General features: G+C 42.3%; 4 protein-coding genes and 1 pseudogene across 13 annotated transcripts in view; 3 read left to right on the forward strand and 2 right to left on the reverse strand.

Moving 5' to 3' along the window:
- Positions 1–10,565: 10,565 nt before the first annotated feature.
- Positions 10,566–26,407, reverse strand: Larp7 (La ribonucleoprotein 7, transcriptional regulator). Its single transcript, XM_050142416.1, has 13 exons — positions 26,261–26,407; positions 20,882–21,069; positions 20,521–20,621; positions 20,199–20,282; positions 19,936–20,100; positions 19,753–19,846; positions 19,327–19,674; positions 19,097–19,244; positions 17,450–17,607; positions 17,001–17,107; positions 14,845–15,004; positions 14,582–14,673; positions 10,566–10,885 (listed from the first exon to the last, which is right to left on the reverse strand). Exons 2-13 carry the CDS (start codon positions 21,066–21,068, stop codon positions 10,805–10,807), a joined length of 1,725 nt encoding a protein of 574 aa, XP_049998373.1. The 5' UTR covers position 21,069; positions 26,261–26,407; the 3' UTR covers positions 10,566–10,804.
- A 212-nt stretch (positions 26,408–26,619) lies between these two features.
- On the forward strand, positions 26,620–77,839 carry Zgrf1 (zinc finger GRF-type containing 1). 2 transcript variants are annotated; one of them, XM_050141650.1, is made up of 26 exons: positions 26,620–26,740; positions 28,890–28,980; positions 30,439–30,519; positions 33,256–33,315; positions 35,111–35,296; positions 35,594–37,337; positions 40,333–40,403; positions 43,127–43,312; positions 46,155–46,278; positions 48,175–48,761; positions 49,314–49,452; positions 49,981–50,165; positions 51,843–52,039; positions 53,841–53,980; positions 56,247–56,390; positions 59,123–59,237; positions 61,347–61,609; positions 62,866–63,025; positions 66,552–66,629; positions 67,682–67,829; positions 69,037–69,164; positions 71,096–71,219; positions 75,301–75,477; positions 75,612–75,746; positions 76,419–76,680; positions 76,856–77,839. In XM_050141650.1, the coding sequence occupies exons 2-26, from the start codon at positions 28,960–28,962 to the stop codon at positions 76,990–76,992; spliced, it is 5,592 nt and encodes a 1,863-aa protein (XP_049997607.1). In that variant the 5' UTR covers positions 26,620–26,740; positions 28,890–28,959; the 3' UTR covers positions 76,993–77,839. The 2 variants fall into 2 exon arrangements, with proteins under 2 accessions (XP_049997607.1, XP_049997523.1); XM_050141566.1 differs by lacking the exons at positions 40,333–40,403; positions 43,127–43,312; positions 46,155–46,278 and having other exon boundaries at positions 35,594–37,811; positions 76,856–77,838.
- Positions 77,840–95,437: 17,598 nt separating this feature from the next.
- Positions 95,438–96,241, forward strand: Neurog2 (neurogenin 2). Its single transcript, XM_050143013.1, has one exon. The coding sequence runs from the start codon at positions 95,438–95,440 to the stop codon at positions 96,239–96,241; it is 804 nt and encodes a 267-aa protein (XP_049998970.1).
- Positions 96,242–122,504: 26,263 nt separating this feature from the next.
- The window catches only part of Alpk1 (alpha kinase 1), a 94,428-nt gene continuing 72,753 nt past the window's right edge, over positions 122,505–144,179 (reverse strand). For 5 of the 9 annotated variants that reach the window (XM_050142036.1, XM_050141966.1, XM_050141896.1 and 2 more), the window contains 11 exons: positions 143,461–143,659; positions 138,150–138,209; positions 136,196–136,282; positions 134,294–134,370; positions 133,408–133,503; positions 132,137–132,241; positions 128,249–130,373; positions 127,845–127,998; positions 126,060–126,222; positions 124,490–124,676; positions 122,505–124,044 (listed from right to left, as the gene is read on the reverse strand). In XM_050142036.1, coding sequence (XP_049997993.1) covers positions 123,845–124,044; positions 124,490–124,676; positions 126,060–126,222; positions 127,845–127,998; positions 128,249–130,373; positions 132,137–132,241; positions 133,408–133,503; positions 134,294–134,370; positions 136,196–136,282; positions 138,150–138,209; positions 143,461–143,659 — 3,453 coding nt within the window. In that variant the 3' untranslated portion in view covers positions 122,505–123,844. Of the gene's footprint in view, positions 124,045–124,489; positions 125,536–126,059; positions 126,223–127,844; positions 127,999–128,248; positions 130,374–132,136; positions 132,242–133,407; positions 133,504–134,293; positions 134,371–136,195; positions 136,283–138,149; positions 138,210–143,026; positions 143,098–143,460; positions 143,660–144,179 lie in introns of those variants that run through there. The other 4 variants (XM_050142250.1, XM_050142325.1, XM_050142175.1 and 1 more) reach the window with 4 other exon arrangements.
- LOC126502301 (60S ribosomal protein L7a-like) lies at positions 138,730–139,615 on the forward strand (annotated as a pseudogene).

Raw genomic sequence — 144,179 nt, forward strand, 5'->3', positions numbered from 1 at the left:
CTCCCAAGGCCCTCACGCTCAGTCATTAGGCCTGAACGTCTCTCCACTGTGCCCAGCTTTGGATCTTCTAGTGCCTTGCTGAAATGTTATGTTATTGCTGCCTCAGCGAAAACTGTGACATTTCTAGCAGCCAAGCCCTGCACGGAGGCCAAGAGGGAGCATCCTTACCCAGGAGGAAGAGCCAACCAGCTTGGGTAGCACAGACTGCTGAAAATAAAACAAAGAAACAGAAAGGAAGTCTTAGTACACCTCCCCACCACTTCCTGGTGCTCCCTCTTATTCTTCCTGACTTTCTATGATGTGCATCATCATCTGATAGAGTACGTGTAGCTACTATGCATTGCTATCTCCTTACTATACCCTCAATGAGGGTAGATACGTTATTTTGCTACTGATGTTTGTCCCTTGGTAGCTACATATCTAATATGAATTAATGAATGAGAATGAGTGATATGCAGAACTACCGTGGTTATTGATTGTTGTTTGGTCGGTTAGTTTCAGTTTTTTTTTTGTCTTGTTTTGTTTTATTAGATTATTTATTTACTTTTATATATGTGTATGGGCGGTCAGAGGAGAGCCTGCAGGCTCCAAAACTCGTCTCTGTCACGTGAGCCGTGGGGATTGAACTCAGGGTTGACAGGCTTGGCAGCAAGTACTTTTACCCTCTGAGCCTTCACCGCCTGTCTTTGTTTTTGTTTGTTTGTTTTGTTTGTTTTCGGAGACAAGGTCTTGTGTGTCCCTGTGTCCCTGGCTGACTTCAAACGCGCTTTGAAGCCAAAGACGGACTTAAAATTCTGTTCCTCCTGATTCCATCCCTAAGTGCTGGGTTGAGAGCTAGGCATGCACCACCACGCCTTGTTTCTTCCTGCGTGCTCGACAAACATCATGCAAGACCCACGGCCAGCCCCTAAACTGTTACTCTGCAACAGCTGATTTAGGAAAACACTTTAATGAAAGTACACTCAAGACAGCAAGAGAAACAGGCAGGGGCTGAAGGAGAAAAGAGGACCACTGAGAGTATCTGAGGACAAATGTATGCAGTGGGCAGCTTTGGAGCAGGCTAGCCCCTTCCATCGCGTTCACCAGCATCAAAGCTCAGATCTTGGTAATTCAGGAAAACTCAGACCTCAGAAATCCCGTTGACTTCTAAAAACCCTGTCCTTGTCATTTCTCATTCATGTTTATAGAGAGAACGCTCCGCTTCCTCTCAGAGCAGTAGAGCCAAAAGAAATGACTTCAAGGGCCTCGAAGAGAACAACTAGCTAAATATAGCCGCATGGTACTGTAAAAAACACCAGCCATGTAAGCCTGCCAAAACTGGATCGCATCAACAAGGAACACATCGTGGCGTTCTTCGTTTCAACCTTGATGTAGAGAAGGTTAAGGAACTAGGAATCTCGATTCCCTGTTTTATACAAGAGTTAGAATTTTAGGGAACAGGGTCCAGGGTTTCAGGCATGTTAGACAAGCCCTCTGCCACTGAGTCACCCACCCTCCAGCTCCAGAAATCTCAAGTGACCTAGCCTTTAACTGTCCTTTCAAAGAGCAACCTGGATATTTAAAGGCAGGGACTATGTGACTCCAGACGAAAATACACTGTATCACCCTGGAGGCTGTGTGTGCCTTCCCAGCTGCTGCCAGGACACTTGTGTGCTAATGGAATCTGCCTCTCTGCTAATAGCTCACTCTCTGACCAATGTTTTCAAGCACACTTTGAAAGAAGAGCATGAAGACCAGCTTAAATCTACTTTTTCAGGCCAATCCAAAGTATATCGTCAGTAGAGATCACAGGTCAATAATATGCATCTTGAGGCCAGAAGGATGGAGATCCCAGACGACTCTTCAGGCAGACACCAGGTCTCCCAACACCAGGCTTGAGCATCAGCTTTAGGATAAGATAAACAAACAATGATAGCTACATCAAAGCCAAGCAGCCTTGTCTGAATATATGGCTTCCTCTGTGCTGTTTGCCAGGAAGGGATGAAAGGAGAGGTCCTGTTGTAGAGAAGAGGAGATCTTTTTTTTGCACAAATGCAGTAGGTAGAGGATGGGGAAAGAAGCTCAGGAAGGAGTACACTGGCGCAAAAGAGAGTAGGTTTGTTCACAAGAGAATACGATATGGAGCTAACGGGAGTGGATAAAGCCAAGTGGTGTGAAATAGCTTATTCTCTGTTAGAACCCAGGCCTGCACCTTTAGGCCTTGATAGGTCCTCACGTAGCTTTTTAAAAAAAAAAAAAAATATTTTGAGCATTCTTTATAGTTAACATAAGAGAAGTCTACTTCAGTGATGACCACGGCGCAGAGCCAGGGCCTGGAGTCATCCTAAAAGTCTCGGGTCCACTGCAGACCCACTGTGAGCAGAGTTCAGCAAGCTCGATGACATAACACTTGCCTAGTAGGCACCAGGCCCTAGATTCAATACCCAGAACTGAAAAGACATTACCAAAAGGGACTCATCCCCCAGCACCAGGCCACTACCTCTAACGCCCTGTGCTGAGTGGGTACATCACCAGTTCCTGTGGACTAGGGAAGGGAAGGAAGGGAAGCGGGACAGACATACAGACACCGGGCACACCAGAAAACCAGACATCACTGCCACTCACCTCTTATGTACAAAATTTTTGAGGGGGCGTGAGTAGGGTTGTCAAGACAGAGTTTCTCTGTGTAACAATCCTGGCTATCTCGGAACTCATTCTGTAGGCCAGGCGAGCCCCAAACTCAGAGGTCCTCCTGCCTCTGCCTCCAGAGTGCTGGGATGAAAGGCATCTGCCACCACCTGGCTTGTTTGTTCCTTTTCTTTTTAAGGAGGGGTGGGAGAGATTTCTTAGAGCGGTACAACCAAAACGTATTTTAAAAGTCTTAAAAACCAAACCAACCAAACAAAAAACCATAAAGCAGAGTCTTCCCCAGGAAGCTAAGCAGAAAGTAGTTTGCTTTTTGTTGACTTCAGCACACACATGAAATCGAGTATATAGTCCATGCAGTGGACTCATTTTCTAACATAGACGGTTTACAGTGAAAGTGAAAGATTAGGATGCTAGCCACATTCCCCTTGCATCAAACAAGTGTGCCTCCTAGATATTTTCCTGTGTTACAATGAATGTTTATGTAATATTTTGTGATCTGTGGTATGATTGCAGCGAATTAAACTGAATTAAATTAAAGGCATTGTGGAAGCATGTATTTTACCATGTAGCTGCACAGATGTGTATGTGTGTGTGTGTGTGTGTGTGTGTATGTCACATATATATGTAGGATTTTCTGCTTATGCTTTATAATACTTAGGGTTACTATATAGCGCTCCCATGTATTATATGTATCATTTTAGGTCATAGTTTTGTTATTCTCATGGTTTATAATTTCTCAGTGGGTCTTTTCTCTCTACAAAATGACTAACCTGTGATTTTTATCTGAAAAGCAGAGGTAGTAATGTTTAAAACTGCTCTTAAAGGCAACATTGAGAGCCACCCAGCAGGGAAATTCAGTTCAAATAGCAAAGAAACAAAGGATTGGTCCCTGCTCTGCAGAGAAATAGTCTCGTAAAAGTAACTTAGAGAATTAGCAGGGACCACACTGAGAAGCACCGAGGAGCTTATTAAGTCCTTGGGGAATGGGAAGTGATGGCCTGAAGACAATGGGGAGTTTCTCAGGAGAAAAGGAAGCTTTGGTCAACACAGGCAAAGCCATGGCTAAAGGACACCTTGGCAAAGAGTGGGGAAGTCATTCCAGGTTTGGAGAATGGCCTTTCTAGGGCCGAAGGAGAGGAACTAGCAAGTCATGTGCTGGGTGCTATCTGCCAATTAACTTGGCTCCAGAGGAAGGTCATGTTAGGGCATAACAAAAATGAGGCTGACAGCAAGCCCAGAATGCTAAACCCAGAAATACAGTGACCAGTAAACAAGGGATCTCAATGCATTCACGAAGAGGCAGTGAGATCAGGAAAACTACAATATCCTTAAACAAAAAGAGTTGACACCAAGTAAACACAGTTTCAGAAATAAAATCCATGGGCACGGGCAAAGGAAGCCGTTAGGAGCAGTATTTACTATTATTGTCATTATCATCAGTACTTCATCATCACTGTTAGTATTCTGTTTTGCTTTATTTTGCTTTGGTTGAGACAGGTTTTCTGTGTGCGGCCCTGGCTGACATGGAACTCACTCTGTAGACCAGGCTGGACACAAACTCAGACTCTGCCTCTAGAGTGCTGGGACTAAAGGTGTGTGCCACCACGCTCAGCTTGGAGTAGGGTTTTTATGAACAAGATATATAGGAAGCGAAGAGATGGCTCAACACTTGAGAGCACTAGCTGCTTCGGCAGAGAACCTGGGTTAGGTTCCCATTGCCCACATTGCAGCTCACAAATCCCCTGTTAATTCTGGAGAGCCAACACTGTTCTAGCTTCTGTGGGCACTAGCACACAAACATGCATGGTGAACAGACACATGTAAATACACACACATACACATAAAATAAAAATAACTATTTTATTTTGAATTTATTATTTTTTTTTGAGATAGTAACTCTCTTTCTATGTAGCTTTGGCTGGCCTGGAACTTGATATGTAGACCAGGCTGGCCTCAAACGCAAAAGAAATCCTCCTGTCTCTGCCTCCCAACTGCCGGGCTTATAGGTGTGCACACCACTGCCTGGCTAAATCTTGTTGTTATTTTTGTTTTTCGAGACAAGGTTTTTCTGTGTAACAGTCCTGGCTGTGCTGCAACTTGCTTTGTAGACCAGGTGGGTCTCGAACTCACAGAGAGCCGCTTGCCTCTGCTTCCCATCTGTTGGGATTAAATGCGTGCACCACCACTGCCTGACCAGGCTAAATTTTTTTTTTTGAAAAATAAAAAAGATGCACTATTATGTCTTTCTTTTCTGTTTTTTTTCCTACTTAATGTGCTTTAACAACTCTATCCTATTACCCCAACATCACAATGAGAAATGATTCTAACGTGAATTATTTATGCTAAGCAGTGACTCTTGCCACAGAATTAGCTTAGCCTTTCTTGAGCAAATTCCTGTGACAGTGGAAAAGAAGATTTTGTTCATTTTGCACTGAGGTGTAAGGCTGTACCATTCAGGCTCAGTCCAACTAGAGAAGTCTGGGCCTGCTATTATTTTCACACAAGCCCTGAGCCGCAATGAAGACAACTGCACCTTCAACTTTGCCTTTTTAAAAATCGTGTGTGTGTGTGTATGTGTGCGTTTGTGTGCATGTGTGTGAATATACATATCAGTGGAGATGTGTGTGCTTATGTGTGACTATGTATCTCAGTGGAGATGTGTGTGCTTATGTGTGAATATGCATCAGTGGAGATGTGTGTGCTTATGTGTGATTTGCTTCAGTGGAGATGTGTGTGCTTATGTGTGACTATGTATCTCAGTGGAGATGTGTGTGCTTATGTTACTATGTATCAGTGGAGATGCCCACAGAAGCTGTATCACACCTCTCAGACATGGGCTTACAGGTAGCTGTGGGCAATCTGGAACCAAACTCTGCCAAAGTAGGGCTGGAGAGATGGCTCAGCGGTTAAGAGCACCGGCTCCTTTTCCAGAGGATATCGGCTCAATTTCCAGCTCCCGCGTGGCAAGTCACAGTCATCTGTAGCTCAAGTTCCAGTGGACCTGACACTGTGGCATAGACATACATGCAGACAAAACACCAATGCACATAAAAACAAACAAAAACTCTGCCAAAGCAGTCATGACTCTTAACTGCTGAGCTATCTCTCCAGCCCATGAATTGCATCATCTTTAACTACAGCATGACCATGCTGAAATCCTCTTCTGATCTTGTGGTGCTTTGCTGTGCGGCACCAACCCTGTATTAAAATCTATAATCATAAGAAGCTATTTCTAATAACCTATAATTGAAGGGCCATGGAACGCAGGAATCCAAGAGTGATTTGGAAACAAGAACAAAGCCGCCAGATAACAGATGCCTGCAGGAATTTTGCAGCGGCTTTGATAGCCCAGGGAGTGATTGATGACTAAGTGAAACCGGCCAGGGATCAGGAGCTGGAGACAGAAAAATCCTAAAAAGCAAAGTCCACAATTTAACACTGCGTGCTGGTCTTTCTGAGGCAAACTGCTAAGTTTTGAGAGATAAGGAAGGAGAGTGAGTAATGGAAACAGGAGAAAAGTGTAAAGATTTCATTGTAGATAAAACCAAAGAAGATCACTTAGTTTCTTCCTTAGCGGCACTTACAGCACAGCACTTACGGGTCTTGCATTTCATTTCTGTTCTCATTTAGCCTGATTCTTCTTGTCCCTAAGTGGGACCATAAACTACCAGGGATTCACAACACACACTTATTTACTTTAACTAGCAACCATGTGGGGCTCACAAAGAGAGAGAGGAAGGAAATGGAGACAAGGGCGGGATGAGGGAAAGTGGGATAATTCAATTGACCTCAGAAATAGCTAACTTAATGGAGAAGTGAAAACACTCCCTTTTCATGGCTGGCATCTTCTGAGTGTGAACATTAAGCTCCACTGGAGTGTGGCTTTGAATCTGAAGATGCACATTTCTCCTTACTCGACCTCTTATATGTTGGTGTCCAGCTGAAGGAACAGAAAACTGTTTCTAATAATGGTGAGAAACTGACTCTGTTGGGCTTAAGGAATTAATCTTTTCAGCTGGTTTAGTGGTCTCATGCCTATAAGGTGGGAGGCTGAAGCGGATGGCAAGAGTGTTTCAGAGAGAGAGGGAGAGAGGGGGGGGAGGAGAGATTTAGTCTATTTTAAATTTGCTACTTAAAGCAAAAAGGGAGTGTAAAGGATCAAAAATATTTAATATCATGAACTAATACATATACTTTTTTTTTTTTTTTTTTGAGACAGGGTTTCTTTGTGTAACCCTGGATGTCCTGGAAGTCACTCTGTAGAGCAGGCTGTCCTTGAACTCACAGACATCCCCTTGCCTCTGCCTCTCACAGGCTGGGATTAAAGAAGTGTGCCACCACTACAAGGCCATATTAAAAATTTCTGAAGTTTTGGCCTGGAGAGATGGCTCAGTGATTAAGAGCACTGACTATTCTCCTAGAGGACTGAGGTTCAATTCCCAGCAGCCACAAGGGAGCTCACAGCTCTCTGTTACTCCACGTCCAAGGGACCCAACACCCATGGCAAAAGGCCAATGCACATAAAATAAAAACAAAAGAAGAGATTTGTTTAAAAAGATATTTTTTTTCTAAAGTGATGGCTGAAGGTGGTTCAATTGGTAGAGTACTTGCTTAGCACAAAGTCCTGGTTTGATCCCCAAACCAGGGGTGGGTGTACACACCTGCAGTCTTCATACTCAGGAAGTGGAGGCAGGAGGGTCTTCTCATCCTTGGCTTCATAACAAGTGCAAGGACAGCCTGGGGTATATGAGATTATCCAAATAAAATAAAATAAAAATTTAGCGTGTCTCCAAGTGTATTTGGGACCATTGTTGCCTTTTGTGTTTTGTGTTGTGTTGCCGAGAAAGGATATTACTATGTGGCCTACTCTGACTTGAGGTCCTTAGGCTGCGTCCTGTGTGCTGAGATAACAGATTGTGCCATCATGTCTGGTTAGGTAGTACTATTAATCAAGGAAACGCCCATGTCATAATACTCTTAAGTACCACATACTTTCTGGTAATTATACATTGCTGTGTTCCAAGCCGAGGAAAGTAATAGGTTTTTTGAAAACTCCATTGTCTTCAGATTTTTTCTGTTATTATCTCTGTGAGACAGTTCCACTGATGCTTTGTGTTTTCTACTATTTGTTTTGTGCTTCCAAAAAAACTACTTTGTTAGGCAAAGGCACAACTGGGTACATTTAGGTTATTCAGATGGTTCGTGATTGAATGCAGAATGTCACATGTTCAGTGCAACTGCTCTACCATGGAATGTACAACTCTTATCATTGCCACTCTGGGGACCAGAAATAGGAGCTGCATTTTGGCACGTGAGTACGCTGTGGCTAATACTTCAACCATGAAGTACTGAGTTACTCTACTACTGAGACCTCTATGTTGGCTAAGGCTGCTGCACATCCCAAGGGTGTTTAGTACTGAAATCTTGATTTATTTCTTCCTTGAATTCGTGAATTCTCAACAATCTTTTTCTTTCCTTTAGTGTAGTAGTTACTTTTTGCTTCTTGCAGTCAAAAGTACAAACAATACAACTTTTCAAGTGGTCTTGGATAGTGAACAATTTAACATGTGTTTATGTGTGTGTGTATGTATGTGCATGTATGTGTGGAGGGAGTTGGTCCCATGCTGGGGAGTACACGTGACAGTGGCTCAGAGGTTAAGAGCACTGGCTGCTCTTCCAGAGGTCCTGAGTTCAATTCCCAGCAACCACATGGTGGCTCACAACCATCTGTAATGAGATCTGGCGCCCTCCTCTGGCGTGCGGGCATACGTCAAGGCAGAATGTTGTATGCACAATAAATAAATCTAAAAAAATATTAAAAAAAATACTCTCTGAGCCAGGAGATGGTGGCGCTGCACACCTTTAATCCCAGCACTTGGGAGGCTGAGGCAGGTGGATTTCTGTGAATTTGAGGCCAGCCTGGTCTGCAAAGTGAGTATCAGGACAGGCTCCAAAGCTACAGAGAAACGCTGTCTCAAAATCAAAACAAGTTCCCTGTATCTCCACAGTACCTAAGCCTTTTGAGGTAGTTTTAGATGTTCTCATTTGACTCAGTCAGTAACTGTCAGTATAATGAGATAAAGTAAATAGTCATCGATTCCAGTTGTACATATTTCCTAAATCAATGTTGTTCAATAAAAATTTAATGTGAAGCTGGGCATGGTAGCACACATCTGTATCCTAGCACTTGGAGGCAGAAACAGGCACATCACTGCAATTTCAACATCAGCCATGGGTCCATAGCAAAAGTCAAAGACATGTATACACATACTTAAAAATAGATAGTATAAAATTAAACCCACACATAATCCATTCGGTCCAGTAGACAAGTGATTAATCCAAATAAAAAGATTACTTTTTTTTTTTTTTTGAGGCAGAGTCTCACAGTAGATAACCTTGGCTGGCCTAGAATCTGCTTTATAGAGCAAGAGGTGAACCCATCTCTACTTCCTAAATGCTGGGACAAAAGGCATGTACCACCAAGCCCAGATTTCTTAGAATGATTATCTTCAAACAAATTTCAGGAAAGGCATATTCTTTATTTATATACACTTTTACTCATTCAGATTGGCTACATTTCTAGTGCTCATTAGATATGTTGAAATAAAGTTGAGAATTGCAAATTTATTTTAAATTTTCAAGACTCATTTTTAAAAATTTTATATGTATGGGTATGTTGCCTGCATAGATATGTGCATGACAAACATGCTTGGTGGGGTAGAACTGGAGTTACAGTTGTGAGCTGCCATGTGGGTGCTGGGAATTGAACCCAGGTCCTCTAGAGGAGCAGCCAGAACTCTTAACCACTAAGCCATCTCTCCAGCTCCTTCAAGACTTATTTTTATGCATGACATGCATGTATGTGCACCATATGCATGACAGGTACCTTTTTTAAATGCATGTTTTATTATTTATGTATGATGGGGAAAGAGTACATGTATGTACATGAGTTTTAGGGACTGAATCCAGGCCAAGCAAGTAGTTTTTACCACTGAAGTATTTTGTCAGATTACCAGGAACTTTCTAACAATCTTTCATTTTTAAAGCTTGTCTTTATAAGCAATAGAGGTTTCATGAGAAAGAAACCTTGCTTCGTCCACTAGAATCTCTCAAGTGCTACAGCAACATGTAACAATACTCTATAGTAAATGTAACATGGCTATCCTAGACTTTGTGATTAACTAGCCTTGAGCCTACAGAGATCCACCGACCTCTGCATCTATCACACAGAGGAGAGTCCGGAATGTTCAATTCTTTATTGCAGCTCCTTTAGTTATAGGATATAACAACTATTTCCAGGTTTTCTGATGCTGTAAGTGCAGACAGGTAAAGAAGGCAAAGGCAACTTGCCAGGTACTTATATTTGGCAGTGTTCAGCTGCTGTTCCTCAGCTAGTGACCCTTTCTGTGGGTCACAGAGGTTAAGATGCCTGACCATAGGCCTCACACAGTACACAGAAACTGCCACTCTGGCAGGCAGTGGCCAAAGCCAGTGGGAGCAGAAACGATATATTACCTCAAGGAACAGAGACAACTTTCAGGGGATTCTGATGGAGATGCAGCTCCTTCATAGCGACTGTAAATAAACTTCTGCAAACAACTTAATTACTTAAGTCTTATGAATTTCTGGAAAACATAACAGATTTCAGTTTTCCTCAAGGTCAATTCCCAGACTCCCTCCAAGCTCATACCTGGCACATCATTCAATCAAATTAGTCAAATTAAATCAAATTAAAATGAAAAACAAACTCAAAATTCAATATTTAAATAAAACAGTTCATATGATCTGTTGCTCAAAGGAAGGGAAGATGAAAAAAAAATAGAATGGAAAACTTACCACATCTGCTTGGAGCAAAAAAAAGAAAAGCAAGTTAGTTTGCATCTGATATTCATGCATTTTTATAATCATGTTGCTTTTTGTAAACACAAACAAAACAATAATTTTAAAACACATTTATTTATGAAATCATTTGAAATTGACTGCATAATTTCAACATGAGCATCATTGAAAAAAATATGACATATAATATGTTTGTCTCTAAGAAAAGTCTTAGTTCCACACTGAGGAACAAAGGTTTTCTTTTTCTTTAAATGTAGATCTCAGCAGAACATCCATCAAGCAGTCCCAGCATTCTTAGAACACTCTGGCAAGGAAACCCATAGGAAACTCATCTTTCTCAATCATACTCAGAGAATCGAATGTGCTGACTGGCTTGTTGAGTCTTGGCCAGTCTAATCTTCTCAGCTTTGGTGATTAACTATAGAGAAAAAGTAAGAAATTAGAATGTCTCAGAAACTCCAAAATTAGAAAAAAAAATACAGTTCCCACTATGAAAGTCTTATGTTATCAGGTTGAATGACATTTTTAAAAGCCAGGGGTAGAATGACAAATAAGATCGTTATGTTTTGATCTAATCAGTTTACAGAGAACTGGAGATTTTTATGCAACAGATCTTAAATATTTGAAACCTCTATCTCCCTCCAATTATAGTGCATAACTCAAAATCTTTCAACTGAAACGTAGGTCACTCATCACTGAAGAGTCACAGCTTAGCATTATTTTGTATATTCTCTGGACTTGGTTATTAATTCCTAAGACTAAATGGTACGGAGTCCTCAATTACTTTGTGATTAAAGATTTACATACTACTTGAGTGAGATTTGATACCTCTGTGTACTACTCATGTTTGCTTTAAAAACTGCTAACTGAACAGGCGAGGTGCCACATACCTTTAATCCCAGCACTCCAAAGGCAGAGAAAGCTGGATCTTTGTGAGTTCAAGGCCAGCCTTAGCAACACAGTGGGACCCTTTCTCAGGAAAACAAATCAAAACAACTGTTTACTGAAGAGATAATCCAAGCAGAGTGACACACATGGCCATTCTGCACATTTATTATTATTTTGGATTTTTGAGACAAGGTTTCTCTGTGTAGCCCTGGCTGTCCTGGAACTTGCTCTACAGACTAGGCTGGCCTCGAACTCAGTACTAAGGATAAAAAGCATATGCCACCACGCCTAGCTTATTCATTTAGTTTTGAGACCAAACCTTACTTTGTAGTCCTGTCGGGCTGGCCTCTAACTGGAGAGATTTAGCCTGAGTGCTGCCATTAAAGGTGTGCACCACCACACCAGGCTTAATTTTTTCACCCTATGTCATATATTACACAATTCTTTTGTTGTTGTTCTGTTTTGTTGAGACAGGGTTTCTCTGTTTAGCCTTGGCTATCCTGGAACTCACTATGGGGCCAGGTTGGCTTTGAATCCCAAGTGCTAGGAATAAAGACATAAATCACCACACCCAGCTCATGTTACAATTCTTTTGTACCAATTATACCTCTTAAAACGTTTAAATTTGCTTTACAAATGAAAAGTTAAGATTTCAAATAATAATCTACTATTAAAATCTGTCTTTATTAAATAAAAATGTACTATATTACAGATTATATAAAATATGATTTTATATATACATATACACACATATACATATACATGTGTGTGTATATGTATATATGTATACAGGAGGAAAAGAAGATTTTTTGGAAACACATAAGACAACAGATTGAAACATTCCCAAAGCAGATGCTGCTGCTTTTCTGCAGTAGGTCTCTGTAACCTAGGTCATTCTTCTGTCTTCTGAATAGCTGGGATTGCAGGCACAAACTATTATTGCACCAGCAGCAAAAAGCTTCCTTAAGAGAAAAAAAAATATAGTGTAGTCTTAGTTTTCTCTTGAAAATATTGGCTCTGGAGGTAGGGATGTAACTGAGTTGGTAGAATATACAAAGCCCCAGGTTTGATACCTAAACACCACATAACTTGGGGAGAGGGACCAGCCTGCAAGTTCAGCACTCAGTTGGCAAGAGCTGAGGGATCAGAACTGCAAAGTTGTTGTCAGCTACACAGAGAGCTTGAGGTAAGAATGATACCACAACCTTGTCTAAATCCATCAAACCATGAATCAAATATCATGCCATATCTGATTGGCAGGCAGTCATGACATAATTAAATGAAAATACTGTTCACAAATTTAAGAGTAAATTCTTGGCACCCTAGCACAACGTTGTTCACAAACAGGAATTTTGCCTTTGTCTGGAAACAGACAGCAGTAATTTGCATTGAAAAGGCCATTCTGATTAAAAACAAAGCCAAACATCTTAAAAAAAAAAAAAAGTGGGTGGTGGGAGATGCTTTAGGGTTAAAGGCACTTGCTTTAAAGCCTAACAATCAGAGTTCCACCCTTAGGACCCACATGGTAGAGGAACAGAACTGATTCCAGCAAGCTGTCCTTTAATTACCGAATGCACTCTGTGGCACAGACACATTCACATAAATTTAAATATATAGTTTAAAGATTTTATAGAATATTTAAACAACTCAAGGGAAGAAATAAAATTTTACCATAAGTCCTTGGTTTGGAATTACTGACTTATAAGGGCATCCTACCAAGATCTGGGGCAGAAAAAACAAGTCATTTCCCTTTGGCAGATCCTTCCTTAAGTTCCCAATCCTTTATGAGTTCATTTAGATGTGACTGATTTTCATATGTAAACATCTATGCAGAGTTTACTCTGTACTGATTTAGTTTTCTACTCTCAGTCCTGATAAACTGAACAGGGCTTTTCTCCCACTGGAGGTGCACCAGTGTCTAGTGAGGAAGGAACCATGCCAGAATCACTGAAATTCTTCCACTGTTTTTTATACACCTAATTCCTATTTTTTTAGCCTACAGTGATGCACTTCTGAACTCTCGGGTGGATGTAAAAGCTCCTGTGCCACGCTGAATGCTTAGGCCAGCTGAGGGACAACAAGAGGATTTATTATCCATACCTATTATTCTACTTGCAGGAATGGGGGCTAATATATTCAGAGAGTATTATCATGCCCTAGTGCATTGGCAGACCACTTACTTAATCTCCAGCACCAGGAAAAAACAACACCAACAAGAGTGGTAAACAAGTTAGCTGTGGTTAAATTTCTTCTAACAAGATTCCGATACCATTTACCAGGTGTGGAAGATTCACTGCATTTTAATCCATGAAGTCAGCTGTTTCTACCTAGACCATGCTAACAAGCTTGATAATAAAGCATGTGAAAACTGGAAAATGAGTAACTTAAATTTTTGTTGTTCTAGTTTAATTTTATAAAATACTCTGGAAATGCTTATTTCTTTGCCTGAGACTAAGATGAATCTTGATAAATTTATAAAGTGTTAAAATTACTAGGGAAGAAAAATACAGACAATTTAAACAGAACTTCACACAAATCAGAAGAATAAATATTACTGACCTGATTACAGTTCATTTATCTGTTCTGAATTACTGACTTTAACATCTGACCATCTCAAACAAGCTTTGAAATTAACACCTCCAAGACTCAAAAGAGCTTTGAGAGAGGAAGGGGGACCTTCCCATCTCAGCAAGATCAGGCTCCATTCAAGAAAAAAAATTCACAAAGACCATTAGCAGCAAACGCTCCTGTCAATCATCATAAATGCCAAAGGAGCACTGATGAAAAACATACCCAAGCCAATAAGCATAGGACATTTGAATCAGAGCTTTCAAAGTTCTTAACAAGTTGTTTTAAGCACTTTGGCTGAACAATATTGATTATTTCAGTTTGCTTGGGCCACTTATTAGAAAAATAATTTTTAACAACAACAATAATAGTAACAATTCTCATTGCCACTCAGAGCCACATTATTCTCAAACTACAAAACACAGCAATTACAAATCAAGACTGTGTATATTTAACATGTATCACTGCTTCAAAGCACAGAAAAATCCTAAATTACAATTATGAATCCCTGTGAGCAAATGAACTTAATTTCATCTATTTTGAAGCCAGGAGAAAACTGCATTCTTTCTCCGTCTGAAACAGTACTCTAATAGGAAAACCAAAGTGAACTTATCCTCACTCATTACTGTCAGAAGATGCATTTAACGGCTGCCCTTACCTTCTCCGTGCCTCTTTTCTTTTCCCGAGGTTGATTAAGTTTGGCCTGTCTATCTACCAATATCTTCTGCCAGTACCTCTGCTCGTGATCACCTTAAAAACAAACAATAGCTCTGGTCACCGAGTAGAAGGATACAGATTCTAATCTTAGCAGGAGAATGTATGGGGGTGGGAAGGCTAGTTCCATTAGCCCAACGCAGAACAAGAAAAATTACCTACAATAATAACTGTTTATTAAAAAAGAAAAAACAAATTAGGTTTTACCAGAAAGGACCTCGAGGTTCCAGCAGTGCTTCTTTCTAATTTCAGCCTGAGCACTCATGACTGCCTGCGCGTCCTCAGGAGTTTTGAATCGGGCATGGCATTCAGTATCTCCTTCTAGCAAATCAACGTAAACGACTTCTGAGATTGTGGCCAAAACATCCTATATGATAAAAAAGTATAAAGATTTAAAATCAACACCTAAAATGGCTCACAATTAATGAATGAACCCACAAAGGTTGTCAAATGTATGAATAAGTTACTCTGTAGTTGTAGGGTAAATACATAAACCACTTCTAAAATACACAAAAATACTCTTAAAATAATTTGAACAAAAATGAGAAGCAATCTAACAACTCACTGCAAACTACTTTCCCTCATCCTCTTGCAAGTCTATTCTTTAAACATGAACTTACGTGGGGTGCGGAGGATCAGCTAAAGGCAAGATTTGCAGAGTGGAATATAAATGACCCCTCCCCCAGCAACGTAACCAGGTTAGTACAAGAAAGATTAAAAGGACTTGAGAAGTTTATTTTCACTCACCTATACAATACCATGTTAGACTTAGAACACATGGAACCATCTTTCAACATTTTACAAGAGGAATCCTAGGGTTCATGGGTAGATTTACTGGAACACAGCTGACAGCTCTCAGTTTCAGATAAAATAGATAAGTAACCCTTTCTAAGCAAGCTGAGGTGCCCCACAAGGGGGACAGTTTTACCTATAATGTCCCGCTGTGAAGACTAATTAAGAAGATTCCTGCATTCTTAATCTAGTTTTTTTTCTCACAGTAGGTTCTCTACAGAACATAATGCATTTATGCAGGAATGTTACAGTAATCTTACCTGCCAAATTTCGGTCATTAAAGCAAAAGAAATAAATACAGATTTCTAACTGGAAAGGAAGTCGTTAGCTTAGACCATAATTTTCTAGGCACAAAGAACTAAAATTACTTTAATGTAATGAATTTCCAGGGTCATAGAAGGAATTGAGGATCTTGAAATATTATTTCATTGTAGAATAAAAACAGCTTAATAACAGTAAAGGATAATAAAGATTTGCGAGCTTTAGAAGATAGAAAGTAGTTCTACACACAATACACTGTAACATAAGAACACCCTTAGTAAAAACACTTGCTTAATAAATCAAGACAAAAAAAGAAGTGGAGAGAATTGTAACTGAGATGTCTTCACAGCTTTTATATCTGGCTAATCAAATTAATTAGGATATAGTAAGAGATCAGTCTGTAGTAAGTTGATGAAACTGTAATGTAGCCCCTGGTAGTGGTAAGAGTTTAGAGAACCATAGTTCAAAAGACATTTACTATATATCCACTATCAAGTCAGGCTAATCTCTTCATGTGAAACCTATATAATGACCGACAGTCTGGTAATCAGTAACAAGAGCGCACGCAGATTACAGGGAAAAAAACTACCTCACTGCTTCTTTCAATTAAAATATGAGATTGGTACAGTTGTATATAGAAAACAAAAACAACATAATGTATAGTATTAAAAGTCCTAAGATGTTAAAGACGTAATTAAAATGTTATAAAAAATTTTATACAGTATAAAATAAAGTGGCTAGGCTGGAAAGTTGAAACAGGAGGATTGCTGGCCTGGGACAAATAATGAGTTGAGACAGCCTGTGCTACAACAGAAAACCTGTCTTAGAAAAACAACAAAAGGAACGGTCATTTGGGACTCTTAGTCCTGATGAATATAAATCCATAAATACAGCGGCTGGCTTCAAAACAAAACAGTAGCATATGGTTACACCTTGCAAAATAAAATCTTTAACAAGTATATTATTAAATCCAGTCTTAAAAAACTATGGCACCAAATATCTTTGTAAAACTCTCACAACTGACAAAACTTTCAGAGCACAACAGTGAATACTTATTCTCAACAACTGCAACTTAGAATCCCTGCACCGCTCTCCCTGAACTACACTGCGGGCATTAGTGACTCGGGAAGGTAAGGCATTCAGACAGTTCAACGTATATCTCATTTCCTGAAGAATTTGTATTCAGATTAAACCTACAAGTTATCAGAGTTACCAGAGACTCAAACTCTACAAAATCAGCACTCCAAATTCTAACTGGATTTGTTTTGATTTTCATATTCTTTGAAAAACGTTTCAGACATAAACATTACCCTGACTTGTTTCCTGCCAGGTAGAGGCTCTGTGCTCATGATCTTCACAATCACTCCGTTCACAAACTGTGGGCCCTGGGCATTAACCTTCTCCTGAGGGCAGCAGTCTGTGAAAAGGAAAAGGCCAGAGATAACTTTCCCACAGCTGACATTAACATGAGGCGCACCACTCTACAACAGCAGTAGTGATTTCTCAGGCTAATGAACTGAAATAACTTAGTACTTGTACAATTTAAAATTACTATTAATGCATCACACTGCTCATCTGGAAATTAACATGAAATAAAATACATCATTGCCCGAACCAAAGAATAAAACTCGAATAAAGAAGAATGGGGAAAAGCATTCTATCGTTGCAACACAAGCACCCGGAAATCCTCGTCCCCTAGACCCAGTCCCTAGACCCAGTCCCCAGCGCATCACAGCACGAAAGCTACTGTTACACTGACCTTCACCTTTGCCGCTCCTCTCTCCAGACTTGCTGGGCACTGCACAGTCTGTGTCCATTTCTGATCCCAGTTTGATCTGAGATATTGTTTTTTTTAGAGAAGCCATACTGGCTTTTTGCAGTGCCAAATACTCTTTTTTCAAATCCATCCATTCAGTTCTGTAAAACAAAGAAATGAACCACTGAAGTAGTGACATGATGACTCACTGAGAACTCTGAAATTCCCAGTCTTCCCAACTCTCCTGTCTTTTAAAAGCATACACTTAATTAGTTTTTAGGCCATAAATCTATCTAGCAAACACACAAAGTTCCTTTTCATTAATAGTGAGGTAAAATGCTTTCATTTCCCAGCTAAGTTCCTGATATGTTTCTAGAATTTTTAATTGCAAAAGCAAAATTCTGAGTTACTTCCTCCAAGTAATATTCACTAAATTAGGCAACTTTGGGGGAAAATGAGACACTAAAATTCAAAGATTTGTTAAATTGCTTCCAATTTGAGAGATAACATTCCTAAGGATTTACGTAAATCGAAAGGAATTTCTAAGAAGAAAAAAACACCCCATGGAAGCAATTTATTTATTTACATACATTTACCATGTAGATGTCTCTTCAAACAGCCAGGGCTCCTCCAGAGAGAAGCACAATGCATCTCCTGGCTCTGTGGGAGTGCTCATTGTTACCCTAATCTGTGCCATCAAACAAGCAGATAGGAGTTTTTTTTTTTTTTAAAGAGAAGGATATCTTGTGGTAATGGTTTTAGCAGTTAACATTGACATCTGTTTACTTCAAAAAAGAAAAAAAAAAATCCAGCCCTACCCAGGATCCCAGGATCTACTTTCCCTGAGAGCTGATACATTAAAATAACAAAGGCTCTTGTAATGATTCTCTGAGATAGAAAGCCAAAAGGAGTTCAGGAGTTTAGGAGTAGTATAAATACAAGTGTCTAAAGTTCCTCTCTTTCACTCTAAGTAGGAACCGGATTCTTTGGCCGCCACTTCACAATGGTAAAGTATCTCTGCTATGCTTGATTTTTCTTTTCCTTCACGCTTTTTCCTATCTTTTTATAACCGCAGCCTAGTGGGTGGGTTCCCTTCAACTTTAACATGGGAGTGCTTTCTGTCTTATTTAAGAAAGAGTAAGTGCTTCTCTGTTTTAGTAGAAGTGAATTCAATGTACACCTTTGGAGTGGAAAAAGCTAACCGCTTATGAGTTTGAAAAGGTTTCCTCTGTTTTCACATGGGAATACCTGGTGTGTTATCTTAATTTAAAAATGCTAGAACTTGTAAAGACTGGGCTCCCCATCACTTAAACGTGGATGTACTTGCTTTGTAATTAAGAAAGTAAGTGCTCCCATGTTTTGGTGATGGTAAGTTTTCCTGTTATAATCTTGTGCCTTTAAGAGAACTTCACTGAACTGCTTAAGGGGCCTCCTTTACTTTAACATGGAGCCACTTGCTGTGATTTTGTAAAAATAAGTGCTTCCATGTTTGAGTGTGGTGGCTCCTACTTATCTTCACTTTGTACTGCAAATGGTCTGACCATAGGCCATCACTGTTGCTAATATACAACTCTGTCGAATAGAAATTGGAATTGCACTTTAGCAATGGTGATGGGCTTGTGTCAACTGCCACGGAGAACGGGTACTTACTTAGACAACACTCTCAACGGTATAACCTCTTCTCCCATCTTATGTCTCTCCTTGTGTTTCTTCTTGTGCTTCCTTTTCACTTTTAGGAGAGAATCACCTTTTCTGTCTCCAGTCTCCTTCTCCTCTTCTGTAGAGCAGAATTCTAAGTCTGGAAGAAAGATTCTCTTAAGACACAAGTTGTGGTTACGAAGTAGCTAAAATGTTTGCTCTGTCTAATCCTAACACAGTACCTCTGCTTTCTTTGGAGACTTCAGAAGCAGCCTCGCTAATGCAATCCTTCTGAGCCCTTTTCTTGGCTTTTGGCCTGGGGGGGAGGCAGTCTTCGTCCTCAGCACTGCTTCTCTCCCTTTTCCCTGCTCTAACTTCAGGCAAGATGGATGTCTCCACCTTTTCCCGTTTTTTCTTTTTCTTTGCAGGTTGCTTTGGAGCATCAGGGGTTTCTGCTTCAGAGCCCTCGGAAGCAGTCCTTTGTCTCTTCGCTTTAGAGACTCCCATGCTGCTTGCATCTAACTCTTTAGCCTGCACACTGTCTTCCTTCTTTATCCTGCCTTTTTTCTTTTTCTTTTTTTTCTTCTCTTCTGTAACAACAATGTTGGAAAAATTATTTTATTTTCTCTGCTAATTCAATAATTGCTTTCTGAATCCTAGGTACTCACCAGCTACTCTTAAGGAAGGGATGGGTTTGTTTTTTACTGTCTTGGGAAATATGCCGGGTTTTCTTGGTGCTTCTTCAGGTGGGTTGTTAAGAAACTGAAAAAACAATTGCAAAAGGGAATGCAAATTTATTCATACTAACCTCGTTTTAACTTTTCTTAATTTTCAGGGCTCTACAGACATACCTCAATGGCTTTTGCTGCTTGCTCTTTTGTTTCAAACTCCACAAAGGCAAATCCCTTTGGATCCCCAGTAGATTTGTAATGTGGAATACTTATGTAAACCACATTGCCACATTTCCCAAATACTCTTTCAATCCAGCTATGGGTGACATTTTTGGGAAGTAACTCCTGTATAAATTAAAGTGTTATGAACAATAGTTTAAACATTTTTAAATTCTACATTTTATCAATAAAAAATTAAAATTAAACTTATTTGTTTTTCTTACCACATACACAGTGCGTTCCTCCTCATCCTTTGGTCTCTCACCTAGGGGCTTTTTTCTCCGGATTCTGGTTCCCTCTAAGTCCAACTTTTAAAATATTAATAAACGTGGTGTCGTTAATTTTCATGTCCTTTTTAATTAAAATTATGTATTTCAATCCCAGTTCACTCTCCCTCCACTCCCCTCCCAAGGGTTATGGTGTATCCTACCATAGATGTTCCAAAAAGCCAGTTCATGTGCCTCAGGTATGCATATGTAAAGGTCCCAGTGCCAGACCCCTCCCTTGCCCAAACAGATGTGGTTAATGTGTAATGAAAAAATTTACCTCTACAACAGATGAGCTTTTCAATGCTCTGGCTATTAACTTCCCATCAGTGGTCAACTTCTTCATTTTGTTAAAAGACACCAAAAGTGATATGTCCACATCTAGTTGAAATTCAAAATGTGAAGCATAAGATGTTTGTTTTAAAACGGGTGGGATGTGGGATAAGAGTAAAATATAACATAAGACCTGGGAGTTTTCTTTTTTTTTTAATTGTTTTTTTTTCCTTTTGATTTTTGGTTTTTTGTTTTTGTCTTTTTTTTTTAAATTTATTTATTAAAAGATTTCTGCCTCTTCCCCACCGCCGCCTCCCATTTCCCTCCCCCTCCCCCAAGGGAGTTTTCTTAAGAGGAAGCAAACTTACATCCATCTCTAGATTTTTCAATTTGCTCTCGAAGAAACCTGTCCTTGTGAAGGTTTGCATCTCCAAACCAGAAGTCCACTTGCTTAGCAATATCTGCAAGCACCTGTTTAACCCTCGAGCGCTTCTTTTTTTCTTCTTTTCTCTTCTCAGTGCTTTCTTCCATAGTTTTTTTATTTCCAGTTTCCATTCTGTAAGTTAATATAGAAGTGTACACATTATCTTTGGATAGGGAAGGCACACATCTTTTATGTCTGAGGCCCTACATGGGAGGAAGTTGCCGTACCTACTGTGTGTACTGTACACCCTCAAAAGTATATGTGTACGATATTTAAGCATCTGTCACCTGTGCCTTCCTGCTGCCAGGCAGGGGCTGGAGAGATGGCTCAGCAGTTAAGAGCACTGACTGCTCTTCCAGAGTACCCAGGTTCAATTCCCAGCACCCACAAGGCAGTTAACAAATGTCTGTAACTCCAAGTCTGACACCCTCCAAGTTCTGACAAACATTCAGGCAAAACACCAATGTGTATGTGTGTGTATATATGTATGTATGTGTGTGTGCGTATCTACTGTCTGTCTATATCTAAAACCCTGCATGTGTTCTAAAAAATGAAAAAAAAAATGTGTTTTAAAGTGAGAGGGTAGTAGCAAGGCCTTGACGCACTTCACAAGTAATAAAACATCTACCTGATAGCTGAAGACATAAAATGCAGGTAGGGATTCATTCCTACCATTCTAGTGGAACCCTGATATTAGTGGTCAGTGTCTGCTCCATTGCACGGCTTCCCTGACCTCCCAGCAGCTCTTACAGTCAGAAACGCCTTCCTTGTAAACATTTTCTTCATACAGCTTTAAATGAGAGTTTCCCTTTTTGGTTCCTTCTACTGTGTTTTATCTTCATATGTTGTCTATGACTAAAGTCAGATCTTGGCTTCCTTTCTCGACTTATCCTTTCTGAGGGTCCTGGCTAATCAGTATTGGGCTATTACATACTTCACAAACCACATTCTCGCATTAGTTCCATATTCCAGTAGTCAGTTGTACTTGACATCTTCATTTGTTCATTACAGGACATCTTAACCTTAACATGATAAACACAGAAGTCTAAAATTTTAACAGATTTTTTTTTAATCACTTTAAAAAATACGAACTACAAGACAGAGTAAGAGCAGAAAATAGTCTCAATCCCTCCTACTGAAGTCAATCAGTAGCGGTTGTACTAGCATTGGCTTTAAAATAGAGCTTGAACATTAACTCTTTCTCATTCTAATAAACCATTTGGCCCAAGTTATGTCTCACTTAACTATTCAAGATCTTCCTTAATAGCCTACTTGCTTCTACTACTGCCTTCTTATAATCATTTTTTTTTACATAGGACGATCACTTAAATATGTTAATCAGGAAAATTAGTACAGATGACTCACCACATTAAGCATAGAGTCCAAAGACCATACAAAGGTTTATTAGGTCCTATTCAATCTGACCTGAACATATTTCTTCAACTTTATCTTCCACAAGTCTTTTTTTTTAAGATTTATTTATTATGCATACAATATTCCTCCTGCACGAACACCTCCATGCCAGAAGAGGGCACCAGATCTCATTGCAGATGGTTATGAGACATGTGGTTGCTGGGAATTGAACTCAGGACCTCTGGAAGAGCAGCCAGTACGCTTAACCTCTGAGCCACTTCTCCAGCCCCTCTACAAGTCTTTTCAGCAGGCTCATAACATGTCATCTCTAAATTTCTTTCTTTTTTTTAATTATTTATTTATTTTGATTTTCGAGACAGGGTTTCTCTGTAGCTTTTGGTTCCTGTCCTGGAACTAGCTCTTCGCCTGCCTCTGCCTTCCGAGTGCTGGGATTAAAGGTGTGCGCCACCACCGCCCGGCTTCATCTCTGAATTTCTTCTGTATGTTAAAGCCCTTTCTGTCTCCAGGTCTTTGTTCTTTCTGCTGTTTCTTTTCCCAGTACACCTATACAGTTTAATTCACCCAGATCTGAGAAAGTATACTGTCTCAGAGAGGCCTTTTCTTTTATCCAACCTAAAACAGTACCCTTGATGCCAATCTGAACTGTACTCCAAGCTTTTCTTCTTCTGCTCATCACTCTCTGCAATTAAGAGTTCTGTTTCTATCTACCCCACTATAATCTAAATATATAGAGGGAGAAACTTCAATTTGGTCATTATTTATTTGTGAAGTAGTTAGATACATTTAAAAGTACTTGGAATTAGGCATGGTGGTATACACCTAAATTCTAATACTCATGAGCAAGTGGACCTCTGTGAGTTTGAGGTCAGCCTTTCAAATTTTTTTCTAAGGTGGTAAGGTATAAATATAAATATAAATACAGATTATAATAATCACATAGCAGTTCTATAGCTAACTGTTATAAGGGAAGAGTTCAAACTCTACATTAACTTTTCCATTAAAGCCCACCATCTAAGGTAGCGGTTCTCAATTTGTGAGTCAAGAGTTGGGGGTCACATATTGGATCATTATGATTCATAACAGTAGCAAAATTATAGGTATGAAGTAGGAAGAGGATAATTTTATGGTTGGGGGTCACCACACCATGAGGAACTTGTACTAAAGGGTCAGAGAATTAAGAAGGTCGAGAACCATTCATCTCAGTCAAGCATAGTGGAATCTATAGGCACACTACTCTACATCCACTAGATTTAAAGAAGAGCAGACAGGACAGTAAAAACATAGTAGAATGTTACGGTTATCATTCCACTCTCTTAGTCCAGAGGCTCTCCTTCCTGGTTCTATTAAGGGTTACTTTTGTAGCTTAGCATATTCCAGTTCAGAACAATCAAACACACCTTCAATTTAGGGCAAGATACAGTTAAATAGAAAGTCACAAGACTGTACAACAATTTAGCCTCCTTACATCATGGCAATACCTGGGTTACAGAGCCCCCATATTTTTATCCCCCTTTGTCTTTTTTCCTGATACTGACGGTTTTCCATATCCTAGGCCAATATCCTACCACTGAACTATTCTTTAGTCCTTACTATACTCCTAATGCTATTTGTACTTTCCTGAGGTTCTATGGCAATAACATTCCACAGGAAATTTATCCTTTCCATCCAATGCCTATTTACTCTCATTACCGCTAACTCAAAAAGCTGACTAAGCAAGCTCTGTATGCTTCTCATCTGTGTGGTCCATAAAATGTGGACATAAATCTTGCCTATATAATAGTTACTGTGAAGATGAATTAAAGAAAATACAATTTAAGCACTTAAAATGCTGCCGTGGAAAGGTCTGCAGAGATGGCACAGTGGTTAACACTCATCACTTATGAGGACACAGGTTCAGTTTCTAGTACTGACATCAAAGTTCTCAACCTCCTATAACTCTAGCTAGAGGATCCAAAGCAGTCTTCTGGCCTCTGTGGGCATGTGGTACGCATGCGCACATTTAGACACATGTATTCATAATTAAAAAGATTCTCAAAACAAAACAAAAATAGCTGCTCTGGAGAACACAACAGGCAGCCAAGCTGTTCTTTACCAATTTGTCATTGAATCCTACCAAACTGATCTTTGAAATGGCTTTCATCCCTCTTTAGTGTTCCCCACAATTGGAATTAGAATAAGACAAGTTTATAACATGCTCTACAAGTCATCTATTCTTTACAGAAGTCTATGTGTCATAATACTGATATGGTTTGTGAAGGTTATTTCTAAGCTTGCAACATCAGTAACTCATCAGGTTCTCTGTGCTGTCCTAAGTATTAAAGCACTGTTAAATGGGTGACGATGGCGCACAACTTTAATCCTAGAACTCAGGAGGCAGAGGTAGGCAGATGGGCGAGTTCCAAAAGAGTCAGGGCTGCACAGAGAAACCCTGCGTGGAAAAACACCCCCAACACCATGGTTTTGGAACAAAGAATAAAAAAATTATTGTGAAACAATGCCAGCTACTTTATATACATTGTTCTAAATCTTGACAATCCTACTATTCAATTTCTTTCAACTTTTTAAAAGGAGGCTGTTAGGTTATGCAACTTAGTCAAAATTAGGTAAGCAAACGTTGGTATGTTTGACTTTTACACTGCCACCTTTTAGTAGAAACTTCTACAAGTTGTCACTATTCATATTATAGTCTGACCCAGGACTTCTTAGTCTGAAGCCCCATGACACTTCAGGTGAGTTTCAAGAAACCTTAGGAATTCAAGAGATGGTTACAAGATAAATTTTAAAGAAAATACAAAATGAACGGCAAAATTCAGTGCCACAAGTCCATTTAAAGGAGCAAAGAGCAGATCAATATGCAGGAGAAAGTAGAAATGAATGCTAACAGACCCTGGTCAGCCCAGTAATGAATTATATCTTACTCTGGCAAACATGGTTTCCATTTTTAACTCTCCTACAAGTTACAAAGTTGTAACATTGTTCAAAGACAGTGAATGTCCTATTTTCTACTATATATAAACATTTTGCTTGTAAAAGCATACACAATATGTTTCTATGGGTACATGTAAACTTTCCAAAGAAACTTGAGCAGGGCAGTGGTGGCGCACGCCTTTAATCCCAGCACTCGGGAGGCAGAGGCAGGCGGATCTCTGTGAGTTCGAGGCCAGCCTTGTCTACAAAGGGAGTTCCAGGACAGGCTCCAAAGCTACAGAGAAACCCTGTCTCTAAAAACCAAAAAAAAAAAAAAAAAAAAAAAAGGAAACTTGGCTATGATACTTTTATTATTATTATTATTATTATTATTATGAACAAAAAGAAGCGTGCCCAAAAGATTGAGAACCAAAGTTGTAGTCATGACAAGACTATCCAAAGGGAGCAAAAGACAGTGGCCTGGATCTTTGCTCCGAATGAACCTTCTAGTGTAAACATGCTTTCTAAAGCCACCCGATGTCCCACTAAAGGTAGTCTTCCACAGGCCTTCCAGTCCCAGTGAACTGTCCTAAGCGCGCTCGGAATTTAACACTCATCGCTTAAAGCCAGCTCCTCCCTAAAACAGACTTTCTATAGGAGACTAAAAGGCCGGGAGTCTTGCCAAAGAAAAGCCTCAATTTTAGAAAGCAAGTCCTCACAACGGCTGTGTTCTGGAAGCCGAAGCTCAACCCCAAGCTGCCTAGTGCCCAGAGCACCGCTCAGCTACTGGACAGCCCCCCAGAAGCCGGGCGTGCCCCAAACCTCCCAACACTGAGCTCGGCCCGCCCCCTCCGTCCCGGGATGGGAACTGCAAGCGGCGCTAGAGCACTGCGCGTGCGCACCGAGCAGCCGCACCAACGGACTAGGGGAGAGGGGGGCGGGGTGAGGCGGACCACGGCGGGTGGGCTGGGCCGCAGCGGACCGGACGCCGAATGTACATCTCACCGTGTCCGAGTGGCACTACCGGCCATCTGTGACTTACTCTGTTCACGTCCCCAAAGCCACGGTCAGCGACAGCCTCCTTCCACGCTTTCTGCCTCCCGGTCCTTCGGGTCGGCGTAAATTCGCGTCATCCGACGAGCGACGCGCTTCCCTCTGCTCCCTGTGGGAAGCGGCGTCCGAACCGGGACTTCCGTCGTGACGTCATGGGTGACGCTCCTCGGGGGCGGGATCTGGCGGGAGATCGAGGCGGTGACCGCTCTCCTATGAGAAATTCCATTGGTGCTTTGCGGACGGCGGCGGGGCTGGGGGGCGGGGCCCTCAGCAATCCGTCCCTGGCTGATGACGTCGCGCGAGTTCGCGGGAGAAATTCGAAAGTGGATTCTGTGTCCCTGAGGAGAAGTGAAGACTCTCTTCTACGGAGTGTAGGGTGGAGAGGCCGGGCGACTTGGCACGGCTCGGAGAGCCTGGACTCGGACTCGCCTCCACGGGAGCGGCCCACGGGGCGCTGTTCGAATGCCGGGTGAGGCGGGTCACCATCGAGTCCCAGCCCGGTCTTGGTTGTCTTAGGGGCTGACATAGAACCAAGGCTCCTGTTATTTTATTTAGGGTCACAAAACTCTGATCAGTCCGAAATTCTGCAAGTGAAAGTAATGTTTCTTTCGGTTATTTGTCCTGGTGGTGTCTTAACAGGATGCTCGTGGTTTGGGCGGTGCCGGGGAGCGAACCTGGGACTTCGGGCTAGCTCGGGTGCGCTCTCATTGAACTGCTGTAGCAGCTTTTCTCAGGAAGCATGGTCGGGGCACGGCTTCCCGCTGCCTTCACGGAAAGCTCTCCCTCTCGGCCTAACAGAATAAGGTTGCATACATCCGATTACTGATGACTCCGGCCCTGTCGCTCACTTCGCCCTCGAATGCTTCTTTAGGAATCAGGCTTCTGCGCATTCTGTTTCCGGCTTGGGCGTCACCACCGCTGAAGAGGACTTGTTAGAGCCGTTTGTTGCGCTCCAGAACCAGACTTTCTAATTCAGTAGGCAGGAATAGGACCTAAAATGTTCATTGCTGTCTAGTTCTCCTGTAGTGATGAGGTCATGGCTACGGAACCACTTGAAATGTACTCATTTGTGTACTTTTTTGGCATCTCTATTCAATTCACCATCGATGATTTCAGATTTCAAAATTTGGCCATATTTTTAATATCCAGTAACAGGATAGTTACAGTAGCTGCTGCAACACTGTTCAAAAGAGTTTTCTTCCTGGGCGTGGTGGCCAGCTGCCTGTAATATATCCCAACTACTCCAAAGGCCGAGACAGGAGAATTGTGCAACTTGGCCAGGTCCTGTCTCAAACAGAAAACTGGGCATGTGGAAGCATTATTACTTAGCTTACATAGGGCCTTGTTGTCAGCCCCTAGAAATGGGGAAAAATGTTTCCTTGCAGAGGTATTATAATAATGCGTGTTTGGTCCTATGGTGGGTTACATTGGCTAAGGTATCAATCATCCCTCTGTAACTGGATCCAGCCAGCTGTGAGTTGGAAATATTCAGAAAAAAATTGGCAGTATTGAACATGTAGATTTTTGGTTACAATTTCCTATCTCCTTTTTTAGACAAGGTCTCTCATCTATGTACCTCTGGCTGTCCTGGAGCTGTCTCTGTAGACCAGGCTACCAGGCTTGCCTTGAACTCACAGAGACCCACTTGACTCTGCTGCTTCTGCGCTGGAATCAAAGATTTGTGCTATCTAGCACTTGAGAGGCAGAGGCAGGCGGATCTCTGTGAGTTCTAGGCCAGCCTGGTCTACAGAGCTATTTCTAGGACAGCCTAAACTACATAGGGAAACCCTGTCTCAAAAAAAAAAAAAAAAAAAAAAAAAAAAAAAAAAAAAATCCCAAAAAAGTACACAAAAAAGTGCATGCCACCAAGCCTGCCTACTCTCCTTCCTTCCTTCCTTCCTTCCTTCCTTCCTTCCTTCCTTCCTTCCTTCCTTAATTTCCTTTCCTTCTTTCCTTCCCTCCCTCTCTCCCTCCCCCCATCTCTCTTTGAGACTGATTTTTTTAAACAATACAGTTTAATCATTCTCTCTTTACATATCGCTTATAATGCATTAGGTATAAGTAATCCAGAGATAGTTTCATGTATGTTGGAAAATATGCATCTACTATAATATTTACAAAAAACTAAGACATTTTATATGTGAACTCATGTAGCCCTAGATGTTGGTTATTTGTGGTCCTGAAACTAGGCCCTGGATACTAAGGAACTACTTGAACAGGAAAAATGTAAGACACAAGGGGGCCATCTTGTGGTGAGTTTAATGCTTTAGGAAAATAATTGAATTTGAGTTCCCAGGAGCAAAACATTATTGAAGGAAAAAAAAAAAATCTACTTTCTGATACATACTAAGGTACCTAGAGAGATGTTTACAGATTATTAGTAAGTATAGTAGTTTCATCTTCATTTTCCATTATGTGGTATCACTCAGTTGTGTCCTCCCCGACAGATACACTTTTGCTTCGCATGGTGGCTAGATAGACTGATAATCTTGAAATTCTTTGGTTTCTGTCTCTAATCAAGATTTGTTGAGAATCTTTGTATTTGATACTTACTCTTTTTGTCAGGGCTGATTGACCGTTTTTTTTTTTTTTTTTTTTTTTTTTTTTTTTTTTTTCAGAGAATATAAATTGTTGAGTAAAAATTGATTGCTTTCTGGACCTGACTGGTTTATAGTTTCAGAAGGAACAATGGAAAGTCAAGAATTTATTGTAAGTTTTAATAATTTTCCTTTTTGTGGGGAGAGGGGTAGGGGATAGGACTGGCCTCAAACTCTTGATGAAGTTTGATGAAGTATTAGTGAGTATTTTTTCTTTGTACCAGGAAACAACATTTTTTGCTTTAAGACCTGTCACTGGTGACATTCCTGCCTATAGCGACACATAATTTGGTCTTAAAACCTTTTTGTACTCAAACAATATTGAAGACACTAAATAGCTTTTGTACATAGAACTTCTATATAATATTACTTACGTTAGGCATAGAAACAGCTTAAAAATACTAAAAAGTAACTAATATGTTACATTATAATGTAAAGTACTTTTTTTAATGATAAGTAGCTAAATTTTCCAAAGAAATAACTGCACTAGGAGATAACCTTTACAAGGGTAGCATTCTTAGATTTTGAAGACAATGAAGGCCTGTGTATATGCATATGTGTGTACATATGTGTGTGTGTGCCAGCCTTAGAAACACCACCCACCTCCTTTGAGACAGGGTCTTTAGTGGTCTGGAGCTTACCAATTAAGTTAGATTGGCTGGGATCCTAGGTGTTTTCTGTGTGCCTAGAATACATTATCATGTCCAGCATTTTATGTAGATTCTGGGGCTCAAAGTCAGGTCCTCATGCCTACGAGGCAAATGCTTTTCAGCTGAGCTATGTACCCAAACCTCTGCATTGCTAGGCATTTTTTTGTTTTGTTTTGTTTTTCGAGACAGGGTTTCTCTGTGGTTTTGGAGCCTGTCCTGGAACTAGCTCTTGTAGACCGGGCTGGTCTCGAACTCATAGAGATCCGCCTGCCTCTGCCTCCCAAGTGCTGGGATTAAAGGCGTGCGCCACCACCACCCGGCGCTAGGCATTTTTTTTTTTCTAAATTTCTTTACCAATTGCTTTAGTAATAGTCAGCTAGATTTTCATACTTGTTTCTCTGTTCAGTCTGATTGAATCTGGCACCATATATAATGCTTGGAAACTCCATTCTTCCGCTGATAGAGGGGGAGTCTAAAGGCAGAGGCAGTGTGAAATCGGTCTGTCCTCAGGTGCTGTGAAGGTGGGGTAGACTGTGTTCAGAGAGCTACATGAGTAAGGAATGTGTAACCCAGTAATTGTTTTTCCTTCCCTCTGATGATGTCGCAGTTTAAATTATTTTTGATGCTCAGTTAACTAAAAGACTCTATAGGCCTTCACTTGCCCTTTCTTCCTTTGCCTTTTGGTTCTACCCACCTAGTCAGCTGTCTTCCTTTCCTTAAAATTGTTTGTTTCCTTTATTATGTTGAGGGTTAAACTCAGGGCCTCATGATGCTGAGGATGCGCTCTGTCACTGACTTTGTTACTGTGGTGATGCCTGTGCTATTATTTTGATACGGGATGTTTTGTTTTTTTATGGCCTGTAAACTGTAATATTAAATGTGTAAATAGCAATGATTTCTTCTGTACTTTTGGAAATAAGGTCCTATATACTCATCAAAAGATGAAGAAGTCAAAAGTGTGGCAAGATGGCATTCTGAAGACCACTCACTTAGGCAACAAGGTGAGTGCCAAGCAGTTGACTCTGGCGTGTAACAGCTATGTTCTTGCCTTTTGATTGTGCATTAGGATAACTCTGTTGATAATAAGATGTCAGTTATGGCCATACATTACCATGGTGTGAAAAAGAAATTTTCAGATCATTTTCTTATGTTCTTTGTATATTCTGAAAGTTCAGTAAGTGAGCATTACTCAGTCTGTTTTGAGTAGAGAGACTCACGATGTGCGGTCATAAAGCTCTCAGTCTACCAGTTTAGTCTGTACCACTCTCCTCTGAGTTAGGCATTTCATTATTTAACCGATGATCAAACTGGGGGCACAGGTACATCATACCCAAGAGTCATTCATGAATTTAGACATGGCTCCAGGGCCTGTTTTCTAGGCAAGTCCCTCCCTCATCCTTCCACCACTCAAGGCAGGATTTCTCGGTTTAGCCCTGGCTGTCTTGGAACTTGCTCTGTTTACCAGCCTGGCCACAAACTCAAGAGATGCCCTGCTCTGCCACCTAAGTGCTGGGATTAAAGGCGTGTGCCACAACAACGCTGCTCTAGCTAAGTCTTTTTTAATAATAACTCTTACAGAAACTTGGTTGTGGGTTTATGATATCATGTGCATACTAATGACAGTCATGGCCTCCTGATGAAGCACATGTTCTTAGTGACACTATTCAGGCCCTTCACATTCTGTCTTTATTCTGCTTCTGTCGTTGTAAATCAGTGCTTCTCAATCTTCTGAATACTGGGACTCTTTAATACAGTTCCTCATGTTGCTATGACCCCAACCATAAAATTATTTTTGTTCCTACTTTATAATTGTGATTTTGTTACTGTTATTAATTGTAATGAAATATTTTTGGAGATAGAGATTTGTTAAAGGGGTTGTAACCCATATGTTGAGAGCCACTGTTGTAAAACTATCACTTACAGAAGCTTTTCAATGGGGAAGAGGTTATTTATTGTATTTTTAAAAAAATATTTGATTTGTTAAAATAAAAACTAGCTTAGCAGTCTGGAGAGATGACTCAGTGGTTAAGAACACTAACTGCTCTTCCAGAGAACCTGGGTTCAATTCCCAGCATCCACATGGCAGCTCACAGCTGTCTGTAACTCCTGTTCAGGGGATCCAACACCTTCACACAGACATACATGCAGTCAAAATACTGATGCACAGCTGGGCGGTGGTGGCGCACGCCTTTAATCCCAGCACTCGTGAGGTGGGGGCAAGCGGATCTTTGTGAGCCTGGTCTACAAGAACTAGTTCCAGGACAGGCTCCAAAGCTACAGAGAAACCCTATCTCAAAACAAAAACAAACAAACAAACAAAAAACCTGATGCACATAAAATACAAATAAATAAATAATTTAAAAAAGTAGCTTTGACTTAAGTCTGCAAGTTCAATGTATGCCAGCCTGTATGTATGTATGTATGTATGTGTATATATATACACACACATATACACGTGTATTATATATGCATACACACAAATATATGCACACACACATATTTTTGTTTTTGAGACGGAGTGATGTGGGATTTCCCTCTGTACGCTGTGACTATCATTGGTTAATAAAGGAACTCTTTGGGCCTATAGCAGAGCTATAGGGGAAAAGAGCTAGGCAGGGAAAACTAAATGGAATCCTGGGGAAAGGAGGCAGCGTCAGAGAGAAGCCATGAAGCTCCTGGAGACAATGCGCTGAAATTTTGCTAGTAGGCCACGGACTCATGGTAATGCACAGATTAATGGAGATGGGTTAAATTAAGATGTAAGAGTTAGCCAATAAGAACCTAGAGCTAATGGGCCAAGCAGTGATTTAAATAATATGGTTTCTGTGTTATTATTTTGGGGTTGAGCAGCCAGAAGCCAACAAGTGGCCTCCTTCTCCTACAATAGAGTCTTAGGATATAGATCAGGCTGGCCTTGAACTCACAGAGATCCACCTGCCTCTGCCTCCCAAGTGCTGGATTACAGGCATGAATCACCATACCTGCTTTTATTTATATGTTTATTTTGTAAATTTATAAAGAAGACATTGGAGTTGTTTCAGGCAATTGTGAGTCGCTGGACATGAGTTCTGGGTACAAAACTCAAGCCATCTGGAAGCAAGTGTTCTTAACTGCTGAACCATCTCTTCAGTCCCTGATTTTATTTTTTATTGGCCACACTCAATGCATTCTAATTCTATTTTGTTCCCAAGTCCATTCAAGGATTTTTCTGGTAGGAATTATTTTTTTTTTAATTTTTCTCTCTTTTTTTAAGGGTGTTGGGAGTGAATATATATGTGTTCTTGAATGTATAGAGGCTAGAAAATCCACATTAGATGTCCCCTATCCACCTTATCTTTTGAGACAGGGTCTTTCACTGAACTTAGAGCTAGCTCACCAATTGCTAGACTGGCCTCCTGTCTCTCCATCTCCCTCATCTCTCCTAGAAATGTAGGCTCATACCACCATGTCAGACTTTTACGTGCTGAGAACTGACTTCAGGTCCTTTTGCTTGTCAAAAAGTGCATTACTGAGCTATTCCCCTGAGCCTGAGTCCTTGAATTGCTTCCTCTATTCCTAGGCTCTCATGCTCATTGGATGCAGCAACATTTGAAAGAGACGTACTTACAAATCCAAGTTACAGAATGTATATAATTCTTTTATTACATGATTTACTTATGTGACAAATTTGATTTGCTATTGAAGATACTAAGAAATGAAAAGGAAAACTTTGTAACTTTTTTCTTATTTTATAACAGGCAATTCTATATGATGACAAAGGAGCATGTTTGGAAAGTCTATTTCTTAAGAGCCTCGAGGTATTTTAATGTATTTACATTACTTTTTTGAAATTTAAAAATTTACTTAGATACTTTATTATGAATGTTGTTAATGGCTTAGTTATAGTACTAATGCTGATTAATTATAGCCTGTGTTATTGTTCATTTATTATAGTTGTACCTTGTGCTAACAGCTTTTAGTTATTTCATTTTAATTTTTGTGACAATGTTATGATGTGTTTATGTTAGGAATGCAGCACAGAAAGGTTTAGTAGCTGCTTATGCTCATAGAATGCTAGTTGCAGGACATATTCAAACCCAGGTTGTGATTCTAGAATCTAATAGGTGAGGATTTGTTGTGTTGGGCATGGGACGATAGACTTCATGCATATGAGGTTGTGTGTTCCACTATTGAGCTCTGTCTTTTTTTTAAAAAAATATTTATTTATTTATTATGTATACAATATTCTGTCTGTGTGTATATCTACAGGCCAGAAGAGGGCACCAGACCCCATTACAGATGGTAGTGAGCCACCATGTTATTGCTGGGAATTGAACTCAGGACCTTTGGATGAGCAGGCAATGCTCTTAACCTCTGAGCCATCTCTCCAGCCCCTTTGAGCTCTGTCTTTAGCCTTCATGGTTGATAGTCTTTGAAATTATTCCCATTTGAACACTTTCTCAAAAAAAACATACATTACACACATAATGTACTCAGTGTTGTTCTTGTGTTTGAAGAAGGAAAGGAATTGAAGGCCTTAGAACTGCTTTTGTCTCCTTTCAGACTCTGAAACACCTTTTATGCAGCCCGTGATCTGTGTCCACTCTTCAGCTAGAAACATAGATCAGTATTGTTCTGAAGATTAGAAATTACTTATTATAATGTCATGCGTTAAAATTCATACCGATATCCTCGTTTGTATAGTGGAAAAAAAATTCATAACGATAACATCACTTTGTGACTATTTGGCCATGAAATCTCATATCATTTATAGTGGTTGTTCCTTTAGATTTATGAAAAGAGGGTCAAGGGGAGACATTTTCTTGGTAGGTGCTTAATTAATGTAACTACTGTTATTTTTATCCTAAGTAGTTTCATTACTAAATGTTTAATATGATAAAGATATATTTTCTAAGCTGATAATCTTAATGTTTTACCTAGAGTTGGTGACTAATAAAATGACTGAAAAATACTCTTTTTTATAACTATTTGTGATAATTGTGAAGTTCTGCTTCACATACATTTGTAAGGATCCAGAGTTGATAACTAATGGCTTTGACTTTTTTTTTTTTTTTTTTGCAGGGTGAGGTTGAAGTTTATTCAAGGAGTTATGGAGGAGGAAGGGTGAAGGGGGGGCAGAGAGGGAGGGAGAGAGAGAGAGAGAGAGGAGAAGAAAGAGACAGAGAAGGGGGAAGCAGAGAAGTGGGGAGAGAGAGGCAGAAGCGAAGCTGCCTCTCCGACAAGAAGATGGAAAGAGCTGGCTTTGACTTTTTTAAATACTGCATTTAGTTGCGTGGACTCTTAAGTGAATTATGTGAAAGGAAGTTTTCCTCTGTCTTACGTTCTTAGCATATGACAAAGGGCCTCTGCAGCACCACAGAATGAATGGCTGAAGAACAAATTAGTGACGCTTTTATTGCATTATTACCATTTTCGTATTTTTGATGGTTAATTGGTACATAATAATGAATTGTTGAAGAATTTAGTTACTGAATGATTTCTTTAGCAAGGAGGTTGAATATTTGTTGGGTCTTGTTCATTGCTAGTGAGGCTGCTAGTGAGGAAAATAAAATGACCCAAATGCAATTGTGATGTTTATTTTTTAAAATGTAGGTGAAACCTGGCGATGACTTGGAAAGTGAGCATTACTTAATCACGGTTGAGGAGGCTAAGGCTGCTGGAAGTAGAGGTGTTAAACTGGATGGCCCTAGAGAAGCTCTGGAGTCAGGTCCAAGGACATTTATATCCTCGAGCCGGTCTCTTGGGTGTCAGCCCTCTGGCTTAAAAAGGAAGGCTACTGTAAGTTTCTGTGTGAACACTAATATTTCAGTGTATAGTTAAAAAGTTATTTTTGAAACTGGTAAATTTTTATGATGGTTTGCTGGTAAAATGGTATCTCATAGTTTATTTAAGTGACAAGACAGTAGATCCAAATTAGGAAAGTCTTCCTAATGAATGTCTATATTTTAATTCAGCAAAATTTAAATACTATATACCTTGGGCAAGATATACATATCTGTTATTCTTTTTAGAAAATTTATTTCACATTTTCCTTAGAAATAATGGTATCATTAACGATTGTTTTAATGTCTTTAGGGATTTCAAATACCATATAAGGCACCAAAGAAAGTGACTGTTACAGAAAATGGTGAATCCGTTGCCTCATTTGATGATTTGAAACCTGGCCCGACACTTCCTCTCCCGCTCCCTAGCACACTTCCTTTGTTTTCTACTGTTGGTGAGAAAGATATGAATTATACACTGGCGGTCAGTGAGAATACGTTCAGGAACAGAGAGAGAAGCAACAGGCCTTTTTCCCTTGTGTCTTCATCCTTTGGTGTTAACTCAGACATACTAAGGAGAGAGGACAAGTTTTGCTCTCCTGTCACCTCTGCAACCCAGTATTCAGATGCTTTACTGGGCATTGAGCCCACAAGAAGTAATAGTTTGGAATCTCACTGTCCTGGAGTTTCACAAAACCTCAGGAGCAAAGCACAAATATTAGCTCTTCTGAAGTCCAAATCAGCCAACATGAGTAAGAATCTGACTTTTGAGATACAACCACAGGGGTGCTCCAAGACTACTTCTAAGCTAGAGGAAAAGTATGCTGAGAGAAAGAGCTCAGCAAATTCACTCTGTGAGCTACAGGCAGAAAACCCCACAAGAGCTACAAGCCGGTGGACCATGTATTTATCCTCCCAGAGATCGCCTCCCTGTTCTCCTAGAGATGAGAATGGTAGAGAGGACAAGCCTGAAGCCCAAGGAGATATGAACATTTTTAATTTGTCTGAACTTTTGGTGGAAAAAAAGGCAGAGCTCTTCGAAACATGTGCTGAAAAGGGAGAACTATACCGTGAAGACAAGCCAGTAGACAATAGCTGCCAGAGCTGGAATCACAAAGAAAACTTCAGAGCACCTCTGTTCTGTGAGAACAACAACTTACTGGTTAACTGTAGTAGTAAAGAAAATGTTGATTTATTATTAGAACCTGACATTCAGAACAATAACAAAGTCACTTCTAATCAAAATGACAAGGAGTGTATGGGAGCTTTGCTTTGCACTGGAGAAAGTATTCTGGTGGCAGATGCAGATGCCACACTGGAACAAGAGTGTATGTCCTGTTTATCAGTATCGCCGTTGCCAGAAGTAGAACATAAACACATTGAAGTCGAACCTTCTCCAAGTAAGAACTCTAGCATCTCTGATGACATTGCAGACGTGGGTTCTAAAAGTGATGCTGATAGAGGAAGTCTGGATACTATTCATAAATCTTCACAACCATTTCTGGAAGTTTCTTTTAATCTGAGCAATTTTGAGGACAGTGACACTGATGAAGCATCACAAGAGGACGACAAACTCTCCCAGGACTCAGAGAGTAGAGAAAAGGAAATTTTGCCTACAGATGATTCATGTGTTCTAAAGAGCTGTGGGGGTATAGGCTACCAAGAAACTGCACGGCAACTCTTGCCATTCCCATCCTCTGCCAGTGGCAAGCCTAAAGATGTCCTTCCTGCTAACGAGACGCTGCTGTCAGAGTTTTGTGATAGAACCTGTGTTGGTTTTTACACAGGACCTCATGAAGATGCAAACCCTAGAGAAGCAGTGCTGGAGCGGGGTGGTGACACAGGGAGCAGTCTGGACTCATCGCAGGAGTGGAATGAGGATGTGCCAGGAGATAGCAGAGACGATGCTAATAAATCTATCCAAAGAGATGGGACTAATTATGGTATTGTTTCACCCTCAAATACACCCAAAGGTATAAATACATGTTCACATATTCCTTATTTTTTAAACACAGTCACAACTCCAGCTCCTGAAAATGGTGACCTCTTCTCAGAAGGTACCCAGCCTCAGCCTTTTACTTTGGGAAGTCACGTAGGTAATGAGCAGCTTTTATCACCAGTCTCTACCAGAGGTGTTAGTATCCAGCTATTGAAAACCACTCAGCATCACTCTGAATGTCGTGAACTAGATGAATCCAACACCCAGGTTTCTAGCTCTTTATTTTACCCGGTAGGAACAGAACATCCTATTTATAAAGACACTGAAGCATACATTCCTGAATCTGAAGATTTAGGGTGGATTAGAAGTTTGCCATGTGATCGTTTTGCAGTGGAAACTACACAGAGAAGCAAACAATCCTCAGCTACTTCTAGAAATTCTTCAGAACTTTCTGAAGTAATAAACAATATGTCCCTTTTAAAGTCACTGTCTGAGCATGGCACAACTTTAGGAAGCTTGGCAATACAGAATGAAAACCATGCCTCCCAACAAGAAGCTCGGCACATACAAGACCCAGATGTCAGTCCTGAAGGTTAGAGTCACCTGTCTTGTTTTTGTTGTTCCCTTTGTAGCTCAGAAAAATGAAGATACTAGCAGTCTGCTGTATTTACATATGTGGTGGCTGAGCATGGTGGCTTATTCCTGTAATCTCAGCACTTGGAAAGCAAGGCAATATCAAGGGAATTTAAAGTTATTTTCAACTAGAGTGGGTTTGAGGCCAGTCTGCTACGAAGACCATCTCTCAACAGAGGGGGTTGGGGATTACAGAGTGTAACCCATAAGTTTGGTAATGACAACTTTAATAGAGGATATTATAGTGATGACTGAGTCTCTTTCCTTTCACAGTTCCCCAGTCTACTTAACATCAAACAGTGTGTGTGTTTGGTTTTTTGCTGGTTGGTTGGTCTTTATAGACAGGGTTTTCGTGTAGCCCTGGCTGTTCTAGAACTTGCTCTGTAAACCAGGCTAGCTTCAAACTCAGACATCTGCCTGTCTCTGCCTCTTGAGTGCTGGGTGTCACCACCCAGTTTGTGTGTGTGTGTGTGTGTGTATATATATGTGTGTGGTTTAATTTTTTTTAAGATTTATTTATGTATGAGTGCTCTATCTGCATGTATGCCTTTATGCCAGAGAAGGGCATCAGATCCCACTATAGATGGTTGTGACCCTTCATGTGGCTGCTGGAAATAGAACTCAAGACCTGGAAGAGCAGCCAATGCTCTTAACCACTGAGCCATCTTTCCAGCTATAATGTGTGTATGTTTTAAGACAACATCTTGTTGCATAGCTCCAACTGATCTATAATACATGACAGTAAATGAACAACACTCTGTGATACCCAATGTTAAAATTAAATCTTATTTTACTTTATTTTGGTTTTTCAGACAGTATTTCTCTGTGTAGTACTGGCTGTTCTGGAACTCACTCTATAAGCCATGCTGGCCTCAAAGTCAGAGATCCGCCTGCCTCTGCGGGGGTTAAAGGTTTATGCTACCACCACCCGACTTTAATTTTAAATTCTTGTTCATATCTGTTAGGTCATTTTTACTAAAAGTATGAGAAAATTACCATACATTCTGAAATTCTTTGAAATGCTAAATTTAATAGTAGTTGCAGTTTATTTTCTAAAAAATTTATAATAAAAAATTAAAATAAACATGAATAGATATAACTGATCTATAAACTGAAATGAAATTGAGAGGCAGGGGCAAGCGGATCTCTGTGAGTTCAAGGCCAGCGTGGTCTACAGAGCTAGTTCCAGGAAGGCTCCAAAGCAACAGAGAAACCCTGCCTTGAAAAACCAAAACAAATAAATAAACAAACAAATAAATAAAACAAGGAACGCTATGTAGCACTAACTCTAGGGGACTTTAATGAAATCATCAATTTTGGTACTAAATATACTGAAAAAGTACTTCTGAGTGCAGTATGAAGTGAGGCTGAGTGTTGTCTTGTTAGGAGTGTGCTCATGCTATGCTGCTGGTCGGCCCACCTTGTCAGTCTTATCCCCTGCTTTTTCACACCTTCTGATGTGGCTGTAGGTCTCAGTAACACATCATTTTTCTGTATGACATCCTTTCCTATCATACTCTGACTTTGGTTTAACTGTGTGGCTGTCTTCTTTGTTGTTCCCTTTCATTACTACTATGTTCCCCAGTGCTGGCCGGGCATTTCAGTACCTGCCTTAATTCCAACACTGCATGGCAGATTTCTGCTCTACATAGTGGTTTGCAGGCCAGCAAATATAGCAAAGTTCCCACACTGTAGTCAGATGGATTTGAGAAAGGTTTGGATAGACTGGTGCCCCTCTTGCCCCACTGTGGTTGTGCATACAATAGTGTTAATTTTAGTTTTCTTAGTTTTCTTGTTCTTAACAATTGGGCAGTTCTCAACAGTTTTTAACATTTGTAATATAGGTGATAAATATATTCTGTTGACTTAGAATATATTATTTTTTTTTTAAACTACGTGCCAAAAAAGTTGCAAGAACATATCCCCACTAAGATATAGTGACCAGTAAGGGAACTGGACAGATGGCCCAGCAGCTACAAAGTACGTGCTGCTTTTGCAGAGGATATAGATCTGGTTCCCAACATCCTCCCTGACCTCTGTAGGACCCAACATGCACACGGCACACATATATATATATATATATGCCCGCAGACAAATACTCCTGCAAAACAAAGAAATTTATTTATTTATTTGAGCCAGGGTCTCTCTAAGTAGCCCTGGCTGTCCTGGAACTCACTGTAAACAAGGCTGACCTTGAGCCTACAATCTCTCTACCTTTGCTTCCTAAGTAAAGGAATTAAAGGCATGTGCCCACACCTGGTCTTAATTTTTTTTGAAGTAATCATTAATGTTTTCAATTTAAATATATTGAATTTTTTTGCCTTAAGAATGTACCAGTCTACATAAAATAGTACCCTGAATCTTTACTCATACTCCGATTAAATCTTTTTAAAATGTATTATTTCAGTTTTAGAAGTAAATATTTTTGGAAACATTGTGATCCATATGATAAGTAAGGCTGTTTAATTTTTCCATCCTAGCCAGGAACTTACCTGCCACCATAGTTTCCCATATGCTAGAGCGTCCTCTTGAGCAGTGGACTTCTCAGCAGGTACATTTCTCTCTCTGTCTCTCTAAACTACTGTGTTTCTTTGATAGAAAATAATGATATTTCTGTAACTGTATAGCATATATTTTGATCATACTTTGTACTGCCGCCTCTTATGCCCCCTTCCTAGTATTTATGTGTCTCTTACCATATAGTTGATAAGAGTTTCCTTAGTTAGGATTGCTATTGCTATGATGAAACACCATGCCAAAAAAAAAAAAAAAAAAAAAAAAAAAAAAAGTAGGGGAGAAAGGGGCTTATTTGGTTTACACTTCATCATAGTTCTTCATTGAATGAAGCTGGGGCAGGAACTCAAACCGGGCAGGACCTGATGCAGAGACCATGGAGCAGTACTGCTTACTGGCTTGTTCTGCTTGACAATGTTCATGCTTTCTTATAGAACACAGGGCTATCAAGCCTAAGGGTGGCACCACCCACAATAGGCTGGACTCTTCTTCATCAATTACTAGTTAAGAAATGCCCTACAGGCTCTTCTATAGTTCAGTCTTACAGAGGCATTTTCTCAATTGAGGCTCCTTCCTCTCTGATGACTCTAGTTTGTATGAAGTTAATGTAAAACTAGCCTACAACATAACTGATCCCTACTCAGCTTGACACATGAACACATTACTGCTAAGCTATAACTTTCCTTTCTTGTTAACTTCCAAGATCATATATTAATATAAAACCACAGTATGAAACATTTTAAAAACTTAAAAAGTTCCATAGTCTTTACAAAGTCAAACACTTTATAATCAATCTTTTTAAACAATTCAAAATCTCTTTTAAAATACGGAGTCCCCTTAAAAGTTCAAAGTTTTTAAAGCATGGGCTCCTGTGAAAGCAATAAAAAGTTAAATATTTACTTCGGGAGGGAAGAACCAGAGCACAGTCACAATCAAAGCATAGCAAAACAACAGTGTAAATAATCCAGTGTCTAATATCTGGGATCACTTCTCAGGCTCCACCCTCTGCAGCTCATACAGCTTGTCGTCTAGGCTCAGGTTGGCTTCACTTATACTTGCTACTGTTCCTGGGAGCCATCCCATGGTACTGGCATCTCCAAAGTGCTGGAGTTGCCAGCAGTTGGCAAAAAGTTACAATAACTGAGTTGCACTTTGATCAATAGCCTCTCCCTTCTCTGCATGACCCCTTTAATCCTGGGCCTTTAACTGCTACTGAGGATGCACCTTCACCAGTGGTCTCTTGGCCTCACAGTCCCAAGCCTCAGTCCCAAGCCTTCACAACCAGTACCATGGGTGATTCTTATACTACCAAGTTCAGCTGCCAGCACAAGTTACAACTTTGGCCCACTTCTGGAATACAGCTGTGTGCTGACTCTGAGGAACCACTTCCCAGAAGATTTCACCTCTGTGATGTTGGTTGCCTTTTAAACACAGCTGATTCTTCAGCACCAGCTGACCAGCATCCATTGTCCCAGCAAAGCAAGGGTTTACTTTAGTGGTTCCGGTCTCTTGGTGATCACAGCTCCAGCTGACCAGACACCACAGATTCTTCACACATCTGAAACTTCACAAGCCAAGTCTCCACTGCCTACGCTGCTCTCAACATTCTTATTTTCCAAGCTCCTTTAGAGCAGCCTACTGAGGTTTGAACACTCAATGGCTTTTCCAGTCCAAAGTTCCAAAGTCTTTTCACTGTCCTCCCCAAAACACAATAGACAGGGTTGGTCCTTACTCATCAATTACTAAGAAAATATCTACAAACTTGTTTATAGTCCAATCTTGTAGATGCATTTTCTTAATTGAGGCTCCATTCTCTCTGATGACTCTAGCAGGTGTCAAGTTGATATAAAACTAGCCAGCACAAGAATGCTGTAATTTATACTAAACTGTAGCAGTACACAAGGTCCCAAACTCTCTGAATTCATGACTCCCCTCACAAATAAGTAATTTTTTAAAACAATGTTTCTTGGCTCAAAGAAATCCTGACAGTCCATTTGTTGAATGCTAGCATTGAATGGTAAGTATGCGTGTCCTAGTAACTTAGCAATTATTTCAGGTGAGCACGGCTAGAAATGCAGTGTACACCGCCAATCAGGTACTATATAGCATTTTTCTCATCTAAAGCTCTGAAAAAAAGCACATTAAGTTTGATTGTCCTTTCAAATGATCTTTAAGATCTTTATTTCTAAGTAATAGTAGATTCAGAGTTTCTATAGTTATCATTTTGTTAATTCATCCATCCATTAGAAATAAATCCTTTAAGGACATTCTTTTGGCCCTTTTAGCTGTTTTATTTTCCTGTATCCTAAGGTGGGCTTTGTTAAACCCTGTGTGGCATAAATGCTAAAATCCTCAAGGGGGCAGCAGAGAAAGCCATTTGGAACCTGAAAGCATGGCATAGGTAGGCATGAAGTAACTGAGGGAGTAACTCTGCTTTGCAGTCACACTTCAGAGCAGAAGATTCAGATATATAGGGCTGCAGAGATCCCACTGTCTACCTAATGGTTAAGTCTGACAGTGTGCAGACTTCTCAAGCAAAGCAAAGTGCTTCTTCATTTCTTCTCTTTTATTTTGTGTTTATTGGCTCATTTCTGTATGAAAGATAATACATTACATAGTGGTGATTCTTAGACAAAATAGAAAGGCCTGTGCACTCAAAGGGCTTAGTGTACAAAAAGGAAGAACATTTCTGTATGTACACAGTATGAATATTTGTGTCATATACTTACAAAATTCTTGTTTTTAATACTTTACCCATAGCCTGTTGAGTTTCAAGGCCATCAGGTGAAGGGATCAGCCACCAGTGGTGTAATGGTGAGAGGACACAGCACACAGCTAGGATACAGTCAGCTTCCAGATAGTGTTGAATATGAAAACTTCATGACATGTACTCCAGTCTGGACACCAGAGTTGCCTAGCGCTTGTGTGCAGACTGACTTCCTACAGGTAAAAGTCATTTTTATAGTTGCATTTCACCAAGTTGTTTTCTTTTACTACATTTTGTAGATCCTTATAAAAGGGTCCATGGGTAAATTGGCAAGAACCATAATAGCTCTAGTCAGACTACACAAGGCACTCCTGCTTTCTGACTGGTTGGCATGTTTGTAATTTTCCGACTTAGCCTCCTTTCAGCAGTACCAGATTTCGAGGCTTTCTACAATTACTGGAGTAAATCAGCCTATGTGTTATTAGTTTTTCCTCTATGTTGGTTTGCTTTTTTTCTGTGTTTCCAAGTCTGTACTGTTTCCCACTCTTCATAATATTATAATTTGTGATCACCATTGCTTGAGTTATTGAAAAAGAAACTTGTTGTGTTTAGTGGCTCTTGATTGTAAATCCCAGCATTTGAGAGCCTGAAGCAGGAAAAAAAAATGTTTGAGGCCAGCTTGGGCTGTATAGAGACTTCTAGGCAGTCACGGAAAAAAGAACAAAAGAGGAAGAAATTTGTATATTTGTGTCCATTGCCATATTTCTAATTATTGTTATATGCTAATTATGGTCAGCTCTCTACCACTGAGTCATCCCCCAGCACCATTTGCCACTTTCAAATCCGATATCTTACAGTCTCTTGTCAGATGAATACTTTGCCTGTTCTTCTTCCATCCTGTATGTGGTCTCAGTTGATCTCTTTCTTTTCTATGTAGAAAGTTTTTAGTTTCTTAGAACCCCTTTTACTAATTTTTCCTTTTATTGCCTCTGTGCTTTTGGGTTACATCAGAATGGAGTCTGTTATTACTGAGCCCTCCAATAAAAAGGATATAGAAATATGTCCCATTTCATTAGCTACTTGGAGATCATGGTGACCTTGGCAAGAACAATTGCAATGAAATAGTGTGCGTAGTGGCCAATTCAGAGGGAATTAAAGAATGAATGAGAGATAGGAAAGTAGAATTATGGCTAATTCCTAAAAATGTATATGTTTGTCAACCATTCAACTCCCACCTCCCACCTTCCCCACCCAGGGCTGTGAATCAAATCAGGACTTCACACTTGCTGGGCAAGTGCTCTATCATTGAATTGTATCCCCAGGCAACAAACATATTCTCATGAGCAACTGCCTACTTCTATTGTACTGTCAAAATAGGCCTGTGAATAAAAGAGGCAAATTCTTGTCCTCATACAGCTTACATGCTAGTAAAGATAAATACACAGTACCTGGAAGGGCTTAAGTGCTCTGAGTTAGGATAGAGCCATGTAAGGGGTGGCAGTACAGATGGCCTGGGGTTCTGTTGTACGTAGGTAAAGTCAGCTGTCTGATAGCTGACACTGGAGTAGAGATGAGAATGTCATGCCAGTGTTCTGGGGGAAAGGGATTTGTGTCAACAGACAGTTGGCCAGTTTGTAGAATAATGTGGGGTGAACGAGGGACAAGGAAAGTGACAGAAGTGAAGCCAGAGAGCAGGCCAGGGGCCTGGTCAGGTAGGGCCGTGTAAGACATCACAAAGCAGTCTACATTGGAATAGACTGGGAGCAATTAGAGGGTTTGCATCAGTGAAGAAAAATGATTTAGCTTAGTTTTTAGAAATAGCTCTCGCCAGTTGTGGAGAATGTACTAGGTAGGGGAATAGGGTGGAATACTTAAGAATTTCTTCTTTTATGTGTACGAGTATTTTGCTTGCGTGTTCATCTGTGTACATGTATGTCTTGCATGTCTGGTGCCCAGGGAAGCTAGAAGAGGGTATTGGAGTTCCTGAAACTGGATAGTTGTGAGCTGTCATATCAGTACTAGGAGCTGAAAAACAAACACTACTTTTAATTGCTAAGCCATCTCTCCAGCCCTTTGTTTTTGTTTTTTTTTTTTTTTTTTGAATCAGGGTCTCACAGTGTAGCCCTGGCTGGCCTCACTAGCTCTGCCTGCCTCTGTCTCCAGAATGCTGAGATTAAGCGCATGTGACACTGTGCCTGACAGTTCTTTATTGTTATCTTTACAAAGCCTAGAGTCACCTGGGAGGAGGGAACATCGATCGGGGAATTACTCCGATCAGATTGGCCTGCCTGTGGTCATATCTTTGAGGAACTATCTTGATTGTTGATGGATGTGGGCAGTGGCATTCCTGGGCAGGTGGTCCTGAGCTGTGTAAGAGCCAGCAAGCCAGTAAGGATTCTTTCTTCAAGGTTTCTGATTCAGTTCCTGCATGAGTACTTGGCCCAGCATCCCTTAGTAATGGGCTATTACCTGAAAACGTAAGCTGAAACAAACCATATCCTCTCCTAAGTTGTTTTTAAGTGTTTATGACAGCAACTAAAGGCAAACTAGAACAGCATCAAGTGTGACTGTCATTAGGTTTTGATTTTGGGCAAAAACTGCGACACAACTTAAAACTATTCTAGTGAGAACTGTGACTGTTCAGATCTGAATATATTTAAAGAGTCCCTGCACTTGGAAGGAATATCTTAAAATGTATATCAACTATGCATAACCCGAAATCCACGAACATAAGAGAAAACTGCTCAGACCTTGTGTATGCAGAAATATAGTTTGCACACATGAGATGGGACTTGGGTTGAGCCCATTAGAATGGAAATTTACCCTCAGAACTAAGTCTTCATAATGGAATCAGTCCAAATCAGAATGTCATCCACTTCACAATAAATCCTAACCTTTTTTGTACTTAAAAATATTGTTTATACTAATAAGTTTTTGCTAGCCTGTCCTTTTTGTTGAAAATTTTATAGTTCTTTGTTCCCAATGTGCTTAGAATAGTGACTTCTGGAAGAGAGGTCATCGGAATTCAAATAGCAAAGGGCACTGTAAGAACATCTTAGTGATTTTCTTTTTTCTGGACAGGTGATTTCACCAGAACAAAAGATCTCTGCATCGAGCTCTGCACCTACTTTTTCTTTCAACACGAGAAATGAAGACTCTGTGCTTGAGTTCTCTGAGGAATCTCTGAGAGCAAGGACTTTCCCTGGTGATCTTTGTTTTCTCTGCTGTTATCTGTGAGAGTGTTACTGGGCTAGAAGTGTCTCTTCCCTCAGGCTTTTTTCTGTTATGGATGCTGTTCCAAATGCATTTTCCTTCCTTTCTAGTTCTTGTTCCCTCCTCTACTGTCTCTTCACTGCCTCTGAAAGTGTCTCTACTGTCGAAGGACTTCTTGCAGCTAAAATGCCAGTGTGCTAGACGGTGGCATGTGCCTTTAATCTCAGCACTCAGGAGGCTGAGGCAGGTGGATCTCTGTGAGTTTAAAGTCAGGACAGCCAAGGTAGTTACACAGAGAAACCCTGTCTCCAAAACCAAACCAAAACCAACCAACCAAACAAACAAAAAAACCCACAGGCACCATATAAAATGCCAACACTTGGCTCCTCTTTTCTGTTGTGAAGTAGTTCGTAGCAAATGTCTCATGAACACCACTGGTTGACCTTGGCGTAACTTCTTCATCTCCTCATTTTGCTTTGGGATACTGTCGGTATGAGGAACTCTTCAGTGGCTGATGCCATCATTGTTCCCAGGCCTCACTCAAGCTTTTAAATCTATTTTGACTTTTCTTATAAGTCATTTTCTGATTCTTGAAAACTGTATTGTTTAATAGGATCACTTCCCACTAACTTCTCTTTTTCTTGATAATTTCCTTTATGTATTTTTTTCCTAGTCTGAAGTTATATGTGATTAGTGGTTTTTTGGTTGTGAATTGATGATTAGCATGAAAAAAAATTAATGTGAATCAGTACTTGAGTTGGAGTTGACGTCATGGTTATGTCTGATTGAAGGCAGGTGGAAAAGGGAGGTAGGAGGAGATGTGCATGGGGTGAGGATGGGTGTGAGATGGTATTACAATCCCAGCTCTCAGGAGACAAGGCGGGAGGATCAGTACTTAAAGGCTAGCTGGGGCTACTCGGGGATAGAAAATGGATGGGGAAGAGATCGTATGGGGGGAATACATCTTCTGAAACAGGCATGAATCTTTAGTTCTGTAATGACATTTTAATTTTCTGTCACTGTTACTCAATTAGGTTGGTGGATTATAACATAACACTTCATCTAAGAATATTCATTGACTCACTTATTGCTCTACTACTTCCCAAGTGGTCGTCAGAATTTAATCCCTATAAAATAGAGACTGTGTCAAATAGAGTAAGAATCTATATTTTTAGATAAAGACTTTAATAGTATTCAATTCCTATGCAGTTTTGCTGATTCATTAATCTATCAAATACATATTTATTGCTTTTTACACTTTCAGCAACGTCTCTATTCTAATAGCTGCTTCTAGAAAGAAGGAATTCCAAAGCTCATTCAGACAAAATCTGAAATGAGTTCACTATCCCATCTATGATTAATTTAACATAGAAAGCTAAAAATTTTTGTTATGAAAGGTATCATAATTCATAAATATAATAAACAGTTGCAATCACATCATATTGAGTGAGCTGTTAACTTTGTCCACAGAAGGAATGTGAATAGATATCAACTCATTCTGTGTTCTTCCTACTTGACAGACACTGTGAGCTCTGGACTCTGTTACTTCCTCTGTAAAATGAGAGTGCTGCAGCTTGTCTCCGATTTGAATACTTTGAAAACTTAGAGGTTCTATAAATATGAATAATTAAATTAGACATTTAGTTCTGTAGAAGAGAAGAGGAGGACTTATTTGCTAGCCTTAACAGAGTCTTCAGATCTATACATTAAGTTTTGAACCTTTAGATTTTGATATTACTTTGGGAGGGGACAATAAAATAGTGTTATCTTCTTTTTCTATGCAGCAAGTCAGAACCTTCTGCCCTTGCCCATGTACCCACTGTTTTCTAGAGTCTGGGTGATGACTGGTTAAATATTTGTATTGAATCAGCATTATGTTTTCTTTCAGGATTGGAAAACATTGGTTTTTTGGGGAGTAAAAACCTTCAAAGGTTTCCATGTGCAACCAGAGCCTCAGTTCCCTTCATTACTTTGCCTCCCGATAATGGGCCAGCAGTCTTAGAGTCCTGTTCATTTATGGCTGATGACGACACACGAGAGTCCTCTAGTTCTTCTGTGTTAAACCTGTGTGAAGAATCAGTTCTTTCATTTGACCTTGGGCCTGAGGACCAGGGTGAGACTTCTCGCTGGAAAGGAACTCTAGGAGTTCTTCATAAGAATTCTGTGCAAAGCAAGTGGCTGAAATATCAAAACACATCCCAGTGCAGCTCAGCTGCTCTAGGCAGAATTGGCGGTGAAGTGGCAGAGGACAGTGAGCAGCAGAGGAATGCTGTGAAGGAAAGCTCTGTAGACCCTGTGCACTTGCAGAGGATGAAAGGCATGCTCTATCAACAACAGCAGGACTTTAGCAGTCGAGAGTTGGCTTCCAGAAAGAAAGCTTTTTCTCTGACCTCAAAGCAGACTTCCGAGACAGTGGAAATTCAAGCTATGTTAGGAAGCCCCGCCAGCTACAACTCCAGAGGCAAAGATTTACAGGTGAGGGAAGTCTCCAAGCTCTCCGTGCGTTTTCTCTGGTAGTTTCTTTGTGAATTCCAGCAGAAGAAGGCACAGATTGTTTGGGAACGATTTACTTTTTGATCAGGTAGCTATTTGTTAGATGTTACCCAGTAATTATGAATATTGAATTATGTATTTAAAAGTCTTGGGTATGCTGTTGAGCATGTAAAAGATATTTAATAAATATTAGCTCTTATTCCTCTTTCTGCCACTCCTTCTAGTACTGAGCTCACTATGACAGTTTTTATTTTTGACTATCAAATCAGTTTTGCTGATTGGATTATTAGAATAAGACACATGCATCTATTAAAAATTTGCTATAACATATTAAAATCATATTAAGAGACCAATGAGAAGAGTTGGTATTTTTAAGACTTAGAAGTTTATGTAGATATTCACGCTTTATTTTGTTTTTTATTTTAGATCATAAAACAATTTTCATGGATTCTAAAATTCAAAACTACAATTAGTGTTTTCTTCATTATATATATGAAAAGCAATTTGTTGGTAAACAGTGATTTTTTTTTTCAGGAGATAAATGGTTCTGAGCTGTGCTTCCCAAATGGGCAGAAAATAATATCAGCTTATCTCCCTCAAAGGCAAGTTTACGTACCAGCTGTTTTCCAGTCTCCCATTCACTATAAGCAGATCTTTACATCTTCTATCATAGGTATGGCTGTTATATTTTTTTTCTGATGATTACCTATTGTGAGTATTAGAACTATAAAAAAGAATAATACCTTATGGATTTTCATAGTAAATTTTCTTCTGGAAATTTATTTTAGAAATTATTTCTTTATTTGAATGTCAGATCAAAAGCTTTAAAAGTGAGAAATTGCAATAATTTTTAAATTATGGCTTTTTATCTATTAAAATAGAAATAAATGAGTCCATTACATGTAAATGAAACCGTTAAATATGATCCATGCTTAGATCTGAATGTGTTTTCTTTTGTTCTTTTTTTCGAGACAGGGTTTCTCTATGGCTTTGGAGCCTGTCCTGGAACTAGCTCTTGTAGACGAGGCTGGTCTCAAACCCACAGAGATCCGCCTGCCTCTGCCTCCCGACAGCTAGGATTAAAGGCGTGCACCACCACTGCCTAGCAAAAGGCTATTTTCAAATTGGCTAGAAACAGTGAAATTGATACTAATATGAAATAATTTTGTATATGATTTTCAGCTCTTTTTTTTTCTTGTAGAGCATCTGAATATATTGCTATTTGATTTGGCGCAAAGGTTGTACAAAGCACTTTCCAAAGTTGACATATCCTTTTATACATCGTCAAAAGGAGAGACACTAAAAAGTGGAAAAAATCATTTACCATCCTGCCATCATAATCAACCTGCCAAACTTGTCATGGTTAAAAAAGAAGGCCCAAATAAGGTATTGCTTCTGCTCCCTCCCCACACTTTCCTTAGTCATAGTTTATGTACTACGGAAACTGAGATGTGAATTTTCTTTGTGACATTAGTAACATAATAAGCTCTCAGTACTTTTCTAATGAAATGAATGATCTGTCTTCCAGAATACAAAAATAAGAATTAAAGTTAATTTTCAAAAAATTTAGGAGCTTATTGCGTAGTAGTGGATGGAAACTGATACAGGGAAGAAAATTACATCTGTAAGGTAGGAAGGGTGTGCATAAGCACAGGATCAGCACTGAGAAAGGGGTCTGCTTTAGGGTTTAGAAAATGCTCAGATGAGACTGAAAGAAATGAAGGTTGGAAACTGAACCAGCACTAGACAAGGCCAAGTGAGTAGAAAAGTATGCTGTCCTAATGTGTATTGTGGGTATCACAAAGAAGGGTTCATAACACATTGGTAGCTTTTACTCATTTGTAAAACTGCTTACACCTATAGTAGCAGTTAAATAATTGCACTATTTGTATGCATCATTAGTTGAATATATAAATTTGACCTTAAAAATCCAAAAGCAGTCAGGCAGTAGTGGCATAATGCCTTTAATCTCAGCACTCAGGAGGCAGAGATGAGTTCTGGGACAGCCAGAGTTGTTACACAGAGAAACTGTCTCAAAAAAAGAAAAAAAATCAAAAGCAAGAATTCATAAATAATAGCATAGCTATATAGATTGAAATATGGAGCCACTAACATGTTGTTTTCAAGATTATTTGATAGTATGTTTGTATGTTCATGCTATGTTGTTTGTTTAAAGGGTTAGGTCACAAAGTATAAGATGCATCATTTGGTGAATTTGTTTGACAAAATCTATGTATATGTTTGTGTGTGTTTATGTGTGTATGTAGAAAGAAATGCACAGATATCGCTAGTAGTTTCTGGGTCAATGTCAAGTTGTCTAGTGAACATTTAACTGGTGAAAAATAAAATTATAATTTATTACTAATTTTTAAATATATCTCTATATCTCTACATATATATTGTCAGTGTTTTTTTCCGAGACAAGGTTTCTATGTAGCTTTGGTGCCACTCCTGAAACCAGCTCTTGTAGACCAGGCTGGCCTTGAACTCACAGAGATCCGCCTGCCTCTGCCTCCCAAGTGCTGGGATTAAAGGCGTGCACCACCACTGCCTGGCAAATTTTTAAATATATTTTAAAACAATAGTTTTTTTTTTAATGTGTATGTGTGAATGTCTGTATATATATGTTCACCACATGTATACCTGGAGCCCATGGAAGCCAGAGGAGAGTGCTAGATCCTCTAGTCTAGGACTGGAATTACACGTAGTTATCAGTTGTCATGTGGTTGCTGGAAACCAAGTCCAGGTTCTCGGGAGGAGCAGCAAGTACTCTTAGTGCTGAGCCAGCTCTCCAGTCTCTTGAATTAGGTTTTGTTTTCAGGATAATATACTCTCTTGATGAAGAGAAAATAAATAAAAAAAAATAGGTACTTTATAATTTTAATATATTGCTTAAATTAATAAGTGATTTGTTTTTTGGAATATATTAATAACAGGCAGCTGTTAAAATGCTTGACAAACATAGTGCAGAAAACAGAAAAATAGAAATAGTTTTTCACTATTCTAATATACATCCTAGGCAAACACTGTACATTAAGTTATTTATATCTTTTTCCCCCTTAGGGTCGTCTCTTTTATACATGTGATAGGCCCAAAGGTAAGCAATGTAAATTTTTCAAATGGTTTGAGGAAGCAACTCCAGGACAGTTATCACAGGATGAGTCTCAGCCCAACATGGTTTTTAATGATGTTAAGAGTATTGGCTCATATTTAAGAAGTCAAAAGATACCGGTCTATGAGGAATGCCAGCTTTTGTTGAGGTATGATTTATGGTACCATAAAATTTCCTGTAATTATGTCATAGAATAGCAGCCTTCGCAGAACTCACCAACAGGTACTCTGGAGTTGATCCTGTAATCATGTCATAGAATAGCAACCCTCACAGAACTCACCAACAGGTACTCTGGGGTTAGTCCCATAGTCTTTCACATGCTTGACTGCTATTCTCCTAAGCTATATTCCAAACCCATCAGTGGTTTGAAAAGAAATTGAGATGGTGTCTTAGTTAGGGTTTCTGTTGCTGAGAAGAGACCCCATGGCCATGGCAGCTTTTATAAAGGAAAACATGATGTGACATAGTAGCATGCAGGCAGCTGGGAAAGGAGCTGAGAGGGAAGGGACTACATCTTGATCCCTCAAAGTAGCAGCAAGAGGTCTGAGACACTGGATATGACTTGAGCATATATGAGACCTCAGAACCCACCCACATGGTGACACACTTCTTGTAATAAGACCACACCTACTCCAACAAAGCCACCTCTCCTAATAGTGCCAATCCCTCTGAGTTTATGGGGGTCAATTGCATTCAAACCACCACAGATGGGGAAAGTATATATCAAGGAGACTACTCTCAGTCCTATAATTTTAAATGAAGGTAAGGCTTTAAAGTTATTTTGGTTCTCTCTAAACATCAAGTGATGTCAATAGTATCACAACAACTGGCAAAAGGTATTTTGTTTTTTCCTCCCTCCCTCCTTCCTTCTCATAGTTATTCACAAACCTAAGGGAAACCCTATTTATAAAACCACAATAATAATTCTTTAACAGCACAGGAATAGGTCATTCCCAAGCCTGAATTATAGAGCTGATAGAATGAAAGTGGGCTCAATAACAACTAAACATAATGACAGTTTGCATGGAAATTGATTAACTTATTGCAGGCTTATAGATGCCAGGGTCTTTCCCAAGGATTTTATGTATATTATTTGCTCATAACAATAATGTGTAAGATAATAGTAATTAAGATTATTTATTATTTTAATTTTGCAGCTATATAAACGTAAATGGTCTAGATTCTAAATACTTTTTCTGTCTCGATGATGATGATGATTTTGGTTTTTCAAGACAGGGTTTCTCATGTAATAGCTCTAGCTGTCATGGAACTCTTTGTAGAACAGGCTGGCCTTGACTCACAGACATTTGTCTACCTCTGCCTCCTCAGTGCTGGGATTAAAGGAATATACCACCTCTGCCTGACTTTGATGATGATGATGAGGATGAAGATGATTATTCACATCTGTGAATCAATCTCGCTCTCTGTTTTGGTTTGGTTTTTCAAGACAGGATTTTTGTGTAACTTTGAAGCCTGTCCTGGAACTCACTCTGTAGACCAGGCTAGCTTTGAACCTATAGAGATCCACCTGCTTCTCCCGAGTGCTGGGATTAAAGGCATGTGCCACCACCACCCAGCTAATAGATATATTTATATATCTATTTATAATATTTATATATTTATAATATTTATATTTTGCAACGTCTCTGAAAGTAAATGAACACACAAAGTTTGGTTCTTACTGTTATGTTCTGTGTTAAAAATTAAAATAATTCCTTTTTAAAGATTTTTATTTATTCATATTGTGTCTATATGTATGTGCATATGTTTGTGGGTACTTGTGAAGCATAGAGGTTATTGGATTTATTGGAGCTGGAGTTACAAGTGTTTGTGAGCTGGCAGATATGGATGTGGGAACCAAAGGTTCCTGAGAGACTAGGGAGTTATTCTTAACCTGAGCAGTCTGTTAGCCACTCAAATTCATTTGAATCTTTTGTTTTTTTTTTCAGGAAAGGATTTGATTTTCAGAGGAAACAGTACGGTAAACTAAAGACGTTTGCAACTGTGAACCCTGAATTTTGCAGTGAAACAAAAAGTAGGATTTATCTTAAACTGAGTCGGAAGGAGAGCTCTTCAGTTTATAATAAAGGTAGGTGGACCTGACCGTGTTCATGATTGAGTTCCATAGCTCTGCAAATCCTTTATAGTAAAGAGAATTTTTAAAGTATAATTTAACAATGCCATATAGTGAAAATTGTGGTGTTGTAGATCATTTCTAAAAAGTATACTCAGAATTTTTAGAGTTTTTAATCCCAGCACTCAAGAGACAGAGTGAGTAGAGGCCACCATGGTCTACAGAGCAAGTTCCAAAACAGCCAGGGCCACACAGAGTAACTCTGCCTCCAAAAACTAAAAACAAAAAAATTTTAAGAGTTTTAAAAAATTTTATTCCAGAATCCACTTTATTGAAAAATTGCACTAAATTTTTGATACCATATAAATGATAAAGTAATTTAACTCTGTGCCAGACCTATTGTTTTTCTAAGACAGGGTCTCTCTGTGTAACTGACCTGAAACTCACTTTGTGCACCCCACCTCTCAGCGTCCATGACCTATTCTTACCCCAGTCCTCCTATAGCCTGGTATTGGACTCTTACACTTTTTTGTAGATATACAAAGACTTTTGGGGATACAATCCTTGAAAGGAAAATATTGTATTACAGATTATGAGAATGTAACATCCATCTTTATCTTAGAATTCCAAACTGATTTCCGTAGTAGTTTTTGCCAAGTGTAGTCTTAGTACAAGAGAAGCTGTGGGTCAACCTACTCAAGTGGGTGTACAGTGAACCTGTAGTTTGGTTTGCACTATTCTCTTCAGTGACTTCAAAATGTTCTTTATGTGTTTACTAGCTGTATGTGTTTCTCATCTACTTTACTATTGAATTTTTAGCAATCCTTTTTATAAAAGATTTTTATATGTTCATGTTATTCCTTTGTTGGTCAGGTATATTGTGAATATCTTCTCATGTACCAAGTCTTTTTATTTCAAGCCTTTTCTAGACTTCTTTTATACTGTAAGTGGGAGAAATCAAACCCAAGGCCTGGCATATGTTAGGAAGGGAATTTATCACTGAGCCACATCTCTTTCCTTTCTTAATTTTTGGTTCATTGAGACAGTGTCTTTCTGCCTTAAATTCACAGTTTCTCCTGCCCCAGCCACCTGAGCGCTGACTGGGATTAATGGCAGGAACTACCATGCTGGGCTTCTATGAGATATATATCTTTGTCCCAATCCCGCAGTGCTTAAATTGCTGTAGCTTAAGTCCTAATAGTCAGACTATACAGAGTTCCCCTCACTTCCAGAAACTGCTCTTGGCACTTAGCAATTTCATATGTATTTAAAGGCATCTGGTGAAGTTTTATGAACAAAAGCCTGCTGGAATTCTGATGCAAGTTGAATCTCTAGATTACATTCAGACCCATCCCAGTATGTATGTGGAAATCAGGATAGCTGAGTGAGTTAGTTTTCTCCTTTTCACCATGTGGGTTCCAGGTGCTTTATCTGCTCAGCTGCCTTGCCAGCCTTAGAGAATGACATCTTGTTTTATTATCTCTCGACTCAATAAATAAACTTTTGAAAACTTTCATGTTTGTGGGGATCAGGCTCTCACTACCTCTTTCCTCATCCCCTGAGGGCTGGGCAAACCTCTGTAGAAGTCATTGGTTCAATGTATTAATACTTTATATTTTCTGAAACTTACGTGGATTGTATATTTTGTTTTCTTGATTAGTTTTGCCTGAGATTTGTTATTTTGTTAGTTTTGTGAATTATCTTTTGTCTTCATTGATCGAAATATCAGCAAATTGTTCTTATATTTTTGGTTTGAGCCTAGCCTTTAACGGCTGAGCCATCCCTCTAGGCCTAGCAAATTGTTCTTTAAATTTTTGTTTTATTTTTTTTTTTACAAACAATAGAAACACATAATTTTTAAGATGTATTTTTATTTTATGTACATGCAAGTACCTGTCTGAGTATATATGTATTCTGTTGTGAGTTTTAGTGATCTAATTTCCAGCATCGGCCAATCATAATGTATCGTTTACTTGAAGTCTGCAAAAGGTGGAGATCTTAAGGGTTCTTAGCAGGCACACAGAAGTAACCATGTCAGGTGATAGATATGTTAATTAGTTTGCTTGTGGAAACCACAGAAGACATATCATATGTGTTGTACTAGACTTGTAGTGCAGGGATAGAATGGCTACATAACATACACAAAGCACTAAGTTCAATCCCTACTACCACCCACAAAGTGCCATGCTGAAATACTAATGAGCTAAAGTTTTGTTTGTTTATTTGTTTTGGTCAAGCTTACCTCAGTAAAGCAGGAATTTGAAAATGTTTGACCTTTCAGGTGATCTTTGGGTGATTTCAAAAACCCTAGACTTCCAACTAGATACCTTCATTGCATGCAGTGCCTTCTATGGGCCATCTTCTGTCAATGAAGTGGAGCTGCTGCCTTTGAAAGGCTATTTCCCTTCTAACTGGCCCACGAACAGTAAGTATCATTATGTCCACCTAATTTCTATTTAAACAGAACAACAGGTTGTATGCGGTATGATCCTAAAATATGTATTGTTTCTCTGTTGTGTCAGAATACTGACCAAAAGCCACTTGGGGGAAGGAAGGGTCTATTTTGGCTTACTAGTTATGGCCGGTCATCAAGCCATGGCAGCTGCTCAAGGCAGGAACTAAAGTAGAAATCACAGAGGAGCACTGCTTTCTGGCTTGTTCTCAGCGGCTTGTTCAGCCTGCTTTGTTACACAGCCCAGGGTCACCTACCCAGAAGTAGCACTGCCTACAGTAGGCTGGGCCGCTCTGTCGTAAATTCAGAAAATGCCCCACAGGCTTGCCTACAGACTAGTCCAATGGAAGTATTAGTATTTCTCATTTGAGGTTACCTCTTCCTGGTTTGTGTCAGGTTGAAATAAAACTAACACATGTATGAAAGTTGAATTTGTAAATATTTCTTTTTTGTTTTTTGTGGGGTTTTTTTTTTTTTTTTTGACATGGTTTCTCTGTAGCTTTGCTGCCTATCCTGGAACTAGCTCTTGTAGACCAGGCTGGCCTCTAACTCACAGAGATCTGCCTGCCTCTGCCTCCCGAGTGCTGGGATTAAAGATGTACGCCACCACCACCCAGCTTTGCAAATATTTCTACAGTTCAAGTCCCATAGAACTAACAGTATAATGAAATCTTGAGGGGCTTGAGAGATAGAACAGTGGTTAAGGCAATTATTGCTCTTGCAGAGGACCCAGGTTTATTCCCAGCAACTACGCAGTGGGTAATAATCATCTGTAATGAAGATCTAGTACCCTCTTCTGACCTATTAAGGCATTGGGCACACATGTAGTATACATATACATGTATGCAGAAAAAAAACCACTTTTACACATAAAAAAAGAAATCTTGAACTAACATTTAATATTTGGTTAGGATTAAATTTTCTATATACCTGATGTTTTTAAAAATGTAAACTTCGGACATGAGTCCTTTTTCACATAATTTTATTTAGATGAGTTCTAATTTTCTTGGACTTTGAAGGTATATTTAGTAAATAATGTATCTTTACACTGTGGTTTTAGAAATTTGAGATTCAGTCGAATGATTTTTATCTTGATTATCTAAGCCATTTTGAGAAATTCTCTTTATAGAATTTATTTTTATATGTCTAAGTGTTTTGCTTGCATGTATTTCTGTGCCATACATGTATGTCTGGTGTACACAGCAGCCAGAACATGGCATCGGGACCCCTGGGCCTGGGATTACAGATGGTTGTGAGCTGCCATGTGGGTGACGGTACTCCAACCCTGGCCATCCGGAAGAGAAACAGATACTCAACAGCTGAGTCATCCCTCCAGTCCCTCTTGAGAAGTCTTTATGAAGTCAGACTACCCACCTTATTTTTCTTTTAGCAAGGAAAGTTTTAGGCCTGGGCTACATAATATTTGTCTCAGATAGAAAATTACAAATTTCACTGATTTAGGGTCCTGAGAGTCTCGTAGCAGAAGAGACTTTAATAAATTTATTTCCATCTATTTCTATGAATATGGAGGTTTCTGGAGACCACACTATACATTTCAGTCTCTATTTCTGATGCTTGAATTTAGTCCATAGTGAACTAACGACACAGCGTTTAATGATCCCAGATTTCTAGTAGTTCATCTTTTTTAAGCTTAGATCTCCAACTACCCTCCCACCCCCTTCTTTTTGGTTGAGACAAGATTTTACTGTGGAGTCCAGGCTAGCCATGAACTCATAGAAATCCTGCCTCTGGAGTGTTAGGATGATAGCCTTGCATGACTTGCTCTTTTTCCCCCTTTTTTTTTCTTTCTTATTTAATGAGAACTGGCTGGTCTCAAACTCAGTGATTGACCTGCTTATGGGATAAAGGTGTGTTGGGATTATAGGTATGCTTTTTTATACTCAACTGATCTATTCGTTTTTAACTGGCTAAACATAGTCAACCAGTATGACTCTAACAAGGGCCCAATTAACCATCACTTTTCATGTGGACAATTTTGTTTGTTGCAGATGCTTTCTTAGCAATGTTTACATTCTAGTTTTATATGTTTTAATAAGTGATTGAAGAAGAAATACTCGAAAGTTTGAGAACTTCGTAAGCACATCTCTGCAGCACAAGCGCTGTGCTGAGAAGAACTGCTGCTGTTGATTCTCATTTCCTGTGTGTTGAAACTTAGAAAGCAGCACGGGAGAGAAAGACGCCATGCAACAGGACTCACATGGAGGAGCTTTTATTAGGGGAAAGGGACCGGCTTCTGAGGACAGAAGCACAGAGTGAAGAGAGAGGCAGAGAGATGGGGGTGGGAGGAGACAGAGAAGCAGAGAGAGAAAGGAACAGAGAAAGAGAGAGATTGGAGGTGGGCGAGGCCTACCTTTTAAAAGGGAACATAAGAGTGTGCACAGAAGGTGCTCTTAGTGACTGCAGCCCAAGAGCAGGTCAGTACAGATGCCTAAATACAACCAACACTGTTGATTGTTGCAAGTGTGATTTCAGTTACGCAGTTTATGAGTGCTCACACTCAAAATAAATGACTGGAGAGCATAGAATGTAAAGGATAGACATTTAAACATCTCTGCATGGCCTGAAAATTTCATTTTCTGTCTTCTGACTAGTTCAGAAGCTAACCTCTGAGTTGTAAGGACATTTCATCAGTTTGTGTTGGTTTTATTTACACCTAATATTCATTTTCTACGTTGTCTCTGTAGTAACAGTCCATGCATTATTGGTTTGTAATGCCAGCACAGAGCTGACGACACTGCAGAACATTCAGGACTACTTTAACCCAGCGACTCTTCCAGTAATGCCATACCTGTTAGCAATGTAAGTCATTTTTTATCCTTGACCATTGGTTTTAAATTATGGTGTCCTAGTTTGCTTTCTGTTGTTTTCTTTTGCTGTGATAAACACTATCATCAGAAGCAGCTTGGGAGGAAAGGCTTAATTTTATCTCCCAGCGTATAGTTTGTCATGAAGGGAATACAGGGCAGGAACTCAGTGCAGAAACCTGGAGGCAGGAACTGAAGCAGAGACCGTGGAGGAACATAGCTTACTGGCTTACTGAATCTGCTTTTTTTTTTTTTTCTACTCAGATAGGGTAGCATAACCTACAGTGGGCTGAACCCTTCTTCATCAATCATTAATCAAGAAAATGCCCCACAGGTTTTCCCATGGGCCAATATGATGGAGTTGTTTTCTTGACTGAGGTTCCCTCATCCCAGGTGACATGAGCTTGTATCAAGTTGACAAAAAAAATTAATCAGCCTAGATGGTAACTGAAAGTGCAATAACAACATTAAATATATTTCACCAACAAAATTTTAATTATCTTTTAGATTAGGAGATTATCATGTATTAGAAGTTAAGCATAAAACAGATGTGGCTCAGTGGTAGAATGCTGTCAGCATGTGGGAAGCTCTAGCTTTGATCCCTAGCACCAAAAATAAATAAATAAAATTTGTAAGAGGAAAGGAAAAAAAGTATGTATTACTTCCCTTCCATCTGTTTATTTATTGTGGTTTGGGCTCATATTGAAATTTATTTCTCTTTATCTTGGGGACAACTTTTTAAAGGATCGTTATAGTGCATAATTTTATTCATCTATATGGTTTTTACTGTGTATGGTGTATCTGGTGTTTTGCCTACATACATGCATGTGTGTACACCATGTGTGTCCCTGGTCTGAGGGTCAGAAAGGCTATTGGATGTCCTAGGACTAGATACACAGCCAGTTGTGTACTGCTATGTGGATGCTGGGAGTGGAACCTGGGTTCCCTGGAAGAACAGCCAGTGCTCTTCACCCCTGAGCCTCTCTCCAGCCTTTCTGTATCTTTATGTTATATATTGCTTAGCATCCAAAAGAACGATCTGATAGTGTTGATGTTGATACTATTTTTGTTCTAATTACCTGTATCTCACATTTTAATTTCTCTAATATCAAAACTTTTTTTAAAAAAAATCAGAAATGGGGCTCAGCTACAGCTCATTTTGGCATATCCTTGAGACCTTAGGTGTCATATTTATTACCACATAAAGCAGCTGTGGTAATATATTGTACTCTTGCCATTTCAGAGGTGGAGATGAGAAAATCATAAATTCTAGTCCATCTTTAACAACATTGAGAGTTTCAGGTCAATCTGGGATACATGACACCTTGTTTTAATAAATCAAAGAATGTATAACTTAATTATAACAACTGGAAAGTGAATGCATTAAAATGAGAAAAGAATGTTTTCTTGCACTAGGCATCCATCCCCATACAAGTGCTTTACCACTGTCTTCCAGTTTGGATTGTTATTATCTTGCAGCATTATTACCCTTTTCTTTGTCATAATACCCTAGGTTTTGTTTTGTTTTGCTTTTAAAGCCTTATAGCTTCACTTTTATATTTTAATTTTTTATACATTTTTAATTTAGTTTTATTTTATTTGCATTGGTATTTTGTCATGGGTGTTAGATCCCCTAAAATTGGACAGTTGTGAACTGCCATGTGGATGCTGGGAATTGAACCCAGATCCTCTGGAAGAGCAGCCAATGCTCTTAACCACAGAACCATTTCTCCAAACCGTAACTTCATTTTTATATCTTATACATAACAATAAAATTATTTGTCTATTGTAATTTTGCCTGAAGTAGAAGCTATGTTAATTATTTAAACCAGTCTATTAATTAGATTATTAATTCAATATTTGAATATCTTTACTTGGGGTCATTATTTTTTTGGTGTGAAGAGTATATAAATTAATGAGTAAACTACTTAAGTTCATGCCAGAATATAGTATGTATTTCATAAATATTAGTTCTCTTGCACCCTCCAAATTGAAGCCTATCCTCCAGAAATTCTCTGACAGCTGTAAAATGAAAGCTAAGTTATGAATGAGTCCAGTCACACGTTTCAAAAGTCATGTTTCTGATGTACTCTCTTTTTACTAGGTCTCGGCCAGCTACAGTTAGCAATAAAAATGTCAGTAAAAGAAAATTTATCCCACCAGCTGTTGCAAATATTAAAACAAAATTTGAACTCCTGAACCTGGGAGCCACCCTGCAGTTAGCTAGTGAGTTGATTCATATACACAGGCTGAACAAGGATCAAGCTACAGCACTAATTCAGATAGCTCAAATGATGGCCTCTCAAGAAAGTGGTGAAGACGCACTGGAGCCCTGCACCCCTCCCCTGCCTATCACAATCATTCATGGTAAGAAATAGATAGTCATAGTAAATGTAGACATTTATAGGTTATCCTGCTCTTTTGTAGTTTTCTAGTGGATAAGAATGTGGAATCTTAAATTAGAACACTGCTTTCATATCCTGGCTCCATCACTATTTATTGACTGTATGATTTTGAGTAGGAGACTTACTTCTTAGCTTTGATTTCCTGGAAATGTGGATTAAAAATAGCATATACCTCATATGGTTGGATGCTTAAATGATTAAATGTAAGTAGAATGCTTAGAGGAGTGCACAGCATGTGGGTCCCTCAGTACAGTTAGCATTCATTATGCTGATGCTCCATTGTAGTTTCTTTCACCTTTTCACATTTGACCCATGTAGTCTGCCTGCCTGCCTCCCTCCCTCCCTCCCTCCCTCCCTCCCTCCCTCCCTCCCTCCCTCCCTCCCCCCCCCCCCCCCCCCCCCCCCCCCCCCTTCTCTCTCTCTCTCTCTCTCTCTCTCTCTCTCTCTCTCTCTCTCTCTCTCTCAAATGCTTTTCTGAGACAGTGTTTCTCTGGGTAATAGCCCTAACAATCCTGGAACTAACTCACTTTGTAGGCCAGACTGGTCTCAAACTGCCTGTGTCAGCCTCCCAAGTGCTAGAATTAAGGGTATGTGCCACCACTGCTCAGCTTCCACATAGTTTCTAAGACACACACTCTTACAAGTCAGTCCTGTTGTTTAAAATCCTTCAGTGTCTACCTACCAGCTTCCAGAGAAATTTCAAAAATTTTAGCCATAGTAGACTTATGATTTATCTTTGTTTGACATAGCCTGACTGGCCTGGAACTCACAGAGATCCACCTGCCTGTGCCTCCCAAGTTTGATTTATCCTCTGTGGTATATCACTTTGCCTACCCAAACCTCCATTCTTGCCTGCTTGCTATATACCTAGAAATTTCTAAGAATACTTTTAACATGCTTAGCTGACATTTTGTAGACCGTTGGTGTGGGATTCTGGGAGACTTAGTTCTGCGACTTCTTTTTTTAAAGGACGTCTTCCCATCACCACCAAAGATCGTCTTCCTTCTCTGGTTCCATAGCAATGTTACCCTATTACCATATCATGTCTTTACCTATTTATCCTGTTGACTGTAGCCTTACTGAAGATGATAATGTTTATCTGTTTATCCTCTTGCGAGCACAAGTGGACATCGTTTTTGAATAAATTAATTAAATGAAGGAGGGCAAGATAGAGAAAATATTGCTTGTACATTCATAGAAGTTTTTGTGATATTTTAGGTGTTTTTGGAGCAGGCAAAAGCTATTTGCTGGCTGTGGTGATTTTGTTCTTTGTACAACTGTTTGAAAAGTGTAATGCTGAAACAGTTGGAAATGCAAGGCCTTGGAAGCTTCTCATTTCTTCTTCCACTAATGTTGCTGTTGATAGAGTGCTTCTTGGGTAAGTATGACAGGCGGACTTAAATAGCTGATATTTTAGATTATTCCCAATGTCCATATATATTCTTGCTGTCTGACAAGAATGCAAGGCCATTGCTTCTGACCCAAGGGCTATGAAGTAGTAACAATCTAGTTTCTTAAGTAGTAATTGTTCATTTATCTGACAGTTTGTCATAAACAGTTTAGAATAACCCTCTAAAATGCAAGTTCAGCCAAGAGCATGTAGGGCTGAAAGTGTGTTGTTGGGGGAGGCCGTCTGGTGTAAGCCTTGAGCATTCCTTTGAAAGGCATTTCTCAGGGTTGCAAGTTGGACTGATGAGGTAATATCACCCTCTGAAATTAAAGGGAGGACTGCTCATTGCTTGTTACTAAGAGTGGTGGATATCCAACCTCAGTGCTCCTTAGCTGTACTGTTGAACCCATTGCATGTGCAGTCATCTGCCACGATGCTCTACATCTCCTGGTGGGTGGTGGGGACCAAAGGACTCGCACACACCATGGTGCTTATGCTATTTCTTGTCATAAGTAAAAATCCTTTGCCTCTGACTCAGAGGGTTGGGTTTATTATTATAGATGTAAGTTAAAATCCAATCCCCAAACCAACAGTTATAGCCCTGAACTCATGAACCTGTATAAACACATTAATATAGCTGAACAATGTAAGTTATAGCATTGTTTTCATAAGAGGGATACAAAGAAGGCAATAACAATAATAGTAAATACACAAGAATTTTTAATTTACTCTCGGTGGTACAAGTGCACACCTTTATATGTATAGAGCTCAGAGGAGAATGCCATATCCTACTTTATCACTCTGCCTTATTACTTGGAGACAGGGTCTCTTTCTGAGCCTGGATCTAGCCTCTGTCTCTCACAGTGCGAGGTTAAGGTGATTGCGTGACCGTGTCAGGTTTTTGGTTTCTAATGTGGTGTGTTAGGGATTTGAGCTCAGGACTCACGCTTGCATAGCAAGTGCTCTTACTTTTTTGTTTGTTTGTTTGTTTGTTAATTACAAAGAAGGACTGGTGAGATGGGCCAACAGGTAAAGGCATTTGCTGCCAAGCCTGATGAACGTAGGCATGTGTGCCCAAATTAGCATGAGCATGCACACATACTCAGACAATAAATAAATACAGTTTTTAAATACCAAGGAAATGCTGAATATTTACCAGTAATTTAGTATTTATCTGAATATCAGAATAAATAACGGCTTTTATTTTAAAAATCCATGACTCATATAGCTAGTCTTTTTGTTAAATATATATATCTCTCTCTCTCCCTCTCTCTCTCTTTATCTGTGTGTGTGTGTGTGTGTGTGTGTGTGTGTGTGTGTACCACAGCATACATACATGTGGAGACAAGATTTTACGTTTAAAGATTATTTTAGACTGGGGATGTAGCTCAGTAGTGAAGCAGGGGCCTAACATGTACAACACACATGCATGTGCACATACACGTGTACTGGAGCTTACTTCCTGGCTGTCTTGAAACTTAGAGATTCATCTACCTCTGTCTTTTGAGTGCTTGGTTTCAAGCTATGTGATACAATGCCCAATAACTTTTCATAATTATATTTATTGATTTGCTTATGCCATTATTCAAGTAATTTTTAATCAGTAAATTTCAAAATTTTACCAATATAAATTATATTGTGACAAAAATCTTGGACATAAGTCTTTATAGCTATCTCTATTTCTTGTTTTTAAAATAACTTTAAAAAAACTACGTGTGACAGAGAGACAGACAACAGTCAGACTGACAGACTACAGGCACACCTGTGCCACAGCGCGTGCACGGAGGTGTGGGAACAATTTTCAGAAGTGGGTTCTCTCTTCACACCACAGGTTCTGTGGATCAAATGTAGCCTGTGTGACTTATGCAACAAGCGCTTTTACCCACCAAGCCAACTTGTAAGCTAAGGAAAGCGACCTAAGCTAGGGTAAAAATTAGACGTATCCTAAGCTTCTTGATATATTTTATAAAATTGCCCACCGGGAAAGTTTTGCTATTGTGCACTCTCATGAGAAATCTAAGAGTGACTAAGGATAGCTTTTTTTTTTTAAATCTAAGATAATGAGGAATTTCCTAGCACTTCAATGGAAAGAACAAACTTAGATTGCTTAGCCTGAAATGAAAATTTACATGAGACTGTTAGAAAACATGTATTGAGAGATTAGAATGAAAAGGGCAGGTAAACATCTGATCTAAAAATACAGGAAGTCTGTGCACTCTCTGTCTCACTCCCTCTCCCTTTGTGTGTGTGTGCGTGTGTGTGCATATGTACAGTGCTAGGGACAGAACCGGAGGCTTTGTGCATGCGGAGTGAGTGTTCTTCCACTGAACCACACTCACAGCCATTTTAGAAGACTATTTAATACTTGAATCTCTGAAAAGGACCTGAGAAATGTGAACCTGTGAATCTTACGTGTCTCAATTGCACATCGGCTGGGTTCCTCTATTTCTTCACAGTGAAATGGCATTCTTCTGCATTGGAACAGACATTGTCTAGTGTGATAGACATAATAAGACAAAGGGATTTTGTTTTTCGTTTGTGTTTTAGGAAAAATGAAAGCATAAATATGTAGTACACATTACCCTATAGTAGCATCACTCTGAGAATACTGCCCCTCATTATTACAGATTGAATACAAACTTGTATTGAAAAATGACCACTGACTATTTTGGATTGAGAAGTACCTAACTTTTCTCTAAACAGAGACCTATTAGTTACTTTTCTTCATATGCTGACAAAATGATTTAGGGAGGAAAAGGCTTATCATGTCCACAGTTCCAAGGTGCAGGGCCTCCTGGTGGGGAAATCATGGCTGCAGAAGCATCGGGCAGTTGGGCATATGCACCCATACACTGGAAACAAAGTGTGAGGGGGCAGAGGCTGGGGCTTTGCCTCCTTTCTCCTTTTTAATTAATGTGGGACCAAGGAGGGGGTGCCACCCACAGTTAGGGTGGGACTTAAGTTCTGCAGTTGTAATGAAAGACTTAACCTCCAACTGCCTGAGTTAAATATGTTCTGTGAGAGATCTTTCAACCACATTGCTTTACTTTATTTGAGTTTAGATATTTCATATTGAATCTATAGCTCTTAGAACACAGTCCTATGAAATAATAATAATATACTTGAACATGTTTGTGCACATCTGTATGTCCAGCACTCAGGAGGCTGAGCATTGAGAGTTTAAGGATAGCCTGGGCTATATACTGGTACACTGTCTTTAAAGAAAAGTTCTAAGGGTTGGAGAGATGGCTTAGCAGTTAAGAGCACTGATTCCAAAGGATCCAGGTTCAATTCCCAGCACCCACATGGTAGCTCACAACTGTCTGTAACTCTAGAATCCAACACCCTCATAAAGATATACATTCAGGCAAAACACTAGTGGATACAAAATAAAAAATAAATTTTATACACACACACAAACATATATATATATATATATGAAAAACCCACATGAAACTGTTTTACACAATGTTTTGTAAGTAAGGAGAATTATTTTTGTCTTATTTTCTTTAAGGCTTCTCAGTCTTGGATTTGAAAAGTTCATCAGAGTTGGGAGTGTTAGGAAGATTGCCAAGCCAATCTTACCGTACAGGTGAGACTGCTAAATCCTAAAAGTTACAGAATATTCTAAGAAGTATGAAAATGGGTCCACCCCTACATCCATCCCATCTGTGATCTGCTGGAGCATTGGAGGCTGGGTGGTGGATAGACCTAGGGCTCCAGGATCTCCAAAGCACAGGGCAGCAGTGGGATGTCCAGGAAGAGTCCCAGTGAGGGCTCACCATTGATGGTGCAAGAAAGCCCAGGAGCCTCGAAACAGACCAATGATTCTTTGCAATGAACACCTTCATGTAAAAAATGTATGCATGAGGGGGTTTACTGCGTGATTCACTGTGTCACACTGCAGCGTCCATGAGATTTCCCTTTCCCCTTCTTCCTTTTTCCCCCTCCTTTTTCTCTTAAATTTTATTTTGATTTTATTTTTGGGGTGTTGGGGGAGAGAGATGGGTGGGATTGGGAGGCATGATGTGAAAGTCACAAAGAATAAATATGAAGAAAGTTTAAAAAAGGAAATATGAAAATGTTTTTCTTCAACCTGAAATTTGGCCTTTGAGAAAGAGATAGCTTTAGTTAGATTAGGAAACCTAAGTAGAAATTCTAACTAGAAAGAGTAAGCCAACGTAGATGTCGTGATGCATGCCTTTAATTCTGGGTCTTGGGAGGCAGAAACAGGCGGTTCTCTGTGAGTTCGAAGTCAATATCATCTCCATAGCTAATCCTGGGACAGCTAGGACTAGACAGTGAGATCTTGTCTCAGAAAAGCAAAAACAAGTAAACAAACATAAAAAATCTAATCCACTTTATTCCTTGTGGTGTATAAGAGTATATGATGAGAAATGAAATAGGGACTGGGGAGATGGCTCAGAGGTTAAGAACTGTGGCTGCTCTTCCAAAGGTCCTGAGTTCAATTGCGAGCAATCACATGGTGGTTCACAACCATCCATAATGAGATCTCATGACCTCTTCTGTCCTGCAGGCATGTATGCAAGCAGAATACTGTGTGCATAATAAATAAATAATCTCTCTTTTAAAAAAAGGAAATGAAATAAACAAGGAATATTCTTTCATGTTATTCAATTTCAGCTTGCATGCTGGTGCAGAAAATGAAAATGAACAATTGAAAGAACTCCATGCATTGATGAAGGAAGAACTGACTGCTATAGAAAGGGTTTATGTGAGAAAAAGTATCGAGCAGCATAAACTGGGGACCAATAGAACTCTGCTGAAGCAGGTGAGGTGAAACTGCATCAGTTCCTTTCTTGATTTGTCTGTTGTGCTCAGATTGATTCTCTTTAGTTGTGGGATGGATGATCTTAGATTCAACAAGGTGTGTGCCTTCTGTGTCCTTACACACCTTACCTACTGCATCTTTTGATTGCTGCAAACATTCTTCAAGTTTACCATGCCTGCAGCATTCTTTATTTTTCCTTTACATAGAAGCCTGAAGACAAAAATTGGAAGCTTTGAATAGGTTCTCGGTGAACCCAGTAAAAATTGTATCCTGGGAGAAAGAAAAAAAGTTTTTACGCTGCGTGAGATATCAAAGTGCAGATTTGTCTTTGATGTACTCCTAGAAAGCCAGGTGCCTGAGGATCTGTCTGTGCCCAAGAATCCAAGTAGCAGTCTACTTGCTCCCAGGCTTTGGGTGCTAGGTGCCTGGGCTGTAATAAGTATTATTTCCTTGGTGAAGGGCTTTTATCGGTAGAATAGAAAGATTCAGTGGCTTCATCTTATGAAAGTTGTACCTGAGGAACAGGACAATGGGTAAAGAAAAAGGAAAGTCATTGGCTCTCTTGGATCATGTGGATGTTGATCAATTTCTCCAAAGAGATTTTGGGAAACCAGCTATCCAAGACCTTGTCTTGGTCAGCTGCTATAGCATTCAGAAGTTAAGCAAAGGCTGGTTTTGTTAACATATTCTGTGTTCTTTGTGGAAAACATGGACCAGTGTTAATAAAATATGTGTTCTATTAATTCAGGCATACCTGGAAGATAAAGGAAAACATGTCATTCTTGAAGTTTCCTGAACCATTTAATATGTTTCTTATGTTTAATATCAGAGTGAATGTGTTCTTGCTAATGACCTTATAAAGTAGCTTGTTTTCTGTAACACCTACTTTGTATGTGAGAGTAATGAAAATGTAGCAATAAAATGACAACTGATTTCTTATGAGCAGGAATCATAGGTTTGGTTAATCATAGGTCTGGCTTAACCTTCAAGTTCTCCAGTAAATTCTTGATTTACTTTTAAAAGCCATTGGTTAGTGATATTTTTTTGTTTGTCTGGGCATGGTGACTCACAACCATAATCTCAACACTTTGGAGAGAGGCTGAGGTAGGTTTTGAGGCTAAGCATGGGCTACATAGTGCATTGTAAGCTAGCCTGGGCTATCTAGTCTTTGTCTCAAAAGCACATTTTTTTCTTTTTTTAAATAAAGGTTCGAGTTGTTGGCATTACCTGTGCAGCCTGCCCATTCCCATGCATGAATGACCTTAAATTCCCTGTGGTTGTGCTGGATGAGTGCAGCCAGATGACAGAACCAGCCTCACTCCTTCCTATTGCAAGGTAACCAAAAGACTCTTCCCAAAATACACACAAGTCAGTTATTTCAGACCTTTCCTGAGTTCAGTCCCCAACAGACACTTGTCAGAATTCTTAGCAATTCAGTTACTAACATTAGTTTTGTAAATAATAGAGAGAAACTTTTTGAAGTAGATATATTTAAATTTTGTAGACTTATAGTTTAGCCATTGGAATCACACAGTCCTTAAAGCCATAGGAGGATTAGTGCTAGGACCATTGTAGGACTTCTCAGTTTGTTAGCTAGACTAGTGGTTCCTAACTCTACTGGGCAGTGTCCTCTGATTTCCTTTCTCTTGTATGATTTGATGGTTTAGCTTTTGAAAGTATTTTTTAAGCTTATAAAAGAATATATAGAAAAGCACATTGAAAATGAAAATTTTTTCCCCAGAATTTTTTAAAAATGTTTATTATTATGTGTACAGTGTTCTGCCTACATGTATGCCTGCACACCAGAAGAGACACCAGGTCTTGGTAGAGATAGTTGTGAGCCACCATGTGGCTGCTGGGAATTGAACTCAGGACCTCTAGAAGAGCAGCCAGTGCTCTTAACCACTTGCCTTTGCTCCACCCCCATCTCCAGAAATTTAGGAGTGTGAAATCTAAACATGGTTAATATGATTCCTGGGTTTAATCCCAGTACCATGGAGAATAAAAATAAGGCACCTTCCAAGGAAGAGTCCACCACTGTAGGACCTGGAGACCTTGCTCAGCCCCCAGTTGATCAGTCGGTAGGACACCAGCTGTTAGGGCTTGCCTGGGACTCGGGAGACTCCCGGGCATTTAGCTTTTCACTGAAATGGCACTGGGCAATCAGGCTGATTTGGGCACTCTCCAGCAACCAGGTGGAGGGTCACTGAGGCCCTGGGTGGAGCACAGAGTAGTAACACAGTTCTGCTGTATTCTAAGTACATTGTGGTCTTCATTTGGTCCTTTAAACAGCCACGTGAAGAGTTTCTCCTTCCAGGAGATAAGAACGTGAAGCAAGGAGAGCCACAGATATGAAAGATAGGGTTGAGATTTGGATACAGGTTTGTCTGTGAACCTAGGACTTTCCCACACTGTCTTGCTCTTACTTAGACATTTTGTCCTACAGGCCTTATTTATCTCACTTCTAAAATAGTTGATGCCAAAGAATTCGATGACAGCTTTAGAGTTCTGGCGTCTTAAGATCACTGTTTCTCATGTGTTCTGTGAAACACTAACTCTATGTAGAAGCAAGGGACACCTAATATATTTTATGTGAAAAAAATGTATGTTAAGTGAAAGTGTGTTTGTCCACATGGGTGTGTATCAGTGTTCACCCATGTGTATCAGAAAGATGTGTATACATGTGAGGCCAGAGTAGACATCTAATGTATTCCTTTGTAGTTCTTTACATTCTTTTCCTTTTTTAATTTTAACATTTTATTTTTTTACTCTATTTTATGTGTATGAGTGTTTTGCTCATATGTCTGTGTACATGTGTGACCTGGAGTTGGTGGACAGTTGCTGCCCTGTGGGTGCTAGGAATCTAGCCTTGTCCTCTGCAAGAACAAGTGCTCCTACTCCCTGAGCCATCTTTCCAGCCGTCTCACTGAAGCCACGGCTCACCTTTTCAGCTGGTCTGGCAGTGAGTCCCCAGATCCTCCTGTCTCTCAGCCCCCAGTGGATTTATACACTGCTGCTGTCTAGCTTTTATATGAAATGCCAGAGATCAAAGGTCTTAAAGCACTTTTCTACTCTGCCTAACCCGAGATTCTGTGAGGTAACATTTCAAAACCTTTAATATGCCGGCTAGCACCGTTGAACCTTGCTAGCTCTTAGAGCACTTTCTACATTTGAATTCTAAGAACACATTTCAGAAAGAGCAATGACTGATGTTAGTATACCTTTTCTCTTTGCTTAGATTAATTTTCTAAATTGTTCCTTTTTAGGTTTGAGTGTGAAAAGTTAATTCTTGTTGGAGACTCCAAACAGCTGCCTCCTACAATTCAGGGTTCTGATGCAGCTCATGAAAATGGATTGGAACAAACTCTTTTTGATCGGCTTTGCTTAATGGCATGTACTCCTCACTACTTCGAGTTATTGATTGTATACTGTGAGGGTGGGTAAAGGATACGGTACCTTATCCTTGTTCTTAAATAGTTTGTAGTTGGAGGTCTTTGAAAAGTATTCATCTTATAGGCAGTGGAATCCTCTTGTTCTAACATAGCTTTAATACAGAAGTGTTTCTCTGTGTACGCCACCTTCCATTATCCATGAGTGTGAAGAGGAACAGTGAAGTGACATTTCGTCACAGTACCCAGCAACTACTACCTAGTTCTAATTTTTTCCCCTAATGGAGAAAAAAAAAAGAATTTTCTGTAAATATTTAAATTTTTATTTATTTTTGTTAGCATCTAAAAATGCCTTTCACCTTGACATTTCTATGGTGGTCGGACACTTAAAAGAAATCCCACACTAGCTCAGAATCGAGAGATAGATAGTCATTCAGGGGTAAACTCACATCAGAATCCTCTGCTTGACCGGTTGAATCACGTGATCCAAAAGAGCAGCCAAGCAAGGGGAACGACAGAAGGGCCACACGCAGGTTCAGCTGGCCACACGTGTAAATAGTATAAGAGGCCACACCCCAGTAGGCGGGTAAATATAAGCTGTAATACTTCCTACAGCACTCACAGAGCTCTGCCTGCCTATGCCTTCCGAGTGCTGGGATTAAAGAAATGTACCACCACTGCCGAGCTATGTATTTATATTTTTAATTTTATTTATTTATTAAGGAACTTCCAAACTGAATTTTTATAGTTGCCAAATCTCTTTTCACTCCTGCAACATGAGACCAAAGGGATTCCTCCACATGCTCACTGTCATTTATCACCATGTGTTTGCTTTTCTTGTTTTAATTTTGTTTTTGAGATTGTATTTGTTTTTATACACACTGAGTGTTTACCTGCATGTATGTCTGTGCACCATGTATGTGCAGTGCCTGCAGGGGCCAGGAAAGGCATTGGGACTGGAGTTAAAGTTGTTAAGCTGCCATGTGGCAGCTGGGAATTGAACATTGCTCTTAACCGTGGCATTGCCTCTCCAGTCCCCTTCATGTGTTTTCTTGATGATAGTCATCCTGACTGTGAAATGGAATCTCAAAACAGTTTTAATTTGCATTTCCCTAATAGCTAAGGATAATGTATGCTTTTTTTTTCTTTTTATGTTTATTTATTTGGAGGGCAAAGTTGGGGGCACACATGTCACAGTATAGGTGAGGTCACAAGACAATTTATTACCTAAGTTATCCCCTACCATGTTTGTTCAAGGGACCAAAATCAGATCTTCTGACTTGGCAAAAAGTACCTTTACTTGCCAAACTATCTTACTGTCCCAGGATGTTGAACACTTTACATGTATTTGTTGTAACGTGTCTTTCTCTTGAGGACTGTGTAGTCAGTTTGCACGTTTAGTGATTGGGTTAAGGTTTGAGTTTTGGTATTTTGGGAGAGCTCTGAAAGTTTTGGATATTAATCCCCTGTCAGGTGTAGAGTTGGCGGATTGTCTCCCATTCACCAGACTCTTCACTCTGGTCATGGTTTACTTTGCTATGTAGAAAACTTTTTAAATTCATGTGGTCCCGTTTGTCACTCCTGGGTATTATTTTATGTGTTGTTTGCATCCTTGCCCCTGACCATGCTTCCTTAGTAGGTGCAGAGTTTCAGGTTTTCTACTAAGGTCCTGGATCTGTTCTGGATTGGTTTTGGTGCAGGTTGAGAGATACAACTTCAGCTTCATTCTTGCACGGTTGATAGTGTGTTTCCCCTACTCCAGGGCTGAAGAAGCTGTGTTTTTCAGTATACATTTAGACACCTTTGTGGGTTCCTTTCCTGGTGCTTTATTCTGTTTTCCTGGTTTGTTTGTTTCTGTGCAATATCATCTGTTTTTGTTACTGTGGCTCTGGCAGTTTGAGGTCAGGACTGTCATGTTCCCGGCATCAATCTTCTGCTTGGGATGGCTTTGACTAGCTGGGATCTTCTGTAGTTTCATTTGAATTTTAAAGTTGGTTTTGGGTTTTGTTTGTTTTTCTAGTTCTGTGAGGGATGGTTGGAATTTAGATGAAGAAAGCATTGAATCAGTATATTTTCAGTAATATAGCTATTTAAATATTCACTATTTGGTGTAAGTTGGTTGTAGGTTTGTTGTGTGTAGCCTTTATTGTGTCCCTTCTCTTTCCAGTTTCTTCATCCTTTAGCACCAAGAGGTGCTGACTTTGCCTCTGGTGAGATGAGCCTGTCCTAAGTTAGGTTTCTATTGCTGTGATAAATACAGCCAGCAATAGCCATCTGGGGAGGGAAGAATCTATTCAGCCTACAGCTGTAGTCTGTCATGAAGGGAAGTCAGGGCAGGAATCCAAGGCAGAAACCTGGAGACTAGAGCTGAAGAAAAGGCAGGAAAGCTGTTTACTGGTTGCTCAACTTGCTTTCTTGTACATGGGAGGCACATCTCATCTGTCATTAATGAGAAAATGCCCCACAGACGTGCTATGGGCCAGTTTGATAGAGCAGTTTTCTCAACTTAGGTTTCCTCTTCCCAGATGATTGTAGCTTGTGTCAAGTTGACCAAGTTGACTAAAACTAACCAGCATAATGCCTGTATGATTGCTGCTCTAAAGTCTGTGTTTGTACTGTATGACTTCATTTACTGATGGTGTATGTTGACTCATCATTACATCCATGGGATGAAACCAGCTTTGGTATGTGGTATGACCGCCCTAATGTAGTTGAAGTTTTTAAAGTATTTTATTGGGAATTTTTATATCTGTGTTCATTTATTTACTTGGTTTTGAGACAGGTCTCTCTCTGTGTGTAGTCCTGGCTGGCCTGGAACTCTGTGTAGACCAGGCTGGCTTCCAGGTCACAGAGATCTGCCTGCTTCTGCTTCCTAAGTGCTGGGATTAAAGGTGTGTACTACTGTGACAAGCCCAAATTTTTATTTTAATTATATGAAAGCACATGTGTGTATTTGTGGGGTTGCATGTGTAAGGCCAAAGGACAGCTTGTGGGTGTTAGTTCTGCTCGTCTACAGTCGTGCTGGGGAGCAAACAGGTTGTTAGGTTTTGTGGCAAGGGCTGATCCTCTTAATGGCCATACTATGTTATTTTTATTTGTTTCCTTTAATGTGTGTGTGTGTGTGTGTGTGTGTCTGTCTGTCTGTCTGTCTGTCTGTCTACTCATGTGGAGGTCAGAGGACAGCTTATAGGAGTGGTTCTCTATTCAGGTCATTAGGCTTGATGACAAATGCCATTTACCCACTGAGCCATCTCATCAGCGGGCACTGTTTTGTTTTAAATCATCCCGAATGGCAACTTTGTCCCTTCTAAATAACAACTTCCAATCCCCCCACACACACAAGTACCTGGTAACCTCTGTTCTTATTTCTGGGAAGGCTTCCTTCTGCTCCCTGAGCACTTGGCTCCTGTCCCCGGACACAGCTCTCTTCTCTCGGCATTGCTTGGTTTGTTTTAGTAACACCAGGAAGTTTTGCAGATAATTTTCTCCAGAAGCTCACTGGAGTGGTGAGGCTGGGATGCAAGGGCGCAGTCGTGAGAGCTGGAGCTGCTTTGCAGATTCTGATGAAGAGGTGGCTGTGAAGGAAGAAAGTGAACAAACTGTCAGGAACTTGCTGTGGTAGCAGTTGTTGACCTAGGGCCTGGTGGATAGTAGGCAACACTGTTGCCTTGGGCAAACACCACAGCCCTCTTTTCACTTGGCATTTTGAGACAGTGTCTAAGTTGGCTTAGAACTCCTTGTTTAGTCCAGATAGAGCTTGCACTTGTGATCTGCTTGCCTTAGCCTCCCTAGAGCTGAGATCACAGGCTTGTATACTAGGCCTGCCTAATGTTAGAAGACCTTCACTATTAGACCAAACTCCAGGAGATTATAAAAGCACAATGTTGGTTTACTCTGAATTTTCGGTTTTATAGTCTGTGAACATACTTTATAATTTGTTTTAAAATATTTTATCTATAGTCTGTTCTCTCATAATTTATCTAAGAACATGATGTAACAAAAACTTTTAAATATGATTTCTTTCTCTAGAGAAAAGAAAATACTGTCTTTTAATTTTTGTTTTCCTCCATCTAAATTTCTAGGGTCACAAACCCGTTCTGCTGAGAACCCAATACCGCTGTCACCCTGTCATCAGTGCCATAGCTAACGATCTGTTTTATGAAGGAAACCTCGTGAATGGCGTCTCAGAGACAGAGAGGAGCCCTGTCCTGGAGTGGCTGCCCACGCTATGCTTCTATAATGTTACCGGAGCAGAGCAGGTGAATGACATCAGTGTTGATGGGAATCACTACTTAATTTCTGGTTTAATTTTATTGTTGTTGTTTGCCTGGTTTCACTGAGTCTTCCTGTGGCCTTTCTGGGAAGATAATTTGAGATCTGTTTCTTGCTCCAGGTTGAAAGAGAAAACAGCTTTCAAAATGTGGCAGAAGCTGCTTTTACACTCAAGTTAATCCAATCACTGATTGCAAGTGGAATAGCGGGCTCCATGATTGGGGTGATAACATTATACAAATCACAGATGTACAAGGTATGTGCTGCATAGGGTGATATTTGTCACATGTTAAGCATCATATTTTATAATATTTGGTTTTATGTTTGTAGTAGTTCACTTTGGTGCCTGAGACCTTTGGGACTGTCATGTGTATACTTACAAAAGAACATTCTGATGTATTTTCCTGGCCTGGATTTTTTCTGCATAACTCAATGTAAACCTAACAAGGTTTAATTAAATTCACTTTACAGCTGTTGGGACAAAATGCAAATAAACAGATTAGAGGAAGAAAATGTGGTGTATGCTTTGTGTCTGGGGACAGATGGAATTGAGACTCTTGTTTTTCAAAATGTTCTTGCATTATTATATTTCATCAGTAAATTAAGGATGTACAAAAGAGCTAGTTACTTCTAAGTAGATTTTTATAATCTTCTTTCTCTTAGTATTTTTCTTTTTCATTATCAGCTTCTTATCAGTTCAAATTATCATATACAAATAAAATCCATGCAATAGGTTAATCATCACTCGGTTATGCTTCATAAATAAAAATAATGTCATTTTTAATTTTAGAGGCTTTTATCCTAAATCCTCATGAGTTATAAAAAAGATGTTCCTGAATTAGTTTGCTTCAAATGGTTGTGTTGACCAGTTTGGGGACTAGGTTCTTCATAATCTCTGTACTTTATGAGTCTGCTCCTTTCTCTGCAGATTTGCCATTTACTGAGCGCTGTGGACGCCGGCCATCCCGATGTTAAAGCTGTGCAGGTGTCCACAGTGGATGCCTTTCAGGGCGCTGAGAAAGAGATCATTATTCTGTCCTGCGTGAGAACGAGACAAGTAGGGTTCATCGACTCAGAAAAGCGAATGAATGTGGCGTTGACCAGAGGAAGAAGGCATTTGTTGATTGTGGGAAGCTTATCCTGTTTGAGGAAAAATCACCTATGGGGGCGTGTGATCCAACACTGTGAAGGTAAAATAAAAATGTACTTATTTCAAGCATTTTTAATCAAAACTGACTTTGTGGGCTTAATTCCTGGGTGGTTTATGAGGAAAAGCTGGGGCCCATGTCACTTGGGAGATGCCTGAGGGGACAATAACATGGAAGCCCCTGTAAAGAACAGTTCTTATGTTCTGTATCTCTTCAGGAAGGGAAGATGGATTGCAGCATGCAAGCCAGTGTGAACCACAGCTGGACCGTCTTCTTAAAGATTATTTTGAAAAACAAGCAGAAGAAAAACAGAAGAAAAAGGAAAAAGAAAAATCTAAGGATAAATCTCATTAACAAAACCCACAACAACAAAAAACATGGCCAGGAGTATTAGTATTGTAAATTCAGAATTGTTTTATACTGTATATTTTTAATATTTTTCTTTACTGTAAAGCCTCTGATACAAAAAAGTTGCATTATTTAAACACCATGCTGAATAAGTGCATGTAAGAATTTGTTCTTTAAAAAGGGCTGCATTTTATATTAAGACAGGCAGATGTTTGTGTGACAGGCAGATGTCTTGTTTGTGAAAGAAACCAATTTTTAAAAAGTCAGAAAACCATTCCTGAGAATATCAGTATGCATAAAAAATGTACAGTAGTATCAGAAGTTCATCTGCCGACAGCTCCAGTCCAGACCACTAGCAGACTCTTCTGAACTTGAAATACACGAATTGTTCCACCACTTAAAAACTAAAACAATTTGCAATAAAAACTTTTAAAAAAATGCAACAGAGAAGGTGGGCACAGCACTATACTGCATAGATGCTTCTCAGGGGATGGACAGGATGGGCCACCGTTAGCGCTCTTCAATTCTCCCCTTGTGTGTGTATTTGCACAGTTCTTACTGGTATATATGTAGAATAAATGGATAAAACCCTTTTTATTTTAAAGCTAACATATTCTCCTTACAGAAAAATATGCAAAATACAGAAGCTATGTGAAAGAAAAGAAAATTACTTAGAAATTCACTATTCACTAATCATTAACACATTGCTTTAGTCTTTCTATATTTATAGTCGCTCTGGAAATATATACATATAAGTATCAAACCACTTGAGTCCACATAATTCTTGACATTGTTTATAAAAGAATATATTGATATCCAGATGGAAAAAAATGGCAAAGTCTTGATCATAATTGATATCATTGTGTTTATTTATAGCAAATAAAGCATTTTAGTGACTGGCCTGAGTCATTCAGTATTTATTTAAGAATTATTTTAGAATTTAGAATACAGAAAAATGTTTCCTTGAATTTCTTAAATTTCCTTATAATAAAAACTTACCAGTCTAGGGCTGGCAGGATGGTGCAGTGGGTAGAAGCACTGTACACCCAGCTTCACAAGCTGAGTTCAGTCCTGGATCTCCTACTTGGTACACGGCAGGGAGAGCTGACTCCTGCAGGTTGTCCTCTGACCCACAGGGCCCACCCTCACACAGATACTAAATAAATTAATGTAATAAAAATGGTAACTGGTTTGTTTATATTAAAAAATACCTGTCCCTGTGAAACTCTTATGTGAAAGGAAAAGTAAAGCCAACCACACTTGTGGTAGAGAACAGCTGTTCTTTTTCATTTGTGTGTGTAGGTGTGTACCCCTGCTCTCGTATATGTGTGCAGGTGTGTGAGTGGGTCAGGTGACAGCATGTGTCTGCTGTCACCCTCTACATTATTCCCTTGAAATAAGGTTCCCCTGAACCTACAGCTCATGGTTTTTTGGCTACATTGGCAAACAGCAAGCCCCTTTAATTCTCCTACTACTCTTGGTCTCTCTCAGTTCTGGAGGGACAGACATGAGAGGTCACACGCAACCTGTCATGTAGGTGGCGGTATCCAAATTCTGGTCTTCATGGTTGCTCAGCAAGTGTTTTTACCAACTGAGCCATCTCCAGCCCAGAAGTTATTCTTTGTAAGTGCTTGTCCACTTGTGAAGTAAAAGACTCCCCACATGTCTTTACTTGCATAAGGGATATTTGAGTATATCTAGCAAAATTATCTTCTAAAATTGACAGAGAAATTAACAAGCATTTCAAGGCGGGCACAGACTAAGCAAACACATGCCCACCAAGCCAGCACTGCGGAACATAGTAAAGGAATCCCACACAGAGGAAGAAAATCACAATCAGAGTACAGAAAGGAATAAAGTTCAGGAGAGGAGTAGGTGAACAAGAGGAGCAAGGACAAAACAAATCAAACCCAGATTAGTGAAGAATCAATTGTGTTCAACTCAGAGAACTCGAATACTACTAAGGAAACAGACAATAACGACAATCAGTAATTGAAGCAAACAGGAAAACAACAAAAGTAGAACAACAACCAGTCAGTCCCTCTCAGTAGCGCAAAATGTAAACTGCCGTTAAAAAGACCTAACTATTGGGCTGAAAAACACCTCTTAGGAGGCCTTACCCCTCTGACGAGTAGAGGGGGTAAGGGGAGAAAGGGAGGAGGGGGAACTGGGGTTGGTATATAAAATGAGAAATATTAAGCAAAATAAGAAAGAAAAGAAAAGCATCTCTCTGGCAGACATGCTGAGAGAGCACCAAATGATGGGAGTTGGTGCACCAAAGTTAGGACTAACTCTGGTGAGGTGACCTCAGGCAAAACCATAAAAGAATGTCATTGCCTGTTACTGACGGGAGCAATTCATCCTGAAGATATAATAATGGTGTACTCAAGTTCACAAACATAACAACCACGCCTAGTTATAAATGGCAGGTCTGTCCAGGTAAGTAATAGTGGGCAACTTCAACTTCAATATCCCATTCTCATCAATACAAGGATGATTCAACACACAAATTGGTCCATGTAAGACAAGCTCATAGGCAGGAACCACGTGATCATCTCAATAGAGACAAAGGGGTGTTGGTTTTTGTTTTGTTTTGAGATGTGGTTTCTCTGTACAGTCTTGGGTGTCCTGGAACTCACTGTGTAACCTGGCTGGCCTTGAACTCAGAGATCCACCTGCCTCTGCCTCCCAAGTGTTGGGATTAAAGGTGTGTGCCACTAATCCAGCCTTATTTTTGCACTTTAATCTGTTATAATGCTTGAAATTTTAATTACAACAATAACCCAATAAAACAGACACAGAAGAGATGAAAATCATAAAAAAACCAAATTATCCCTTTTGCAGATAATACTTAAAATACTCGGAGACTCTCAGGAAACTTAGATCTGATAAATGCTTTCAGCAAAGGAGCAGAATACAAATCAACATTAAAAACTTAGTAAATTGTCTCTATATCAGTGAGAAAGCTTTCTAAGAAGTTTCAGGTTTAAAAAAAAATCCCATTCACAATAGCTTCAAAAACTACGAGGTATCTGGCTGAAGAGTTGGCTCAGTGGTTAAGATCACTTGCTGTTCTTGCAAAGGACCCAGAGTCTGGTCCCAACACTCCCAAGGAGGCTCACCACTTCCTCAGGCACTAGGCATGCACTCGGTGCACAGACATACATGCAGGCAAAGCACTCATACACACAAAATGTTTTAAAAAGCATCAAATTTCTAGGAATAAACCTAGAGAGTCAGTTTAGATCCAATCACTGGATAAAGAAATGTACATGCACCCACATACACAAACATAATGTTATTTCATTCACCAGTAAAGAAAGAAGAACAAAATTATGACATTCCCAGTAAAAAAAAAAAAAAAAGAGGACTGGAGATCATTGTGTTAAATGCACATGCACACACGTGCACAAACATAATGTTATTTCATTCACCAGTAAAGAAAGAACAAAATTATGACATTCCCAGTAAAAGAAAAGGCTGGAGATCGTCGTGTTAAATGCAACAAGCCAGATCCAGAAAGACAAGCATGTTTCTATTATAGCAGAATTTGGATTTTTAAAAGACATGAGAGTTGAAGGTGGACTCTGTAGAACTATGTAGCAGAAGGTGGTTAAGGGGAGAAGGGAGGAAAACAAGAAGGTAATGGGAGAAAGCCAAATAGTACAATTATAAGATATTATGTGCTTTATTTTGAGGCAGATCTCTACCTATCTGACATGGAAGGCCAAGGGAGACAATTTGGGGAGAAAGGGCCCACAGAAGAAAAGGGGTGATGGGTGAGTGGATAGGGGTGAAGCTCAGTGATAAGTATACATGAGGATTTCATTAAAAAGCCCTTTATTTTGTATACAAATAAAAATACAATAAAAGGAAGGGAAGTCTGCAAAGCTGTGATCCAGCATGCTACTTAAAGCAAGGAAGAGTGACTAACTGGAGTGTATTAGTAGCCGAGCTGGTCATTCTTACAACTCTCAGGATTTGATAATCAAGTGGTTTAAAGACAACATGTCTGTTTTATGATTCTCTCCGCAGCCAATCCTGTGTTTGGAAGCATATATTACAAGTTCAATTCTGAAGTTACAAAGCACAGTTTTAAACAGCAACATAAAACATAACTTTTGGCATTATTCTTTCACGTATGAGCAAACGTGTTTGGTTTGAATATGCCAAGGCAAGCCCCCGAGGCTGCGTGCTCTCAACTACAGTTTAATTTGAAGGCAGCTGTGAAGTAGCTTTATACTAATTAGATTTTTTTATATTAAATAAGAATGAACTGGAAATTGGTGATTTACTTGACAGATAATTGGGCTTTGAAAATTAAATAATTGCTCTAAAAACATTAACTCAGCACTGATTTGAAATGCCTGTCTCGTTATTACTCATGAGCAGAAAGTAAGTTTGGGCCAAGTTATATTAATATGACTTGATTATACAGTCAAGGAAGAATACTGCCCACTGCTCCCTAATCCTCTATTCTTTCCACCCGGAAACACTAGTTGTGTCCATTAAAATCGAAACCTTTTCTGTTAGTCTCTGAAGTTATTGGTTTTCCTCAATTTTCTGCTCTTTAATTAGAGAAATCTGAGTGGGGACGAATGAGTGTGTGTGATTGTGTGTTCCACGTGTGTAAAAATTAGGAAATGGGCAACACAATAGTGTAGTTCAAGTCTCCATGGCGGTCTGTTTTATGGATCAACCTAGGCAGTGAGGGACTGGTTACGTGCTACTCTAACCTTAGGGCCTGGGGCAAGGTAGACTCTCCCTTACAGAGAGACTTCCAAGCGTCCTAGAAGCACAGATTCTGGGCTCTGTTCCCTCTGGGATTATGCCCTTCTTTTCCTCCTCCTCCTCCTCCTCCTCCTCCTCCTCCTCCTCCTCCTCCTCCTCCTCCTCTTTTTCTTCTTTCCCATTCTTTAATATATACTGCTGGGGACTGGAAAGATGACTCAGAAGAGAACTGGTTGCTTTTCCAGAGGACCCAGGATCAATTCCCAGTACCCACATGGCAGCTCACAACCTTCTATAACTCCAGTTCCAAGGCTTCTGACGCCCTCTTCTGGTCTTTGTGGCCACATGCACATAGCGCACAGACACACATGCAGGCAAACACTCATGTACTGTAAAATTAATTCATTTTTAAAAACTGCTCTGTGTATGTGAGAATGAGAGAGACACACACACAGAGATCAAATAGAGATCAAATGGCATCTTTTATTGTCCTTGTGGCTCCTTTTAGGTATTATAGGACCTAGGAGATAGCTGGTATTTTGAATGGATGATGATAACCTTCCTGGGCAACATGGCGCCATTAAATAGATACAGAATCAGGGCATAGCAAAAATGTAACAAACAGCAAGCAGGTCAGGGAGATTTGATGATCTCAACACCCTTGTCTGAGATGGTACTTGCTGTGACGTGCCATACCTGTGGAAGAAGCAAACTAACTGAACGAGGTACCAAGGATAAAACAGGCTGTGTGTCGGTGAAGGAACAATACAGCTTTAGTGCCAACGACTCTTCGGTCTGTGCCTTGCACCTGTAATTTGGTACTGGCACTAGCATGACAGGTGAGCAGTAAATGCTATCCACCAACTGATACAAGAATTAAGAACGGGACTGGAGAGATGGTCCAGAAATGAAGAACACTGGCTGAGTTCAATTCTCAGCACCCACAGGGTGGCTCACAACCATCTGTAATGAGATCTGGTGCCCTCTTCTGGTGTAAAGCATACATGAAGGCAGAATACTGTATACATAATGAGTAAATAAATCTTTAAAAAAAGAATTAAGAACAGGGCTGGGGATGCAGTTCTGGAGTAGAGCACTTGGCCACATGTGCAAGGCTTTGGGTTCAATTAGCTTTGCAGAAAAAAAAATGTAGAGTGACCAGACAGCCTGTTTGCTTTAAAAAAATACCACTTTCTTCATTACATTTTCTATATATTTTGTTGACTTGTTTTTGAGACAGGATCTCATTATATGGTCTTGGCTGCTCTTAAACTCATAGAGATCCATCTGCCTTGCCCCCCCCCCAAGTGCTAGGACTAAAGGTATAAAAGTCAAGAGGAAGATACTGAAAGTTGACTGGAAACACGATTTGGGCTGCACGTGTTGGTGTAGAAAATGAGGTTATCCACGGCCTTCACCGTCAGGCCATGGCTGCCTTTACTTGGTAATACAAGTCTGAATGAGAAATAGCGTGTTTGTGTTCATTACACAAGACAGGTGCTCTTCAAACTAAACTCCAGTAAACAATTTAGATCCAAATCAAGTAAAGCTGCCCAATTCAAATCAAGCTCATAAGTCAGGTTCCGATCAGGAACGCACAGCGCAATCTAAGAAAGTCAACAGGAGGATCTGAAGAACCAATTATGAAGATAACGCGAGAACCAAAACCCAGCCAGGACAGTTCAGCAAGACAAATTAACAAAGCTAAGGCAGGAGGTACCAGAGTCCCTGAGCTGGGAGTAGTGTTCAATGGGATCAAGGGAAGCGATCTGGTAGGCACCGGAATCATAGCAGTTCTGCTCGGGAGACGGGAATGATTGAGTTTCAGGCCTGAATACCATTATAACAGACTACAGCTGCCACAGGGATGTTGGCGCTTATTAGACAGGCAATCTTCAGCAAAGACTTCCTCATATAAAAATAATAATTGACAGAGTTTTTCTGTCTCCAAAGCCACTCCCAAACAACCACTCAGAAACTTACTATTAATTATAATTGCCCGGCCAATAGCTTAGGCTTGTCTCCAGCCAGCTCTTACAACTTAGATCATCAACCCATTTCTGTTCATCTATGTGCTGCCCCATGACTCATGGCTTGTTACCTCATTTTGTACCTGTGCTGCTCTGGGTCTGGCTGGAGACTCCTCAGACTCCGCCCTTCTTCCCAGGGTTCTCTCTGTCCTGAAAATCCTACCTTCCTATCAGCCAATTAGTTTTTTTTTTTCCGAGACAGAGTTTCTCTGTGGTTTTGGAGCCTGTCCTGGAACTAGCTCTTGTAGACCAGGCTGGTCTTGAACTCACAGAGATCCGCCTGCCTCAGCCTCCCAAGTGCTGGGATTAAAGGTGTGCACCACCACCGCCCGGCCCTAGCCAATTAGTTTTTTATTAGCAATGAGAGCAACACGTTTTCACAGTATGTAGGATTATTCCACAGCAGATACTGGCAGTAAAGTCCTCTTTGGGATCTACGTGAGGGAGTCATCCTATCTGGTGCAGTTCTGGCTCACTGTGTGTCTGCCTCTTATAGACGTTCCTGGATCACTGGGTCTGCTTTTGTGCCAGGAGTTTCTCTGACCTTAAAAATTTTTAGTATGCCTGGTCTACAAGAGCTAGTTCCAGGACAGGCTCCAAAACTACAGAGAAACCCTGTCTCGAAAAAAAAAACAAACAAAAAAAATTTTTAGTATGTATGTGTTAGAAATTAGCCTAAAAAAAGAGTCAGAAAACAAACAAATAAACAGGGTGTGATGGTAATCACCTTTAATCCCAGAAGTCGGAAGAAAGCAAGCAATCTCTGTGAGTTCAAGGTCAGTCTGGTCCACAGAGGGAGTTCCAAGACTACACAGAGAAAACACTGTCTAGGCAGGACGGGGGGAATTCATTCTCTAATTAGTATTATCCAATGACAAAATGGCAGAAGAGGGAAGGTCACCGTGTCCACAGGCTGCCATGAACTCTGACTTGGTGCTCCCACTCTGACCAAATCGTTGATGATTAAAGAGACGTCACTGCTTGGTAGAGACAGACTTTTCTTCTTAAATACGAAATTCGAGAGAAGTTCCAGCTGTCAGTGAACTGTGGCTGAAGTTGCTGTCCAGCTGTACCTCATTGGCCTGATGCTTGAGACAGAGTCGAGTGGAGTACTTGTGTGTATTTCTGTGACCCACTTCATAAGGAAGGGAAAACTCACGCTGGGGAAGGCAAGGCCTTTACCTTAATGAAGAACCGTTTCTTAACTAGTCTCTTGTGAGTAAATGAGCTCTGTCCGAACAGCATGGAGTAAAGTGTCACCAGGAACAGTGTCCTGAGATGGCGGGAGCCAAAGGAAGCCAGAGGAGAAGCCAAAACTCTGCAGTTCTTTGGGAGCGGCTAGATATTTATCTTAAAGAATGCCCTTCCCCCTAAAGCAGTGTCCTCAAGCCTCGCAATGCTCAGCTCCGGAGAACATGTTCGTGCAATAGAACTCAAATGACTTGGAGGATTTGCCAAGTGTAACATGAGGGGTTGGCCTGCTTGTTTGTTGGGGGTTTTGTCCTGTCCAGTACCCCCAGCTATTTAGTCCCAGAGAAAATCACACATAAATTATAAGCTGATTGGCCCATTAGCTCTAGCCTCTCACTGGCTAACTCTCACATCTTGATTAACCCATTTTTCTGACCTATGTTAGCCATGTGGCTCAGTACCTTTTTTCAGTGGGGCAGATCACATCCTGCTGCTCTGGTGGTCCGGGAAGGAGTAAGGAGGAATCAACTTCCTCCTTCCCAGAATTCTGTTCTCATATCATTTCTACTCCCTAGTCTGGTTTTCCCGCCTATACTTCTTGCCTGGCCAATCAGCATTTATTTAAAACACGATTGACAGATTACAGACAATTCTCCACAAAAGCAACAAAACTGTATCCCCCACCCCCTTTTTGTGGTGAATTAGATTCTCCCCTGGAGGGGAACTTGAAGAAACTGTGTCCTATTTGCAACAATCAATGAGTTAATTGATTTAGTTAATATTGGTATAGAGTTTTGTTTGAGTTTCTAGTTTATTTTGTGCTTACAAAGTTTCTTGGTAGACTTTTACCACAGACTTAGAAACTATCTTCATTTTTCCCCTTGATTTTTTTCCTATACAATGTTGCCATCTTGAAATTAGTCTTTCTCTTCTAGAGTAATTAGACTCTAACAACCCTCATAAGGAGAAAATGGTTGACCCTCCAGGGACCACACTAAAGAAAACTAACTTGCCCTCTCCAGGAGCTGTCAATTGCAACACTTTTATTTATTTACGACTTATATTTGTCATTGTATATGTATCTGTGTCTGTGTGGGCACAAGCTTCATTGTGTTTGTGGCTGCCTCCAGGAGTGGAGTCGTAAGCCGTCATGGGCCTGGAGACGTGAGTGCAAGAGCAGTGGCCAGTTGCTCTTAACTAGCAAGCCATCTCTCCAGCCATGTCACTGACACTTTATACGCATGATCTCTAAAAAGAAATGAACAGTTAGGCGCCAGTGAAATGGCTCCATGCAAGGGAGATTGGCACCAAGCCTGATGAAGGGAATTCTACGTGTATATCACTACTCTTAGCAATTATCATTTGCTAATAAAGCCTCATTGGTGTGTGTGTGTGTGTGTGTGTGTGTGTGTGTGTGTGAGAGAGAGAGAGAGAGAGAGAGACAGAGAGAGAGAGACAGAGAGAGACAGAGAGAGAGAGAGACAGAGAGAGAGAGACAGAGAGAGAGACAGAGAGAGAGACAGAGAGAGAGACAGAAAGAGAGAGACAGAGACAGAGAGAGAGACAGAGAGAGAGAGACAGAGAGAGAAGAAACCAGCAGTCTGGAGACTCGCAAGGACAATTGTTTATCTGCTCACACACCGTATGGATTCGCTGAGCAGCACCCCGTTCACTGTCTGGAGTCGAAATCTTTTCAGCCTGTTGGGCCTCATGGCTTCTGGTTAAACTGCGAATTTCTCAGAACAGTCTTGAGGGCCACATGCCTTTGTTCTCAAGCTTGGCTGCCATCAGAACCCCGAGGGGAAGTGTTGGTAAGTCTATCTCGTTACTTTCGCCGTGTGAAACCGCAGCCTGAGTACCGCGCATCTTCACCGTGGAGACTCGGGAAGGGCGTGGGGGGAGGGAGGCGTCGCCTCGGTCCCTGTGGGGCTGGTGGACGCTGACCGCGGGCTTTCCCCCAGGCCCCGGGAGGAGTCGTACTGCCAAGTCCCGCCAGGGGGAGCCGCGACCTCGCCTGCCAGCCCTGCGCTCCCGCTGCCGTCGCGAGCTGCGAGACTCAGGTGTGGCCCGAAGGTCGCACCAGCCCCCGCCGCCCCGGGCAGTTAGAGCCCGGTCCCCGCCGCTGGGCGCTGGAGGAAGGCCCGGTGTTGTGTTGTAAAAGCCTTCTCCGCCCCGCACGGCTCCAAGGCGTGAATGAGTGAGGGGTGGGAGGGGCGCGCGGGCGAGCCGGAGAAAAGAGGCGCTGGCGGACTGAATACCTCCTTTAAATTACTGCTGACACCTCGGTTCCAGGCCCCTAAAATCTCAATCAACAATCCATTAGAACTCAACAGGAGTAAAACTAAATCCTCGTTTAAGTGTATTTATCCGACCTCCTTTCTCTCTTTCAAATGCTAAATCCATTTCAGCATATGCCCCTTCTTTCTCTCGCCTTTTTCTCAAGACTGGCAGCCCATACCTCTCTTGTAAATATGAGAGATGCTAATCATATGACATATCACGTCTCCGTCGGAGCCGGAATAAAGCCTTCAGATTTGGGATCATTGCCTCCAGACAACAGCTTCATCAGCCGGAAAGTTGGTTTTTTTCTCCTTTCCTTCAACTCTCAATCCCCTCTTTGTCTGGAGGAAAATGCAGCCGACTCGAGCCACCCAGGCCATATGGTTCACTCTGTATTTTTTTAGTTGAATTCTGAATTGTTTCTGTGACTTGCGATTTTTTTGGAAGTGCATATAAAGAGGTAGGAGAGCTACTTGTGCGGGGGAGCTGTGCCGGGCGCGCCGCGGCCGCCCCCTCCCGGCCGGGAGACCCAGCTCCGCCCAGGCCTGCTCCAGCAGAAGCATGATCTCAATATTGTGACCCACTGCGGAGTTCGCCCCAAGTGCGGACCCGGCGCCTCTCTCCTGGCTTGGCACACAGTATGTGTGAATGAAAGAGTGAAGAAATCAGCTTTATAGGTGTATATATACCTTGAATGGTTAAGGGGAAAGGGCTTGAATATCTATCTCCTTTCCCCTGCTTCTGCCATGGTGTATTGCATCACACTTTGGCATTGTCTTATAGCATGTACCATTTTTAGACGCCTGTAGTTTAATCAAAATTCTGTTTGTTTAAATGTAAGCTCCATGCAGCTATGGAGTGGAACCCATGTTGTGCACTCCGGTATTTCCCCGGGCTAGCCCCAGTGCTTGGCATGGATTGTACGCTCTTAAACGTATTCTTGAACGGGGTGGTGATGGCGCACGCCTTTAATCCCAGCTCTTGGGAGGCAGAGACAGGCGGATCTCTGTGAGTTCGAAGCCAGCCTGGACTACAAAGAGTTCCAGGACAGCCAGGACTGTTACATAGAGAAACCCTATCAAGAAAAAAACAAACAAACAAACAAACAAAAAATACCCTTGAATGTAGGAAGGAGGGGAAAGGCAATGAATAAATTAAATAAATATCTTATTTAATAACTCCCCTGAAACTAGATTAAGAAATCGTGCCTGCTGAGATTCAAACTTATTTACAACCCATCCTCACTACACAACACGTACCAGCAAGACAAACACTCTTGTTTGTTTCTAGAAGTGTTTTTAGTTTTTTTTTTATTTTTTGTTTTGTTTTGTTTTGTTTTCCTTACTGGGAAAATGAGAGCGGGAGTGGCGCCGGTGGTGGGGATCCGCTTTCAAGATCTTCATCCGTTTCTCTGCAGAAGGTTTGTGCTGTCCAGGTTGGGGGACAGTTCTTGAAGGCCGCGGGCTGCCAGATTTCCTTTCTGTCTAACTCCTAACACAAACCCCAAAGGGTCCTTTCACCAAATCATTGCATTCTACAGAGGTGGTCAAGCTAGCACTGCTTTTCATGAAATGGAGAAAGAAAAGGGTCCTTGAAGTTTAGAAGATGCCCAAGGAAAGTCCTTGAATGACATCAAAAGAACGAGTTTCCATAGCTGTTGAAGCGCGAGGGCAGTGTATCCGCACAAAGGGGGACGGGGCACCGGGACGGGCCCACTGCTCTGTCCCAGGACAATTGGGTCACTGAAATAGGGAATTAATTACCATTGGAGAGTGGGCAACCCATTCACTGCTGGCTGAGTTTTATTAAACGCCAATATAAATAACAAAACAACTCTTGTGGCTGCACTATTCCTACACGCCAAAGGAAGGATTATGCCGAGGATTAACATCTTAAAGTCTATGAGACTTTCTGACTCAGGGCTCGGGGCTGGTAATCGCGTTTGTCTCCTGGTTCAGCGATTAGTGCTCTTTCTTGCACTTTCTCTGGATAGCCAATGTCCCTTTTTGCAGGCACACAGGCTTGGGGAGGCGTTCTCTCCCTAGAAGGTCCCCCAGCTTCACATTCGGCTCTTCTTTTTCCCTCACCTGAGTAAAACAAAGAGAATCTCCCCCAGCGAGTTCTTTCCTTCTTGGGGAAGAAGAGAGGAGCATCAGGGACAAGAGGTTTCCAGGCCCTGCCTTCCCTAGAGCTGGCACCGGAACCGGTAAGGCAAACCGGGTCACCAGTGTGTTGGACTTGAGGGCACCGAAAGCACGCTTCGAGGCTTGAAGCAGAGGTCTCAGGCCTGGGAGAAAGTCCTCTTAGCTCAATTGTTTCTAACTGGTTCCTCCGAAACAGAAGGAGGGGCTGGCACCAGGATGAGCTAGCGCTGCCAGGTAGTGGGGACCCCTCCAGGACTTGGTGGAAACCACACCCTCCCCTCACAGGACCTAAGAGGGAAGAGGGCCTGAGAATCCCAAACAGGAGCTGGGGACCCAGGACTCAGCAGGTGTGAGTTTATACTACTTCCCGCGGCTCCTTGGCTCCCTGGGGAGAGCAGGGGAGGTGGAACTCTCTCCTGCCTCCACCACCAATAACTAACCTTAAATCGCAGGAATGGCCCGGGTCGTGATGGCGCACGCCTTTAATTACAGCGTTTGGGCGGCAGAGGCAGGCGGATCCCTGAGTTTAAGGCCAGCTTGATCTACACAGTAAGTTCCAGGACAGTCAAGGCTGTTACACAGAGAAACTGTTTTTTTTTTTTTTTTTTTCTAAAAAAAAAAAAAACTGCACGATTTTTTACAAAGAAAGCTGACTGTTTCTATGCCAAGTGGAAACTGCACTTTGAACCCGCAGGGAAGCCCCAGACACCTTCCATATACAAGATCCCTGGGATTTGCTAACTTAACTTTCTCGCCGTCTTTCCGCCTTTCTTTCGGACAGCTCACTCTGAGGGGTAGGATTAAGGCTACACAGCAGTCTCTTTCTGCTGAGCGTAGACACGCGCCCTTTTGGCGTCGTCGCGGGATAGCCACGAGTACGCGCAAGGAGGGCTCCCTCCTTCACGCCCGGGTAGTCATCTGTCGAAAGTCTGGACCATTTGTCCTCTCTCGCCACTTGTGAGGTCGAAGTGCTGACCTCCCTACAGAGACACCTACCCTAAACTTTAGGGCTTTGGGCCATCTCAAAGTTCAAGCTTCTCAGAAGGAACAAAGGTTTTCTAAAGATCTCCACCCCTTCACCCCTCCCCTTACTTCAACTTTTTCTCTAGCTACGGCGCAATCCGCCTCCTTTCTAAGGCTTGGTTGGGGATGAGTTTAAATCACCAGGCTCCCGTTTCGTAATAACAGCATGCTTTGGGCTTTTGTTCTCTTAAAGTAGGATTGCACTCTGAAAGAGGGACTGAAGATGAACAGTTTGACCCTTTAGGACAGTTCACGCTATGGACAGGCGCGGCCCAGGGTCGCCAGCCTCGCCCGGGCTATTCACGCGCTCCCCGCCCCCTTCACACAGCATTTCAGCCGGGTTTCATCTACACAAACTTTCAGACCACACAAGTGCCTCTTGAATTTATTTAAGTTAAAAGAGTGCTAGAAGGATCTAGCTAAGGGTGGTTGGCGTTGGTCACGTCTTCGCAAAGCTGAGTACAAACCGAAGTTGTCTTTTGGTTTTCCCAGCAAAACTGTGCACAACGTTGAACAAATAGAAATCTGCTATCCAGACAACTGCACACGATCAGTTAGTTGGCCTCTGGCTTGCACAGTACTGATGCCAGCTTGTCTTTGGGCTTGTTTCTTTCCCTTTTGTGAATATTGTTTTTTACAGCGAGAGCTAGCAGAAGGTTGGACATTGTGACTCAGAACCCAGGAGGCAGAGGCAGGTGGATCTCTGAGGGTTTAAGGCCGGTGGTCTACATAGTGAGTTCCAGGCCAGGTAGCGCTATTTGGCAAGACCCTGTCTCAAAAAAAATTAGACAAAGAGAGAAAGAAGAAGAAAGAGAGAAATAGAGAGAGAGAGAGAGGAGAGACAAAGACAGACACAGAAAGCAGCTCTTGAAAGCAACAGCACACACAAAATTCTCAACTTCAAAATGTTTACATCTGTACTTCACACATTAATCTAACACAGACCCATTAATAAACCAAACTTGACTTTCTTACTCAGAAAGGGAAAATCTACGAGCCCATGACATTTTGATATTTAAATGAATTAAGGACTGACAATATCAAAATCTGAATATGCACACAATTCTAAGTTTCTTGACAGTTTTGAAATGCATTTTGTACTCTTTGAAGAAAACCTCCACAATAAAATGTGCAGTCACCTTTCACCCTCTTCCCCATTTGTCAACAGCTGCTCAGACAATTCCATGTGCATTGTTTGCATGAATCACAGACATAGTATGGACTTGTCCTTTTTTTAAAAAAAAATTATTGTTGGGCATAGTGGCACACACCTTTAATCCCAGCACTCCACTCAGGAGGCAGAGGAAGGTGGATCTCTGTGAGTTCAAGGCCAGCCTGGTCTACAAAGTGAGTTCCTGGACAACTGTGGTGAATTACACAGAGAAACCCTGAAAGATTTGTTTATTCTATTTTATTTATAGTGTTTCGCATGCATGTAAGCATAGACTCTATGTATATATGCCTGGTGTCTGTGGAGACCAAAAGTGGAGGGAAAAGGCCAGAGAGGGTTGACAGATTCCCTGGAACTGGAGTTATGGGTGGTTGTGAGCCAGTGTGGGTGCTGGTTACTGAATCCAGGTCCTCTGTGAGAGCAGCAGGGGCTGTGAAGTGCTGAGCCTTCTCTCCAGCCCTTTAGGCATGGATTCGTCAAAGGAAGGCATGTACATACTTGGGGAATCATAACATCATACAATGATAGCAGGATTTTAAAAAGTGGGGACTCAAACACCCCAATATTGCTAAGAAGCAATGAAAGAATTTCATTGTGCCTTCCACTGGCACCAAGTGTTAGTTAGACCCAGCTCAGTGTTGTCATTTGGGGCTACACAAGGCTCATAAGGTTTCCCTTTAAAGCTTGTATTTAACTGAACTATGATTATGTTCTGCCAATATTTTATTTTTAACTCACCCAACACTCCCTGGTTAAGAAAAAAAAAAAAAAAAAGGAAGCAACTTGCCCAAAGAGATGTATTTTCTACTGATACCCAAATAAGCCTTCCTTTGTTTTCTATTGCATTAATTTAGAGGCTTGTCTTTCCTTGCAGGCAGCCCCTGCGGAGAGGTGGAGCTATCCCCAGGCTGACACAGCAGGTTCCTCTCATCATTCTGGTATTGGTTTCTAATGGTCTTTGATCATTTCACCAGATCCTACGGTTCCCATCCTTTACTCCATTCAAGTTTATGAACAAACACAAACTCTGCATCCACTCCCACAAGCTCCTTCTATTCCCATCCTTCCAGCCAAGGCCAAACAGACCCTTAGTGGGTTTTCTTTGGGGGGGTGGGCGGATTTGAAGAGCAGTTAAGTGTTTGGCTTCAATGATCACTACTTATAAAATAACGATCACGTGCACCTGCAATCATCTAGACTATCCCACATCCTTCACTCTGAATCTGTATTTTGCTTAGATCACATTGCCTTCCGGAATGTTCTGCTTCTGAAGGGTCCTAGACAGAGCCAGAGACCCCAAAGAAGGCATTCTGAGAGGGACAGATGCTGTATGCTGAGGACACAATGTGTCTTTCATGTCTTTTTTTTTCTGTCATTTCAATCCTTTCTACAAGAGAAAGTCAACTGTTCTGAGAGGCTCTAGTGGGAACTGGATGTAACAATGCTTTTAAATTTAGGAAATTTGTTTTTAAAGGAAGAAATGAAAGCATGTACCAAAAAAAAAAAAACAAATTAAAGATCATTTCCAATTTGACAGAAAAATCTGAAGGTTGGAAAGCTGTAAAGACCAAGTGTCTTTCGGGGACCTTAATTATCCTTTTCTTCACCCTATGCACTCCGGTCTTGCTCATTAGCACTCTGGGAAAACCGTGCCAAGACGAACACCCCTGGCTGCGCTCCTTTCGGAAATTCAACTTATTTTCAGCCCCTACAAAACAAGGAGTTGGAGACCTACAGATAATCTCTTTCTCTGGTTCGGGAAGACTGCTAAATCCACTCCCAAGGCACTTCTAGTTTAAAGGTCTTTGCAAAAAGTATCTCAGGGGACAGAGTCCAATGACATCAGCAACTCTCACTTCTGGGCCTCTGGTTCTGCGTCTGGGAGAAATCAGTTGAGTGGCAGGAGGGGGCGCGCGTGGGGGGCGGAACTAAGGGGGAAGGACTGACCAGCAATTCGGAACAAGTTTCCTTCCAAGTTCTCTGTCTGTCTGTCTCTGTTTCTGTCTCTCTGTCTCTCTCATTGAAAAAGCAGAATTGGGAGGACGGGCCGGGGTTCCAACAATGCCTGCCCCCCCCCTCTCCGCCCGCCCCGCGCAAGCAGAGCAGAGGTCACACAAGTGTCAGCGTGGCCCATTTGCTCCTAGGAGCAGCAGCCCTCCTGCCTCTGCCACCCATACAGGAAGCCACACTAAAGGATCATCAGGTCTAAGCTTGTATACCCAATCCACCCTACACCAGAAGTCCCCACCCCATTATGTCTGCGCGTGAAGCCTCACTGTGTAGGAGGAAAAGCGAGTGTGTCAAGAAGGCGCGTTTATTTCTTTAAATGCTCTGCGGCCGATCTTCCCTTCTAGGGGACGTCTTTGTGAACTCCCACCCCATATCGTCCTATGTGAGTTTCTCTAAAATTCAAATACAGTCGCTCACAGAGTGCCTACTGCCTGCCACTCGTAGGTACCTCTTCCCCTCTTCCCTTCCCGAACCAAACGAAGGCGGTTTAAAACACCGTCTACTCTTTGATGCAGCCCCAAAGAGGTTTTGTGGAGATCTGGTCGGCAGCACCACCCGGCCTCCTTCTCCAGGATTCTGACCTCTCCCCTTCCCTCCCCGCTAACTAATTCCCAGGCTCCCGTCGTCCGTGAGGCCAGACAGCAATGGGTAAGATGCTTATGCGCGCATCCGGGCAGGGGCAGCCCCTGCTGCCTTGAGGACCCGGGCGGGAGCAGTAGTCCGGGTGTACCCCCCCCCCGCCATGGGCCCCCAGCGCTCGGGCCCCTAATGAGTTGCTGAAAGGGAGCGGGCTCCGGTGCGCGTGGCTCGCAGGCCTCCCGGAGTCCCGGGAACACTGATTGGCCAGCTGCGCCTCGCGACCTCCTTTCATTAATAAATTAGCGGCACGCTCCAGCCGAGCGCGAGCCACCAATCACAATAGACAGCGGCGGCGACAACAGCCGCAGCTTGAGCCGCTGCCGCCACCGCGGCTTCGGTAGCTTGGGCTGCAGCCTGGAGCGCCAACAGGAGCTTTAGAACCATTTTATGCTGATTAGATAAAGGGGGGACGGAGGGGAGGGGTGATGGAGGAGGAGGATGGATGGCCGGGCCAGGGGAGGGGGAGAGAGACTAAAGAAAGGGAAAGAAATGAATGATGATAATACGATGAAAAGAATAAGCTGGGGAGGGTGAGCGGGGGACCAGGGGGAGGAGGAGAGGGCGGGGGAAGGGTAGGTGAAGAGGGGCCCCGGGGCAGATCTGATTGTTTTCTAGGTGGTATATAAGGGGTTTTAAGGAGAGTCGTGTGCCAGACACGCAGCCACTGAACCACAAGCAGCTCGGCTTTAACTGGAGTGCCTGAGAGTCGCGTGCCAGCAGCCTCACGGCCAGGGACTGACTGACAGACAGACACGCACGAGCACCACAACACACGAGACCCGGGCGGGCTGCCGCGGTCGCCGGGGCTCTTGGCAAAGTCACCCAGCAGAGAGGCCCCCCGCAGAGGTGCGCGTAGGGAGCGCCAAACCCTCGGCGCTCCAAAGGAGCGAAGGACAACGCACTTGGTTCCCGACCGTGGGGACATTCCCGGACGCACACCAGAGCAGCAGCAGCTGTGCCGTGACACATCTGGAGCGCAGTAGGTAAGTGTGCGCTCTGCGCCTCCCAACTTCGCAGGCTATTTCCCCGCACAGGCTGACTTTCCGTCGCTTTAGACGCAACGGTTTCTGTGGTCCGCAAAGTGCAGGGCCAACTGGTGGCTCAGCCAGCGGCGCTCCTCCCCAGCTCCATTCTCGCCTTCTTCACGGGTGCACCTTGCGGGGACACGACAGAGACCCTTCTACCGGTCTGTTCTTGTAGTAAATTTCATCTGCCTCTTCTTCTTTCGCAGGATGTTCGTCAAATCCGAGACTCTGGAGTTGAAGGAGGAAGAGGAGGTGCTGATGCTGCTGGGCTCGGCTTCCCCGGCCTCAGCGACCCTGACTCCGATGTCCTCCAGCGCGGACGAGGAGGAGGACGAGGAGCTGCGGCGGCCTGGCGCCTTGCTTGGGCAACGTGGGGCGGAACCCGGGCAGGGGGTGCAGGGCAGTCCGGCGTCGGGTGCTGGGGGTTGCCGGCCAGCGCGGCTGCTGGGCTTGGTGCATGAGTGCAAGCGGCGCCCCTCGCGCGCCCGGGCAGTCTCCCGGGGAGCCAAGACGGCGGAGACAGTGCAGCGCATCAAGAAGACCCGCAGGCTGAAGGCCAACAACCGCGAGCGCAACCGCATGCACAACCTGAACGCGGCGCTGGACGCGCTGCGGGAGGTGCTGCCCACCTTTCCGGAAGATGCCAAGCTCACCAAGATCGAGACGCTCCGCTTCGCCCACAATTACATCTGGGCGCTCACCGAGACCCTGCGCCTGGCGGACCACTGCGCCGGCGCCGGCGGCCTCCAGGGGGCGCTCTTCTCCGAGGCGGTGCTGTTGAGCCCCGGAGCCGCGCTCAACGCCAGCGGGGACAGCCCTTCGCCCTCCTCCTCCTCCTGGAGCTGCACCAACAGCCCTGCGTCGTCCTCCGCATCCTCCACCTCCACGTCCCCATACAGCTGCACTTTGTCGCCCGCCAGCCCCGGGTCAGATGTGGACTACTGGCAGCCCCCACCTCCGGATAAGCATCGTTATGCACCTCACCTGCCCGTAGCCAGGGACTGTATCTAGAGCCGCGAGCTTCCCCCACCCAAAACGTCCTCTACTTGGCCCTCCTGCCCCATCTTTCTCCTGCCCCCTCCCTCCAGGCCGTGAACTCCGCTTCACAGAGCAGAGGTAGCCCTGGCAATCGATCCTCGGCGGCTGGTGCATTCAACTGTGGGCTAACTTCACACACAGACCGTCTGTGATTTATTGAAGATGTGAGGATTTAGGGTCAAAGAGGATTGTGGCGTGTGGGGTTGGGGTGAGGGGCTGCGAGGGGGAGACTTCGTGAAAGTATAAAGACAGACGCTGAGAAAAGATGCCGGTGCTGTAACTAACAAGTTTGCAGAGCGGACTGGCGCTCCTCCCCTCTGAGCTGCTGGAGGAGAACTCCGTGTGAATCTCACAGAGGGAATGCAACTGGTCCCTGTGATCTTTTCACCTTCGTTTCTACAGAGAGATGTTAATGTCAGTCGAAAGAAATGTATCTTAGCATCTGAATGAATTTACCGGTAATAATATTATCCACACATTTGCAATGGCTGGCATCTGCTCTATTCCCATTGCTGTCTGCAGGCTGTGGGAATTTCACCTGTCAAACCAAACTTTCCCTCTCTGATGTGCACTTTGTTCTTTTTCCCAGATTCGTCACAATGCCTATTGTCCCGCCCTTCTCTTTCCTTTTTTTCTCCATTTTGCCATCTGTCTCTTATGATTTATAAGGGGAAAAACTTGTTTTGTTAGAGGGCCAGGTTAGAAGTCATTGTATAATTTGTAGGCTTTTGTAAGGACTGAATGCGAGCGTGGAAATTTAGGCTGAACTCTCTATCAAAAGGAAAAATAGTGGAGGAAAGGGAAAAATCAGGAGGGAGGATTGCTTCATGTATTATTTATCTCGACCTTTTAGGGGAGAAGGAACTCCCCCATCCTTTCAAGAGATTAAAAATAAATCAACAGTCTGACAACCTAAGCAGACACGGGGTATTCAAGGATCAGCCACACACGTGTTCCCTTCTATTTATTTTGAAGAAAAATTTCATGGGAAAAGTAAGTATTTTTTGTATATTCTACAGAGTTTATTCTAGTATGTATTTACATCTTGAAGAACAAGAAAATTGTTTTGTGATTAAACTATAAATAAAGTATCTAATTTTCATAAGTTTTTATTGAATTCTTCCCCCCCCCCATGCGGCCTTTAATGCAGAATGAATTGTATTTTACAAAAGTTCTTGACAGGTTGAATTGAGTATATTTGTATTTCCTGGGTAATGTTTGGTGGGGAATTTCACTAAGAAATCACAAAATATCTAATCATATTTGAAACATCAATACTGAGATAAGAGTGGAATTCATCACAAACCCAAATTTGCCTTTGAGAAGTCACTTCTTAGAGACAGGCAGAGCTCCCTGAGTTCAGAGCCAGCCCGGTCTACATAGTGGGTTCCAAAACAGCCACAGTAAGACCCTGTCTCTAAATAAATGAAGATTTCACTTCCTAAGCTGGTAGTGTGTACAAATTTATTTCTTCCAGTTAAACTTCTTTTGGATTCACCCTCCACCTCTAGGAATTGTATATTAGCCCCCAAACTCCCCCTTCCAGCTCTAACTTGCATAATATAACAATATATCTTTAGTTTGTTATGGAAGGCTATTTTTGTACTAGCCACTTCAACAAGCTAGTTAGCTTCAAAAGGCGAAGTTCCAGAGAAAAGGAGACATTCAGAGATGGTTCAAATACAAAGAATCAAAGAACATACTGAAAGAAACAGCTCTGCTTTCTAATCTTTGTTAGAGTCATTTGAAGAGGAGGCCAAAGTGATGTGACTTACAACTCTCCCTCCGAACACTCCCGTGGCTGAAAAACGACCAAGTAAAAGTTGACCACATTCATCAAGAATTAAGCCCCAGGTGAACAGATGGACACAGCAAAAATAAAATCATGTAATTAAAACAGTTAGTTTTTCACTGTACTTTCTTCCTATAAATGTCATATCTGGTTTTGTCGTGGCTAAATCCTCAGAACCTTTGCATAAAGAAATAACTGCTTCTTCTGAGGTTTCTGTCTGAAATTCTTCACTAACAGGGAATTTATGGTGTTTAATGCCTTTGAAATTATTTATTTTATACATAAATAATTTTTTTTTGCCTGGGTATATTTGGGTACCACGTGTGTGCAGTGCAGAAGAGGCCAGAAAGAAGAGTCCCATGCCATTGCTGGAAACTGAATCAGATCATCTGGAAGAGCAGATAGTACTTTCAGAAGCCACCTTTCCATCTCCAGGGTTTAAGATCTTAATGGCTACATTGTTTTTTTCAATTAAAGGAAGAATCTGTCCAAAGATTTCGTTCAGCTTTGGTACTGGACAAAAGAGGGTCTGTTGGGCCCGCCCCCTTCCTGTGATAGGCTAGGAACTGAACCCAGTGTGTCCTGGATGATGGGAAAGTGCTCTATCTATGAGCTGCTCTTCTGCCTCAAAAACAGTTCGTTGTGGTTTAGACCCTTATTCGTGGTTCGATGGTACGTTATGGGGACAAAGTGATACTTTTCTTCTTCCTGCTTGTTCTTTTAGCACTGGAAAAGCCAACCAGCAGCAGAGGAAGATCAGTGTGAAAGGCTGAATCAATATCAGTGTTTTGACGTCAAACATGTTGATGATGAGAGTAGTCCTACATCACATCTCCTCCCTTCAAGAGCATCCCATAGCCAGGTGTTCTACGGTCTTAAGCAGTAGACGGCAGAGCCACCAAAGCTTTGGATAACTCACCAACAGGTTGTCTAGCCTGCACAGTGTCTCCAGGCCCAGAAGTTTGCTAACTTCCTGAAGGTGTAGGCGCTTGCAGGGAGTCCACAGGTAAGCATCATGTGCTACCTGCCAGGGGTTCTTGCTTAGCACCCCCCCCCCCGCCCCCAGAGGCCTACTGTAGTTCTTCCTTCCCCCATTTAATCACAGGCTATGACACACCAAATTTGGTGCCGCTGTTTTTATGACACCTACTCATATTCAATAGCTAAGAACGCAGGTCCCAGGTCAGTGAGGACAGCTCAGCACAGAACATGCTTGCTGTATAGTAAGGCCTGCATTTGGTCCCTAGCACCCAAGTGAAAAGAAAACCAGGCATGGCAGTTCTGCGGCAATCCCAACGTGGAGAGGCAGAGACAAGCAGACTCCTGGGTGTTACTGCCAGTCAGCTAAGCCCCAATCTGCGAGGCTCAGGTTCAATGACAGATCCATTTTTTCCTTTCGAGGTTATAATGCAATTGCAGTATTTCTTCTTTTCCTTTCCTCCCTCCACGCCCTCCTGCATACCCCTCCGTGTTCTCCTCCAAATCCATGCTTTTAAAAAAAAACAACATTGTTAGTGCATGCATATATGTATAAGTAATATATATTCCTAAATATAACCTGTTCCGTCCGTATAATGCTAGCTGTGTATATGTTTTTCACGCTGACAAATGGGCACTAAACAGCCAGTTAGTGTGTACTCTTCTCACCCATAAAGTCTCACCAATCTGACAGCCCAAATGAGGGCCTCAAACCTACACACACACACACACACACACACACACACACACACACACTACTGTTCTTACTGGCTCACTTAGCCCTGGGAGTTCTCCGTGTCTCACTGGCACTCCCAAAGCGAGTGGCCTGAGGCCCAGTCGGTCCTCTCTTTTCCTTGTAAGGATGAACACCCGCACAGGCTAGAAGCCCCAGCTGCATCTGCAGTTGGCACCAAAGAGCTTTCCCATTCTCCCTGCTCCGTGCCCTGAGATCTTGGTGAGCTGTGTCTGTCTGCACTACAGGTCTCGCCGATCTGGGACTACGTCATCCCATCGCAGCAGGCTCTAATGAAGACAGATTTCAAACAGCGCTGTAACTAGATCTTTCTAGCAAAGAGGCTTAGTTCCGGTTGGTCCAGTCCTCGAGGGACAGACTCTAGGAGGTTCGACATTGGACCCATTATTTGTTGTGAAGTATAAATCTGAGGCTAAGAAGGGGGAGAAAGATCAGGAGCTGGACCAGAGAAATACCCTGGTTCAGAGGTGCAGCTGGGGGCTTATGGGCAGTGGTTCCAGGCTTTGTAGGAGGAGTGGGTCGTCGGTGGCCTTGGCCTCTAGGGCTGGGTGGTCATAACAGCTCGAGAGGCCTTCACGCCCACGCCGGTCACCGCAGCGCCACCGGGCGGTCGCGGTCGCAGGTGCTGAGGCTGCGGAAGGGCCTTGCCCGCAGCCCCGAGCATCTCCTGCATCCCACAGCCGTGGGCTGGTGGTGACTTCTGGGCACCGACACCTGGAACCCGTTAAAAGCTACTTCTCACGCGGGGCCAGGACCTCCCCCCACTCGCCTAGGGCTCCCAGGCAAGCTTTGAATGTATTAATTAAATAAAGCAGGCTGCCCTTGAATCGGCCAGTGGTGGGAGCTCCCATGAGCGTGAAAGTCCTGGCCTGCGAATCAGCAAAAGAAATGTGTGAAAAGAGAATTAGTGAAATTAGGTTAGGCCAATAAAACGTGAGGGCTGCAGCACCCCTCCCTTCCTGCTCCCCAAGCCTGGGGCTAGAGGGGCTATCTGGTCTGATCTATTGTTTCCCCGCCCTGGCAGGGGGTTCATTGTGTGATAAATAATTCCCCCTCCGTTTCTTTTATTCTTACTAAAAATGGGTATTTGCATAATCAGTGCTTTGATGTGGCCAGAAATCAGAGGTTTGGTGTCCCCCAAGTCTGCTATTGGGAATGAAGCAACAAAGCTGGGTCCAGATCTCTCTTTCATTCCGCGGTGAGCGTGTGGGGCAGACTGTCACTAACAGCAACGTTAAGCCTCTGCCTCCCCTTTAAAAGGATCTACTTTAATGATTAAACTTAAGGAATGTCCAAAGTGTGTGCGTGTGTGAGAGATGAACGTTCTCACCCCTCTCCGGCGCTTTGGAGTTCATTGTCCTCCGGAGTTTGTTTTCCAAGGCTCTTGAGGTGGGGGCGGGGTGCGCCTGGATTCAGGCCGTCCCACGTGGCTTGGCGAGGGTCCCCACAGGGGTCCCCAGGGACCAGAAGCGGCAAGGTCTGCTGTGGTGTGTCTTTCTACAATCCACACCCCACCCCACCCCACCCCACCCCACCCCACCCCAGTGTTTGATTTTCCCAGTTTGATTTATCCAGCCAAGATGGACCGGGTTCATCTAGATGGGAGATTCAAATCAGAGTAGAGATCCAGTCCCGGGGTGCAATCTGAAGGTGGGGGCGCAGTTTTGGGGCAATTTTAGCGGGTGCCTTTCCCGGGATAAGAGAGAACCCGTCATCTGGAAAGCAGAACGCCAAGGCCTGTGTGTGAAGTTATTATTCCTACTGCAAGGTGGCCGGGTGGGAAAGTTTCCTGATGGTTCTTGCTCTGTAATCAAATGACTTTTCTTCCTCCCGGTACCAAGATCTGGGGCGGAGGTGGGGGGGGGGGCGGGGAGGGAGGGAGGGTTGTGCTTGCGATCTCTTCCTTTTAAGGCTTGGATTATTCATGCGGAGCTCCTAGGCCCGGGTTCAGGCTCAGTCTCTGTACAACAAGGATCTCTCAGCAAGCACAAACGGATGTCAGAAAGCAGCAGACCCTGGGAACACCCTCACCGCCAGGGTTGGCTTCTTTTCCCAGCCTTTCACCGGGTCATTCTTCAGGTAGTCCACCCGGTTTGGATCTCAAAGCTTCAGCTGTGGTCCGCTCACCTGCGCGCTACTTACCCTTCGATTTTTTTTTTTCTTTTTCCTTTTCAAGGCTGTAACGGTGTAAGCGTTTGGCTTTCTTTGTATGTACTTTTAAAAGAAAAGAACAAAGTCAATACACGTTAGAAGAAAGAAAGGCAGGGTTTCTCGATTAATTCTTCCAGATGGAAGCGTGTCCTTGGGATCTGGCTTGGGGACTGCTGTCGGACATTAGAGTACACCGAACTGAAAAAAAAAAAAAAAAAAAAAAAAAAGACCAAAGAGTTAACGCCATTTCTAGACACACGCCAGGAAGGGAAGCTGTTCCCATTGTAGGTGGTCTTTGAAAAAGGACTAGAGATCCCTGGTGGATTCCATCACCCAGTGGTCCACAAGCCCCCCTCCCTTTCTAACGAAGCCACCACGTCCCATTTGTCCCTCCCTCTTCACCTTACCCGCTTATCCTCATACCCCTCATTTCCATTTTCAGTCCCCTTTGCTCTCTACCTGGAAGCATGCCTGGAGACGTTAAACAGCGGAGCAAAGAACCCAGATCTCTCGGTTGTATTTGATGTAGAAACAAACGAAAAGCGTGAAACCACTCCGTAGAAAAGGGGAACAGGAATCTTGAAAGTGAGAACGGAGAGCTGGTTTCCATGGCAGCAGCTTGCAGTAAAGCTTAATTCTATGTGACAAAGAGGTCATCTTCCTTTTCAAACGTGTTTATGATCCTTTTGTGTATTGTATTTTGGCATAAAAGCTTGTGTGCCCTGACAGGGCACTGCAGGCCTCTCTGTGACTCCCAAGGGGGTTTATTGCCTCCTTGGCATAAGAATAGCAGAAAGAAGCCAAACCAGTGCCATTGGGACAAAGGAGGGACCCTATAGCTTGCCGTTATTTTCCCCTGTAATACATAAATCTCACTGTGCATTGAAGCAATGAAAAATGAAGAATTATTTTTGTTTGTGTTTTTGCATTACCGAAACACCCATTCAAACCAATACAAGAAGACCGAAGCAATGTCAGGACACAAATCAATTATTTCCTTGCTTTATTTTACCAATCATTTTGGGAAATAAGTCAGACGTAGAAAAGCCTTAAACACATCTAGGAAGCTTTGCAGCAGGATGGCTAGGCACCAACTTGAGAGGAATGTGGTATTGGTACACCTGTGCTTTTCCTACCACCAAAGTACCTAGAACGTGGCCCGCACCTGCGGTTTTAGATCCAACATATCTAAATTAGCCACATTTCTTTTTCTCTACTTTCAAAATTTCCATGCCTCTCACATGAAGGCAGATAAGGAAGAAACATTGTACAGGTGAGACACTAATGCTCCTCCCTCAGGCCTCTGTTCAAGCCCAGTGTTCCTTTTGATTTAGGAGGGGGTGACTTTAGATGATGTCTGTTAACAACAGACACGTGCGCAGCACAGATTTCCAGTGGAGCCCTTGACAGCATCTGCAACGGAGCCCCATCCCTTCCATTAGATACAGAGGGCTTCACTAGACTTCTTCGGCTATCAAGAAACTCACTCTTATCATTCTGTATGAAAATAATTTGAAAAGGGTTTCCAGGCTCCTGGCTGCATGCTCAGATACTTTAGACGGTTGTGCTCTCCAGCACCAGGAAGGGGGGGATTTCTTTTCTAGATGCCCAAGCGTTTCTTTTTCAGGACACAGTTGTTATGTGCTCCAGCAGGTGCAGCCGGACCGCACAGGGCAGTGGTGCCTCCCTGACCTACACAGAGCTCAGTGGCTTAGTGCTCTGTGGATATTGCCTAACTCCAGAGCATTCAGTTAGCACTGCCTACAAGCCCTGGAAAAGCAGGCTGCCGCAGAACAGCTACTGAGAATTTGCTAGGTAGATGGCGTTTCTTTGTTTTACCAAATAATAGACATCATAAATGCATTTTTGTTTTTCAATAGCGTCCTCTTCTTATCTCAGCAATGAGGTATGTGAATGAATGGAAAATGAGTGAAACCCTGCCCAGGATCATTCTGACCTTGATGTTACCACTTTTCAGAGAGCACTTGTTCCTTGAGCTTCTCGCTCACCCCTTTTATTTGTAACTCACCTTCAAACTCTAGAGAATTGTTTTCAAATCCAAAAGGAGCATTAAAGCTGTGCTTGGTGGCATGGCACATACCTATAATTCCACACGGACAGAGAAAATCTTGATTTAAAGGCTAGCCTAGGCTAAATCGTGAGGCCTTATCTTAGAAAAACTAAACCACAATACAAACACAAGACCAAGTATCCTTAAGCAAGGTGGTATATACCATTCAGGTGTATCTGAGCCTTAAGAATCTATAGCATCAGATGACTCACTAGTTTCCTTCCATGTATTTAAAAATTATTATTGTTGTTGTTGTGTCTGTATGCTTGGTATGTATGTGTGGGCATATGTACCACAGTGCGTGTGTGATGGCCAGTTTTTGGAGTTGTTTCTCCCTTTCTTCTCTTGCATGGATACCAGCGGGTTCATCCTGAGGCCATTAGGTTTGTGTGGCAAGCACCCTTTACCCACTGAGTCATCTTGATGGCCCATCACTCCAAACATCTTGGGCTGGAGATTTGGGTCAATGATTAGGAGTATGTGCTGCTCTTACAGAGAACCAAGGTTCGGTTCCCAGCAGTTCACAATAGTCTACAACTCCAGCCCTGGGAGATCCAATTCCCTCTTCTGGCTTCTGTGAGTGATGGGGGATTCCCCTTTGTATGCTGTGAATACCATTGGTTAATTAAGAAACTGTCTTGAGCCTGCGCAGGAAATAGGGTAGGCAGGGAAAACTAAACAGAATGCTGGGAGAAGGAAGGCGGGGGTGGGGTGGGGGGTGGGAGGGGAGAGAAGCCATGTAGCCCTTGCTGGAGACAGATGTAAGGACGGAACTTTATCCGGTAAGCCACAGCCTTGTGGCAATGCACAGATTAATGGAGATGGGTTAAATTAAGATGTAAGAGTTAGCCAATAAGAAGCTAGACCTAATAGGCCAAGCAATGATTTAATTAATACAGTTCGGTGTGATTATTTTGCAACTGAGCAGCCGGGAACCAACAAGTGGCCTCCTTGCAACATGTGAGTACCAGGCACAAAAGTAGAACACATACATATATGCAAACAAACACATATACACATAAATAAAAATAAATTAATCAGTTTTTGAGTGTGCAGTATAATTCACTAGTGCTATGTCTATCACATTATTATACAAATGGCACAACTTTTTACAGATTTCTAGAATAACTTTTTATATCTGGAAAACCTGAACTTTATACCTACTGAACTGTAGCTCTCCATGACATGTCTCCTTTCCCCCAGCTTTTGGCAACTGTTATTCTACTTTATGCTCCTGTGAATTTGATGGCATTAATATATTTCATATAACAGAAATGATCTTACTTTGGAAGCATGAAAGGTACTGGTTTTTTTTTCTCCCAGTTTACTAAGTTTCACATTTTCACATCACCGGTGTGGACATGTGTGTAAAATCACACCCCTCACCACAACCAGTCCTGATGGATTACATGGGGCCAATCTCACCTTTGCTTAGTAGCTTATCAAAGGCTCCCATTGTTGTTGGCCCTCCTTAAGGGCGGCATCTACCCCTGAAAGAGTCCTGTCGGTTGTGTCTTAGTTAGGGTGTCAATTGCTGTGAAGAGACACCTGGAGCATGGCACTTATTATAAAGGAAACTATTTAATTGAAGTGACTTGTTTACAGTTTCAGAGGTTCAGTTCCTTATCATCATGGTGGGGAGCATGATGGCATGCAGGCAGACATGGTGCTGGAGGAGTAGCTGAGAGTCCTGGCGTCTTGCAGACAACAGGAAGTCAAATGAGATACTGGGCAGCATCCTGAGCACAGGAAACCTCAAAGGCCGCCTCCAAAGTGGCACACTTCTTTCAAGATGGTCACACACACTCCCAAAAGCCAGACCTTCTAAGAGTGCTACTCCTTGTGAGATTATGAGGGCCAATTATATTCAAACTACCACAGGTAACTACGGTTTGTCTCATTTGTTCTAGAAAGGGCCCATGACAGTTTTACAGGGCTGGAGGGCAGTTTGAAGAGTAGATTGATCTTGGGACACATGGATAAAAGTCACTGAGATAATGAAGCCTAAAAGGGGATAGTATGGTAAACTGCCACTAAACCACAAACTCAACCGAAGGGCTGTAATGATTTCACTGACTTAGCCTATGTGGTGAAACTTCTTTGTTTGGTTTTGCTGTTATTTTTTGTTTTGTTTTCTGTTTGGGGGAATCCAAAGTTCGTGAACTCAAGAGGCCTAGCTCATAGTCTTTCCAGTTATTGAGAGACTCTGTGTCTGGTAAGCCTAAAATTAACCAAATATAACTGGCAGTGGTGGCCCACGCCTTTACTCCCAGTATTGACAGAGGTTTCTGCCCTGCCGGGTCCTGCAGCCATTCAGTCCTAAGGAAACATATAGATGCCTACATTAATTATAAACTGGTTGGCTTAGTAGCTCAGGCTTCTTATTAGCTAACTCTTATATCTTAACCCATATTTCTTGTCTGTGTTAGCCATGTGGCTTTGTACCTTTTATCAGTGAGGCATTCTCATTTTGCTTCCTCTACATCTGGGTGAGGACTTCAGACTGAACCTTTCCTCTTCCCAGAATTCTCCCTGCCTGGCTACTGGCCAATCAGTGTTTTATTAAGCCAATACAAGTGATAAATCTTTACAGGGTACAAGACCATTGTCCCACAGTATCCCAATACTTGGGAGGTAGAGGCAGGCAGATCTCTGTGAGTTTAAGTTTGGTTTTCAAGAGTTAGTTCCAGGACAAGCTCCAAAAAGCTACAGAAAAAACTCTGTCTTGAAAAAACAAAAGAAACAAAACAAACAAGCAAAAAAAAAAAAAAAAGATTTAGCCAAATATTTATGATCAGAAGTGGGTTTCCCAAAGATTCAAATCAGAAGTTTTCAATCTTTCCATGAAACAGAGAAATTTTACTAAACAAAACCTAACATTTTAATTTATCTTTAGAAAGATTTGTGTGTGTGCACGCACACGTGTGTGTGCATGTATGTGTGTGCATGTTGCAGATTGAATTTAGACCCTAGCACATGTTAAGCATATGCTACAATACCAGCCTCTGTTTTTAGAAAGGTTTTAGTTTTCAAGGAGACCATATTGATGACTGGACTAGTCTCAAAAGCATAGAGATCTGACTGCTTCTCCTTCTGGAGGGTTGGGATTAAAGGCATGTACCATTTTACACAATCTCCTTAACACTTTTTCTGGCCCTCTCTTTAAAAGTGAAAACTAGGGACGAGGGGGAAGACCCAGCAGGCAAATGCCCTAGTTGCATAAGCCTGGAGACCCCAGTTCAGTCCCTGGAATCCACATAAAGTGAGAAGGGAAAACAGATGCTACAAAATGGCTATACACACATGCATCCCCGTGCTGATAGCAATGATCAATACAAATGTATTAAAATGAAAGATAAAAGCATGAGGAGAGCCAACAGAAGTATCCTTCAAGCTGTATTAAGGTGTGTCACCGACATCTGACTTGCACTGTACCACTTACCCTCAAAGAGAAATAAGAGTATTTCAGGGCTGGGGTCTGGGATGGGGAGGTGTCTCTTTAAGCTGATTCCAGGTGGAGGGGGGAGGATGTTTTCTTTCATTTGGAGACTCACCTCCCTCATCCCACCTCCTCTCTCTCTCTCTCTCTCTCTCTCTCTCTCTCTCTCTCTCTCTCTTCCTGATCCTCACAGGTGTTTCTTGATTTAGGCAGCATGGATCTGTAAGCCCATCACACAGTCATTGAAAATTGCTCTTCTGGGGGGGGAAACAGATTAAGTCTCGGCTCCTCATGAAAAGCTCTGCTCTTTTTTAATAAGGAAGAGCTAGACTGGACGAGTGCCGACGGCATATTTACCTTCATGAGCTAAAAGGAGGGGGGGGGGGGAAGAAAGTTAATTACTGCTCCGAGCAAGTTAGTCTGGCTGTCCTGAGCTGTCTTTTATTAGTTATCCCCTTCATTAATTTCCTGCACTGGATTTGCTGCTAATAGCTGCCTGGTCCCGTCATCTCAAAGCTGCATCTGTGCCATTGAGCCGAAAAGTAGGAGCCTGGCCAAAGGGGGGTGGGGGGGCGGAGTTGGAGACAGGGTGAGGGGACGCTATTTACAGATCAGTTCTTATTAACGTGATGGGCTGGTGTGTTGAAGAGGGAGAGGGTGGCCTTGGAGCCTAGGGCTGGAGAGCAGAGGGAAGGCCGTGAAATCTGAAAGACCCAGAGGAAAAGGCTCTGGGATTTTCCCTTCTCCTCTGCGCCAGTGTTCCTCGAGCGCCAGCTTAGAACTGTGAACTAACAAAGTGTGCCGCCTTCACCGTAAGTTGTAAAAGCATTAATCTTTTATTAAGCAAGCCCACTTTTCTCATGGTTCCCTTTCAGAGCTTACCAGCTTCTAAGAGACATTAATTCAGTCAGAGGCAATGTATAAAATGATATTCAGTTTTCATTCTTTCCCCGTATCAGAGGTATGTTATTGTTTGGGTTATACCCGACAATACTCATTTTTCTTTTTCTTCTTTTTTGTTTTTGTTTTCGAGACAGGGTTTGTCTGTGTAACTTTGGAGCCTGTCTCGGAACTTGTTCTGTAGACCAGGCTGGCCTTGAACTCACAGAGATCTGCCTGCCTCTGCCTCCTTAGTGCTGGGTTAAAGGCGTGCGCCACCACTGCCCTGTGTCATTTTTCAGACATTATCATCAACAAGCATACTCTCTTACCTACTTAGTTTGTATTGTCTCCTTTCATTAAAATGTAAACTTCAGGAGGACAAGCTTGTGTTTACCCACGTGTGCGCTGTTTAATGCTGCTAGTTCCAGGATTAAAGTAAATGCTCCCACAGAGTAGAGGTTCAAAACACACGTGTGTTAGAGCTGGATGAAGCCGAACTTGACTGAAGGTTCAGATACTCAGGAGGATGAGGTGTGAAGACTGTTTGAGGTCATAAGTTGGAGACCAACTCAAAACAAATGAACACCTAAGATGTTTACAAATGAAAAGAGCCTGATGGTGGTGGCACGCACGTCTTTAATCCCAGCACTTGAGAGGTAGAGGCAGTCAGATCTCTGTGAGTTCGAGGCCAGACTGGTCAACAAGAGCTAGTTCCAGTACAGCTAGGACTGTTATACAGAAAAACAAACAAACATCACTGCGGGAAAATGGAAAAAGAATTGCAGGCAGGAACTAAAGCAGAAAAAGAACACTCCTTCCTGGTTTGTTCCCCCAAGCTTGCTCATTTAGCTTACTTATTATAACCCAGGAAGGCACCACCCACAGTGGACCTTTCTCTCACATATCAGACACACACATATCAATCATTAATCATGGAAATCTCCCCACACATTTGCCTACAGACCAATCTGATGAAGGCAATTCCTCAACTGATGCTCCGTCTTCCCAGATGACTCTAGCTCGGATCAGGTTGACAGAGATAAAACAAACAGCACACAGAGATTATTAAATAAAAATTACACTGACAGACATGGACTGTCTCCTTACGAGAGAGGCAAGTAGGCTGATGGAGGGGAAAAGACATCACTGATCTCACCAAGGACTGAAGCCTGCGTGCTACAATACTAACCTATCAGGGAAGGCGGGCCCGCCGGTTCAGTAGTGGCATGACCCTTATAGGATAAAAATCACTTTCTGGTTGTATCTGAGGCCTATTCCTTAGGAGAAAACTCCTCCCTAGAGTCCTAGGGATGCAGAAGCAAACCTGGTCCAAAGCCCATGGCAGGAAAGGTCATAGGCCCTAGGGTAGAATATAATGTCGTTTTCTTGCTTAGTGATCATGCTGTCAAACTGCCTTCTAAATACCGATATCCATAGGGCCTGGGCTGCTGTTAACCTCTGCCTGAGGAGCTTTCTTTTGCAGTGGAGCCTAGTCAACACAGGAGCTCATAAGTGGTCCCAGTGCTGAGAGCAAGTAGCTGAATACTCAGTTTTAAGTGAGACATCTTTAACACACACACACACACACACACACACACACACACAGCTGAAGCTCAGGGAACATCAGGGAAGAAGAGGTGGAGAAGAGGTAGGGACTCTACTTCTGGGCTTGCTCACACAAGGTCTACACACGATCAGGACAGCCAAGGTTCCAGCGTCCATGGAGGAGGAGGAGCTCATGAGGCCTCACCGTAATCGAGGAGCTACTGGCAAGCGATAGCCGCAAGGCGAGAGGATCATTCTTCTTTTAAAATCAGTGGCTGTCATTTGTTTGAAACTATTCAACCCTAAACACGTATTACTCTTGTGTTGTGATGAAATAATCCTAACACGAACTTTATGTTAGTGTTTTTAAGAGCAACTAAGAACCAGCTGCGCTCCTGGTGCTATACAATGCTATGCAATCTGCACTGCCGTCCGCTTCCAGAGCTTGCTTGGCATCTCAGAGATTTTGTGCCCACCAAGCAACAGTCCCACGCCACTCCTGCCTCCTGGAAACACGTGTTTTCTTCACAAAACTGCCTTCCTTAGGGAGCTCACAGGAGTAGAATCATATCCTGCTTTCTCTAATGGGTCCTGCTTCTTCCAGCTAATATTTTCAAGATTATTCACATTGGGTGAGATGGCTCTGCTGATAAAGGTGTCTTCTTCCAGCCCTGACTACCTGAGGTCGACCCAAGGAACCTCTGCCCTCCACCTTTGTGCCATGACGCTTGTGCTGCACACGTGTGCACACACACACACATATATATACATACACACACATTTTATTCTTTCATTTTGGCTGGCTGTAGGTTTAACAAGCTCAGTCACTCAAAACAGAAGTCATAGTTATTGCAAGTCATTCTCCAAACCACATGGAACAAGTTTTCAGTTAAACATAGCGTGGACCACTGTGGTTCTGCTGGTTGAGGGGATGAAAATATGATGGACAAACAGTAACAGCACTGACAAAACTATCACTGTGTCTGGAGCATCCATTCTGGGCTAGGTGGTATTCTAGCAACTTCTATGTGCTTCTGATTCTTATAGTTAATTTCTCCTTTCCATTGGGCAAGGATCATAAAGAATAATCCTGAGTTAATCAGGGAAGAGAGAGGAAATATGTATACCATCTTGGCATAGGAAAATTAAGCTCCTCTTTTAACTTTGTCATGGACTCTCAGTCTTAAATGCCTTGCATATTAAGTAGAAGACACATTTTTAAACTCATAAAATATGAAGAAAGCTATGCTTGATGGTTACTAAATATTTAAAAAATAACCTATGCTTCAACACTTGCTTTGCAAATGTGTTGACCTGAGTTTGATCCACAACACCCACCTGAACAGGTTTAGTAGCCTCTCTGTAGTCCTAACGCTTAAAGACAGAGACACGGGATTTACAGGGCAAGTTGACTAGCTGAATTAACCGACCTCCCGAAATCTGGGGCATCTAGTGTGAATACTGGCCCCCATGTGTACTTGTATGCACATGCACATGTACACACACGTGTGTGTACTAAATGCTAACCACAGGCACATATACAACACACATGTATGGTCATGTGCTGCATACACATATGTACATGTTGAATACACACACATACATGCATGGTTCAAGCCCATACACAGATAAAATTTTTTAAAAAAAGCCACACTTGGGCATGGTTTATCTCATCACTCAGGAGGCAGAGGCAGGTGGATCTCTGAGAGTTTGAGATCAGCCTGGAGTACACAGGAAGTTCCATCCAGCCAGGGCTACACAATGAGACCCTGTCCTCCCACAGATATATGTCTGTGTTTCATTGAAGGCATGGCACATAATAAAGTTTAGCAGACTGTATTAATTGTCCTAGAAGACTGGGGTTCAGGCCATTTTGGCGACACAGCAGTAGAGTACTAGAAATAATGACATCACATCTTCAGAGTGGAGAGCAGATGGCCCTCAAGGCTTCGGGTGTGTGGCTTGCAGATCTACAGACAACAGCATAAACCCGCAGTGGCCTAACACTAGTCTCATTACTCTGCCCAGTTTTGATCCGAGTGCCACAGATGACTTAATTTTAGTGAAATGCGCGCTAGAAACTCCTGCAGACCGGAAGAAGGACAGGTCTCTGTAGGCGATGGGGCGTGGGTTCCAGCATTTTGGCTTTGTTAGAAGCCCAGACAAAACTCAACAAACAAATAAACAAAAAGAGCGCCCCTCCCCACCCGTCTACACAGGAGCCAATCTCTTTTCCACAGTCATTATCATTCAGATGAGTCTTTTCTGAAACAAAGCTGTGGGCTTGGACACAGCTTTTCCAGGCTCCAAGAATGCCTTTCTTATTTGGATTTACAAATAGAGAGGGCCCTCTGGATCTAATTAAGAGATTTTTCACCTGCCATCATTTATTCATGCATCTCACAAACATTCGTGAAGCACGTGTGGCGTTTAAGGCCCGGTGCTAAACACTGGTTACACTGAGAGTTGGCCCACAATGGACCAATCATAAACTCATACTCTTAATTAATCTTGTGATTTTTAATGATTTAATTCTTTCATTCACCGAGGTGAGGCCTTTTTTAACAAAGAAGTGCCAGGCTAGGCACAGGGGTTGCCAAAATGAACTCACGGCCTCTGGTTTTACGTGTTCATAATCTAATGGGGAGAGGGGGTGTGTGCAGAAACAACCAATTATTGCGCAATTTAAGTCCCATCAGAAAGGTCTGCAGTAGCTTTAAAGGAGGGGGGAAAGGAGAGAGGAAAGATAGATAGATAGATAGATAGATAGATAGATAGATAGATAGATAGATAGATAGATAGATAGATAGATACAAAGAGAGAGAGAGCCAGAGAGAAAGAGAGAAGTTACAGAAGGTCTCCTTGAAGACAGTTTTGCAGGCTGATGCAAGCACAGGGAGACAGTTGGGAGGGAGCTGCTCTGCTGCCCTGAGAGGGTGGGATTCGACCTGGAGATCAAGCTGGAAAGTTATGGAAGGAGAGAATCATGCTTGAGAACATGTAGGGAGGTCCAGGTGCCCTTGCTGATATTAGAATAGCTTTTAAAACAATACGCTTACTACTTCTGTGAGAATTCCATACAATATATTTTGACTGTATTAACATCCTTTTCCCAATTCTCCCCAGATCCTCCCCAGTCTCAGTACTTACCCAGCTTCATGTTCTATCCTCTTCTCTGTCACTTTAAGAGAAACAAAAACAAAACAAAACAAAAAACAACAACAAACCGCATCCAGTCCAACTTGTGTTGTCTGACTCCTCTGGGACCTGGGATCTGGTCTGGAGTGTAATAGTCTACTAGGTGTCAGATCATTAAAGAAAAATGACATTTCTTCTCCAAGCAGGTACAGAATGCCAACAGCTCTGCAGTTAGGGTTGGAACTTCCTCCCGACTTCTCCCTTCTATGCTGGGATTCTGCCCGGTTTGAATTTGTGCAAGGCTTGTGCATGCTGTCACAACCACTGTGAGTTCGTTCATATTAGCATCTTCCCTGTTGTGTCTGGAAAATACCACTACCTTGGAGTCATCTGCCACCTTATACCCAAGGTGACTCTTAAAATTCTTCTTCTCATAGACCCCTGAGCCATGAGGAGAGGGACATGATGTTGACGCACCATTTAGAGCTGAGAATGTCTCTGACTCATTCTTTGCATGTTGTCCAGCTGGGGGCCTCTATGTTAATCACCATCTACTGCAGGAAGAAGCTTCTCTGACGAGGGTTTGGAAATGCACTGGTCTATGGGAATAGCAGTCATTAGGAATCATTCAGCAGAGTAATCTTAGTAGGCTTTCTCATAGGGCCCATGGCTTGTCTAGCCTCAGGTTCTTGCTCTGATTGACAGTGTCAAGTTCTATCTTGTGGATGAGCCTTAAATTCAATTTAAAAAAAGTGATCGGTTACGTCCATAACATTTGTGCCACTATTGCACAAGCGGGCATATTTTTTTGCCAGGGAGCTTGTTATTATAATTCTCAGGATTCATAACTGGGTAGGTATTATTAATGATTTTTCCTCTGGCAGCGTGCTTTGCACCTTCTAGAACTGCTAGTAGGATGAAGCTCCCAGGTAAGGTCCAGTTTGATTTCTCCACGTTCTATAACTCAAATGTGATTTATTCAGCAGTAAGTTCCTACTGTCAGCTTCTGAAGGGTAATAAGAGCACTGGTAATGGGCTGCAATGTTTGTGGGTCTACGGGACCCTACACACAAATAACTCATAAGGAAGTAACCCATTCCTGGTACTGGGATATTTATTTAGTAGTGAGTATGTGATGTCTAGTTGGGGTACTGTCCCCCATTATAGGATATCTTCACCTTACATTTTTCTACATATCTTCAACAGTAGTAGATTTATATGTGTTTTTTTCAAAGGCCTTTAGTATTTGTTAATTCCTCCCCATATTCTCTTCTCTACCCTTTCCTCCCACCCCCACACAATTTAATCCTTTCCCTCTATTTTTAATACTTCATTATATTTCTCCCTTCTTTGAAAGATCCCCCATTCCTGATCCCTTACTAGCTACCTAACTTTTGTGGACATTTCAAAAGAAACATTCATATCTAAAGTTAAAAAGCTAGCATCCACATATGAGAGAAAACATGCTAATTTTTTTTTAAAAAAATCTGAGTAAGGGTCACCTTACTCAGAATGGTTGTTTCTGTTTCCATAAATTAACTCAGAAATTTCATATTTTCTTAACAGTTGAATAGTATCCCATTGTTCATATGCCTTTGGGCATATGCCCCAGAGTGGGATAGCTGTATCTTGTAGGTCTATTTGCATCTTTTGGAGGAACTTCCACACTGATTTCTACAGGGGCTGTACCAGTTTGCACTCCCATCAGCAATGAATAAGTGTCCCCCCACCCAATTGCTAATAGCCTTGGCTATCTTTTTGTTTGGTTTTATTTTGTTTTGATGTTGGCCCTTCTGACTGAGGTAAGAAACCTCAAAGTATGACCGGTGGCATGTTAGAGCACACCTTTAATCCCAGCACTCAGGAGTCAGAGGCAGACGGATCTTGGTGAGTTTGAAGCCAGCCTGGTCTACAAACCGAGTTCCTGGACAGGCAAGGCTACACAGAGAAACTCTGTCTTGAAAAACAAAAACAAAACAAGCAAACAAACAAAAAAAAAAAGAGACAAATCTCAAAGCAGTTTTAATTAGCATTTCTCTGATGAGCAAGGATGTTGAAAATTATGTTTACCTCCATGCCCTGTTTCTCAGTGGGTCATTTAGGCTTTATTATTGTTATTTTGATCTTTAGGGTTTTCAATTCTTTCCGGTAACGCTTTTTTCCCCATTCCATAGGCTGCTTCTACACTTGACTTATGGTGTTCTCTGTGGTAATAAAAATTTTTAGTTTCACTGTGGTCCCATCTGTCAATCATTGGTCTTAGTTTGTATGCTACCAGGGCTTTGTTCGGAAAGGCCTTTCTTGTGACAAAGAGCTCAAACTTATCACCTAATTTCTCTACTTTCAGATTCAGGGTATCAGGTGTTAGGCTGAGGTCCTTGATCCATTGTAGTTGAATTTTGTGCACAACCAGAGATAAGGATCGATCTTGTTTTTTCCCTTTACATGAATCTCTTTATCAGTATTTTTATCAGCATCATTTGTTAAAGAGGCTATCTTTTCTCTGGTGTGTGATTTGGTCTCTTGGTCAAACGTGAGGTATCTGTAAGTACATGGATTTATGACCTGGTCCTCAATTCTATTCCAATGATCACTATGTCTTATTTTTTAAATGCCTCTACTAGAGTCTGTTTTATTATTATAGCTCTGTGGTGTAACCCAGACTCTGGAGTTGTGAGATGCCCACCAGTTCCTTCATTGCTCAGGATTGTTTGAGTTATCCTGGGTATTTTGATCTTCTTGCCTCAGTACAGAGTATCTGGAACTCCAGCTGTGTGGTATTCCACCCAAAGAGTTAAGTACTCTTGGGAAAGTGAATTTAACAAAACTACATTGGGGAAAGAAGTAGTTTAATGATGACATCAAATGCCTTTCTTGGGGCTTAAAGTGTAGAGCAGAGTGAGGTGTTTGCTTGGTATACACCAAGTTCAATGTTCATATCTGCAGTTGCATCCAAACAAAAGAAAAACAACATTTGGTCCTTTTTTGAAGACCAACCAAAAAGTGACACCGTGCAAAGTCCTTCACAGACGTTGTTTCTAACTGTTATAGCAGTGACCCCAAGGTGGGTCTGAAAAACAACACAAAAACAAACCTCTTCTATGTGGGGACACCAAGGCTCCAAGTGACCAAGAGGACTTAACTGGGACCAATTTGCTTATGAGTGTCAAATTTAGATGCACTTCTATCTAATTTCCTCAACACTGCCCTCCACGGAGGCCCGAACGTTTCTATATGCGCTGAGAATGGACCTGATCACCAGCTGAAGTTTCCCAGCCACCGCGCAGAAGGGAAGGACTGGCGAGGATATGTAGCTCCAAGAATTTATTTCAGAGGGCAAGTATTTGTTTGCTAATTTATTTTTATTTTTATTTTTTTAGTCTCAGTGAAGGAAAGAGGAGAAAAGTTATAGAACATGGGTGTGGGAAAAGTGAAGGCAGAGTGCTTCCACGGTCCTGCCATCCCAATGCCAGAAATCAGATGGGTCTCTAATTGAACCCTTTGTTTATTGAGGCAAGAAAAAGACACTGTGCTTAGCGATGTCTGCATCAACTGGACTCACATCAAGAGGGAAAGTTATATCATCAGATCTTCACCAATTTATTCCCTTAGAAAACTTGCACAGCAAGGAAGATGCAGTCAAGAGAGTATTGCATGAAAATTCTAAACAAGTCAGTAACGGAGTGTTCCTAAGTGGTTGGAGTGAGGCAGAGCCATCATCACTTTGCAGCAGTGGTGTGGCTGAGAGCCTAGGATTTCCCATGGTTCCACCTCTAAGCCTCTAAAGCGTTCTAGCACCCAGGGAGACCAGTGCATCAGAAGCTCTGCCATGAGCACAGCGTCTCATCTATTGTCTGGAGGTCTGTTTTAGAAACCACCTTTTGGGCGTGTCTTTTCATGTCTTTCTGAAGTCCTATCTGCTAGGAGTGACGACAAGGGTCACTCCTCAATACTGAGGACCACCGCTCAGAGAAACGGTGACAACTGAGAAACAGCCATCCACAGGCAGTATTTTAAAACAGTTGGAAAACCAGTCTTAGGCTCAGCAGTTGAAAATATATACTCATAATTAAAAAAATAAAACAATAAATATTCAAAAAAATCTTACCAGTTTGAATGTAGACTTGGGTTCCTCTGGCATTCTTAGTCTTAGCACTTTTGATAAGATTTGGATTTACCTGTGACTAAGGAAATTACTCGAATTATTTTGCATGGTCAAAAGGGAAATGGAAAAATCATCGTCCCAATAGAAGACGCTGCGATAAATAAGCAACCCCTCATCCAGCTCTCCTTCAGCAATTGCGTGATGTTGGCACGACCGAGAATATTATGCACTGAAAACATCATTTTCTTGATTACTGAAATGACTGTTAAAATGCGTGGCTATAAAGGCATCACCTTTCCTTTGACATCTTTCAATTTTGTCTTCTAAGCATTTGAGATGCATACTAGTTGGAAAATGTTTGTAATTGGACCCTTTTGGGCAAATCTTCAAACATGATTAAAGGGGTGAAAGTCAATCCACACCAAAGGGCCAGTGTGCTCAGTTCCCACTAAAGGACCTCTCTGTCCAGAGCTATATTTTAATCAAACGTTTAAGAACATGAAGACAGTCTTTTGAACATCTTGGACAATTTCAAACAGTCTGTCCTCTGGTCCACTGTGATTTAACCACTACACATAAAAAGTTGTTGACCTACATCGGTTGGATCTTAACAACAGTTTTTCTGATCACTATCCCCTCTCCCAACTGGGGGCTGAGTGTAATTCCCCCTTGTACAGGGTGACGTCTGAAGATGCTTAGGAAAGCCTTCTTTGGTAGTTGTCAGAATCCCAGCTTAACTCAGATAGGAAAGCAGGGCACTGTGGAGTAGAGAGAAGACCGAAAGCAGGGGACGGGCTCAGATCTCTCAGGTCTCACTCACAGCTGTGGTCGCTGGTCAGCAGAGCTGTGGAGCTCTGGCTACACAGCCTGATTTCAGACTGTTCTCACTGGTGCTTGTCTGTATGCCCTAAGCATTGGCAACCGCTTTTGTCACGACAATTTGCAGTTTTGAGTCTTTGCATATGCTACATTTCCAAAGCTTCCAGGCTTTCGTGCTCTGAGCCTGTATGCTTCCCCACTGACAGATCTTGTTAACTTGTCTAGGAAGAGACGGAGGCTGGCACACGGATGCTTGCGTGTGGGCCCAGCCAGGCTCTCTGCATGAACTCGCCCTGGAGGCTGGGGAAGGATACAGCTGGCCAGAGGCTCCTGGCTCCCATCTTCCAGCCTCTCTGCTGCAGGTGGCTCCGTGATTGCTGCCCAGCCCAAGGGAACACAGCCCACGATCCAGGTGCTGAGTCCAGAGAGAATGTTCCCTATTGAAATCTTGTTGGGAACATGGCCCCTCAAAGCCAGTCGCTGTGTGTTCTTCTGTTTTGTGGAAAGACCATGGCAAATGTCTAACAAAAGTGTTTAAACAGCCCCTTTCATTTTTGGTGATTTGTGTAGGGAAAAAGAGTTTAAATCTCATGACTGTCTGTAACAGAGAAAATACATGAAATCCAAGACTGACTCTTGATCATACGATTATACTTAAACATAGACACACTCATATAGAGTATGTTGTATCTGTGTATACACTGTATATATTTCACAGAGTAGAGATGAAAACAGGTGAAAAATCACAAATTATTCTTTATATTTATAATATTATATATAATATTATATATTCTTTGACTTGAAATCTCTGAATAGAAAACTATACTTTAAAAATATAATAATAGAGAAAAATTTTAAAATGGTGTTGCCTGAAATGATGAGACCCAGAAGAAAACCCAGAATTCCTTTTAATCAGTGCTATTTCTGGTAAGATTTCAAGGTGAGATACAAACTAAACTTGAGAAATCTTTTTAGTTACCGGAAAGAAATGGCCTTTTCTTGTGCTGTGCATTTTCACTGCTACAATTGTTTGGCGTGACGTGAAACACTTTGATAAATACTTTGTCTTCTTGCTTTTGAAATTTTTTCCTGAGAGCAAGAGTAACAGCTACGTATTTGATTATGTAAAAGTAATACTTTGTGTACCACACTTACTTGCCTCTGCCTTGTGAGATTAGGGTTATAAGCCTTGCCTCTCACTATGAGCGTGTGGCTATAAGAGATTTATTGAAAATTTGATTAGTCTGTGGCTGGGACAATAGAACAGCAGCCTCGATGATTGGACACTGCGGAGGACAGATCTGTAACTTCCTCTGATGAAGTCCACTGCCTGGGGGCCAACGGCTGCTCATTTATTTCGCCAAATTTAAATCAATCGTGGCGGCAATCAGACAATAAATTGCGTGTCCATCTCCGGTAATCAAGTTGGCATCTTCAGCAGCGAAGACTTGTACAAAGATTTCACAGCTCCGCTTTCAAACTGGATTTCTCTTTGTGCTAGCACACGCAAGGAGCAGAGACGGCGCTTAGCCGTAGGATAACATTCTTTTTCTCTTCTCTTCACACATTCTCTGCCTTACCACCTAGTAGTCCAGGCGAGGGTTTTCAGCTCCTGTGAAACTGCCACTTAACTGCTGGAGGGGGATTCTTTTGTCTGGGCTTTGGAACAAGATAACCGACTTAATCTTCCTAGGAACACGTGAGTCGCCATGTATCATTTTAATCTGTGAAACACTCGGGCCGAGTACTGTCACATGCCGATTTTGCTTTTCTATGAGAAAGTGACTCCCTGGCTCAGTGATGGATGGCTTGTTCCCTTTATACAACAGTCAAGATGGTGAATGCCCTGGGGTGACAGACAAGAGTGTGCAGTGGGAACCGGAGCAAAGCTGATGGCCCGGTTCAAGTTCACCTGACAAAGCCGGTGCAGTTTGCAAGCAGCATTCGAGAGAGGATTATTCACACTTGCATTATATTTCTGAATGCATTTTCTCTCCCGTGCAGCTGCAGAGCTCCGGCGCACTGGAGGCTTATGCACCATAATAAAGAGATTTCTTTTCTCTTTCATTCTCTTGTTTTTTTTTTTTTTTTTTTTTCGTGTTACACCTAGTTTCTACAGAACTGTTCAGGCTGAGGACGTCGTCTGTATATCCAAATAATACAGAACAAACACTTTCTTCAGAACAATGGCCCCATTAAAGTCAGGAACGCTCAAGTCAGTACTGCCAGCCTGGTAGTTCTCATCTCTGAAGGGGTAAAGACTAAATATTCTTAAGTTGAACTTAACTCCCGAAACTCAAGTGTTAAGACAAAATTCTGCATACTCAATAAGCGAGAGAATAAAATCAAAGTTCGTTCAATTTAGAAAAATGATAATGGAGCTTTCCAGAGACTTCCTCGAATTCTTAGTGTTCATCTGACGAATAGTGGGATACGTTAAAAGATGGAGAAGGAAACTGGACAGTTTTAAAGACTAGCAAACTAGGTTTCTGTATAAAATAAGGGTCGGATTGAGAAAATTCTGAATTTTAATTTTGTTCTAGCTGCAGAGTCATTTTTTTTTAACTCCAGTGGCCCAGATACTGCCTATTGCACCTTATCTTTGTGGCAAGAAGGTGCCATTGCCGTCACGGAACAAGACACACACACACACACACACACACACACACACGTCTCTGGCAGCTCCTTCCTTTCCTTAGTCTCCATCCCTTTGGTTAAGCAAAAGTGAGCCAAGTATTGGTTGTTTAAGAAGACGTTCTAATAAAAATGCAATAAAAACATGCTAGGAAATGAAGACGCTGCAGGCCCAGTGTACCCTGGCGAGGCATTTAGCCACGTCCCTAAGGCCCCCGGTGATTCCCAACCTGCCCTTTGGCCCTCCCCACACTGTCCCAGGACAGCACACTATTACAGGCTGTTACAGGCACTGTGGTTACTGCCTGACTGGCTGCTGGATTTCTCACCCAGCCGGAAGAAAACTGTCAGGTCCTCTGGAAGAGAAGGAGGAATCAAGGCCACTGACCCTCTGCCCAGAAGGGAGAAGCCTCTAGTAATGACTGTGTGAGAGACAGTGGATGCAGATTCCAGGTCCTGCTGACTACAGCCCCCACTGACTCCCCATTGCCACCTAACAGACTCCTAGCTAAACCAACCCCGATTTCCGACCTACAGAAACTGCAAGGTAGTTAAGGAATGCAGTTTTTAAGCCCTTATGGATTAGGAAATACTTGTGCTAGTGACAGTATTAGGTAAATAATAGAAAGACATTTAGCATTCAGCTCCAGTGTGGATAATATGGTCCAATCTTAGATTAGCATTGGTGCAGGCTGAACAACAGCTATCCAGTTATCTGAGGAGCTTAAATAGGCTGCCGTGGGTTGCAATGGGGCCTGGGAGAATAACAGCTCTTGGGTAAGATGTTTTTCACAAGAAAGTTGAAGAGTTAATTTCCAGCTAGCATACAAAACAACAGACTTCAGTATGACATTTTCTTTTACATTTTAAAAGTATTTTTATGACTGGTGTGTGTGTGTGTGTGTGTGTGTGTGTGTGTGTGAGGGAGGGAGGGAGGGAGGACGGGAGGGAGGGAGGAAGGGAGGGAGGGAGGAAGCGGGCATGGGAATGCTGCAGGGTGTGTGGAGGCCAGTGGACATCTTTCCGGAGCTGGCTCTTTCCTTCCACCGTTTTGTACACTCCAGAGTTTGAACTCAGGCCACAGGCTTGCACAGCGTTTTTATCTGCTGAGCCATATCGCTGACCCTATTATGACATCTTTATATGCTCATATCCCCTCCCCCCACACCGTCCTTTCCGATCACTTCTCTCCCCAAGTGTCTCTTCGGCCTTCACGTCACACATGTGCTTAAATTTAGATTGCACATATGACCAAATATGCAGGGTTTTGTCCTTTCCCCCTCCATGATTCTCGCGTGGTCAGAATCCACACGAGAAAGACACAGGCAACCATGCTGATTAAGCCAATTAAAAGTACGTGCGTCCTTTTATTAGCTGGCGACCAAGAATGGGCACATGAATGAAAGTATTTTGGGGTTGAAGCTCAGGGCAAAAGTCACAAGAGCATAACTCACAACAGAGTTAGAGGAGGGCCAGAGCAGCCTTGGTTTCTGGCAGGACATAGTAATTATGTCAGACATACCATGTCACTTATTCTGGACTTGTACCTTCTTCGGTTATTTTAGTAAGGTCAATACAACGGGACCATGGTCAAGGTCATGGGGATGTCAAAAGTGTTGCCAAGTCAGCTGTAACTGTTGGTGGGTAGAGAGCTGAGCAGTGTTTATGCAGATTTGAAATGGAGTCAGGACAAGATGGTATTTCCTTAGCCACTTCCCTGTGACTTTCCTGGGGAGATGGAAACAAATGTCATCCCAAACCAACCAATGACAAATGAAAGTAATCTAGGGTAGGTGCCACTCAAATCTAGGGTGGGTGCCATGCGCCGCGCCCCTGCGTCTGTGCTCTGTGCGCTGGTACCCAGTCGCGAGCTTCGGGCAAGGGGGCTGGAGGTTAAAAACACACAGACAGAGAGACAGCGACACGGGTCATCCTTGAATGCCCCCTTTATTGTGTTCAGGGGCAGATTATATAGAGATAGCCATGGCCCAGCCAAGCCCACCAGAAACCACTCTCCTGCCATCAGGAACTCCTGAAGGTCTCGTGCTCAGAGCAGCTGTAGGCACTCAGATCAGGGGATTACAAGAAATTCAGGATCTGGGGGTCTTACTGCTCCCAACAGGTGGTTCAATTTGACACGATGCAGGTTCATTTAGGAGACAAACCTCTGAGCATGTCCAGGAGGGAGTTTTTAGATTATGTTAACCCAAGTGGGAAGACACACCCCAAATGTGGGTGGTAGCCCTGAGGCATTTTCAGCCCTCCCTTTGTACAGGTCTTCCAGCAGGAACTAAAACTACTGATCTCATGCGCAGAAAAGGTATGGGGAAAGAATGGGCTGTGGTGACCATGGGGTACGTGATCATTCTTCCGTCATCTCTCATCGACTGAAATGCAGTAGATAGAAACATGGAAGAATTGGAAAGGAAGCCAGAACACAACGTTATCTGGTACCACACACAAACATGAAATAAAGATTGGTGAATTCATCTCAATAAAAAAAATTCTTTGTGGAACACAGTTTTATAAAAAGTAAAATGTCAAAAGAAAAACAAAAATTGGTTAGTTATCAGAAGAGTCTGAGCTTTTTATTTTATTTGTTTTTAGAGACAGGGTTTCTCTGTGTAACATTCCTGGCTGTCTTGGAACTTGATTTTTTAGACCAGGCTGGTCTCCAACTCACTGAGATCTGCCTGACTCTGCCTCCCGAGTGCTGCAATTAAAGGCGTGCACCACCACTGCCCAGCTGAGTCTGAGCTTTTTAAATGTACACAGAACTCTCAGGTTAGTAGGAAAACAGCAATACTGTCAAGCATAACGGATAATAACCAAAATCCTCCAAATAGACAAAAAAAATAAACACACACACACACACGCAAAACAACCCCCTCCAAACCCAAATCACAATGACTTAAACGACAGAAGTTTATTTTCAGCCGAGTTTTCTATCCTATATGTTGTCTTCACCGTACAACTCAGGACCTCCAACATCATATACAACTATACATCATATACAATCCAGTACAGCCCCTGACATGTTCCCGTGTCACAGGGAGCAAGGTCTGCAGAATCTTTTCCTGGCAAGTAAGTGTGGGCTTGGAACTAATGTTTTCCAATTCCTCTTGTAAGTCAATGGCTGGAACCATACATTTCCAAATTCTCTTATAAGTCAACGGCTGAACGGATCAATCACGCCATGCTGTGCGCCCTGCGGGAGGCAGATTTGATGCTTGGCTCCTGAAGGGCTGTCAAGCTGCCAACCTATAGCCTACAGGTTACTTGGTTTCTCTAGGGAAGGTCTAGCCAGAGAAAGACGGTGACATATCTCATTACATCTTGCGTGCTGGTTATTAAAGAAGTAAAATATCCCCCGCTTTCCAAAATTTGTAGTGACATCTTTCTGATCGACGGAGTGAATCTGAGGGTCGGTAAGATAGATGAGGCCTTTTCCATTGCCAGTCACCCAACCTAAAAGAGAACGGATACGTCTGAACACCACATGCACCAGAAATGTCAGCACATAAACACATGCACACCCGTGCAAGCTTACACGCAGGTGCACACACACATGCATACTTAAAGAGATACATAGAAAACTTGATCATCCTGGGGTTTATATTTAGTAAGTTTCTGCCAAGGAAGTGAAATGTGGTAACAAAAAAAACTGATTTTATTTGTATCCACTCAAGTGAGTAGATGTTTCTAGGGACCACTCTGCAACTGAGCCCAAGAGACCATAGCATGGATAACAAGATGCTCAAGTCACTCAGGAATCATTTGAAACATGCAGTAAAATCCATGAACTTAACTCCAAATAGTACCTTGCACACAGAACGGTCTATGAAATATGATTAATGATTAGTGAAATCAGTTGCAATATTCAAAATAAAAAGTAACCCCCTGCTTTACATACCTTGCAAATCCACCACGACGTCTCTGTGCTTAGAAAACTCATAAGAAAAATGGCCATAAGCCAAGCCATATTCTGTAGCTTTGTACTCAGTTTTGACCACTTTTGTGTTATTTGACAACTTGACGAATTCTCCCAGTATGTAAGGTTCCACACTGATGCATCCCTTGATAGTCTTGTCTTCCAAAATCTGAAACATAAAGATGGGAGGCAGTACGCACAGTGGTGAAGGCAACAGTCTCTGCAGTGGGCTGGATCTCAATTTGGGCTGAGGTTCTGCCTTGGAGATTTATTACTCCACACTTCACTTTTCTCAGAGGTGGGTCTAGGAGTCATAATAATAACTCTTTAGTTTTCTCAAAAACATTAAATGATGAAACAAATACAAAGTACCTAGCATTACCTGTAGCGTAAAATAAATATAAAGTGATTATTGTTCATAGATTAAATTTCTCACTTAAGCAGTTTGGTCACAGGGATTGGACAGATGGCTCAATGGTTGGAAGCGCTGGCTACTCTTCCAGAGGACCTGAGCTCAGTTTCCAGCATCCATACGTCGGTTCACATCTATAAACCCAGTCCTGGAGATCCAATGCCCTCTTCTGGCCTCCAGAGGCACAAAGCACACAGTGATGCACAAACAGTGTAGATAAAATATTCATACACGTGAAACAAATTAGGGCACAGGGACCTTGCTTCAGGCTGGCTTTCCAGAGCACGCGAGTGGAGCATGCCATGGGACTAGAGGCTAATAGCTCATGCAAAATTTCCATATGATGAGCTTGACTTACAGGTTAGGGTCAATGCCTGTAAGACTCTTGAATACTTTCTGATGTGAAGGTACAGATCAGATGATAGCTATATTATAAACGCTAAAAAAAACGAGTTGAAGTGTTTCTGGGCAATGAAAAAAATCATTACAAATATGAATACAGGAAGGAACCAGTCCATATTGGAGGAACAGGGTATTCTTGATCAAGAGAAAATGGGAGATTTGCCTTCATCTCTTTCAAGTGGTGTTTAGTGGAGACAGAATGGTTTCGATGTCCCTGGATCCAGGAGAGAGGAAGACAGATTGGGTCAAATTTAAGAATTTCCTGAATCTGAAATTTGAAAGTACTTTTTTTTTTTCCTTGCTAAGTGTGTTTAAGATACAGCTTAGTCTCGCATGGCTGCAAGGACTTGGAGAAAGAAAGACACAAGGGGTTTATGTATCTTGCTGAAGGGCTAATTTGTACAAAACACAACCTGGAGAGACCTTTGCAGAGACAACCCCAAAAGAGAAGTCTAGTGAGAGTGCTAACTTAACCAGCTCTTAGGGTCGACTGTCACTCTGCTGTCACCCCTTGGACTGTCTAGTTCAAGTGAGTGTGTTGGAGGAGGGCAGAGGTCACTTTCCTCGTGGATTTTTAACAGGAAGAACTTGATGAAGAATGATGAAGAAGTCTATTAACTGAATGCGTTAAGATCTTGCCAGGACCAAGTTAGAAGCCTGACTTGGAATAGAAATAAAACCTAATATCTATTTGTAGGTTTGTTTAATGAACCAAACTCATGCTTTCGAAGTCCTCACCAGCAATACTGTGGATGGGATGTAGAATATCTGCGTTGGGATCTTTTGTTCGTAGAGTCTCTTGTTAAATTCCGTCACATAGTGCTGCGCCGTCATCTGCCGCTCCACATCGGTGAAGTGGTGCCGCAGCCCCTTCCACTCCTTGTATTCCTTCCCAACGTATCTGAGGACAGAACACGGACGGCGACGTGTGAAATGATCACTCCTCCAGAGCGAGTGAGAGGGGATAAGGGACGCGCGGTTTAAAAGATATTTTCTGTTCCTCATCAAATCACTATCATTGTCTTAACTTCAGATTTAAATAATTTTGTAAGAGCCACTTCTGTAAGAGAGCAGAGCTCGTGCTAGCTGGCCTGAAATGGTTTGGAACGTGAAGGGACTCAGCCTACTCAAGGGAGCAGAGCCGTTCTTCACACCTCTGTGGAAACCAGGGGTCAACGTGGTGGAGTCTGGAGCCCGAGACTCTATCGTCTGCAGTGTGGTCTTAAAGAGGTCAATTAGTTGACCTCTATCCCTTCCTTGAGTGATTTCATTCTTGTGGGCACTAACTTTATCAACACCTATTACGGACACATCAATGTGTTAGTTCTGGGAGTACTGAGAAATGTATGAGATTGAAGACATAAAACTTTCAAGGGCTCAGAGTATAATCAGACAGAGACTATACACGGTAGTAAGGAATTAAATAAGGCAATAATGACAGTACTATATGTCACAGTAGTGATTATATTGCTGCCCTCAGGCGTATGTTTACTGATATATTGGGCGGACAGAGGCTGCGCGCCCCTTCCCTTTCTCTCCTGTCTCCGCTGGCTACTCCGCTGGAACCTTGGTTTCGTGAGTCTGGTTTTGTTATTAAACTTGTTCAAATACCTATTACCTTGGTGATTTATTAATCCGACCGCTGCAGTATAAATTTATTAGTAATGTCCCATGTGCTTGGAGGGACCTATAAAAACTAGAGGAAGTTGTCAGCATTGTAAACCATAACGAGAGCAACCCCCCCCCTTTAGAAATCTCTGGCTCTATAGTTCTGAACATGCAGACTCGTGAGTGTGAGAAGAGATCTGACAGCGAAAAGTGCACACACAGGTGGAGCCTCCGCAGCATCAGAAAGCATCCCAATGATGCTCTGTTGGGATGTTCTGAGAGGGACACCCCAGCGCTGAATGCAGGTCTGCAGAGGCTTTGAACCAATCCAGAGTGTTTCCTTTATTGACAGAGGCCAGAAGTGTGTACAAAAGGGCTACCCCCTGTGGGGTACCAGTACTGGAGCATTTCTGGGACTTTCTTCCGGAAGTGTGGCTCATCACTCTGAGACGAGAGGCACTTTTCTTCTCATTGTACACTAGTTTTCCTTAGCATGGATTTGTTAGTATCAAAACTGGCCGCTTTGAAAATGTCTTCATAGTTCTCTGCATTAGATATTTTCAAGTATGTGACTTCCATTGTTTGGGGTGTCTACTGTTGCTACTGGGAAGTCAGCTGTCTATCTAACTGATGTTTCTTTGTATGTAAATAGCCTTGCTTTGCTTTTTGGATTGACTGTAAGAGTTACGATTGGTTTCTTTGTTATGGGAACTCTGAAGCATCCAGCCACTCACAGGGCACAGCCCTGTGATATATGGAAACTGTTATCAATTGACTAATGATGAAGAAGGAAGTCAATATCTGAAAGCTTACATTTTGGCCATATCTCAACCCTTTCAAAATCTCATGAATGACTACTCAAGCAAAAGGAAATTAGTCCAATTATGCTGACGACACACGTTTTCCAGTAAATACCTCCCCAGAGGTTCCTCTTGGTGAAGATAGTGGACCCAAAACGCATTTCTCTGCTTGCCTTTCTTCTTCACTTTCAGGTAGTCCCCTAAATACACCACAGTTTCCTGGGCTGTCCACAATTCAGACTTTTTGGAATATTTTAGCAGAAGGGCGTCTGGAAAAAAAAAATAAGGTTAGACTTCTTTAAGCCGTTTTGAACAGGTCTTGGCACCCAGTGAGTACACTTTGCATGTTCACTGTAGGTTCCTGGCAGGAAATTCCATCGCTAGAGAAGCAGTTTTCCTGGTGAGTCACATTATGCGTCTTTCATGATAAGTGAGTGGTACACCCAGCAAACTCTTCCAAGGGCTCCCAACAGAAACCTTCTGAAGCCCGAAGCTAGAGACAAAAACTGTTGTACTTACTGTGTGCACGTTGGAGTTGATTGGGCTTTAAAACTCCTGTATTCTCCAGTCTCTGAAGCAGCCAGTCATTTTTGACTCCCGCCAGGAGTTTTTCAAGGTCATCGGGCTGCAGGGTGCGAGCTTCAAGGATCTCTTGCCTGGTCTGTCCAGGCAATGAGGCGAATGAACTTCTGCTGGAGTTGAGAAGAGACCATGAACTTTCCCCCTCTAAAGAACTGCTGGAAAAGGCAGTTGATTTCGGCCACCACTGTAAGGATGAGCTGGAGTTCTGGCTGCTCTTCAGCAGGCTCCCCAGGTCCTTTTCCTCCTCTGTGGTGCTGAAGTCCTCGCTGAGGACAGGGAAGGGACTGTAGCCACTGACAGAGGAATTGGGCCTCTCGTCTCTCTGACCTGGCCTCAAAGCACTAGGTCTGTGAGCGCCATCTTGGCCAGTGGGGTTGACCTCTGTGCTGTCAAGTAGTTGGCCTTCCTCATTCTCTGTGGGGGCATCAGGGTCCAGGCCCTGGTCTTTAATTGAGCTGCCCGTCTTTGCTGAGCCATCACTCTGAACAGAGAGACAAGGGGAGAAAGTGCTACTTATCAACCTTGAATGGCTGCCTTCTAAACATTCCAGAACTACCTGAGAGGGTGGCAGCTCATCCCCTTTGCTTTCTTCTGTTTCCCCTTCCGGGTCAACTGAGGAGGTGCCATCTGTAAATGCAGGCCCTGTGAATCTTTCAGTGATCTTTCCCCCATTTTTTCCTCCACACCCGTCTTTGGTGTCAAACTTGGTTTCTGGAAAGGGACCAACTATTTCACAGGTTTCTTCTTCTTGAACTGAAGGATATGTGGCCATGTCTGTGAACTTGTCAGAACTAGACAAGGACCAGGAAACAGAGCCACATGAAGGGCTGGATTGAAGAGAAGTATTCCTAGGTCCTCCATTTCTGGCATCCCAGTTTCTTTCAGGGCCTTCTAAGAACCCCGTACCCGAGGCCAAGCAAGTGTCTGCTGTGTTGAGAGGAACGATGGGTGTTAAGGACGTGTGTTTGTGCAACTGGCTTTGTGTAGACTGCAGACCGTGGTCTTTAGTTTCCTGATGAGAGACGCCATACAGCTTTGAAAACAAGTCTGTAGCTCTGCCCCTTCTGTCGGTCTTGGGCTCCTCAGACAGGGCCGTGGAGCACTGAGTGTCCACAAGATGTTCTGCTTTGCTGGAGTCTCTCCCTGCCATATCCTCAACACCACAGTTCACCTCCTCCCAGCTTGCAGAAGAGCTGAGGCCTGACAGTTTGCTCCAAGAACTGGAGCTACGGCTGTCACTCAGAGACGTGTGGGGAACATTTGCCCTGCCATTGCTCTGGCTTGGTAGCTCAGTCTCAGTCCCCATATCTTGACCTAGGGAGACTCGAAATGCCTCAGAATGGGTCCAACTTTTTCTCCTTACCCTTCTGAGCTTCTCCTGGTCTTTCTCAGCCATCTGGGAGGAAGCTATACTCCTGCTCCCTTGAGAACACAGTTCCTCTAGAGTAGCACCCATAGTATCCATGGTGTTTGTTTCTGTTTTCAGAGCAGTGATGCAGATGTCTGGTTTTGTGTCTCTCTCATTGCCTTTTCTGTTCCCGCAGGTGCTTTTAAATACCTCATACACGGAAGTATGGTGTTGGGAATAGGTCTCAAGAATTCGCTGGAAATCCATGTGCCCGTGCAAGATAGGCTTATCCAAGCCACATTTGAAACTCTCTGGGACGTAAGATCTCTCATCTAAATTTGGGAAGCTTTGAACTTGTAGATGTCTCTTCACCCGGCTGACAAGAGACATGATTTCCCGAGACAGGGCTTCTCGGTCCTGGCTGGTAGAGGAAGTGCTATAGGTGTACAGCTTCTCCACAGCTTCACTGCACAGCTGCCTTGCAGCACGGACCACATCTGTCTCCCCATGGAGCCTGCCGTGCACCGTGGCGAGGCCGAAAGCGGCTTTGATGAAGCTGTGCAGCTCCTGCTTCCCATTAACCAGCTCTCCATCTTTCTTGGTCAGGAGGCCAATCTCAAAAGCCTCTTTGGCATCATACAGATACCCACTTTTCAATCCTGGGGGACAGTCAATAGAGCTACTATATGACAATAAGCACGTGCCACGGATATTCTGTGGAAAAGAACATGCAGGTCAGATAGTGCACCGAGTACTAGATACATTTCTTCTTTTCTTCTTTTCTTTTTCTTCACTTTTGTTTTTGAGACAGGGTCTCTCTTTGTAGCTCTGGCTCTTCTGGGGGCTCACTTTGTAGACCAGGCTGGTCTCAAACTCACAGAGATCCACACTAGCCTCTACCTCCCAAGTGCTGGGATTAAAGGTGTGCACCACCACCAACCCAGCAACCTTTTTAATTCCTGGAGGATAACCACTTAAAATATTACAGAAAGAGAGAGATACACCACAGACATTCTAAAGAAGCTTCCCAATGTTTAATGGGGGGGGGTGAATTTTGTTTTGGTAAGTAAGAAAGGATGGCAACAAGAGCCATTGACTGGTATGGAGGATAAGACATTATCTTTACCTTCCATCCTGCCTCAGCCCTGATGCTTGTACACTGAATATGGCAGACTTGTGACCTTTGCTGATATTCATTTTAGCAAATGATACATGGCAGTTGGGTTGTCTGTCTGATTGACTTGATAAGTCTGTGAAGACTTACCAGAGACAACATAAGGGATGCAAGACCCACCTTGAGGGTGGGTTGTACCATCCAATAAGCAGGAGTGAGTTTGGAATAAGGAGGATGGATGCCTGCTAGCACTAGTAGCCATGAGGCTGAACCTTTTGTTCTTGATAGCTCCCGTTACCAAGGCATTTTATCTAATCTCTGGACCAAAGTGATAGAGCCAGAGAGCCACAGATGGAAGCCTCTGAAACTGTAAAAAGCAAAAGGCAAACAACACCACCAAATTTAAGGCAGAACAAAAATCAAAGAAGAGCCCTTTCCTTCCCTTAGATTACTTCTCACAGGATTTGTATTTGTCCCAGTGACGAAAGTCTCACGGACACAGTCCATACCCAGGATATAAACATAACTCATTTCTCTATGCAGTAAGGGCATTGATTTAATTATAACCCAAACAACAGAGTAGTGGGCTTTAAATCTATCTGTGTATCGAATCCGTGTACTGGTTTCCTATGTGGATACCAAAATTTGTGGATGCCGATGTCCCTTGCACAAAATGGTACACATGTAAAACATGTACACACATCCTCTTGAGATCACTTCTATTGTATAACACGGTGTCAATACTACATTGTCTGGGAAAGACAAGAACAAAAGGCCCGTCTGTACGTGTTTTCTACAGACGCAAAAATTTTGATCCAAAGTTGTTGAAATAAATGTAAAGGTGCGAACTTACAGATATGGCGTTGAATATGGTGTTAACAAGGAATAAGTTCATTGTTAAAAGTTATGTGTGTGTGTGTGTGTGTGTTTACGTGTTCATGCACATGCCCATGGAGTCCAGAGAGGGTGCTGGATTGCTTGGAGCTGAAGTTACAAGGCTGCTGCAAGCCACCAGATGTAGGTGGTAGGAACCTGCACAGGAGCAGTACTTGCCCTTAACCACTGATGAAAGGTTTTGGAATGTTAGTCCAAGGGGTTTTGACATTTAACAGGCACAGAGCAGATCCCGGGAAACACATGTTTTGAAAAGGCTCCTGGGGTGGTAGCCCTAGGAACCCCTTGCTCTGGAACGAACAGCCTTATACGCTTGGACTGAAGTAACCCGGCTGCCATCAGGATCTGGTCCTTCTGACCAACAGCACTTTCCTCACGCGGAGTCTTAGCATAATTGCCAGCGAGGAGCCAGCATCTACTTCAAGGTTAGACTTTCCCCTCCCTGCTGCATGGGAAACCCCGTATTTACCACAGCTGTGAGCACAAACAGGGGCGTGTAGGCACTGAAGGCAGCTGCCAGTTTGCAGGCTTCGGCCGCTGACAGCAAATGGTGGTCAAACTCCTTGAGCAAGGCCTGTGGGGAAAGGGGATGGACAGTGAAGCAGCAGGTAATATTTCTGCATCGGGAAGACAAAGCCCTTGACATTGCAATGCGTTTCTTTCAAGATGCCCAGGGATCCCTTCTTTTCACCATGAGCCTGTTGGAACAAGTGCTAAGAAACTCTTAGTGGGTCCAGAGCACCAGGTGTCCATTCCTCTAACTGCCTCCATCCCTATCCTGCATTCAGAATGCACAGGCTCTACCATGTACAACATTAGACAAAGTAAATCAGATGAGCCTCTCCGGAAACTGGGGAAACCACAGTTTTGTATCCAGACTGATGGGTGATCTCCGTGCTCTTCTTGCCAAGGGTTTCTTTATGGCTTCATACCAACGAGGATTCGTTCATTCATTCTGGAAACATTGATTGGGCCCCTCCATGGAGCCAGACACCGTTCTAGACTTGAGGAGACAGTGGCCTGTAGGAGCTCATTTTGTATTGAAGAAGTGATCAGCACAAAGTTATGAAAAAGAATGGTAATATTAGACTATACGGAGCAAATCCCCAATGCTCTGCTTTGAACAACAAAAATAATGGCTTGTGGATCTCGTTCTCAGGGTCTGTCCACCCTTTTTTGTTTTGTTTTGAGACAGGTCTCTCACCAGGAGCTCACAGATTCAGCTACAATGGCTGACTAGCAAGCACCAAGGTTCTTCCTGTGTCTCCAGCACTGGGATTATAAGCACGTGTTACCATGCCTGGCTTTTATGTGGGTGTTGGGGACCAAACCAACTCAGGTCCTCATACTTATATGGAAAACGCTCTGCCAACCAAATTCTCTCCCTCTGTCGCCCCCACTGTGGTTTTGTTTTAAAATTATTATCCTTTTATCGCCAAGTTTGCATAGTAAATTTTGTAAAACATGGAAAGGAAATGTATAGTAACTGAAAGCCGCTCTGAGGATAATCCTCTCATTCATTCGCTTGAACATTTCCACGCCCTTTGTATATTTGATTCAGTGCTAGAGGCTGGGAAGACCAAGACAAATAGGACCCATCAGAGCTGTTCCCATGAACATAGGAGGAACTGTGTGCCCAGCCCCTACTCTACTGGGAAAGAAGTGGGGTAACCAGAAGCAGCATTGACAGGCGTCCAGGGCATGCCACTCTGAACCATGCTTTTGACCAATGACAATTACCAAGTTGACCTGTGGGTTGTTCTTAAACTTTTCATAATCTGCTTTGCTCATGGAAATGAAGATGTCCGCCAGGATACCCAGTGATGTGGAAATGCCCTGTAAGGAAAACAAACAAATCAGACTGGCATTCTCTCATCTTGTGGCCTGCAGTCCAGGGCTCCATCCTAGGTGAACTATCTGCCAGTTATTATCCTATGACTATGATGTTGAAGATACTTTTGAATTAAACATCTCTGGGCTTGAGAGACATCCTAAGGCATAATGAGGAAATGTGGTTACTTTGAAGTTGGGCTTTACTGGGTCATCAGCACTAATTTACCTAATTAATAGGCCTCAATAATTGGTATGGGAAGAGATCTTCTACTACTCTCTGTCTGGGTTGCAGAAGCGGATAGGCCTCACTCACTGACACAGCTCTGGGAAGTGGAGGCTCAGGTAACGAGAGGACAGTGCCACAGAGAGAACGAGGCGACTAACAGCAAGGCAAGGGTTGGCTCAGTTTCTTAACAATGTTATCACACACACACAATTAAAAGGAGCTTTGCTCACTGGACGCTTGGAAAATGACTTCTTACAGAAGTATCATGGCCATCTCGGTTTTGTCACAGAACCAAGTGAAGCCTAATATGTGACAGGATGGACCCAGTGGAGCAGAGAGCTCAATTTAGAGTTGGATGGTTGGGAATTATTATAGAAACCTGCCATAGGCCAAGACTAACTATGACACACGAGGAAGTTCCCTGATGTCCCTGGTCCTGTGCTTGTGTAGGTAAAGAAGATGGTGCTGATAAACTTGATAAGTCATAAAATTAATTGTGTTGTAAAGAGACAACTATCCGAAGACGAGCAGGGAGAGGAGGCACTGCATGTCATGTAGGCACACAACCTTTTTGTCTGGCTGAGGGAGCGTCAGATAGCCTACGACGGAGGCCCATATCAACTCTGCAGCTTCGTACCACATGCCTGAAAAACAGGGGAAGAATAGGGCTAGACCGTCAGCATCTGTGTCTTAGCGAACAGATAAATAATGAACAAGTAATCATTTATAGCTATAAATAATAAATAGAGTAAACAATCAGGAAGAACTTAGAAAGCAAGGGCATTAGGAACAGTCCTTGACTTCTGTTAGGAGAACCTAGCATAGGGAGGACTGGCACCGCAATTTGTTTCTTCCTTTTGGCCGTACATTGATAACTTTCCCACGTCGCCACGGGACTTAAGAGTCATCAAGCATTTGGTATCTATCTTCATCAGGGCTACCACTGCTGTGATGAAACGCCATGAACAAAGCAACTTAGGAGGAAAGGGTTTCTTTCGCTCACACTTCCCACAGTGCTGTTCGTATTGAAGGGAGTCAGGACAGGAGCTCACACTGGGCAGGCACGAGGAGGCAGGAGCTGACACAGAGGCCTTGGAGGGCTGCTGCTTACTGGCTTGCTCCTCATGGCTTGCTTAGCCTGCTTTCTTATGGCACCACTGGTTCAGCAATGGCATCATTCACAACAGGCTGGGCCTTCTTACAAAAATCACTAATTCAGAAAAGGCTTGCCTACAGCGTGATCTCATGGGGGCATTTTCTTAATGGAGGCTCCCTCCTCTCTGATGACTCTAGCTTGTGTCAAGCTGATGCAAAACCAGCCAGCACAGTCTGTAACGCACACATACATAAACATATAATCTATGGTCGTTTCCATTATTTATAAGAACGATAGTTACCATCTTTTATTATAATTTCAAAACCTTCAGTTTGCCTTTTCGTCTAATTAGGGTTTGAAAACTTTACTCAAAAAAATCTGTGAGCGCTCCAAGGATTGTGTGAGTAACCACAGTTAGTGAGTAGCCACAAATCACAGCTGCAAACAAGGAATGTGTGAGAAACACAGTCAGTGAGTAGCCACAAATCATCACTGAAAATTTGGCTAACAATACAGAAAAAAATGACTTTCTTTCATTAATATTCATTTTTGGTTTGCTTGCTTTTGTTTTTTGTTTTTTTTTTTAATATTTATTTATTTATTATGTATATAATATTCTTTCTACGTGTATGCCTACAGGCCAGAAGAGGGCACCAGACCTCATTATAGATGGTTGTGAGCCACCATGTGGTTGCTGGGAATTGAACTCAAAACCTTTGGAAGAGCAGGCAATGCTCTTAACCGCTGAGCCATCTCTCCAGCCCCGGTTTTTGTTTTTTTGACACAGGGTTTCTTTGGGTAGCCCCATCTGTCCCGGAACTTGCTCTGTAGACCAGGCTGACCTCAAATTCAGAGATCTGCCCGACTCTGCCTTCCAAGTGCTGGGATTAAAGGCATGTGTTTATTACTGCCTGGCTCTTATTAATATTCTTAAGCTATGGGCCTTTTTGAGACAGGGTTTCTTCGTATAACAGTCCTGGTTGTCCCGGAACTCACTTTTGTAGACCAGGCTGGCCTCGCAGAGATTCATCCGCCTACTTCTGACTCCTGAGAGCTTGGATTAAAGGTGTGCACCACCATCACCTGGCCATTTTAAAACATGGATTCTCACTATGTTGCCCAGGCAGGCCTCAGTCTCCTGGCTCAAGCTATCCTCCTGCCTCAGTATACAGAGTTGACTACACAGGTGTGTGCAACCATGTTCAACTCAGCTCTTAATATCTTAAACATTATTTTCATCTCAACAGAACAACTCAGGGAAGCAGGATGTGATGGTCTTGACCAGATATAATAAGGAAACGCCACAGTAAATTCTTTTAGCCAGCCTCCGTACATGAGCCCTGAGAGGAATGATGATTGACATCAGACAGTACCTAGTTTCTGCAGAATTTGTCCTCTGATCTGTATACAGACCGACTGCACCAGAATTTGGTCACTTTCGTTTCTATACAGCCAGGTACCTGAAATAAAAACAAAGACATTGCCTGGAGTCAATAAGGAAAGGGCAGGGTAAAAATAAACCTATTTTCAGAGATGTCTTTCTTCATGTGCATACATGATTTAGATCTGAGAGACAGCTCCAATCCCCGAACCTCTACAGGGGCCAGCTTCTATACAATCTGCGGCTGTTTGATCAATGGGTCCTGCTCCCTAGGACCTTCATCTGGTCTTTTGTTTCATGCACCTACCTGTACTCACATCATCCCAACCTTGGATGTTCTTCTCTGGCCTCTTAACAGTTCATCTTCTTTCTCAGACCCCAGATTCAGTGCTATTGTCTTGAATGCTCTTCAAGATCCTGACCCCAGGTTATCTTACCCATGGTGAGACCCCACTGTCTGTGGCTGCATCCTAGACTGCACGGTCAGTTCCAACCACCCAAGATTTGTTTGGATGCCGAAGGTGATGACTCAACACGGACCAAGAGAGAATTCATTGCCCATGTAATGATGCTTGCTAGGGAGACCTGGGCTGGCACTCAGGCTGGCCATTGGACTGAATGAAGGGAGTTGAGAGTGACTTTGGTTGTTTTATGTGGGCATTTGTGTGAGGCAGGTAAAATTCTAAGAAGTTGGGCTGGAGTTTGTGGATAAGTAGGCTGGGTTTTCAGTTTCGTATTAGCATATATTAATTCTTCAATGTAGGGAGTTTGTTATGACATTGCCCCACACGTATACATTGTACTGTGTACTCTATTATCCTTTTTGTTCTGTTTTGTCAACTGGCCCAGTGGGTGGCAAAACGAAAAGGGAGAATGGTAAATGTCAGTGGGGGAAAAAAAAATGGACTTGAGCTCTTCAAGAAACTACACTGTTTTCTTCCTAGTTCCTGTGCATGCACATATAGGTTGTGTGTGTGTGTGTGTGTGTGTGTGTGTGTGTGTGTAGGTTTTTCTGGCGGGCATCTATAGTGTAGAAAACAGAAAATATGAGCACCGTGGTTTTGTGCTGGCGGCCACAAAGGAAAGGCATGCAGTGAACGTTTGCACCCCAACATGTCTTCCACACACATGTTCACCCCACAAGCTTCAAGAACCAAGAACCAATGGATCTCAGCCCATTGAACTTCAAAGTTGACTGAAAAAACTGTGCTCAACTTTTTGGGAAACTTGCTGGCTGATCTGCTCAGGACTCCCAACAAAACCTCCGAAGGATTAAATGATCTGCTAGACAGCTCTTTTTTTTTTTTTTTTTTGGTTTTTCGAGACAGGGTTTCTCTGTAGCTTTGGTGCCTGTCCTGGAACTAGCTCTTGTAGACCAGGCTGGCCTCGAACTCCCAGAGATCCGCCTGCCTCTGCCTCCCGAGTGCTGGGATTAAAGGCGCGCGCCACCATCGCCCGGCTGCTAGACAGCTCTTAAAGCTTCATTTTATATGTTACTGAATATCAGAAAGAAAGTAACTTCAAAAATAACTTTTTATGGAAGTTGTTATACAGCAAAATGAATTTCCAAAACATTGAAAAGCATGAGGCCATAGGAGCATTCTTCTGAACCAGAACCCTCATCCCCAACCCCACCCCATGATTCTGGCCCGGGCTACCACTGAGCCCTTGTTGGGGCTCACAAACTGTCCACACTAGCAGTTATTGTGAGCTAGCTGAGGTGCTGTATAATAAAGCAATGAGGCACCAAGAATCTTTTGCTTTGCGTTTGAATTTAGAGAAAACAGAAACAGAGAGCAGTAAGAAGCTCGATAGAAGCCGCTTCATTCCTTATTATAGATCCAGTCCCAGGTAGTCCCTTGTAGCCAACACAGACTCAGCAGCTATAGATGAGGACCATGGCAGGGCCCGAGAGACGCATTGCTCTAAACATGTGAGACACTTACCAGTTGCTCCGTTGTTGCTTATCAGGCTGCTCAGGATGTACTCCGCCTTCAGCAGTTTCCCTGAGAAGAAGCAAGCAGACACCAACGAGTGGGTTCCAGACATCCACATATTTAATGATAGTTTCTGCTCTAGGATTGATGTGTTGTAACAGGGACCATGTCCCCTCTGGAAATACCCAGATCTAACATTTAAATCAACAACTACATCAAATATAAAACTGAAAAAAATTATATATTTCAAGAATTGGTAAACTGGGAAGTTATATAGTATCTGAAGGGGCAATTAGATTTACATTTTACACACACACGCACACACACACACACAGAGTTTATGGATACAGAGAAAGCAGGATATCAGAGGCAAACACAAGCAAAGGGTGCTTGTCTTCTTTCTGAGAAAGCTGTACCACAACAGATTACAGATGCCCAAAAACAGGGACAATTTACACAACAGTTCCTCACCTATGCCTAGGGATTTGCGGTTATCTTTTTTTTCCAAATATTTTGTTTATTTTGTTTGCTAATACATGGAAGGGACATTATGCTGTACAATATTCTTGTACACTGTAAAGATTTGTCACTCGCTCTCTCCTTCAGCCCGGCAAGATGCCCAAGGGAAAGAAGGCCAAGGGGAAGAAGGTGGCCCTGGCCCCCGCCGTCGTGAAGAAGCAGGAGGCAAAGAAGGTGGTGAATCCTTTGTTTGAGAAGAGGCCTAAGAACTTCGGCATTGGGCAGGACATCCAGCCCAAGAGAGATCTCACGCGCTTCGTCAAATGGCCCCGCTACATTAGGCCGCAGCGAGAGGGCCATCCTCTACAAGCGGCTCAAAGTTCCTCCTGCCATTAACCAGTTCACCCAGGCCCTGGACCGGCAAACAGCTACCCAGTTGCTTAAACTTGCCCACAAGTACAGGCCAGAGACCAAGCAGGAAAAGAAGCAGAGGCTGCTGGCCCGTGCTGAGAAGAAAGCTGCAGGCAAAGGGGATGTCCCGACTAAGAGACCACCTGTCCTTCGAGCGGGCGTCAATACAGTCACCACTTTGGTAGAGAACAAGAAGGCTCAGCTGGTGGTGATTGCCCACGACGTAGACCCCATTGAGCTGGTGGTCTTCCTGCCTGCTCTGTGTCGCAAGATGGGGGTCCCCTACTGCATCATCAAGGGAAAGGCCAGGCTGGGGCGTCTGGTCCATAGGAAGACGTGCACCACTGTTGCCTTCACACAGGTTAACTCGGAAGACAAGGGTGCTCTGGCCAAGCTGGTGGAAGCTATTATGACCAATTACAATGACAGATATGATGAGATCCGCCACCACTGGGGAGGCAACGTCCTGGGTCCTAAATCTGTGGCTCGAATTGCCAAGCTGGAAAAGGCAAAGGCCAAAGAACTCGCCACTAAACTGGGTTAAATGTACTGCTGAGTTTTCTGTACATAAATATAATTATAAAACTTCAAAAAAAAAGATTTGTCACTCATATTGGTTTAATAAAACACTGATTGGTCAATAGCCAGGCAGGAAGTATAGGTGGGGCAACCAGATTCGGAGAATTCTGGGAAGAAGAAAGACAGACAGTGAGTCACAAGCCAGATGCAGAGGAAGCAAGATGAGAATGCCTCACTGAGAAAGGGTACCAAGCCACGTGGCTAACCGTAGACAAGAATTATGGGTTGATTTAAGTTGTAAGAGCTAGTTAATAATAAACCTGAGCTAATAGGCCAAACAGTTTATAAGTAATATAAGCTTCTCTGGGTTTTTCCTGGGACTGAATGGTTGCGGGACTGGGTGAGCAAACTTAAGAGTACAACCTTATCTATGGGTTGTTGTTTTTCATAAACAGGAAACTCAACCACTTGCCTTTTAATTGCCTCCTCTTCTAATTGACTCGAAACCCCCTGCATCATGGGGACTCTGATACCTCTTTGTGCCCATGTTTGAGTTCTCTCTTTTCCCTTTCATCCCCACTCTGTCGCAGTTGCTTCCTGTTCTTCCTGCGATTTCTTGGCCTGGCTTTCACATCGCCATTATCCCATGTCGTAATGGTTTTGGCCCGGAATGCCATTATTCCAAATGTTTCCAAGACTTTCTCTCCCTCCTCCCCCTCCTCCTTCTTTTACTCTTCACTAAATTGTTATTGTCATGGGGCTGGGGATGACTTAGTGGTGAAAGCAGTGGCTGCTCTTGTAGATTTCAGGTCCCAGCACCTAATGCTGGGTAGCTCACGGACTCTTGTAATTCCGGCTTCAGGGAGTTCTGATATCCAATTCTGGGCCCGTGGGCATCTGTATTCATACGCATACACATAAGTGTAGGAAATAAAACAAAAACCTCTAAAAAATGTCACTGTCTCCTAGGGCTTTCCCTAATGACACAGATCGGTTGTGTCAGATTTCATTTCCAAATGACCTGTTTCAGCAATGACACATGTTCTAATAGACACTGCACACCTTGTCTAGTTTGTGCACCAAGAGGCCCATCTTTCTATGTTTAATTTTGCTTTAGAAAAATAATCTTCCAAAATATCTGTTTTGCCTACACTTTTAAATGATAGTTTTGCTGGTTATAAAATTCTAGGTAGGTTCAAATTATTTTGTCTCCGATTTGATTTTATTCCACTGCTTTCTGGGATATTTCTTCTTTTTATCTAGACTGTTTTTTTTTATATTTTTATTTCTTTCTTTGTTTTGATATTTTTTTTGAGACCAGATTTCACTATGTAGTCGTGGATGGCCTGGATCTCTGCATGTTCATCAGGCTGGCTTCAAACTCAGAGATTTGTTCATTTCTGCCTCCTAAGAGTTGGGATTAAAGGTGTATGTCGCCGGGCTGGAGAGATGGCTCAGAGGTTAAGAGCATTGCCTGCTTTTCCAAAGGTCCTGAGTTCAATTCCCAGCAACCACATGGTGGCTCACAACCATCTGTAAAGGGGTCTGGTGCCCTCTTCTGGCCTGCAGGAATACACACAGACAGAATATTGTATACATAATAAATAAATATTTTTTTAAAAAAAGGTGTATGTCGCCATGCTTGCCAAAGATTTATTTTATTTCTCATTATGTTGAATGTGTGTTTAGGGGTCTGGGATAGGGGTGGACAGGGTATATACAGGTAAGTGCAGGTGCCCACAAAGACCGGAGGAGGGCGTCAGATCCCCTGGAGCTGGAGTTATAGGTAGTTGTGAGCCACCTAACATGGGTGTGGGAACGGAACCCAGGTCCTCTGTAAGAGCACTATGTAGTTTTAACAACGGAATCATCCCTCCTTATCTAATGATTTTAGTCAGGTCTAATTGTATTTCCTATGCCAATGACTTGTCTTTTCTTCTTGTTTCCATTAAGACTTTTTTGTTATTTATTTTTAGTAGTTTTGCCACACTGGGTCCAGAAAGGGCGTAGGATTAGTTTACTCTTTCACTATAAAGATGTCTCACTTCTGGATCTCCTCAGTTCTGGAACTCCTGCTGTGTGTGTGTGTGTGTGTGTGTGTGTGTGTGTGTACGTGCACATTTTTTCTCTTTTAACTTTCAGAGTTCTTCACATCCCCATCTCTCTTCTTTCTTTATTCTCAGTATGTTCGTTAAATTCAATGGTCAGTTCTTTGTCTTTCCCTCCTGCCGTTAGTGCTGTGCAGGAATATATATATATAGGTCAGGAGGTCAGGGCTGGAACATCTAGGGAGCCTGTCCTAGAAAATGCACCTGGGTTTCCAGGCTGTTACCAGTTATGTAGTGAGGGGCACAGGGGGCACATGGTGTTAGCTGGTCCCTGGCTCCCCCTGTGGGCAGCATTGGCTCCAGATCTTCAGAAACAGAACTCATGCTTCCTCACATTCCCAGGGTGCCCCATTCTCTACCCAGGGCTTCCTTCACATGGTCAACGCTAAATGCTCCGCACCCACATACATACCCATTGTATTTGAATGATATGTAGGTGTACAGATGTTTTAGGGTAGTTTACAAGAGCCAGTCCTGAGGCTGTGTGTTTTAGTAGCACTTGTAGAAATGCCTTTGAGCAAAAGACGAGCTCACAGTTGAGAAATAAGACCCAGGTCTTTTATTTTAGATTCAGGTGAGTCAAGGAATAGACTTCCCATGACGACATTAAGGCTTCGGAAGGAGAAACACTCTCTACCGCCTATGTGGCAACAATGAAAAAACAAGGCAAAGGAATGTAGCTCAGTGGTAGAGCACTTAACTAGCAAACATGAGGCCATGGGTTCTATCCCCCCACGAGGGAAAATGTTCAGCTTTCTCTAGAGTTACTCAGGAAAAGTCAAGAGTAAGTCACAGGCACCATTTACAGTTAGAAGAATTTGCCAGAGTGGACTTGGGCTTTTGTGGTGCGTGGGCTGGAGCTAGGCCTTCCCATATGCCCAGCAAGCTACTCTACTTGCAGTTGTATTCCAGCCCTGACTGGGTTTTTGAAAAGGCAATCTCTACAAGCCCTTTCTCTCTCGTGCTATTTTATCTGTCCCTTCTGCGCTAAACAATCATCCCATTTAGTATAGTTTCTGCAGTTCCCTTTCAAAAGAAATGAAGTAAATAGACTTCCACCTCGTACAGACCAGAGTTACCAAAAATAACAGAAATAGTTAAAATCAAGCAAAAAAAGGGGGGGGGAGGTGGTTGGGCTGGTTCTCTCTCGAGAGGAGATTTGATTTCTGTTCCCATACTTTCGCTCCACGTTTCTAAATTTACAGATTATGAGTAATTAAAATAACTCTAGACCTGTGTGGGAGCGGGCTGGGCTGTCCCCCACCCACCCAGCCCCCACCTCAGCCCCGCTCCCCTGCTCCGTAAGTTGGCCTGTCAGCCTCAGTTTTCATTTCATTCAAAGTGACAGGGAGAAAAAAAGATACTTTCAGCCCTAATCAGGTACTGTACCGGTGTTCTCAATGATGAAAACCCTCAAATTGCTTCAGTGGGTTGTCAGCTCCATTGTCGGCTTAGTCAAGTGGCCCTACAGAAAGGAGACAGGAGAGCTAGGAGAAAAGAGTCGATTTCTAATCAGCTTTTTAAAGGCCCTTGGTCAGAAGTACAGCAATTCAGATGCCCCTGTTTGAAAGCAGCGGGACAGATTTGTTAGCAGACAAAGGCTCCAATTAGTATTTTCCACACCCTTTCACAATTTTCTCTCCTGCTTTTGGCTCTGAAACCCTTTACGCCAGGCCTTTGTGCCTGCAGAGAGGCGGGTGCAGGGGCAGCGCGGGCTGGGGCGGCCGAGGTGGCACCCGCCGGTGCCCGCCAGCGCCCGGAGAGGTCAAGTAGCTGGGAGCAAGCGGGCTGGGGACCAGCCGGCGCCAAGGGATGGAGCCCACCTGAGTTGACGGAGACCCGGGCTTGGCGGATGACCACCTGCGGGGCGATGGGCGTCGCGGGCTGCAACTTGTGCAGGCCTTTGGCGACCTGCAGGAGTTTTCCCGAGACGTCGAGTCCGTACAGGAACCGGTCCATCAAGAAGACAATAGCGGCGGCGGCGTCGCAGTCCCGGACAAGGATGGAGGCTCGCAAGGCCGCCTGCAGAAGCAGCCACAGGACACAATGAACCACACAACACCGCAACCCCCCCCCCCCCCCCCCCCCCCCTCCCCCCCCCCCACCCCCACCACCCCCCCCCCCCCCCCCCCCCCAAAGAAAGCCGTCCTGAACCAAGCCTAGTCATCTAGGTACTTTGAATTAAAACAACAGTCAAGCTTGTAGCTAGTGGGAGAAGTATACTTTAGTGAGCGATAAAATCATAAGGAGGAAAAAGTAATTAAGGAAAAAGTTCACTTCTGTTGATAAAATAGTATTGTCTTCATTGCATTTCCCCTCCAAAGTCTAAAACCATGCCGGTGGAAAGTGCATATTTCTTGTTAAATTAAAACAACACAAACGTGGACACAGACTGGTATGCCGTCTCCCCGCCCTCTGTCTCCTCTGGTGCCTGTCCTCCCTGATAATGATTTAGGTGAACTCCGTCTGAACAGGCGCGTCCCCTTCTATGTGTACATAGACATTGGTTCTTGGTCTTGCGTGGCATCTTTCCTTCTCTTTC

Source organism: Alexandromys fortis, unplaced genomic scaffold (genome assembly GCF_014885135.2).
Source record: "Alexandromys fortis isolate MF-2015 unplaced genomic scaffold, M_Fortis_MF-2015_v1.1 scaffold_19, whole genome shotgun sequence".
NCBI classification, from domain to species: domain Eukaryota; kingdom Metazoa; phylum Chordata; class Mammalia; order Rodentia; family Cricetidae; genus Alexandromys; species Alexandromys fortis.

Coding starts and splice junctions, on each gene's coding strand:
- Larp7 (XM_050142416.1), bottom strand. CDS start 21,068: ATGGAAACTGGAAATAAAAAAACTATGGAAGAAAGCACTGAGAAGAGA. Junction 20,101..20,198: donor AGGAACGCACTGTGTATGTG/GTAAGAAAAACA, acceptor TAATTTATACAG/GAGTTACTTCCCAAAAATGT. Junction 15,005..17,000: donor CTGGCAGGAAACAAGTCAGG/GTAATGTTTATG, acceptor TTTATCATATAG/GATGTTTTGGCCACAATCTC.
- Zgrf1 (XM_050141566.1), top strand. CDS start 28,960: ATGGAAAGTCAAGAATTTATT. Junction 33,316..35,110: donor TATTTCTTAAGAGCCTCGAG/GTATTTTAATGT, acceptor TTTAAAATGTAG/GTGAAACCTGGCGATGACTT. Junction 37,812..48,174: donor CCCAGATGTCAGTCCTGAAG/GTTAGAGTCACC, acceptor GTTTTCTTTCAG/GATTGGAAAACATTGGTTTT.
- Neurog2 (XM_050143013.1), top strand. CDS start 95,438: ATGTTCGTCAAATCCGAGACTCTGGAGTTGAAGGAGGAAGAGGAGGTG.